The following is a 144179-nucleotide window of genomic DNA, read 5'->3' on the forward strand; positions in this document are numbered from 1 at the left end:
AATAACTCTTTCAGACAAGAGTGAGCCTTTGAAAAACTTTGACTTCTTCTAGGAGGGGTCTAAGGAAATCAACCACTTAGAGAACATCCTGCAGGTGGTGAAGGGAAGGGAAGTGACCCTGGGAAAAAAAATCCTACTGACTAGTGCCCTTGGGACATACTGTCTTTGGGATTGCTCTAATATCAGGATGTATGTGGTCAGAGCAGCCCAGGTCAAAAGCAGAGATGCATTTAGGATCATTTAAGACCAATATTAGCCTTAATGCTCTTTGAAAGAGGCATAATTACGAATGTAAAAGTCAGGTTACCTCTGATTAGTGAGAAACAGAGTGAAGGGTGAATCCATTAGGAGCTACTTGTAAGACATTCACACTTTAAGAACATTGCTTTGATGATTTTGAAGGCACTGCAGTGGAGGAGAAAGGCAGCTGAACCAGTTCCTACTTCAAAGACCTATTACAGTGTTTATCTTTTTAGGGCAATACCCTTAATTGTTTTGAGTGGCACTAAAAGGCTCTTTTAATTTGAATATGAATGACATGGCCATTTGCAGGTAAATTTTGGCTGACCATAAGTTTAACTCAATACTAAGATTCAACTACGATTTTTTAGATTGTTAGCATTTGCCTGGACGTATTTTCATGTGCACAATTCCATATGCTTGTATACACTTTCCAATTATATTACAGATGCTGGTCCTTACCACGGTGAACTATTTGGGAGAGAGATCTTTATCACTTATTCGGAAATGAGACAAAGGACAAAGGTTATGTGTTTTCCTTCATTCAGTACTGGAAACCAGGTTTTCCAAATTCTCATCAGGAGTCTTTAAACACCTTGAAGACGATTAAAATATGACGGCAATGCACTGTGATGGATAAGGAAGTCGTTCACTGTCCCCTGCAGATATAAACACCCCGGAGAAATACAACAGTCTGAGACATGGGAAGAGAGCCACACACAAAGGATTTTGAGAATCTTAACTGTGAGGAGGTAGTTATAGTTCAACAGAAAGAAACAAATTCCTCGACAACTGGAAGATTCTTTCTGCAGATAGATATTTGAGTTGGATCTTTGGCTGCTACAGTAAAACCCCGAAGCAGAAGACGCTCTTCCAAAATCCTCTTCCATAGGGATATCATCTCATGAAGGGAAGGACTGCATAAAATGGGCTTGGGGTTTTTGACTGCACCACGTCCAAGTTGTAATAAAAGGAATTAGGAAACTTAACAACATGCATGTGTACCTACCACCTTCAGGCTCTATGCTATTTATACACTCGGGAATTAGAAAGACAGATAGGATCTAATAGATGTAAACTTTCAGAAGTTACCAAAACTTATGAAGTTTTCTCATTGCTGGTGCTGCCAGAGTTTCCATTAGCACACAGTACAACGGCTTTCTAAAATAAGAAAGAGATACGGGGTATAAGAACCATGGCGACAGTCACTAGAAATGGTATATGTAGCCAGAGCAATCTATAAGAAACATGCTATGTTGTTTTCAGCACTCCAACCCTAAAACCTTAGTATTTTCCGTTATTGCCTTCAGCACCTTGAAACTTAAAAAATATTCTTGGGTCTTCCTTTGAAGCCTTCTCTCAGTATTCATGTAGACATCTCTTTGGGCTGTATGCTTATAAATGAAATAGGAACATTGCCTTGATGAAACTGCATGGGAGACATCCAAGAAATATCTGCAATAGGAAATAATTTGATGATTCAACATGTTGGCACTCTTTCTTCTGAACCAGGACTGGGCTGGCTTTAGTGTCAGGGGCCACTGTTGGAAGGTTTGGCTTTCAACTGAGCTGTAACATGGAGTCTTAATCTGTCCTGGTCAGTAAAAAGTCCAGCAACTTTTTCTATCCACTTAGAGATCTTCAATCACTTGGCCAAAATCCAATTTGGGTAACCTACAAACCCAGAATTCCCTAGTAATTTCACTTGGATGACACATTACATTTTCTGTTCTCTTTGCCTCCCCCCCCCCAAATTTGCATCACATTACATGCTATTAAACATGTTCTACTACCAAGTTGGCTGAGGCAGTAGGTAGCACGATAACTGTGCTTTGTATTCACTGGCTCCCTTCGGAAGCCAAGTTTATAAACCACTTGTTTATTTGACAAGAATGCAAAAGGAGTCTTTCATTTCTTCCTTCCCCATTTTCTACCTTTGAGTAGCATTTGTCTGAAAGAATTCCACAGGTAATAAATGGATTTGTGTGAAAGGTTGTTCATAACAACAACTTGATGTTTTCAGTTCAAAAATATTTTTGTTAGTCTTGGGGTGCCTGGGTGGCCCAACTCTTGATTTGGGCTCAGGTATCATCTCAGGGTCCTGAGATTGAGTTGAAGGTTAGGTTCCATGCTGAGCTGGGAGTCTGCTTCTCTTCACCTCCCTCTGCCTCTCTCCCTACTTGCACATGCATGTGTGCTTTCTCTCTCTTTCTCAAATAAGTAAATAAATCTTAATTTTTTTTTATTCCTCTCTATGTTGCTGTAACAGAGAACTTAAAACTGGAGCATATGATTGTATAGGTCAGCTCTAGTTTGCCTTGTAGATATCTATGTCTAGAAAAAGCCTTGAAAATCAATAATATTAATCTCTTAAGTACTCCCCCTGAAGATTTCAGTGCATATGTAAACATATTGGACTTGTTTGCTTTCCTTATGGCCAGCATCCTTAATCCACAGCACCATCTTGAATTTTGATGAAGATAGGTATAGAAGTTTAAGGAAGGTCCCTAAAGCAACTCTAAAGCAAATGTGCTGTCACCGAGGAGACTTCAAAACACATAAAATGGTGCTAAAACAGATAGAACATGCCAAAATGTGGTGGAGAAAAATAGTACAGAAGTCACAGTAACTGGATTTGAATTCTCATTCTACCGCTTATTAGTTGTGTGATTCTGGGCAAGTCATTTAACTGCTTTCTGCCTCATCATTCTCAGCTATAAAATGAGAATAATAACAGTTAACACATCTAAGGGTCTTAGGACAGGGTATCAATACTGGGGATATTTATAAGATATTAAATAAAAAGATGCATGTAAACAAAGTTTGAATTTTTGAAGAGAGAGATTTCTTTGAGTCAGAATACTTAAGGGAGTTTCCATGGAAGGCTTAATGGATCAGGTTGAATTTGAGCTCTGAATTTCAAAATTAGAAATATTTCTTTTCTGTCCTTAATGACTCCCTTCTGAAGCCAAGTTCATATCTTACTGACCCATCAGACAAAACTGTATCAATAGTGCATCTATTATTCCAAAATCAGAATTTTTTAAAATTATGAAATAATATCTTTTTATAAAACATATAGAACATGCACAGGTATGGAGAAGAAAATATAGTGCTCCAGTATGCTCTGTTGATATTTTCTTGCATTTCCTTCCTGTCTTTTTTTCTAAGTATGTATTTTAATCAAAATGTGGTCATAGTACATATGTAGTTTTGTGTCCTACTTTTTCATTAAGTCCATTGGATAGCATTTTCCCTTGTTGTCACTTACTTTTAAAAACTTTTTTTTTATTATGCTATGTTAGTCACCATACAGTATGTCATTAGTTTTTTTTTTTTTTTTTTAAGATTTTATTTATTTATTTGACAGACAGAGATCACGACTAGGCGTAGACGTAGGCAGAGAGAGGGGGGAAGCAGGCTCCCTGCTGAGCGGTGAGCCTGATGTGGGGCTTGATCCCAGAACCCTGAGATCATGACCTGAGCCGAAGACAGAGGCTTTAACCTGCTGAGCCACCCAGGCTCTCCCATCATTAGTTTTTGGTGTAATGTTCCTAGATTCATTGTTTATGTGTAACACCCAGTGCTCCATGCAATACGTGCCCTCCTTAATACCCAATACCAGTGACATCATATACCATCATGAGAAATCTATTTATTGCTATAATTTGGATTATTTAAAATTTGCCACTAGTATATAAAAACTGCAAGCATTTTTTTTTACATAAGTTTTTGTGAGGTTCTTTGACTTTTTTTTTTTTTTTTTAAAGACTAGAACCCTAGAAATGAATATATTAGGTTAAAGGCTGGGTTTTTAAACCTCTTAATGTTTAAAGTCAAAATTATTTCAGAAAACTTTAACTAATTTACTGTCTCCCTGGCAATGCTGAAGAGTTTATATCTCACTGAAAATTCACTATAATTATCACTTTAAAATATTCATCAGCTTAATAGATAAAGCATAGCATTTCCCCTTAAATTTGTAATTATTTGCTTACTAGCATGGTTGACCTTTCTTCATACGTTTCTCTGCTTTGGATTTCTCCATCTGTGATAGTCTGTACCCCTTGTTCAGTTTCGAGGGGATGTTTTTGATGTTCCTATCTACATGTATGAGCTCTTTGTACAGTAGAAAAAGTAACTTTTGGTCATATTTGGCCAACATATTTCTATTTGTTTTTGACATAGGGAAGTTTTACATTCTTACAAAGTCAGTTTAAGAATTTTTCATTGGTTCATGATTTTGTTCATGTTTTTAAATTTAGAAAGTTTGAAATTTTGTCTTAATAAAATCTGTATAAGAAATTAAATTTCTACTAAGGAGAGGTAGAAGAGATGTTTCTTTCTCATTCTGATTTCTTTTGTCCTCCTCTCCCTCCTTCTCCTTTTCCAAAATAATCTGTTAATCAAAGACAATTTGTGGTTAATTTTGGAAAAATACATTTTTGTGAACTTTAAGGCTTCTACTCTTGGTTCACACCAGTATCTTGGAGAGTCTGTGGTAGTCAAATAGTTAAGGAGAAAATATTTTCCCATGAGCTGTAAATAAATTGTGGGGCATTGCTTGACAAAGATTCAAACTTTGGAATAGCAATTTTTAAAAAATCACATTTTGCTCTTGACTCTGTTTGCTCATGACTTAGTAGAATCCAGTTCTCTTTGTTGAATTTGCTGTTGTTGGTTAGACCCTGCTAAGGAGATAAATCTAAAATGCACATTGTGTCATCATTTGTTTTCCTGGGAGAGACTGATTTCTATCTACCCTCTACACTGCTTTTCAGCAGGTCTGCCATAAGTGGGGAAGTATTGGGGGAAGTTTACACAATCATATCTCATAGGAGGTTTAATGTAAATGAGATTAAACCTTAACATTGTTTCCCAATTATTTTAAATGTCACTGTAACAGGTTTTTAAGGTTTTGGTGTTTCTTGCTTTTTGTTTTTTCGTTTTTTGTTTTGTTTTGTTTTGTTTTTTGAACGGAAGTATTAACTAGGACTGGCAGGGGCAGTTAGTTTGAGAAAAGCAATACCGTGCATCTTAAATTGGGTAGAAATTTTTATGACAAATTCTTCATTTATTATACCCAGATGGTGGGAATAGGCTGCTGTCTCTAATGCCCTGGTGGAAATAAACCATGAAGGGATCCTTTTCTAAGATGGGAGCCTCGCTAAGAAGTTTGAACATGGTACCAACATTGCCTTTTCTTTAACATTGTGACTGGTGGTTCACATTGCAGCATCTTTAACTTAACTTTAACTTTAACTTAAATATGATTTAAGCAGCATCTTTAACTTAAATATGATTCATTGATTTCTTTGAGATTTAAAGCTCTTCCTGAAAATTGCAGTTGCCTATATGTACATTGGCTAAGAAATTAACTGAAGGTGTTGCTTTACCAAGTAACTACCTGCCTGAAACCTGAAAAGATGAAGCAATCTTTTTGTTCACTCAACACATTACTTGTTTGTTACCCATAAAGTACATGATACCCTAATGTAGTCAGGAAAAGAAGTTGTTGGAAAAAAGCTCAGTATGAAAGTTGAACAAACTATAAGTACTATTTATAAATCATATCTTACTGGGAAATTCTTTTATTTTAAGAAGACCTTTATTTAAAAATTAAGTATACTGGCAAACCATAAAGGACTTGATGATAGAGAACAAACTGAGGGCTGCTGGAGAGGAGGTGGGGGGGATAGGCTAAATGGGTGATGGGTATTAAGGAGAACATTTGTGATAAGCACTGGGCATTGTATGTAGGCGATGAATCACTAAATTCTACTCCTGAAGCCCGTACTACATTATCTGTTAACTAACTTGAATTTAAAACTTGGAAAAAAAAATACTGGTATAATGTGGCATTGTTATTAGCTTAACATACATAGCATCTCATAATTATAAAGTATGTTTACATATGATATCTCATTTAATTTATACAACTTTGTTTGTGGTAGGTAGGGAAGAAGAAAGGATCATCTTATTTTTACCCATCAATGAGTTGATAGCTAAATCTACCTGCTAATAAGAGAGTGAATCAAGAATCAGAAGGAATTCTGAGTCTTAGGCTGACTCATTTCTTCTCTATTATAATGCTGAAGGAGAAAATAATGAGTGGCTACATTTGCATGTATGACACCTTAAAATTTAGGCCAGCATTTTCTTGGTAATTGCTGTCATAGTTTTTTCCTTTTAAAAATGAGTGTAAACTAGGGTATTGCTAGGATTCTTATCTCTCACTATAGATGGACAAGTAGCTATGGTTTAACTATAGTAAGACTGTGGGGGAAAAAAATCATAATCTTTCAAGTTTAAATATGGAACATTTATTTTGTGATTACTTTAGGAAGGAAAATCCCAGGTTTTGTTTTATCTAAACATGGTGTCAGGATTTCCTTTGTTGTTTTTTTCTATCTCATTTGATAATAAGTTTATCAGGAGATGCAACATTGAACTGGCAAATAAGTGTAGCCAGAGTCACCTAATCTGCCTGCTCCTTAGGTGGAGGGATTTCCTCTCTGAGGGTAGTGTGGGTAGACGAAGACAGGCTGGGTTGTATGCTGCTGAAACCACTATTTTATGTTGGAAGAATGAACCACAGAGAGATAATTTTGATTGTTTGACTTACTGTGGATTTCTGCTAAACCCAAAGCTTAGTGTGGATTTCTCCCAAACCCACATTCTAGTCATGGTGCCCTTTCTCAGCAGAAAGCAGATGGGAAGAGGACCGCCATCATTTATACTTGGGATATAGTGCAACATGGATGCAGACCTAGAAGATAATTGCTTAAAGGTCAGAAAACCGAGGAACTAGACCATAATCAGTTCAATTCAACAAATGTTTATCAGGTGTCTCTTCTGGGTCAGGCATAGTTCTGCGACCTAGGGCTATGGCAGAAAGAAAGTGGTATAGTCAGTGCACTCATGGAACCAGAGGTGAGGGGAATTACTCATATTAAACATGTGGTGAATTACAAAGATAAGGAATGTTATGGATAAAATGGATAGGGGACTAGAGGAATGAAGAATAAGGGGATTGAATCTAGTCTAGGGATTGAGGGAAGACTTTAATTTTTTAAACTTTAAAAAATTCTTAGAAAAAAAAAAAAAGGCAGAAGAATTTAGAAAACCCAAAGTATGGTGGTTAATTTTATGTTCAACCTGACGGGATGGTGAGATGCCCACATAGTTGGTCAACATGGCCTGGGTGTGTTTGTGAGGATGTTTCTAGGTAGGATTAACACAAGACTGAGTAAAAGAGATTGCCTTCCCTAAGGTAGGTGGCCTTCATCCAACCAGTTGCAATTGGGCCTTACCTTAGAATTAATATGATTCATCAAAGGCATGAAGTTACTTAACATTAACAAAAACTTAAAACAATTACTGAATTTTAACAACAATGATTTCATGTTGCCACTCAACTGATAGAGAAAATCTAACAATGATACATATTATTCATACGTAACTATACAACTGTATATATATATGAATATCAACTATATATTACCATGGCTAGGGAAAGAACTGGATATTGTAGAAAGGATGAATCCTGAAGATAAATACAGTTGTCCAAGAAGAGTATGAGTTATCAGCCAGAGAGTATTTATAATATTGTATGATTTAGTATTTACAGTGATTTATAATATTAGGAACGGCAAATTTGTGATGAAAACACAATAGAAAATGTGGTGCTTTTCCACAGAAAGCTTATGAGGTAATTCTGAACCAGATCAAGTACCTTAATTACACCACTAAAGGACTTTGAGTCTAGCAGAAATTTTGTCTGTGCAAACAGAAACTCACATGGGAAGTGACATGGGGCAGGAGTGCACAGAGGTGGGAGCAGTTAATCCCTTGAAGACATTTTTATTAAGAGCAAACCAGACTGAGGCATTCCTGTTAGCAATGAGGAGTCAGCAGTGAGCAAGAGACACAGACCCTGTTAGAGTATAGGCTTATGACACAACTAGGAGCTAGTGAACAAATAGTCTTCCCCAAATTATTCAGTGATGCTTGTGCTAAGTGTCACAAAGAATTTTGGGTGCTATGAGGGCATAGGAGGAAGGTTAGGAAAGGTTTTTCAGAAGAAGTGTTGTTTTAGCTTTGACAAGAAGAAAGAACAAGAATCAATCCAATTGAGGGAGAAGGGGAGAGCCTTGTTATCAACAGATGGAAGACCCGCATTGGAAAGGAGAACAACAGCTCTGAACAATTGAAAGGTGGGTATGTGTGGTGCATGATGAGCTAGAGAGAGTGTAACAGGATATGCTAGATTATCTGGGCCTTCAGGACCTTAACAACATGAGAAAACCGTGACAAGTCTTCAGGCAAAAAAGTGACATGATCAGATGTTCATTTTTTTTTTTTCTTAAAGATTTTATTTATTAGTCAGAGCGAGAGAGAGGGAAAGAGAGAACACAAGCAGGGGGAGCAGCAGGTAGAGGGAGAAGAAATCTCCCCACTGAGCAGGAAGCCTGATGTGGGACTCGATCCCAGTGGGATCATGACCTGAGCTGATGGCAAACACTTACCAGACTGAGCCACCCAGGTATTTCCAGATGTTCATTTTAAGAAGATAGTTCCATCCCCTGGCGAACAGACTGTAGGAGACGAAGAGTAGGAAGATGAAAAGTGTTACAGTCGGTGCAGGCCTCAGGGAACAGTGGATTAACCCAGAGTGTTAGTGATGCACACAGAGAGAAGAGGATGGATAAATACATTTGTTGTGGAGGTAGAATGAACAGAGTTATTAAATGCAAGGGACTATGGTAAGGAAGAAACCAGAGTTTGGGCACGAGTGTCTGGGAAGGTGATAGAGTCATATTATTAATCTGTGGAGGAAGATAGAGGGATTAGTTTTGAGGACAGCTTACAGGTTAAACCACAGATATGTCTTGCAGGAGATCAGAAATGAGAAAGTACCCCACAAATACCAGAAGGAAATAATATAGAAGGGCATGAAGGCAGAAAGAAGGCCCTCAATGAATGTGTCTGCTTATAGAAGAGTGAATAGAAGGGAGGAATCTGTTGTAGTGAAGAAAAGGGGAAGACAGCCTCAAAGGAAAGACAAATATATTTGGATTCAGCCTGTTGAGACTACAAAGATGGTACAGAAGTCCAGTGCTTAGAAGTTAGGTTAAAGATGATCTAAATACTGGAGGTACCTGGATGGGTCAGTTGGTGGAGCAGGTGACTATTTATTTATTTATTTAAAGATTTTATTTATTTGACAGACAGAGAGAGAGGACAAGTAGGCAGACCAGCAGGCAGAGGGAGAGGGAAAAGCAGACTCTTTGCTGAGCAGGGAGCCAGATGCGGGGCTTGATCCCCAGACCTCTGGAATCATGACCTGAGCTAAAGGCAGTCGCTTAAACAACTGAGCCACCCAGGTGCCCCAGCACGTGACTCTTGATCTTAGGGTTGTGGGTTCGAACCCCGGGTTGAGTGTAGAGATTACCTTTAAAAAATCTTGAAAACTGGGATGCCTGGGTGGCTCAGTTGGTTAAGCAGCTGCCTTCGGCTCAGGTCATGATCCCAGCGTCCTGGGATCGAGTCCCACATCAGGCTCCTTGCTCAGCAGGGAGCCTGCTTCTCCCTCTGCCTCTGCCTGCCATTCTGTCTGCCTGGGCTCGCTCCCTCTCCCTCTCTTTCTCTGACAAATAAATATCTTTAAAAAAAAAAAAACTTGAAAACAAACAAACAAAACCCCGATTATCCCAATGTCTTTCCTCAAGATGGATCATGTAAGCAAAGAGGAAGGAGGCACCCTTATTGACACCCTGAAAAGATCCAGTAGTGACCAAAAAGTAAATAGAACCAATCCTTTTCCTGGATATTCAGTCCTATGCAAATATTAGTATGGTGAAAGGGGTTGTAAATAGTGGAAAGAGGGACTGTAGATTTTAGAAATCCTATAGGAGCTGCTTTGAAAATAAGGACAAAAGCAATGGTAATAGCAACAAATACTACTGCTATTCATGGTGCTTCCAACATGGGCTCACTAAGCACTTACCTATTGTCCTCGACCCGCAAGGACGACAAGAGGCCTGTTATGGTGTTAATGCTTCATTCCCGTTTATTTTGTCAACTTCCTTAGCTTATATACAGCAGGGTGACCAATAAGGGGCCAAGCAATGGGGAGAGCCAATGAGAGTCTTGTTACTATGCTGATTAAATTTGAAACAGCCAATGACTATGTCCTCCTTTAGGCGGGCTTCACCAGAAAGTTTGTTGTTTACTTGCAGCATATTTTGCTGGCTGTGAGCCAAGCGCCATCTTGTAATGGCGGGGATTTTCCCGGCCGGAGGCGGTCCCCGACACTTACCATATTTGATCCCATTTCATTTGTCCATCCACTTTGTAAGTATATCTTTAAGTCTCCATTTGAAGTTAGAAAACAGAGCTCAGAGATATAGTTAACTTGCCAAGCATTAAGCAACTAAGAAGGAGCAGAGGCAAGATACAGGTCTAAATTTGATTAACTCTCAAGTCCTTGTGTTTTACCACTAATCTCTCCACATCATTTCTGTCTTCAAGAAACATCAGGAGACCCACAGTTGATATTTTCTCTAGGAGGAATCTGAATCTAGAAGGAATGGCTCTGAATTCTCTATTTATACCAAGCTTCTAGACCCATCTAGGTCCCACTGCTGTGGAAGCAGCTGCTTAGGATTGAAGAGTTTCCAAAAGGGCCAAACATAAGAATAGGGAAGGAACTGAAGTCTCTCCATTTCCTCACTTGCAGTAATGCCAACTATCTAGACTTAAACTCTATGCATTGATTGCTATTCTAGTTTCATTTTCTGAATCTCTAGGGTAAGAAAGGGTCTTTGTCCAGACAACGCTTGCCCACCACCTCACATGCCTTTCAAGAAGTGATTGTACTGGGATTTGAACTCAAGTCTGGTAGCATTCCAGTGTGCATGGGCTTCCTCATGCATCACACAGGCCCTTTGTGAGACTGGGGGAGGTCGAAGAGGACAAACACAAGGACTGTGGAGGAGCCTTTTAGTTTGAACAGTTGGGAGACAAGAGCTTCCATGGAGGGTTGTGACTAGGATCTAGAAAGTCTAGAATTTAAACTGTACTCCACTGGCCACAGATAATAAATGGCCTCAGCTCCTTCCTCCTTTATGGAAATCCAGCTTATGGTATATATCATAGGCATGTCAAGAATGAGTTTTGTGGCCTCAGAAATTTCATTGTTAAAAGTCATGCACCAAAGTATAGGATAATAATTATAGGAGAGAAAACGGATTTTTACCAAGTTTAACTCAATTTAGCATGGTGTCTTAACAAATCTTGAGTTCCAAACGAATTCCACTCATTGGGGATTCAAGTTCACATGTCTTTGCAACACACAGTTTCCTGCTGCTATGAAAAAAGGGCTTTAGAAGACTTACAAGGCTTCATAGACGTCAAATAAGTCTTATGAAACATGTTCACGTGTTAAGTGTAAATGAGTCAGAAACATAAGGATTAAATTTCTCTTAAAATACACAGAGGTTTGAAAATGAAGGGAAAAATGCTGAGGGCAAAACGTGTTTTGGATTTTGGCAAACCCAAAACATTTGAAAAAAAAAAAAAACGGTTTGATGTTTGATGAACCCTAAATACAGCAGAGTTTGCTCATCTCTCATTATGATGAAGACCAATAAACCATTTTTGTGTGAAAACAGAATCCCACTGGAACCGCCTGTGGACCCCTCACTACTGTAGAATTTGACTGATTTTTTATTTCATTGATTTGCAAACTTCCTAACTCACACAGTGGTTGGTGGTCTCCCCCGCATGAGTTCTCAGCAAAGCCATAATAAGAGAATACTGGAGAAGATGTCTGGGATTACTAAGACTTCATTTGTCTTATAAAATGTACTTTGGGGCATAACCACTGTACAATAAAACATTAACATAAATCATTAAAATGGAACCATGCCTTGTCGAGATAAATAAGAGGAGTATGTTTCATGTGGTACTGTCCTTATTTCTTTAAACTGATTTGTTCACTTGCTAATTTGCAAACCTCAACAATCAGACATTCTGTGGTTTAAACTATGGCAGTGAGACTTCTCCATTCATAGATTTCCCATGACTACCTCTGATTTTTCATTGGAGTTTCTAAAGTAGTCGTAAAGATGGGAACAGTGTCTGGTGGGGGCTTTTGGAGCCATGGCAGTAGTAGGAGGTGAAAACAGAGATAATACTTTTTCTTCCTGCAGTACTTTATGAGGCCCTATGTGAGATCAGAATTAGAAATATCATTTTTGTTCCTTCAGTCTTAGATCTCTTAAGCAAACAGTGACTCCCCCGTTAAAACTATTCTTTCTGAATATGGGTTGGCCTTTAAGTTGAGCTAAGACTACTTTATCCTTGTGAGGCTCTGGTAGTTGGATTTATGTGACAAGCCACTCACTTTATTAAAATATTTTCATAATGTGTATCAAGAAAAGCCTCAGAAACAGATAGAAAAATAACAACAAGAGGTACCAAGGATTGAGTGAGTGCTATGTGCCAGTCCTTATGCTAAGCTCATTGCATATGTCACATTGTTCAAAGTTCTCTTGAGTGAAACATAATTATCTCCATTCTGCAGATGAGGAAACAGAGGTTCACTGAACTACAACACATTGGTAGAGCTGGTATTTCAGCCATTCATTTATTTGAATGGCTATTAAACAATTGATTTGTGTCAGGCATTATTCCAGGTTTTGGGGATGTAATTATGAATTAGATATATCTCCTGCCCTCACAGACTTTACATTCTAGATGGAAGAAGACCTTTCTGGTTTCAGAATCTCATTTCTTTTCTTCTTCTTCTTCTTTTTTTTTTTTTTTGTTAGGATTTTATTTATTTATCTGACAGACGGAGATCACAAGTAGGCAGAGAGGCAGGCAGAGAGAGCAGAAAGGAAGCAGACTCCCTGCTGAGCAGACTCCCTGCCCTATGTGAGGCTCCATCCCAGGACTCTGGGATCATGACCTGAGCTGAAGGCAGAGGCTTTAACCCACTGAGCCACTCAGGCACCCCTGAGAATCTCATTCTTGACCACTATATACATTCTTCATGGATTTTAAGATTTTTAAGTATAATAATAAAGACATCATTTGATTTATCTTGGATTTATTTTGGATTTATCTTGGATTACATGAAAGTATTGCAGGAAAAAGGCTGTTGGTGGGGTATCAACCCCTTTTCTGCCAAAGCAGAAAAGAAAACCCCTGATGTGAGAAGTTACTCTTCTCTATTTTGCAAATTAGATTACTCTAAGTTTAAAATCATATCTAAATATACAATATGGACTTGGACCTTGAATAGGTCTGGAGGATGTTCTCTCTGTCTTTACATGTTCCGCTGAAAAAGAGTTTTGCTTGATATCTCTGTTGACAAGTACTTGCCTGCATCTTTGTGATTTTCCTGAATGACTTATTTGAGGTTTTATTGATTTGAGGGTCAATCATCAGTGAAAAATTTTTTTTTAACCTGGAAAGCTTTGGATTGAAAACTTGAGCTGCTTATTTTTAATTTTCCAGGGTATAAGAATTTTGGCATGGAAAAGGATCTACACCAAATTTCTGATTGTATAGAAACCGAGAAACTAAGGCTAGAGATTTAAAATACACACAGTCCTCACGAGGGCAGGCCGGGTCTAAAACTCCTATAAAAGAAGCAATACTGATCTTCCTTAAACTGAGTTTTACTGATTACTCCTATGTCCTTTGGAGTCATTCTTGCCCTTAAGATTTACATAGTATTATTTAGAAATTCCATTCCATGTTTGTAGGAAGTCAAGTATGTTCCCCAAGTTTTCTACAAATTTCTAAGGGCTGACTGTCCCATGCCTACCTCCACGCCACATTCCAGAGGCTCCCGTGTTAGCTTGGTTTATAGAGGGATCATCTGTCATATTATATTCCCCTTCCATGATGTGTTGACCTACACATGGAACTCAAAGCTTTTACTTGATTTCATATTCTCTTTCACACAGGGAAAGAGCCAAGCAAACAAACAAATAAACATTTATATGAAGTCTTTATGTATTTATCAGACATTGCTGAGGTTGTGGTAACACAGAAAGGATTTAATGTTGCAACATCTAAACACTGAAAACTAGGTATCCTTTATTTTAAAATTATGCTTGTCCCTATCAGCAAGTAAGCCTCAGTCTCTAGCCATGTTGCCCTAGGGGCTATTTCTTTCTCTTCCTGCTGCTGCTTCCTTTTCTTTCCCCTTCTCCAGAACAAAAGCCAAGTTCTTGTATGTTCTATGTTATTTTAAAATTGAGATATAATTCACATTGAGATATAATTCCATACCATCAAGTACATCAAGTATTTTAAAGTGAAAAATTTCATGTTTTTTTAGTATATTCACAAAGTCATGCAATAATCATCATTGCTTAGTTTTAAAAGATTTTCATAGCCCCAGATGAACACCTATATTCATTAAGCAATTCTCATTCCTCTGCCCCTAGCCTCCAGGCCCTTATGGATTATTATTAATCTATTATTTTGTCCTTATGGATTACCTATTCTGGGCATTTCATATAAATGGAATCATACAACATATAGTCTTATAGTCTGGCTTCTTTCATGTAGCACAATGTTTTCATTCCATGCTGTAGTATTCATCTGTAGGTCTTTCCTTTTTATGATTGGATAATATTCTGTTGTATGGCTAGGCCTATTGGTTTGCCCATTCACCGGCTGATGAATATTAGGTTTGTTTTCAATGTTTGACTGTTGTGAATTATGCTGCTATGAGCATATGTGCAAAAGTTTTTGTATGAACATATATTTTTAATTCTCGGGTATATCCCTAGAAGTGGAATTTCTGGGTTAAAGGGCAAGTCTATGTTTAACTTTTTTTTAAAGACTTTATTTTTTTTTTTTTCAATGTTTACTGAGAAGGAAAGGGACAAAATTGCCCCCAGTTGAGAACCACTGTTATATAGTGAAATAATGTAGTACACACTCTCCTGTTTTGTTTTAATTCAAGATTGTTTTGCCTATTGTAAGTATTTTTGCTTTTCCATACACATAAACCTTCCCAGTTTTTTTTTTTTAATATTTTTTTTTATTTATTTATTTGAGAGACAGTGAGAGAGAGCATGAGAGGCGAGAAGGTCAGAGGGAGAAGCAGACTCCGCATGGAGCTGGGAGCCTGATGCGGGACTCGATCCCGGGACCCCGGGACCGTGACCTGAGCCAAAGGCGGTTGCTTAACCAACTGAGCCACCCAGGTGCCCCTAAAGACTTTATTTATTTATTTATCTATTTATTTATTTATTATTTGACAGACAGAGATCACAAGTAGGCGGGGGTTGGGTGGAAGCAGGCTCCCCGCTGAACAGAGAGTCCGACTTGGGCTCGATCCCAGGCTCGATCTCAGGATTCCAAGATAATGACCCGAGCTGAAGGCGGAGGCTCAACTCACTGAGCCACTCAGGCATCCTATGGTTAACGTTTTGAGAAAGTGCTAAACTGTTTTCCAAAGTGGTCATACCATTTTACATTCCCACTGGCAAGGTATGACAGTTTCAACCTTTCCACATTATTAACACACATTTTGTTTTGACATGTTACTTTTACTATTACAGTCATCCTAGTACATGTGAAGTGATACCCTATTAAGGTTTTGATTTCCATTTGCCTAATGACTAGTAATGTAGAGTATATTTTCAGGTGCTTATTGGAATTTGTATGTCCTCTTTGCAAAATATCTATTTAAATCTTTCACCCATTTAAAAAATCGTACTTTTTACTGTCAAGTTGTAATAGTACTACTTATATTAGATCTTTATCAGAAATATGATTTACAAATTTTTTTTCTGTTTTATGTGTTCTCATTTCCCCTCCTTGATAGTGTCCTTTGAAGCCCCAAAGTGTTTTTTTTGAAGCCCCAAAGTTTTTAATTTTCTTAAGGCCCAATTTATTTTGTTTTTCTTTGTTTGCTTTGATTTTAGTGTCATTCCTAATAAACCATTGCTGAATCCAAGCTTATGAAGACTTATACCTATGTTTTCTTCTAAGAATTTTATAGTTTTAGCTCTTTTATTTAAGTCCTTGATCATTTTGAGTTAACTTTTGTATATAGCGTGAGATAAGGGTCTACCTATTCTTTTGCATGTAGATATTCAGTCATCCAGCACCATTTGTTGGGTAAACGATGATTTCCCTATTGAATTGTCTTGGCATGTCTGTCAGAAAACTTCCTGACTGTTAAATGTATGGGTGTACCTCTATGTTCTTGAGCAGAATAATTTAGTCTCCAACCCTCACCTCTAAATTTAGCTCTGGATGTTCCTTTGCACATTAAAGGAGCTAACTGAAGTGTGAATATACTGCCTTCAAATATGTCTCTGAGTAAGGTCTTAGACAAGAATTAATCTCTTACATTGTGGGAATGGAGACTGAAGAGGAAGGAGGGCTTGTCCTTCTGGTCGCACAAGAATCAACAATATTGTATTGTAGCCAAGAGTGTGATCAGACAGTTATACTGATTTGGGGCAATAACTTAACTGCTTCAAGCCTCAGTTTTACTTTCTATAGTGTATATCTTATAGTAGTATCTCTATGTGGGAATTCCTTCCCAGAATTTCCCAGGGAATATATGTTTTCTTGAATCTTACAACCCAAGAAAAATCAGTTGAGAAATTGGGAAATAATACAAACTATTTTAATTCTTTTATGAAAATTAGGCTTAATAATAAAAAACATAGAAATGCTATAGGCTTTAAAATAGTCAGTGATATCACATTGAGAACAAGAGCAGGAACTTCTATCACAGTGAAAGTCAAGTTAGACATTTCCAGAACGGGGCCAGAACCATGTAGAAGAAAATCAACCATAATTGAATTCTGCTCAGTCCAGTACAGCATGTATGGCTTTTGAGTACTTGAACTGAGATTAGTCTGCAGTGAGATATGCTGTAAGTATAAAATACAAATCAGATTTTAAAAAGACTTAATATGGAAAAAAGAATGTGAAATATCTCACTTATTCTTATTTAGATTACATACTGAAATGATAATATTTTGAATATATTGGGTTAAACATATTACTAACATTAATTTGGCCTGGTCTCATTTCCATTTTTAATGTGGCTACTAGAAAATTCAATCACATAGGTGGTCAGCATAGAGATCCTGTGGCTATGGTCAGATGTGGTGGGCAAAATTCTTATATAGCTCCCAAGTTTCCAGGTCTCTGGTATATATACACCTTCTCCCAGTGATTCAGACACTAATCTAAGTGCTATTGTGAGAGGATTTTAGAGATGTAAGTAAGGCCTTAAATGTGTTGACTTTAGATAGGGAGATTATCCACTTGGATCACCTAATCACGTGAATGCTTTAAAAGCAGAGCGTTTTCTCTGGCTGGTCACAGAAGAAGAAAGCAGAGATAGCACTCCAGCTGGACTGGGAGAAAGAAAAACATCCGGGTTTCAAATTGCCCCTGGGGCCACAGGCAAGGAATGGTAGGTGGTCTCTAGTAGCTGAGAGTGGTCTCTAGCTGACAGCCAGCACGAAAATGGGGACATCAGTCCTAAAACCACAAGGAAATAAATTCTTTCAACAACCAGTGAACTTCGAGAGGACATTGAGTCCCCTGATGAGAACTGTGTCTTTCGATTTGAGCCTCAGGGACCTAACCTACAGATACTATGAGATAAATAGAAATTTGTGTTGTTTTAAACTGTTAAATTTGTGGTGATTTGTTACACAGGAATAGAAATCTAATGAAGCATGTTATAAGAGCTTGTTTGTGGCCTTCTTTGTGACTAACAGTCATTCTTGTGAATAAAATAATTATCAACAAATTTGTATACTTCATACAAATCCCAAGTATTTTAGGAAAGAATACATTTGGAAGCAAAATAAGTTCTTAAATCAGCTTTTTTCACATACGTTTCTGTGTAGTGCTATTAATTTTGCTAGAAGATCACCCAGTAATTTTTGCTGGCATTTTCTGGTTTCTGAATATTCACTATAGGGTACATAGTTCTTTATAAGTTTGTCAAAACTACTAAGACAAAGAAAAATAAAACAGAAACCACTACTAAAAACTTTTTCTTGGTAAATACCATTAAAATATAGAATAATTAACGACATCAGGAATTCACAAAAATTTCTGGGAATTCTGATTTCTTGTTTCCTAAAGATTAATATCTATTGGGAATTTGGAAAGACTGTTTAGTGTTGCTATAAAGGATTAAATGAATTAACGAATGTAAGGTGCTTAGGCCAGGGCCCGGAGAGTGTAAAGTGCTCAATACATGGTATTCATTATTAATCTGTAGTCTTGGAGTGGCTCAGTGGGTTGAAGCCTCTGCCTTCGGCTTGGGTCATGATCACAGGGTCCTGGGATCGAGCCCCACATCGGGCTCTCTGCTCGGCGGGGAGTCTGCTTTCTCCTCTCTCTCTGCCTGCTTGTGATCTGTCAAATAAAATAATTTAAAAAATTAAAAAAAAAAGATTTTAAAGGAACATCAAATTGAATATGAGCATTTATGGAAGTAACTGATTGAATTTTAAGCAATTGGTTAAGAAGAAAGCCAGAGGGATTAGTCTTGATTGAAGGTGGATCAGCAATCTGAAGATTTTTTGACTTGTGGGGTGTTTTGATGTATAAAGAGTTTAATTGAAAAAATCATCATGATGAGTATTTAAAGCACTTTCTAGAGATCAAAGAAAGATGAGATAATAAAAAAGAGAATGATTACCTCCCCACCACTCCGAAACCCATGTCTATCTTCTTACCATTATAAAAGAGTGTGAATTGAGTTTGGAGAGTTTGACCTGATTTGATTTGCTTGTTGCTAGCAACAACAACAAAAATGCTTTGCAGTATCTAACAAACAACATGGTCTTTATTTTTTATTATTATTTTTAAAATTTGAGTATGGTTGACACACAATATTACATTAGTTTCAAGTGTAAATCTTAAGAGGTTTGGTGTTTATACATCGTGTTATGTTCACCACAAGTATAGCTATCATCTGTCCCATTATATCGTATTACAATATAATTGACTATATCCATTATACTCTCCTTTTTATTTCCATGATTTACTCATTCCATAACTGGAGGTCTCTATCTCCCTCTCTCATTCACCCATTTGGCCCAACCCCACTGCCTCCCCTCTGGTAACCATTAGTTTTCTGTATTTTTGGTTCTGATTCTGCTTTTTGTTTATTTTTAAAGTCCATTTATGAGTAGAATCTTATGGTATTTGTCTTTCTCAGTCTGACTTATTTCACTTAGTATAACACCCTCTAGGTCCATCTATGTTGTCCCAAAGGGAACAGTCTATTCCTTTTTTTTTTGACTGTGTAATATTCCATTGTGTTTCTATAGCACAGTGTCCTTATCCATTTATCTATTGATGGATACTTATGTTGCTTCCATGTCTTTGTTATTGTAAATGATGTTGCACTAAACATAGGGGTGCATATATCTTCTCCAGTTGGTGTTTTTGTTTTCCCTGGGTAAATATCTAATGGTAGAATTATTGGATCATATGACATTTCTACTTTTAATTTTTCCAGGAACCTCCATATTGTTTTCCACAGGGCTGTACCAATTTACATTCCCACTAATTGTGCATAAGGGTTCCTTTTGCTAACTCTTATTGTTTCTCCTTGATTTTAGCCATTCTAACAGGCATCTCATTGTGGTTTTGATTTGCATTTCCCTGATGATTAGTGATGTTGAGTATCTCTTCATGTTTCTGTTGGCTAACTGTATGTCTTCTTTGGAAAAATATCTATTCAGGTCCTCTGCCCATTTCTTAATCAGATTGTTTTTTTTGGTATTGAGGTGTATAAGTTCTTTAAATATTTTGATACTTACCCTTTATTGGGTATTCATTTGCAAATATCTTCTAATCAGTAGGTTGTCTTTTTCTTTTGTTGTTAATTTCCTTATTATGCAAAAGCTCTGTGTGTGTGTGTGTGAGCTCTATGCCCAATGTGGGGCTTGAACTCATGACCCCAAGATCAAGAATCATATGCTCTATCAAGTGAGCAAACCAGGCATCCCTGTTCAAAAGCTTTTTATTTTGATGTAGTCAATGCCAATAGTTTATTTTTGCTTTTGTTTCCTTGCTTTAGAAGACATATCTTGATAAATGTTGCTATGACTGCTGTCTGAGAAATTACTGCCTATGTATTCTTCTAGGATTTTTATGGTTTTGGGTCTCACATTTAGGTCTGTAATCTATTTTGATTTATTTCTGTGTATGGTGTTAGAAAGCAGTCCAGATTCATTCTTTTATAGGTAGCTGTCCAGTTTTCCCAGCACCATTTATTGAAAATATTATCTTTTCCCCATTGTGTATTCTTGTCTCCTTTGTCATAGATTAGCTGACCATGTACATATGGGTTTACTTCTGAGGTCTCTATCCTGTTCTCTTAATCTATGGGTCTATTTTGATTTTTACAGCTTTGTAGTATACCTTGAAATCTGGAATTCTGAGACCTCCAGCTTCATTCTTCTTTCTTAGGACGCCTTTGCTATTCAGGATCTTCTGTGGGTTCCATACAAGTTTTAGGATTGTTTATTCTGGTTTTGTGAAAAATGTTGGTATTTTGATAGAAATTGCATTGAATATGTAGATTGATTTGGATAATATGGATATTTTGACAGTATTAATCCTTCCAATTCATGAACATGGAAAATCTTCCCATTTGTATCATCTTCAATTTCATTCATCAGTGTGTTATGGTTTTCAGAGTACAGGTCTTTTGCTTCTTGGTTATTCCCAGGTATTTTATTCTTTTTGGTGCAATTATAAAGTGTTGTTTTTTTAATTTCTTTTTCTGCAACTTACTATTAGTGCACTGTTAGTGCATAGAAAAGCTCTTGATTTAATTTTGTATCCTGCCATTTTACTGAATTCATTTATTACTTCTAGGAGGTTTTTTTGTGGAATCTTTACAATTTTCTATGTGTGGTACCATGTTATCTACAAATATTGACAGTTTAACTTCTTTTTTCCCAATATGGATGCCTCTTATTTCTTTTTGTTGTTTGATTGCTGTGGACTTCTAGTAATATGTTGAATAAAAGTGGCAAGGATAGACATCCTTGTCTTGTTCTTGATCTTAGAGAAAATTCTCAGTTTTTCACCATTTGAGGATAATGTTAGCTCTGAGGTTTTTTTTTTTTTTTTTTTAAATATGTGGGGTTTATTGTGTTATGTTCCTTCTAACCCCACTTTGTTGAGAATTTTTGTCATGAAGGGATGTTGAATCTTGTCAATTCTTTTTCTGTATCTGTTGAGATGATCATATGATTTTTATCCTTTGTTTTGTTGATGTGCTGTACAATGTTGATTGATTTGCAAATATTGAACTACACTTGCATCCTAGAAGTGAATCCCACATGATCATGGTAAATGGTCTTTTTAATGTATTGTTGTATGTAGTTTGTTAATATTTCATTGAGGATTTTGCAAGGATATTGACCTATAGTTTTCTTTTTCTGTGGTGTCTTTGTGTGGTTTTGGTATTAGGGTAATGCTAACCTTGTAGAATGTATTTGGAAGTTTTTCTTCTTCTTTTTCTTCCATTTTTTAGAATATTTTGAGAAGCATAGATATTAACTCTTTGTTAAATGTCTAGTAGAATTTACTTGTGAATCCATCTAGTCCTGGACTTTTACTTCTTGGTAGTTTTTGATTACTGAGTTCAGTTTCATTACTTGCAATCAGCCAATTCAGATTTTCCATTTCTTTCTGGTTCAGTTTTGGAATACTGTATGTTTTTAGGAACTTATCCATTTCTTCTAGGTTGTTCAGTTTGTTGCCATATAATTTTTCATGATATTCTCTTGTGTCTTTTGCATTTCTGTAGTGTCAATTTTTACTTCTTCTCTCTCATTTCTGATTTTATTTATTTGGATCCTTTCTCATTTTTTCTGGATGAGTCTGGCTAGGGGTTTGTCAATTTTGTTTATCTTTTAAAAGAACCAACTCTTGGTTTCATTGATTTTTTTTTTTCCTTTCCTTTCCTTCCTTCCTTCCTTCCTCTATCTCTCCCTCCCCCCTAATACCTCCCTCTCTTTCTCTCTTTCTTTCTTGTCATTTATTTCTGCTCCAAACTTTATTATTTCCTTTCTTCTTTTCATCTTAGGTTTTGTTTGTTCTCCTTTTTATAGTTCCTTTAAGTATATGGTTAAGTTGTTAGAGTTTTTTCTTGTTTCTTGAGGTAGGCCTGTATTGCTATAAACTTCCCTCTTAGAACTGCTTTCACTGTGTTCCAGAGATTTTGGACAATTGTGCTTTCATTTTCATTTGTCTCCATGTATTTTTTTATTTCTTCTTTGATTGCTTCATTGACCCTTTGGTTTTTTAGTATCATGTTGTTTAGTCTCCAGATGTTTGTGGGTTTTCTAGATTTTTTTCTTGTGATCCATTTCTAGTTTCATACTATTGTGGTCAGAAAAGATGCATGATTTGATTTCAATCTTCCTAAATTTAATGAGGCTTGTTTTATGGTCTAATATGTGATATATTCTGGAGAATGTTCCATGTGCACTTGAAAAGAATGTGTATTATGTTGTTTTTGGATGGAATGTTTTGTATATCTGTTATGTCCATCAGGTCCAATGTGCTATTCAAAGCCACTGTTTGACTATTGTTTTTCTATCCAGATGATCTATCAGTTGATGTAAGTGGAGTGTGCCCTCCTATTATTGCATTACCATCAGTTTCTCTCTTTATATAAGATGATCAGCTGGTTTTTCAGCAGAAAATTTGCAGTCCAGAAGTGGCATGATATATTCAAAATGCTGAAAGGAAAAAAATCTACAACCAAGAACACTAACTGGTAAGTTAATATCTGCTTTGTATATTTTGGTGCTCCAGTGTTGGTTGTGTTGGTACATAGATATTTATTATTGTTCTGGCCTCTTGTTGTATTGATTCCTTTATCATTATGCAATGCTCTTTTTTGTCTCTTTTACAGTTTTTGTTTTGAGGTCTATTTTGTCTGATATAAATATTTCTACCCTGACTTTTTTCCCCACTCCCAGTTGTACCATTTGTATAGTGAATATTTTTCCATTATTTCACTTGCATTTCATATGATCTTTAGGTCTGAAGTTAGTCTCTTATAGGGAGCATATAGATGGGTCTTGTTTTTTGTTTTTTGTTTGTTTAATCTATTCCACCATTCTATGTCTTCTGATTGAAGCATTTAGGCCATTTTCACATAAAATAATTATTGATAAGTACACACTTATTGCCATTAAAAAAATGCCTTCTGGCCTTTTTTGTCATTTTTTTGTTCCTTTCTTCTTCTCTTGCTCTCTTTCTTTGTAATTAATGAGTGTATATAGTGTTTTGTTTGGCTTTCTTTCTCTATTTTTTGTGTATCTATCTCAGTTTTGGGTTTGTGGTTACCATGAGATTCATATACAACATCTCAAGTAGATAGCAATCTGTTTTAATTTGTTGGTCATTTAGTTTCAAATACATTCTTTAAAAAAAAGAAAAAGATAAATTGGGGCACCTGGGTGGCTCAGTGGGTTAAAATCTCTGCCTTTGGCTCAGGTCATGATCTCAAGGTCCTGGGATTGAGCCCTGCATTGGGCTCTCTGCTCAGTGGGGAGCCAGCTTCCCCCTCTCTATCTGCCTGCCTCTCTGCCTACTTGTGATCTCTGTCAAATAAATAAATAAAATCTTAAAAAAAAAAAAAACCTTTCTAAAAAAAGGAAAAAGAAAAATCTTTTTTTTCTTTTTCTTTTTCTTTTTCTCTTCTTTTTTTACTCTTTCTCCACATTTTATGTATATGTTGTCATATTTTACATCTTTTTATTAATATTTTTCCTATGTCTAATTATTATTAATTTCCATTTCTTTTCTACTTGAAGAGGTCTCTTTAACATTATTCTTAAGGCTGGTTTAGTGGTGATAAATTCCTTTCTTTTCTGTTTTGGAAGCTCTTTATCTCTCTTTCAAATCTGAATGAAAATCTTACCAGTTAGTGTTCTTGGTTGTAGATTTTTTTCCTTTCAGCATTTTGAATATATCATGCCACTTCTGGACTGCAAATTTTCTGCTGAAAAACCAGCTGATCATCTTACATATTTTTCCCTTATAGATAACTTTTTGTTTCTTGCTGTTTTTAGGAGTCTCTCTTTATCTTTACTCTTTGACATTTTAATTATTACATGTTGTGGTATGGAACTCCTTGGGTTCATTTTGTTTGGAACTTTGTGCTTCTTGGACATGGCTGTCTATTTCCTTAGGTTAGGGAAGTTTTTAGTTATTATTTCTTCAAATAAGTTTTCTACACTTTTTTCTTTCTCTTCTTTTGGGATCCCCTTTAATGTGTCTTTGTTTGTTTGATGTTGTCCAAAAGATCTTTTAATTTGCCCTAATTTTTAAAAATTCTTTCTCTTTTTGGTGTTCAGCTGTTTCCTTTCCATTACCCTGTTTTCCAGGTCACTGATATGTTCTTCTGCATCCTCTAATCTACTGTTGATTTCCTCTAGTGGGTTTTTTATTTCAGTTTTGTATTCCTCAACTCTGATTGGTTCTTTTTAATGTTTTCTATCTTGTTATTGAAGGTATCACTGAGTTCTTCCATTCTTTTCTCTAGTCCAGATTATCTTTACAATCATTACTTTAAATTCTTTGTCAGGCACATTGCTTATCTCTGTTTCATTTACTTCTTTTAGTGAGGTCTTGTCTTGTTCTTCCTTTTGGAACATATTCCTCTATCTTAATATTTTGCTTGACTTTCTGTGTTTGTTTCTATGGATCAGAAGAAACTAGTACTTCTAAAGTTGAAGGAGTGGACTTGCGTATAGTGGCCTCTATGTAGACTGTGTGGTTGGTGACTTTTGTAGCTGGCTGGGTGGACAGTGACAGTGTATGCTAGTTACTCTTTTGGGAACTGTGGCTTTTTACAGACAGAATAAAGAAAAAAAAGATAGTAAAATAAAAAAGAAAAACAATATAAAAGAAGAAAAGAGAGAAGAGAAAAAAGAATTTTAAAAAAGAAGGAAAGAACAGAACAAAAAATTTTAAAAAAGGCAAGTTCTAAAAAGCTTTTTAAAAAGTAAAATAAAACAGTACCAATTAAAGAATATAAAAGGCGAAAAAAACCTCACAATTGTTTTCTGTTCCTCAGCACCACGGGGTGGCTGGTGTGGGCTTGTGGACTTTGCACTTGCTGAGGTCCCAAGCTCACCATGAACTCTGTCCTGCTTGGGACCCTTGAAGTGGAGGGAGTGAGAGCATTCCCACAGTTCCTCAGCCCCTCTAAACCACAGCTTTTCTCTGTGTCCCACTGTATCTAGGGCTGGTGTGGACCTGTGGACTCTGGGCTTGCTAAAGTTACAAGCCCACCCAGAAAACGGGACTGACCTGCACTCCTGTTCAGGCTTCCAAGGGTGGGTGGGAATATTAACCTTGTTGTTCTCCAGTCCCTCTGACCTGGAGAACTTTCCTACAGCTCCTCTGCTACTTAGCAGTGTTTTAGGGTTGTCTCTTTTATATGCTAGTTGCTCTTTTAAATTATAAGGTTTTCTGTTTGTTTGTTTGTTTGTTTTTGTTTTTCTGTGCACAAGGACAGAGGGATCTGTTCCTGGCCCCTCAGTACTATCCCTCCTTACTTCTTTCCAGGGTGTGTGTGTGAGGGGAGGCACTGTCTTTGTTACTATGTCTCCATCTCTCTTACTGTTCTCTTGCCATTCTCTCTGTCTTTGGTTGTTCAGTAGTTTTTGAATCAGCCCTTAATTAACTTAACCATAGAAGTGATATCTACTTTTCTTTTATGTTAGGGAGGAGAAGATTGGGCTGCATAAGTTTGAAGAAAAAGAACAATAAAATGGATTGTGCTTCAAGGTATTCATTTTTGCTGAAATATCTTTCCTTCTCCTATCCATCCAGCCATGTTATCCTCTCAAATTTGGTTATCCAAACCTCAAATTTCCTTTGAAAAGTTATCCCTGACTGACCTTAGTTGTTCTTATTGATTTTCACTTGCCTTCAGGGACTTTGTCCCTCTGTTGTGTGATTTTATTCAGAATGGTCATCTCTGAGAGCTTGCGTGTTCTTAGATCTGTGTGAGCTATTTCCCTCCACTAGATTATGAGGCCCTGTGACAGAATAAGAAGTCAAGTTTTTTGTTTCTTTGTCTTTAATGCCTAGTATCATTTCATCAAACAGTATCTAGTAACTATAAGTTATCTCAAATAAGAGTTAATGATACATGGTGAGATATTAGTTTAACAAGGAGAGAACTGTCTTTTTCTGTTAGGTACCAATTTTTACGATATGAAGATCCCACTTTTTGTGTAATTTTGAGTAAGATGTTTTTCCTCTGCAGTCATTAAATCTTTGCTGTTCTCAGACTCTCAAGCTCTCCCATCACCCATTTTATTTCTACTACAAATGAGAGCTGGAGGAGCACATAAATTAATAGATTGGAGATATTCCAACATTATTTCAACCCTTGTTTTTAGAAATAACATAGTTGTCATATTTCATTGAACAAGTGATGGTATTAGAATCCCCAAAGATTTCTTTTATAACTAAGTCTATCTTTGGAATTTGGAGTTTTCTAGCTCCTGCTGAAACTGAATGAATTTGGTGGCATTTCACCACTTTAGGAGTTTTGGGTTCCAGAGTTCATTATTCCATCTCTGTCACTTGTATGTCCTCAACATGGGATACACAGTGTACATATTAGCAGGTGTCAGCAAATCCAACACATAAAGTTTCTTCCCTCTACCCTTAACCCAGGCAAAAAGTATTTCCATTCATTTTAATTTAGCCTTAAACTTATTTTAGAAGCAACTGGAAAAAGCCTCATTTATCTTTGTCATTGTGCAACTGGCTAAGAATTAAGGAAATCATGTGGTTAGATAATTGTTGAAAAGACCCAGCTTGTTAAAGATGGGCAAACTTTGGAAGGGTTGACTAAGTTCTGAGAGGACCCCTGAAGTGTGGCTACTTTTCTGAAAAGCAATCAAATTAATAACCTGGGCATAGTAATACTAAGGAGTTCTCAGAAAGTTACTGCCTCATGAGGTTATCATCCTTTGGCATGCAATTGTCTTTCCCAGTGAAGGCTCTGTCATGGGAGAACTCAGGCTAATAGCATTATGCTGTGACTTCAGGGAGTCTCCTTCCCCACACCCATCGCGCCTTTACTTTCTCAGAAATGGTGGACCCTTTGTCTGAACGATAGCAGGAAATTCAGAATAAGAAAAATCCCACAGGACCATATTTTTACTGCTATATTATAGGGATGGTCCTATGCTGAACTGGTATAAATAAAATATGCTGTTGCTCTTGAGAATATCTCTGAAGAAAACCATCCGGGTGCCTTTTAGAACAAAGAATTAGACATGGTCTCCAGCGAGTGGATTTTCTAGGCCTATGGCTGTAGTAACTTCAAAGCGAGGTCTGTGCACAGAGGGAGGCACTGAGAATATTGGAGACCAAAGTGTTATATGACCTCAGATGTTTTGCTTGCTTGCTTGCTTTCTCTTTTGAGTCTAACGAATAGTTTCTGGAGGGCCAGTTCTGTTAATGAAGTTCAAGAACCAATGAGCTTTCTTTTTACTAAAACACTATCTTTCAATGTTATTTACAGCCTTTTGTTTCACAGTAAAAGGGTGGGAAGAGGACAGGATGGGAGATAGGACACCAAATAAGCCTGCTGGGTTTGTCCGTCCTTGTCCAGATCTCACTGTGCTATCATCATGTAGAACTATAGATATTTCCATACTCTCATAAATGTCAGTGCTAGAAATCAAGGGACTTTCTTTTAGATGTAATTGTCTTCTAGTTTCCTGGTAAGTTTTATTTAAAATTTATTTGTTTGGGTCTTCAAATGTGTCACCATTTGGGGCTATGAAATTTCATATCTAATTATTTTGAAATTTTGTACCCTTTTATACAAAAGAAATTAAAATGAAAACATTGTCCAATTCTATGCACAATAAAAATATCTTTCAGTAATTTGATTTGCAGGAAATGAAAAGTATTATCAACAGAATATGCTTTTCAAAAATTTATAATCCTTTAAACAGGCAAATCCTTTCTCCGGGATTAGTAGCATGGTTTGTGTCCTAGGAGCCAAATCCTATTCTCTGATTCAATCCTCAAATCCTTTCTAACAGTGCCTATATTGATTTCAGACCCAGTTTTGCTTAAGAATCTGAGGACAGAATTTGGTGGTCTGTTTAGAGGTCCTTAAATAAGATTTTTTTTCTTTTTAAAAAAATTTTATTTTATTTTATTTTATTTTATTTCTTTTCAGTGTTCCAGAATTCATTGTTCATGCACCATACCCAGTGCTCCATGCAATATGTGCCCTCCTTAATACCCACCACCAGGCTCACCCAACCTCCCACACCCGCCTCTAAAACCCTCAGTTTGTTTCTCAGAGTCCACAGTCTCTCATGGTTTGTCTCCCCCTCCAATTTTCCCCAACTCACTTCTCTCCATCTCCCAATGTCCTCCATGTTACTCCTTATGCTCCACAAGTAAGTGAAACCATATGATAATTGACTCTCTCTGCTTGACTTATTTTACTCAGCATAATCTCCTCCAGTACCATCCACATTGATACAAAAGTTGGGTATTCATCCTTTCTGATGGAGGCATAATACTCCATTGTATATATGGACCATATCTTCTTTTATCCATTTGTCCTTTGAAGGGCATCTCAGCTCTTTCCACAGTTTGGCAACTATGGCCATTGCTGCTATGAACATCGGGGTACCGATGGCCCTTCTTCTCACTACATCTGTATCTTTGGAGTAAATACCCAGGAGCACAATTGCAGGGTCATAGAGAAGCTCTATTTTTAATTTCTTAAGGAATCTCCACACTGTTTTCCAATGGAGTTTATCTAAAACAGCCTCTAGTTCTCAAAGTGAAATTCTGATATATCAATGAGCATAACAGATGTGCTTAATTTTTAGGCTGTCCTTTGTTTTCATCATGCCTAGCTGAATTCATACTTCTCTGATCTGGAGGAACAACCTAGAAGGTTGATGCTGAACTCCAAAAGTTTTTGGTGACTCTGGGTGTTTCCTTAATCCCAAATACTGATCCTGAATGTGCATTAGTTGACCTCCCTGTCATAATTTTGGTGTTCTTGGAACTTGGTCTTTTTAAATACAATGTACATTAAGTGTTGATTATACATATTTATATTCATAGAGGTCAAATGCTCTGTTACAAGGAGGGTAACAGGTATTCTGCTTATCTATACGAAGATGAAAATAAGTGCTGATAATGATGGTGTGTAGATAATGAAGACCATAAAAATCCCACGTTGACTTTTTTAATCACTAAAGAGTGTTTACATTATGAGGAGGGCAGTTTTAGGTAATGTGTTATATTATTTTATATTATTATGTGCCAATTATACAAATGATTGTCCACATATGGTACATATAATAGCGCACTAAAAAGCCAACTATTTGGTTTTTCAGGACACATTATTCCCTACCTAGAGTGGATAACAGACTTTGTTGTACAGTCTCACAAATTCTTGTCTGAGAAAAAGAACTGGAATATACAAATGTGTTCTGAAATAGATGACATTAATTCAAGAAACCAGAGAGCAGAGTGGTAGTAAGAGGATCCCCCAAATACGACTGCATCATGAATGCCTATGTAGAAGACAAGTTTACAAAGAAACTTGGCAGATTACAGTACAATCAACCATGCAATTTGAGCAATAAAAACATTTTTGAATGAGTACTATGAGCCAAGACCTGAACAAAACTCTTTATAGAGATTGTGTTTGATTCTCAGAACAACCCTGTAAGGTAGGTACTATTATCCTTTTCCATTTAAGGAAAATAAAGCTTAGTTAATATGGAATAACTTGTCCAATATCACACAATGAAGTGACTCAGCCTGGATTTGAACCCATTTATGCCAAACTCCAATCCCCAAGACCCTGACCCTGCCTTTTGTGTTTCCTTGTTTTCTTCCCAGTCCTTTCTCCTAGGAGTGTGCTCTGCACATTGTACCTATCTGCTCTGCCATCTCCTAATGCACAAATCCAATGATAACTTCTTGGTCTCAGTCCTTCTTGAATTCTATGTTAATTGCCTGAAATGTACTAGAGATCAACCATGTGCATGATAGTATATTTGCATAGTGATTATAATAATATAGAAACTGCTTCTGACATAATGTTTGGTTATTAAAGTAGAAAGCTGGTCAGGGTCAGAGTTAGGAGCTCATGTAGTATGACCTTGGATAAGTGGTTTTGCACAGCTATGTCTCATTTTCCTCAGCTGTAAAGTGTCCATGATAATAATACTTGCCTCTTTAGGTTGCTGAGAAAATTTAGTAGGACAATGTCTATAAAACTGTTAGCACTGTGCTTAGCTCATAACTAGCATTTAATAATCATTATTATCTGGCATTACATATTCATTAGAGTTATTATGTATAAGTATATGTTATAAATCTTCTTTCTATTTGAAATTTTCTTCCTTTTTGATTTCCATAACATGGTTATGTTCTGTTTTTCTGTCTCTCTCTGGCTATTCTCTCTTCTTTACTAGCTTCCCTTCTTCCGGTCCCTTTGCACATTTTTCAAGGCTTGATTCTTGGCCCTCTTCTCTCTGCCACCTCTAGGATCTTATACTCCTTGAATGCCTTTCTGATAATCTACCTCATGCGCATGAAGCCGCTCCTTGTCCTCAGTAGACCCTCCAGTTCCAAAACCTGTACTTCTTACCCATTTCTATCTTTACTTCACAAGTCTATCATCTCCACATGCCCTTTCACCATTCTGGAAAATGGGTTATTATTGGAGGCAGTGCTTGGCTTCCCCACAGATCCCTATTATGGCATCTCAGTTGGGTGTTCAGGGTTAACTGGATAACATTGTATTCATGTCCAGTTGATGGCATATCATATTCTTCATAGTAGCAGTTCTAAACTTTCCAATTTTCCTTAAGTCCCCAGAGAGACTGCTATACTCTCACTATTTCTTTACCAGGAAAATCAAGGACATCTGACTTGAGCTTCCTCACATTTATTTTCCACCTAACAATTGTCTGTCAGTGTTCTTAGCCTCATCCCCTTTCAGCATCTTCTGGAATCTTTTTCATCAGTTATACTTTACTTTCTATACATCTTCAAGACTCCTTCTCTGGTGACTTTTTTCTAATCATGTGGGTTTCCCATATATTAAGGATTTTTTTTTTTTAAACCCTGCTAGTATCTCCAGGTGCCATACTCCATATTTTCTTACTTTTGCCTTTAGTGTTCCCCAGAGAAGACTCTCCTTAACTTCTGGTAATCTGGATTACCCAAAACTTCTGCTGAAACTGAAGGGCACCTGGGTCTCCCAATCCATTAAGTTATTGTCCCTTTCTTAGCTTGTATCCTTAACTTTGCTGAAACGCATGATATAATCATATGCTTTTCTTCTAGACTTTTTCTTCCACTAGCATCCATGGTACCACATGGTTCCATCTTCCAAACTGGTTCCTCTTCTGTTCAATCTAATTTAATTCAATCTGCATGTATTCATCTTTCACTTATTTCAGCTGAGGTTGATGAAGAAGCAAGATACTTTTGGATAATCTGGCTCATAGCAATGTTACTGCCAAATAATTAAGCATTCTTTTCTCTAAAACTAATTAACAGGTATAACAAATTATGTCTTCTTCAACTCCTGGACCTGAAAGTTTGGTTGATGGTAATCATGTAATTTATTTGAGATAATCTTGAAAAGGTGTCTTATTTACTAGCCATGGTTATGCCTGGTACATCTCATTTTAACTCAACAAGTACTACATCATGTTTGTTATCTGCCAGGTACTATTCCCAGTGCTTTATAAATATTAACTCACTGAATATTCAAGACAAGTGGGTTATGCTGTCCTACAGACAATGAGTGGAGTTTGCCCTTTGAAATAAAACCCAAATTGTTCATTGATTTCCTGATCGAATCTGTTTTCAGTTGGATAGTCTTTACTACATTGTATTTTATTTCTCTTCTACTTAATGGTGGATATTCTTTCTTTCTCTGTTTTTTTTTTAATGTTCTTTAAATAAAATTCAAAAAGCCAAAAAAAAAAAAAAGAATGGGTATTATGATTAATCCCATTAGATAGTTGAGGAAACTGAGAGACATTTAAATAACTAACTCAAGGTCAGACAGCCAACAAGTGAGCCAGCTGGGATTTGAACCCATGTAGTATGGTTCCAGATTTGGTGCTGCAGAGGTACTCAATAAATAATTATTGAATGAAAAAAATACTTGAAGAGCTAAATTCCTGACCATTTTGAAAGCTAATTTAAGATTTTTCACATACATTTAAATGGTTTATTTCCAGAATTTTGCATGTTCTTACTGCTTTCTCTCATCATTTGAAAAAAAAAAAAAATGTCTTTAAAATTTGGATATAGAGGGGCACCTGGGTGGCTCAGTGGGTTAAAGCCTCTGCCTTCAGTTCAGGTCATGATCCCGGGGTCCTGGGATCGAGCCCCGCATTGGGCTCTCTGCTCAGCAGGGAGCCTGCTTCCTCCTCTCTCTCTCTGCCTGCCTCTCTGCCTACTTGTAATCTCTGTCTGTCAAACAAATAAAATCTTTAAAAAAAAAAATTTGGATATAGAAATGTGTCAGTGGGACAAGGTAATTTGATCTCCAGATAACAAGACCTTTTCAGAATCTCCTTCTGGATTTCTGTTCTCACTTTCAGTACACCCTGGTGTGAAATGATGGGGAATTTTTGAAAAATGCACTGAAGAGTTATTACCTTCTCCAGGTTCCTCCATATCTGCTACCTCTTCAGCAGGCTTCCTCACACAAACTCCTTCCCTGCAGTTGACCCCGGTGGCCATAAATTGGCACTGATATCTGTAAAGGGTTAAGACTTTTTCAAAAGGCTTTTTTAAAAAAATGCATTAGCTGCTGTTCCATCTTGTTTGTATACCTTGCATAAGTACCATGTTGTTTTCAAATCTCTTTTGAGTCAAGGGGTTTGTCTGTGGCCACAGAGGATTGATCACCGTGGCTCACCATCTTTCTGCTGGTCATTGGCTATTGTGTTCTATTATTCTGAGCTAGAATTACTTTCTGAGCATGCATATGAATAGTGTAAATCATCCATGGCCTCTTTCTATTTTTTCCCTTGAAAATGATCATTACATGATAACTTTCTTTCCTGATTTTTCCCTTCTATAAATATTTCTTCAGTTAAGTTCACTTGATCACTGTTTAAGATTCAGAGATCCTTCAGAGATCCTAGGTAAAGCAGAAACCTAGTTGAATTTATCATTCATCCTAAATGCTGTCAAATTAAAAAATAAGATTTCTGTTAGTTTCTGCTCATCTAAATATCTGCTGTATGAGATACAAATTCAGCATATTTAATAGCATTATTAACTTTTTGTGAAGAGCAGAATATAATTTAAGAAAAAAAATTTCAGTAGGACTGTAAACAACTACATAAGAGATAGGATTATAATAAATCTAATCACCATTATTTTGTCTTGTATTATCATTTAAATTTTTATAAATGTGTGCATTTAAAAAAGATAGCATTCTTCCTAGTTTATCTAGCTAATGTATTTTCTCTTAACATTTGTGTTAGCTGTGAAACTGTTATTTTATAGGCACCTATTAGAAAGTTATTAATTTTTAAAATAAATTAGTAGCTGTTATAATTATGATTATTCAGTAAAGCATTTTACTTTTACAACACCACCTATATTTCTTGTATTTCAGCTGACTGGTACTATATTAGCACATAAAGCAAATAAGGTAATTTGTTTACTTTAATAATAATTTAGAATATAGACCCATAATTGAAAGTTATTATTGAGATATTAAGTTTGTCTGATTGTATCTTATTTACTTTTTTGGTGTCACAATATCCTTTTATGAAATGATAGTGTGTTCTTCCTAATGTACTTAGCAAAATAAGAAGTTGGCAACTCGATCAAAAAAATTAAACCAAAATGTCATTTTTCAGTTATTCCTAGTGTTGTTATGCTCATGAGATATAATTTGTAATCACAGGATCACTGATCATTTACAAGTTCTGGAATATTAAAAAATGATATTGAAGTAGACATTCAGCTAGTTGGCCTTCTAGAAGTCAAGGCTGAAACTGATGCCAAATATTAATCTGATTCTGAAATTCAGTGCATATCTAACATTTCTATTTTTCTTCCCAATCCATTACTTATATCTTATTCTAGGCTTAATTCTCTTGGTGTCTTCATTTCTAGGTTATCTATATCTTTTCAGAACTCTTCGATCTTATGAGGTCCTCCTCATTTGACCTTTAATTGTTATATTTCTTTGTAGCCTTTCTGGGTCCAGAGTTTGCATGTCCATTTAGTTTTTGTGTGCATCCTTCTATTATCCCCAGCTCAATAAAAAACTACTTAAAGTTAGGCATAGACATTATTTTCTTTAGATCCCCTACAGCTCTTAGTTCTGTGTGCCTGAGAGTTCGAACATGAGAACATGAGCTTTGTGAATGAATAAATGACATAATTTAACCTTTATGGGGCATTTAGAAAAGAAGGGTTGGTGGGTTTATCTTGTAGAGGGGAAGTTCTAGTGCTGGAGAGATTTGGCCAAGCTTACTGTCCCACGAACTAGAGTCATATGAGCAGGCTGGCCTAGAGTTGATTCATCCGTGACTTATCCATGTTTTTAGATCCTGTGACACAGGAAGTCAACAAACACTGGATCACAAATACAACTTAGTGAGTGCTGGGTCTGTGCATGTGTCAATACTCTGTTTCAGAACTCTCTTGATAAAGAAACTCTTTATGGGTTTATCTGCCTCAATTAAGTGGAATAAAGAAAAGTGACGTAGCCAGGACTTGAATTTAAGCAGTTCAGCTCCAAAGTTCAGTTTTTAATTGCTCCACTACACTGCGGCTTCATGACACAACGCTACATAGAATCAGAGCGATGAACATCTAACCCTCATGGACCCTCATGGTAAAAGATCAGCCGAAGGTCCCAGGTAGTGCTACAACCCCCCTGCGAGGAGCCAGATGCTCATTTTCTAGACCACAAAAACTAGTCCCAGAGGGAGGACAATGTGTAGCAAGTTAAGGTGCCCTCAGGGGTTCAGAGTCAGTCTGAAAGGATAGTAGGAAGTCAGCCTGCCCTATTAGTAGGGCGATCATATAATTTACTATCCAAACCAAAATACTTTTGAGAGCAAAAGGAAACACTGTAATAATTATGTGGAAACTACAAATGTAAACTGACTATGTCAGGCCATCTTCCCTGGCTGAGTCTGTCAAAACTTCCCAGGAAAGGGAGAGAAAAATGTAAGTAAACTTGGTAAATGTGGGAAGCCAATTATCTGAAAGAGGATAAAGTTGGGATGAGGGCCCTAAACCTAGGGGCAGAAGTCAGGTGCAGTTAAGGATGTTTAAAAAAGAATTGGGTGGGGTGCCTGGGTGGCTCAATTGTTTAAGTGTCTGCCTTCAGCTCAGGTCATGATCCCAGGGTCCTGGGATTGAGCTCCGTGTTGGGCTCCCTGCTCCGTGGCGAGTCTGCTTCTCCCTCTGATCCTGTCCTCACTTGTGCTTTCTCTCTCACTCACTCAAATAATTGAATAAATCTTAAAAATAATAAAAAAAAATAGGGCACATATTTATAACAAAAAGAAGGAAAAAATATATCTAGACATGCAGAACAATATAGTGGTTTGTGTATGTGTGAAAATAAGTCAGAGGAATAAGAGAAGCTGAGAATGGATTCCAACAACTTATTGGGAGTTGAAGACCAGACTGATACTAATATGGGGTGAGTACATCATGGCAGGGACAGTGAAATAAATCCTGGTCATCAAAGGCTCACTGTGAACTAAAGAGGGAGTCCAGGCTTGTCACATCAGTATCTTCTTGGAACCAGGATATTTTTGTCAGGTGTTGTATAGCCCTCTCTTCTCAGCTGGCTGATTTTTCTGAGAATTCCAGTGACAGAATTATAAAAGTAAATAAACTTAGGAAATTTGGGAGGCCAACAGAAAGATGATAAGTTTGGGACCTCAACGTGCACCTAGGAACAACAACAAAAAGACACGGGCAATGCTGTTAAGGAAAGGACTGGGTGAATATAGGTGACAAAAAGAAACCTGAGCTCCAGATGCAAGCTGAATATGATTCAGTAGTATCTTTCCAGATCAAAAATGACAGAAATTCGACATCACAAGTTGGAAAGAAATCTTTCCTTGCTCCAAAATTTGCCAAGGACCTCATGAGATCAGTATGTGCAATTCTGACTTCTGCATTTTTAAAAATGATGCAAAGAATTAAGTCTAGAAAAGAATTACCAGGCATATTATTGTGGTAGGAACATGGCCTTTCATGAAATTTAGTAGAAAGAGAGAAAGCTAAGGGTTGATTTCACTGTTTTCAAAAATCATGAAGAATATGGATACTCATTATTTTGCTTCTCCACAGTAGGTTTGAAACAAAGAAATGAGCTGACACTGCAGCAAGAGATATGTTAGTAATTTCTAAGGAAGAACTTCTTGACGAAATGCTGGGGCAAGGAAGAGCTGAGATGTCTGACCCTGTAATCTTTTTATGATAGGATAGAAAATCACTAGTCCTGAGTTGTCATTACACATGGTATTTGAGGTAGGAGGTCCCAAGGTGTGAGTGGAGGAAGCCAAGTGCAAGGCTGTCTCCTGACAGACCTGGAAGTTCAGAAACTTGTCGGTGAGAAGAAGGAGATGTCAAAGGCAATCAACCATAAAAACGATCATGTGGACTCTACCCCTGGGTCATGGGTGTGTTGAGATGATTCTTCACACACAGGGCCCAGCCCCTACTTCTGAAATCCAGGTAGCAACACTGCCATTGCCCTGTGACTTCACTGGTGTTAGTCCTCTTCATTCTACTTTAGCACAGGTGATTCATCTGGGTGGGGACCCTGCCTCCAGCTGTGAGTGGAGCATCACTTCTCCCTTTTGAGTGGGAAGGAGCAGCTTCTCCAGCTGTCCCTCCCAGAAACTCCATGGCTTCCTTAAACCTCAGAGGATTTTCTCTGTCTGGTCAGAGATCCAAGATAGATTACTCACTATGTCTGGCTTGGTACCTGGTTCTTCTATTAGGAGAGAAAACATACCCTTGCATAGGGCAGCAGCTAGCATCGAATTGGCTTCAGTTGAGAACTTTCTTGCCACTGCAGAGTGGCACTTAGGGCTCAGCATCCAGGTTGTCTGAGTCTCACTGGCCACTAGTCTTGGCCTCTCTCCCTCAGATCCCAAAGCCCCCCATCTGCAGAACCAGAGAGGCTCAGATGTCCTCAGGTGGATATGCTATTTACTGCTTGTGAGGCGGATATTATAACTGCACAGGATGTCCTTGAAGACTCATGCTTGTCTCTGAGAGGTAGAAGGCTGGTAGGAGAAAAAGGATGTGGGTCTGTGCATGGTCACCCAGACCTTTGCTCTGAAATCACTGAACTGGGTAAAAAAGGGGAAGTAAGTGTAGCACTAAAGGATCCATCTGCTCCTAGATGTGAACTCTCAGGAATCCTATGGCTCTAGGTCTTAGGCTCCATTTTTGCCTCTATTGCAAACCTTAGACTTGCTGAGTATGTGGCTACTGTGCTTTCATGCAGGCAATGGAGATACAATGACAAGTAAGACAGATAATATCTCACACAAGGTTTTATTCCTAGTGAGAGGAGAAAGACTATAAACAAAGAAGCAAATAAATAAACAAAATATCAGATGGTGACAGGTGATAATAAAACAGAGTGATTGATGGGAAGTTAGTGTTGGTTTTGGGAACAGTTTAGGCTGAAATGCTGGGGACAGGTTCGCTGAAGAGTTTAATCAGTAACTTGCATGACAAAAAAGAGTCAACGGACAATGCAGGGAAAGAGCTTCCAGGGATAGAACTACTCATGGCAAGGCTCTAAGCTGGGAAGGAGCTCAGTGTTTTGGAAACAAAAAAGGGAGGCCCATGGACCTGGAGCTGAGTGAGGCTAGGATACGAGATGGGAAAGTTTGGAAAGTTTGTCAGACATCAGATCATGAGGAGCCATGGAAGTCAGGAGGGGGCCAGGAGGAGAGTGTATTAAAAATGGTTAGACACTGGAGGTCAGCTAGCTTGTGCTTCTTCCTTCAAAATGAGGAAGCAGAGCCTAGGGAGGTGTGATTTTATCACTGCATCTCTTCCAGCCAAACTTGGTCATGCTATGATGTGGAAGCAAGATCTTCTGTTCCATGATCCTTGCCACCTTACACCAATTTCTTCCTGAATTCTCAAGTGGGATTCCTGAATGTCTCCCTTGATTTTTTTTTTAATTTTTATTTTTCAAAAAAGTTTTTATTTATTTATTTATTTATCTATTTATTCATTTGAGAGAGAGAAAGAGGAGGAGGAGGAGAGAGAAAGAGCCTGAGCAGAGGGAAAGGTATAGGGAGAGAAAAAAACAGACTCCTTGCCAAGCAGGCAGACCAACACTGGGCTCTGTCCCAGGACCCCAGGATCATGACCTGAGCCAAAGGCAGATGCTTGAGTCACCCAGGTGCCCTCTGAATGTCCCATTCTAATAGGGAATTAACTAAACTAGGAGCTGTAAAAACATTTAGAGTAATATTCATTACTTTTTGCTTGTTACATAATAAACACTATATAAATGTTTCAAAGATTTAAAAAGTCATAAAAATGTGGAATTATTCCTCATTCACCTTGTAAAAAATGGGGCTTATAAACATCTGTGTAGCCTAGTTATGCATTTTCTCAATAGCAAGTACTTAGTTTGACTATTTAATGCCATAAACCAAATGCAACCCATTTATTCTGAGATTGGGACACATTCCCACTATAGGGACATATGGCACAGTGTCTATATCCAAGGAGAGTTAGCATTCCACTGTACACACAAACATTCAGAATCAGAAAATTATAAGTTATGTGCACACAGGACACATGTGTGTATATACATCTTGGTTTTTCAAATAGCAATGACATTGCCTAAGGGAGCAATAGCTTTCACATCCTCCTCTGTGTTGAAAAGAAGGCTTTACTGAAGAGGACATATGGATGAAAATTCATTTTGGAATAGTCAAGATCTTCAATTCTAAAAGGATTTGAGGCTGGCTTGATTAAGCATAAACCCACAGTGAGAGATGTGGTGGTAGAATAGAAGCTTGTTGTCACTACTCTGGCCCTCATTCAGGATTTATAGCCCAAATATCTGCAACCAGCTAGCTGTAATGGCAAAGTACACTCTCATTCTCTGGCTTTAGTCTCCATCATCCTACTGCCTTCTAGACTTCCTCCTGAATCTCTCCCTCTAACTAACTGGTGGACTCTGACAGAACTTCTATTTTCTCTCTCTTTATTCCTCCTTTATCTCTATACTTGATGGAGAATATAACAGAGAGAAGTCTCACTCTTTCCTCCAGATCTTGAAGAGACAGAAAGAGTGTTCTCCCTGACTTTGTCTAGGGCAGATGAAAGTATACATGAGGTGATGGCTTTGAATCAAAGATGGTAGGGCAGGAAGAAACTTCAGAGTCCATGGGAATCTCTTTACTGTTCAGTTTTATGGCACATGTAGAAGCAGGTAATGTTTGTACTGGGCACTAAGGTAAATGGAGGAGCTTACTTAAGAGCTGAGGTGTCCAGTCTGGACACTCCAGATACTCTAGACTCTCCAGCTACCCTGAGGGTGGAAGGGAGTCCAAACTTGACAGAGGCTTTGTAAACTTCCAGATCAACCCTAGGTATCAGTATCCAGCTGAACACAAGGGAAAAGAAAGCATGGAGGATCATCTACAAGGATTATGATCCAGGTCTAATTGCAAACCGTGGTGGACATACCATTGGCCGGAGCCTGTCATGGGGGGCACATCTGGTGATGAGGAAGGCTAGAACCTGGGTTTAGCTGTGTGTCCAAGAGGAAAAAAAAACAGGTTTGGTGACCAGGTAGTGAGTCTCTGCCATAGGAAGGATATGACCAGTGGTATTCCAGAGACAGTGGCAGAGTTGAAACGAAGACACACATTAACTTAACAATAGCACAGAGACCATAGCATAGGTCTCTCCTCATCAAACCACACAGTGACATATCTTTCATATGTCTCCTATCTTAAAAAAAGAAAAAGAAAAAAAAGCTTCCCATAAAAGATAGCAAAAGCAAACCAAGAAGAAAGTGGTTGGTCCCTCTCCTGAGGAAGATCGGTAGGATGGAAAAGCACCAGTTGTGTTTGATATAGCAGACACGGAAAAATGCTAGTCTCAAGGCCTCAAGAAACCAAATTTCATCTGACTGCCTCAAGGATCAAAAAGTGAGGTCTGTTGCTCTGCAGAATGATGAAACTAACCACAGAGGGCATTCAAGTGAAAACTGCCTGCCCAACTTTTATGACATGGATCTTACCCATGAAAAATGTGCTCCGTGGTTAAAAAAAAAAAAAAAAAAAGAAAGAAAGAAAGGAAGGAAAAAGAAAAAAAAAAGGCAGATCATGACTGAAGCTCATGTTGATATCAAGACTACTGGGAGTTATATGCTTCATTCTGTGTTGGTTTTACTGGAAAAAAACAAAAAACAAAAACAAAAAAAAACTGTTAAGATTTGGAAGGCCTCTCACACCCGGCATCTACAGGTCCACCAAATCCAGAAGATGATGGAAATCATTACCCAACACATACAGACAAATGACTTTAAAGATGTTTTCCATAAACTGATTCCAGTCAGCACTGGGAAAGACAGAAAAAAGATTGAGTTCATGATGGGTTCATTAGAAAAGTAAAAAATGCTGAAGAAGCCCAAGTTTGAAATGGGAAAACTCATGTTGCTTCATGGTGAAGGCAATAGGTCTGGAAAAACTTCTGGGATGAGACAGGGGTACAGTTAAAAGAGCTGGTGGATATGAGACAACTAGTCCAAGAATCCGCTTAAAATTTAGACTTTTAATGGTGACAAATATAAAGTCTTATTTGTGGAGAAAAAAAAAAAAGACACATACAGCCTGGTAAATGCAATTCTGGCATACTTTAAGTCAAAATCTACTCACAGGAAAGGCCCTGGTGAAACCTGTGGGAATCTCACAAAGAAGGGTCACACTTGCCTCCTTAGAAGAGAGAGAATTCCCACCGCTACCATGAACTCTTTGTAAGGAAACCAGCCTTCAAATCCTAAGCCTTGCTTTTTTTTACTTCTTTCGGTCCTTCCCCACTTGGTTGCTTCCTGAGGACCTGGGGAGGGAGGCAAGATGAGGGTTATTGCGCGGTTCACTGCAAACACCTGTCTCTTGGTTTTTACCTCAACCTTTGATTCAGATGTTTTCACTTCCTCCCCTTTTTACACTTGGCCCTTTGGTCTCTGTCCCCTGAGCTGACTTTCATCATCCAATTAGAAATAACACCCTCTCCTCGCTACCAGCTTTTCTGGGAACCATAGGGAGTAAACCCCAAGCCTCCCTCACAGCCCGTGGGGCCAGCCGTGCTTCAAAGGAGCGTGGTGGCGACACCAGCTCGCGGCTGGGCTTCTTTTCTGTTTGAACAGCTTCTATTGCTCACTGCTGATCAGTAACTCAATGATTCATTAAACACACAAACAATGAGTGAATCTGTTCCATTAGCAAGGCCACCTGTTGATCTCAGACATCCTCAGCTGAACTCTGCGAACGTGAACAACAGAATGCCTGCATCAGTGGAGGGCCCCATCTGCATTTGATGGCATGTTACAGCAGGAAAAGCAGAGTTCCAGCCTTGCTGGTGCTTTTATGCTTTTCCTTTCATCTGGTGGCAGGGCTGCAAGAATATACCGGGGAATACAATGCCCTTCTCTATAATCAACTGGAAAACTCCAAGAGCTTGGTCATTATTGCTTCCTTAGGCTGGTGGAATTAGACAAAGGGGAGAATGGGAATATCCTGTACCCTTTCGCCTGCAGGTGCCATGGCAAAAGAATTAGCAGAGTGCTAAATAAAAACAAAGAAGAAAATGAAAAAAAAAAAAAAAAAAGCAAACGCCATGTAAAAGACATCTTATTTATCGCGATGATCCCTTCTCTCCCCTGGAAATAATATGGTCTCTTTGCTACTTAGCTCCTAGTCCCCAGAGCTCCTCTAGGCTTTTAGATACTGGTCTGCTAGTGTTCATCCACTTATTATAAATCAAGACTACCAAAAATCCTATAAAGCTGACTGTGTGAAGCTTTTGATGCAGGTATCACAGTCCGCAAAGTTGATATTTTGTTATTTAAAAAAGTAGTACTCTCTCTTATGTTTAACCCCTCTAATCGTTGTAATAAAGAGAAGAGCTTTCACAAGGTCAGCAATGTTTGTTTAGAGCCTGAAAACTGTATCATTTCAAGAATGAATTGCCTCTTGGGGGGAACTGAATATGAAATTTTTCAGTTGGATATGAAATTGCTTCTTTAGGGAGAATTTCACTTTTGAGGGCCACACTCATTAGGATTTGTACTTCATGCTTCCGAATGGTTAGGTTTAAATTTCTTTTTAGTGACATTTTGATTAAAATCTTTGATTACATCGTCCAGTTTTTATGTTTTTGATGAATGTATTCTAGACTATCATGAAACACTTTATTGTTCGTTGGTTCTCGTAAGAACACAGATGAAGTAGAGGGAAACAACTCTTCAGCGAAAATTCCAGTTCCTATTAGTTTATCAGGTAAAATTTAAAAAAAAAATTAATCTATTTAAAATCCCATGACAGATTTCAGAGATTACTGGGGCTAGTGGCTGTCTTACTTTCATTTCTGTGGCCCTGGAAATGGTAGAATGCCAGGTGAGGAATTCAGGTTAAACTTCTTTCCCGAATATTGTTTTTTTGTCTTTTAGACGATGGGCTTTGAGCTATGGGCATTCAGAATGAACACGGGGAACAGCTGGAGGCCGGCAGACTCCACGGCTTGGGTTCTTCAGGCAGGTGTGAGCATATCTCCCTCATCCAGCACATAAAAGGACCACGTGCATTTTCAAAGGGATTTCTGCAATCCTAGTCTTTTGACAACCACGACTATGATTTGATTGCCAAATGCAGGTGGTTCTGCAGAGGCCCGGTTGTGCAATCAAAAGAATCCTCAGTCTTCTGTATAAAATGCAAAAGCACAGGAGAGGCTTTAAAAAAAAAAAAAAAAAGACTTAATAGGAGATAGCCACATACGAATCAAAAATTAGGCAGAAGACTCATAGCTATTCTCTCATGTGGTTAGACTAGCACCATCCAACAGAACTTTCTGCAGTGGTCCAGTAGAACCTTCTGCAATGTTCTGCACCTGAGCCATCTAATAGGCTAGCCACATGCGGCTACTGAGCTCTTGAAATGTGGCTAATGTGACTGGGAAGCTAAATTTCAATTCATTGAAATTTAAATAGGCACATGTATTTAGCGGTTGCTGTGTTGGGCAGAAAAGGATTATTCTATAACTCCATGAGGGACACGGATGAAGTTGGTCTTCATTGTGCTATTCCCAGTACCAAGGTGGGTTTTCTACGTTCATTCTGAGTCCTCAGTAAGTATTCGTTGTGTGAAAATATAAATCTGATCAGGGTCCATCCTTTCTTAGCAGTCTTAAGTGCTTCTCCTGGTCCAAGAGCTCCAACGCCTGGCAGGCCCACCCTCTGCTCCAGCATGTCCAAGTTTGAAATCTCTCCTCTGACTTGCCCTCATCTTCCTGTCTCTGTGGTTTTGTCTGTGCTAGTTTTCTCTGCCTGGAATTCTCTTCTTCCCACTGGCCACCTTGGCAGGCCTCTGCTTATCTGTCATAACCGGAAAGTCTTACCCACTGGCCCAAACCGAGTTCATCGCCCCCTTCCCTTGGTTCTCATGGTGGCATGGGGGAAATGTCAGAGCATGGATGTCTCAGGGCAGACTCTCAGATCTGTGTGTCAATGTTTGTAAGGAAATTCCCAAGGGAAACCAGGCAAGGCATGGGTGGGGAGAAGAGGCAGGGAGCCAGGAAGTGTGACATCATGGAGTCCCACCAAGGGTCGAATTTGCTCAGGAACTCTATAAAGCAAGCCTCAGAGTTTTCCTGACCAAGGCTAAGGAACTAGTGTTTTCACGTTCTCACTTCCATCCTTTACTGGTCAAGGACCACCCAAGGAACGTGAACATGTGATCCCAGATGCTCTCCCCATTTGAGGTGGGCACAGGAGACTCCAAGGATAGTTCCCCAAGAAAGAAGGCAGGTTCTGACTGTGGGAAGCAAAGCCCATGAGAGTGACGGGCGATTGGGGCAAACAGCACAAAAGTGATGGAAAGGGATCCTGAGGGATCTGGGCAGAACACAAACATTAGACCTTCAACATTATCCTCTCAGAGAGGTATTAGAAAAGTGTCCATGTGGGTTGCAAACCCAGATCCATCTTATTCTAGAAAAATAAGTTGTTTTTAGTCTCCTCTGTAAAATTCAGGTGCATTTCCCGTGCTTCCTCCCCTCCCTGCCCTCTGAACCCCAACCCATACTTTGCTTCCTTTCAGTCGGGGTTAGGGACTACTAAGAATTCACAAATTGCAGGTATTATTAAAATACAGCAGTTTATTGTGATCTCTGACAATAAATGTGCTGTCTGGCAATAATACTGCATACCCGACTCTTCCACTGGCTTTGAGATTCTCTAGGGCATTAATATGCCTCATTGGCCTTTAAGTCACTGGCACTTAGGCCAATGCCTGATCCCGAGTAGATGTCAGATCAATATTTCTTGAGTAAATGAGTGATACTCAACTTTGAACCTAATCTCTCTTATCATCTCTGATGACATGTTACATTGGAAGTCTCTATTCATGTGTCTATTTTGTCTAATAGACCATAAGGGTAGGGTTTCTTACTCTATTTTTATTCCCTCAAATGTAGCATGCCCCAGAAAATGGAAGATGTTAGATACTTGTTTGTTGAACTGATATTTGTTGGGCAAGAGTCCTGAAGGTTCCACGGGTCAGAATATTATAATCTGAAGTGTTGTTTTCTTCATTTCTGAGTTCATTTACAAACTGTGATCTCAGATCCCTCACGGTTCAGCACAGTAAAACAAAAACCCCTCTAGGTTTTTCAGGAAGAATGTGATTTAATAGAGGGAATTGGTGCTAGAGTAGGCAGAATTTCTAAAATGCTCTCCCCAATGATGTTCCACCCTAATCCTGGGAGCTATGAATATGCTGATGATCCCTCCTGTGATTTTGTTATGTTATATGGCAATATTCCCAGTACCAAGGTAGATTTTTCTACCTTGTAGAAAAGTTGTAAGTTGTTAATAAATATTGGTTGTGTGAAATATAAATCTGACCGTGTTCCATCCTTCCTTAGCACTCTTTGGGTGCTTCTTCTGGCCCACAAAGAGGGATTAGGGGGCGCACCTGATTGAATCACTCAAGCCCTCAAAACCAGGGAGCTTTCTCTGGCCAGGAAGAGAAAAGAGAGTCAGAGTCCAAGTGTGAGGGGATTGGGTGTGATGGGTCCTGCTCTGGTTGCCATGATGAGAGAAGGACTCAAGTCACCATTGCTGGTTTGAAGATGGAGGAGGCTACATGGCGAGAGAGGCAGGTGGCTTTAAGCAGCTGAGAGACGCTTCTGACAGCCAAAAAGGAATTGGGAACCTAAGTCCTAAAACTACAAGGAGATGAATTCTGCCAACATCTTGAATGAACCTACAAGTAGATTCTTCCCAGAGCTTCCAAATAAGATCCCTGTCAGCAGCTGACACCTTATTTTTAGGCCCAAGGATTCAAGCACAAAAGCAATGTGGACTTCTCTCCTCTCTTGCTAACATTTTTAAACCTGTTTTCTTTAAAAACCCAACTCTGGGAAGAAATTTCAGCATCCAAGTTTGAGAGAGGTGGGATGAAATTCTTTGTCCACAACATGGTGAGACGCCGACCTAGAACCCCATTTAGCCCACCTGACCTCTGACGTATAGAGTTGTGAAGTAATAAATAGGTGTTATTTCAAGCTGCTAAGTTTGTAGTAATTTGTCACATGGCAGTAGAAAACCAATACAAGTTCTTATTAGACTGTGGAAAAGCCTGGAGTCAAGAAAGTAAGGTGATCTACTCCTAAATTTCAGGTTGTGCTACCATAGGCTACCAGGGAGCTGTGGGAAATTACAACTGGCCCATAACCCTGAAACTGGGGCCTAGCAGTGAGAAAGACCAGCCAGCTGCTGCACTGGTCACATCTGCTGAAGCTCACTCTTACCCCACCAGAGTTGAGGCAAGGAGGGGGCCTCTTCCTCTCTTCTGCCTTACAGGTACCGCAAGAATGAATTTTAGTATTAAACATGTAATATCCAGAATACTGGTAGAGAAGAAGTTCTGGGACATGTGGATCCCAGCATCTAGCACCTGAGAGAAAGGGGAACCTATATAAGCGGTGAGGAGAATGTCGATCAACAATGAATAGTATCCAGTATGGCTCTTCAAATGTTCAAGATCCCTTTTTTAAAAAAGATTTTATTTATTTATTTATTTATTTATTTATTTATTTATTTATAGAGATCATGAGCAGGGCCTAAGTGTAGAGGGAGAAGTAGACTCCGCACTGAGCAGGGAGCCCTATCCTGGACTCAGTTCCAGGACCCTGGGATCAATGACCTGAGCGGAAGGCAGATGCTTAATAGACTGAGCCACCCAGGCGCCCCTCTTCAAGCTCCCTTTAAGTCAGCCTTCTGGTAGGAGTTATTTTCATTTTACAGGTCAGAAAACTGAGGTTCCGTTGTGTTAAATATCTTGCCTAAAATCCGATAAATAGGAAGTAGCAAAATCAAGTTTGGAACCCAGATCTATTTCTCCCCAAGTCCACCTTTTTCTGTCTCTGTCATTCATGTGGGGCGTGAGGTAGAACTCCTAGGACTGGCTGACGGTTGGACTGTGGAGGCTCAGCTAAGGAAGCAATGGAAGTGGTAGCAACTTCATTTTATTTGGGGAAAAAAAATTTTTTTTTTCCTTAGGTTTCTGGCAAGGGCTGCTGTTAGTCTCTGGTTGGAGCCCTCTCTAGGTCTGTCTCCTCCTCCCCTTGTCTCATCCAAGCTTCCTCCTTGGCCCACAGTCCCTGACTTTGGACACAGACCCTGCAATGTGTGCTCTACTTTCTGGGTTTATTTTGGTGAAGGGTCCAACTTCCTTCCATGAGGCAGTCTCCTTTCTGTGGGTGTACACAATCGGCCCTTCTCTTCTGTGGGCAGGATCTCTCTGCCTCTCCCCCACTGGGGGCTGGCACCGGTCTGAAGAGCAGCATCAGGAGAAATATCCCCTCCGAAGGGGAGGAGGTGGTGTGGAGCATTTCCCCCAGACAGCTCTATCTTTGCTACATACCAATCCAATTACAAACAAATTGGCCCAGGGGTTCAAGCATGAGAGCGATTTGGCCTTCTCTCCTCTCTTACTGACAGTTTTAAACCTGTTTTCTTTAAAAACTCAACTCTGGGAAGAATTTAGCACCCAAGCTCGAGAGAGGTAGTATGTAATGATCCCAGATATCAGGGTGTAATGAGGCTCCGAGAAGGAACTCTGAATTCTATTTTTCGGGGAAAAAAATGTAAGAAAATGTAAGGTTTTCTGGGATTTCCCAGTGACTGCAGGTTGGGGGCTGGGAGGCTGGTCTTTTCTAGGTCTGACTTGACCCAATCTCTGGTTCCCTTCTCTTCCCTGGGTGGCTCTCTTTTCTGGACTTTTCCTCAACAGTGAGGAATTCATTCCTAGGTTTCTGGAGGGAGGGAATGAATGTTTCAATTGTCTTTACTATGCCTTAAAAGACATGATTTTTTTTTTTTAAACATGTTCATACTTTGATACAGCTGAATGCAAATAAAAGCAGGGCATCTGTGTCAAAGAGAAGTGGACAGCCCACCTATTTAGAAAGCCAGGCTTTTTTTACTCAAGGTTCCCATGGGAACACTGTCAGGAGGGAGACATGTGAAAGAATGTTCTCCTTCTGTCTTTTTAAAGGTCTGTTTAAGCACACTTTATACTGAAAACCCAACTTAACTAGAAAGAAAGACAGATATAAAGTGAGTTTGTAAATGGCATTGGGTTTTGTTTTGTTTTGTTTTTTGAACCCAAATTCCTCAGTCCAGGTTTTCCTGAAGTGCAAAATTGTCCCAGGCTGCATATTGACATCAGTCAAATAAAGGATGGTCCTTCTTTCTGCTCCCTTGTCTTTTTGAGAAAGATCACCTGTCATTTCCTATCAGCACACCAGGGACACTTCTCCTATGAGGATCTGTGTGGAGTTTCTGGGGGAAACCGAGTTCACTTGCTCTGACCCTCTCAGCTGGTAGGGAAGCAGATACCATCAGAAAGCCTCTTCAGCCACCACTCTTCTTTTCAGAAAGATGTCTCAGAGGATTTCCAAGGTGAAATCCTACTTCAGAACATCCTACTGAGGCGTTTAGAGACCCGAGTCAGAAGATGCTATTAAGACATGGACATGTACTCTGCCGGGCAGGGGGGCATACACTGGAGACTTGGGTAGGTACATGCTCTGTTCCCATGGCATCCAGAGACCGGTGGGTGGAACCAGCAAGTACAGCATGATTAGAAGTGAGAGAAGTGCTGTGATGGTGAGAAGGAGGTCACAAGGACACAAAGAAGGGGTATGTAACCTGGACCTGGCAGGAAGATCTTCCAGAAGGAATGGCAATGGTGTATAAGACTGTTAATGACATTGCCACAGTCTCTGTGATGAAATCTCAGCAACTGACCTGAACAGAGAATGGAGGTGTATGTCACTGAGGGGAAACATGTTGGGGTAGTACTTCCAGTGGATCCACTTGGAAGGGCTGCAGCAGGACTGTGGCCATGCCGATGGATTCTGCAGCTGCACTTTGATGGCCTTCGACTTTCCATCACTAAGTCAGTCGAGGAGCCAGAGCTCCTCCTGCTTTATTTCCTGCCTTTCTTAAACAACAGCTGTGTAATTCAGTGCTTCTTAAAGGGGGAAATGCTGAAGAGTAGATAGGAATTCCAGGAGGGATGTGTGGTGAAGTGATGGGAGGCAGAGTGGACTCTTCCCTCAGCTTCGTTATGGCACCTGCCTCGCTTCATCTGCACGTCCAGCCCTCGGGTCATAATGAAAAAGAAGACGCAGGGATCATCCTGTCAAACTGTCAAATTTGGGGGTGAATGAAATATCCACAAGGGATCTCCGAGAAGCCAGAAAACTCATATTTTCTTTCGACCAGGGAGAATTTGAACCTATGTCTCCAGATTTAAAAGTCTAGGATATTAATTCATTGTGACATCTGGTCCTTCCCTTTGATATTTTAAAAATAGGCTGGAACCAGAATTGTGAATCCATACTCCAAAGTGCTACTCTCAGATTCTGGGAAAGAATGCAACTCTGAGTTTATCTTGTTTATTCAACTAGTCTCTGGTCATTTGTGTAACACGATATTTCTTCCATTGGATGCTATAAGCCAATTTCTAGCACAAGGTTTCCATTTTGTTTTAATCATCCATGAAAGAAAAGAATGTGGGACTGTCTGTTTTGCCATTTTCAAGGACTGTGGTGGCACCAGTAGCTGGCTCCTGACTTCTGGTCTCTGCTGCAGCCATTTGAGGATGAATCCTATGAATCCTAGAATTTTGAAACTAGGAAGAAAATTTAGCAATATGTAACAAGAACCATAAGGATTCTCCTACCCTTTCTTCTAGGCAATCCACTCTAATGAATTTCAAGGAAATGTCACTGACCAGACCACCAATATACAGTCTCAAATATGTACATTCTAATTTTTTTTTTTAAGTAAGAAAAAAATGAGATACCACAAAGATACTCAACATTATGGATCTTGTTTTGAAAGTTGGGATACATTAACTTGAAGTAATATTAATGCAGTCCTAAAATAATTATGAAAGCTGCATACATTCAAATATTTCTATCGAAAGCCTACCATGTACCAGTGCTCTGATATAATAAGGAGATAAGCAGATTTCCAATATATGTTCCCTATGACCTTAGCTACTTGAAGGACACATACCTACCATAGCTACAGAAGAAAATTTGCAGAAAGGTTATTAGTTGGCAAGGTAATAGATACTTTATAAGAGCTTTTATAGAAAGAAAATTTGTTACATTGGAGAAAAACTTGTTACATTGTCTTATGTTAATTAATATATGTAAAATTTATCATAGGAGTACATAGGGTACTGCTAGCTTTGGAGAAAATTTCCGAGAGTGTAAGAGTGAACATTTATTCATTCTTGGTTCATTTATTTATTGAGCAACTAATATATGCTAAAAATACAGCAGTGGTTAAGAAAGAGACATAATCCTCACAATTGTTAATCAGGTCTGTGTTTTACTTTAATATATATTTAATGAATATTTGGATCCAAAATTTATCTTAGAATAATATATGCTAATATCCATCTTTCCCATCTTCTTTCTCCAAAAACACTTGTTGCAGAGGGAAAATTTAAGTTTCAGAGACAGTCATTTGCCTGAGGTCTCACAGCTTATTTGTTACAAATGTGATACTAGAATCTGATTCTTGGTTTACCTGCCACCACACCCCCACATTTCTCTTATAATTCTCACATCCCTCTTAAAAATGAGTTGTTGGAACAACAGCAGGAAATCAGCATAAGTCTTTAGAACCATGATTAATGATATTGGGCAGAAAGTGAGAATGGTCAAGATCTGTGTTTCTCAAGCTTCCTTGTATAAAAGAATTACCTGAGAGTCTTGTCCAAATGCATATTTTGGTTCTGTAGTCTGGGGTGGGACTTGAGATTCTGCATTTATCATAAGCTTCCTGGTGATGGTAATAGTGCCTGTTCTTGAGTAGCAAGAACCTGAGGGAAGTATGGGAGAAATTCAGGTTTAATCCACTGCCAGTGTTCTTTATAGTTTCATCACCAGGGAAGTATAGATGCCAACTTTTTGCCGCCTAAGTTTGTTGCCACTAACTGCTGACAAGGTTTCCCTTTCCCTCTCAGCACTTGCTCTACATCTCAATCTCTTTCATACAATATGTCTGTGAAAGGTAGGAAGAATATTCTAGAACCATACCACTATGAGATAATGGAATAGAAATTTGTACCTGGGTCATTTGACTCCCAAGCTCTTTCTCTTAACTGCAATAATGTGTAGCCACTACACTGTGTCCCCCTCACCAAGTGGTCATGGCCCAGGTCTCCAGAGTCAAGACCAAACCTGGGTCTAAAGCCTAAGTAAGCACTTAGTCCTAAGATCCAGTTATCTTGTATTGGTGTTTATATTTCTTTGTGTATAAATATAGATAATAGCACCAATCTCATTAGATGCTTACATAGATTAAATGTGATAATGTACACAAATCACTGACCTCAGTGTCTGGCATGGAATAAGTGCTCTATAAAAGTAGCTGTTATTATGGCTAGCTGAGTCTGAATCTCATTCTGAATTCTTCTAGAAGAGCTTATGCAAACCTAGTGCTTGAGGCAGACAGGATATCTAAGAATTATATTTATTTAAAATTTAATATTTTAATTAAGTATACTCTGAATATAAATAATATAATATATGAATCAAATGCTAAGTAAATAGTGAAAAATAGAAGTAAAGCATGAATAAATACTTATGCAAATATACAGATATAGTTAAATAACATCTAATGTTTTTAATTATTTACACAAAATAATATAAATATGTGGACAAGCTATAAAGTACAGAAATAATATATAATTATAAAAAGTTTAAACAAAATGAAGATATAATAAAACTGTAATTTAAATAATTTAAATTTAAGTAATAGAGTAAAATAGTTTAAGTATATCATATATTATTTAATATATTCCATATATATTCAGATATATATGAATGCAACGGTTGCACAAATGCACATGAATACTATGAGAACACAGAAGATGGTCACTAGCTTTCTGTGATGATGGGAGAGATAACTTCTGAGTTCAATTCAAAAGAAATAGTTTGAGGTTGGGAAAAAGCACATTGGGCTGAGGGTTTGGAGTAAAGAGGGCAGTAGGCAATAAGGCTGTAATAAAGATTGGTGATAGTTTGTAAAGAGCCCCTAAATCACAGCCTTTATCTGCGGACTGTGGGGGGCCATGGGGAAGGTGGTTTTGAGCAGGCCAGGCATGTGATTAGACATGTCTTTAAGTCTGTGGGGTAGACAACTTGGTTAGAAATCCTTTGGCCTGCTCTCTGCTTTCTTCAGGAGTCTAGACTGCTTCCCAAGTGTCATCAAATAGTGCAATAGTCTTTCAAAATTGTCCTAGCCATTGTAAAGGTAAGGGGGAAGCAGTCACTGTGGAACAGGGTGTTTCCTCATCCCTGTGCCTCTGGGTACTAAAATTTCACATTGAATGGTTAGATTTGAGGCTTTTTTTTTTTTTTTTTTTTTCTGAAGGGAAAGAAGTACTGATGCAAAAGATTTTACTAAAGGGAAGGAAATTAGATGGGGGGGAAAAAAAAGAAGAGGTGACTACAAACCAATACTTAACTACTGTTCCTATTGTTAACTTCTAATTTCTTATTCTCAGAGATACATCTCCTTAACTTGACCTTAAAAAGAATGAACTCTGAATGTCATAGGAGCCCTTGTGATTGAGTGCCCAGTAAAGTCAAAGTGTAGAATGCCGTGACGGGGGAGGGATATTTTAGTTCTCTTCATTACTAGCTAACGTATGTGGTTGGAGAAGGAAAGGAAACGCTTCCTTAGAAAGGAAACATGCTAAAATTAGAATCTGATGCAACCTTTCATATCATTCCCAAAGAGAATCACTTTCTAGACTATTTGTTGGCAATCAAATGCATAGATCTGCATATCTTTATTGGCCTTTGCCACAGGAATAGCATCTCAAAGTCTTGTCCCATAACACATCATGTGAAAACAAATGATAATTCTATTGGACAGATCCTTTCATCTCAGGATCTTAATCTCCTGAACATTCTTTAATAAAGACCCACAACACCCTGTGAGGTAGGTAAATGTTAGTGTGCTATTTTTATGAGTGTGGAAGATGATTGATAAGGAGATTAAGCAATTTGCCTGTAACAAAGTAAGTTTGTAGATATGGGAGTCACATTTCCACCCTCTGAGAGGAACACAATAATCGCTAAACCAAGATAAAAGCCTTTACTCATCCTTTTTAAATGATTGAACAAAATGGAATCATGACTTTTTCATTCCCAAGTTACTAGAGGTTATTCAAAATAAAAAAATATCATAATACATTTTTCAAAAAGAGGCTCATATTTACATGTACAAATTCATTTCTTCATTGGCTTACAGAACCTCATGATGACTATAGTGTTCTGTTCCTTAAACAATTGTAACTAAATCCCAGTCTTTTCAAAGAAGGTATGGAGTTTGTTATTATGTAGAATAATCTTTGTCTTCCAAATCTATCCTGCATTTAGGTCTATGTCTTCTGGTAGGATGTTCCTAATTAGTACTTTGCTGCCTTACATGAGATAATTTCATGCCCTTAATTAGGATGTAGAGTTCTAATGTATTTTCTCTACTGATACCGGATGCACTTAATTGAGCACTTATTATGTGATATACTCTTTGCTAAAGCTCAACATACTTCACATTTACTCCTTAAACAATGTGAAGGAGGTACCATCTTATTTGACATGTGAGAAATCTCAAGCGTCAGGGAAACTTGCTCGGTCAGGATAACACAGCCAGGAAGTGGTAAAGTGTGGAATCTCCCAAGATTGACCTTGGTCCCAACTCTTCTGAATATTGGATCATAAGCAATACCACCAGCTCACTAGAATTCTTTTGTAAGGAAAAATAGAAGTTTAAGGTATGTCTTTTTTTATGTTTTAGCTTCCAATAAAATGAGTTTAAACATTTGACATACTTTGTTTACCCACAGTAGAAATTTTTTAAATGGTTCTTGCTATAAGCCCAGATACAGAATTTGTAGGAGAGCCAAAAATGACTACAGCAAAACATTAATCTTTATATTGTTTCCCTGGTCCCCAGAGTTCTCATTTTTTTTTTTCACAGAACGGGTTAAGTATTCTACTGTTTATGGGTACCTTCTGTCTTCTCAACCATACCCTGCATCTCCTCCACGATGTATATTTGGGGGTGGTTGTCAAAATTCATTTTGTTGTTTCAAAGCCTTTTTCCATCTGATAGTCAATTTTAGTTCCCTTTCCTCTTTTGTCTTCTCTACAAAAAGTTGGTGATATCCTGGGTGGCTCAGTTGGTTAAGCAGCTGCCTTCAGCTCAGGTCATGATCCCAGCGTCCTGGGATCGAGTCCCATATTGGGCTCCTTGCTCAGCGGAGAGTCTGCTTCTCCCTCTGCCTCTGCCTGCCATTCTGTCTGCCTGTGCTCGCTCTCTCTCCCTCTCTCTCTCTGATAAATAAATAAAATCTTTAAAAAAAAATAAAAAAAAAAAAGTTGGTGATATCTGAAGCTCTGTTCGCTCCTGACTGTAATGACATCCAAATCTATTACTCTATACCTCTTTGGTTCAGTGGGGGACTTTTCTAAAGGTTGTTTGTTTTGCTGAGGGACTGGTAAATGATGTATTTCAGAAGTGACATTTTGATTTGCAGGGGCCAGACAATCTGAACATGGACAGACTTTCTATAAATCCCACATGTTTTTCTGTATTTCAATGCTGTCTTCTTAAATGCAGCATCTGTAGCATAAAACTGCCAAAGAGGGGGGTCATATTTTTGTTTTTTACCAATAATTCTCGGTGACCTGCTTTTACCCGGATCCAACAACTTGAATTATTTACTCACTCTTCTATTAAATCGAGCTTTTTTTTCTAAACACTAAAGATTTGACATAGTATAAAATATCTCTTTGGCACTGCCTCTTAAAAATGTATACACATGTTAATTCCAGAAAATAGTCTTCTTGAAGAACAAGATGAAAATTTAATGACAGCTTTAATTTTAACTTAAGACACTTAGAATATTACACTAGCAAAGAAGAATTCGCCAACAGCTGCGTGTCTGAGAGACCAAGGGACTGATTAAATCTGTCACATGGACAACATCTAACTCTGAGTGGTAGGTGTGCTCTACAACTTGCAGTAAGTCTGTTACCAGATGAGCCAACTTCAAAGATAGTGGTGGGCTGTGCAGAGGATAGTAGGAGGTGGGGAAGTGCCAAAGCTTCAAAGAAAGTTGAGGGTGTTTTATGTTTTTTTAAATCATTTAAATTCATTGACTACAAAAATATTCTGAGGTATGTTGATAATGAGCTAACATTTATTTTCAGTTCAGGACATTAGTATACAAAGACAGATTAAATAAGTAATGCAAATTAATTGCATTTATATTTTAAACAGAAGAGTACTTCAAATGCAAATAGGAGACATCCTGTCTACAAGGATATTTAGCCAATTGCTTGATGCATGTGGTTACAAAGAGGATTGAGTATTGTCCAAGAGGCACAGATGGGATGATTTAGGCACAAACAACTTTTATTTTGTTACTTCTGTGCAAACTTTTGAACATACCTGCCTTTATAAAAATTATATTCTTGGTGTACATATGAAAAACCTTAAATGTATATCAAGAAATTATATAACAAGCAGTTTCTTGGCTAATAACTGGGGTTATTAAACTTTAATACATTACAGATCCATATTCTTTATAGATTTGTTATAATTTAGGAGTTAAATGTTGACAGTTCCTAGTTACAGAACTTTTATTTAAGATTTCGATTAGAATAACATTTCCCACCTGATTTGAAGCAGCAATTTCTAGGATTGTTTCTTTTTTTTTAATGTATATGTATGGTAAATTCACTAGAGGATATAGTCAGCTAAAAGTTTTTTTGATACTAGAAAACTCTTACACTTGGGATGTTTTTAAAACATTTTCCTGAGCTCAACAAGTGCCCTATTGAAGTATTTGTTTTCCTCTTCTGGTTGGATACTAGGAAGACCATAGCCATGTTTGTCCAGTTCTAGTAATGGATACAATTTCAGAACGTATAAGTTTGTATACTAGTCTCTGGCTGGTTTGAATTTATTTTCCTACTCTTGTTTTCTTTTTAAGTGTTTTTAAAAAAATCATTAATATTAAAATTGTAATCATATTATTTTAAATCTTACATAATCTTATCACAATATGTAAGGACAATTCTCAAACTGTAACAACAGATGAAACGAAGATACTGATGTTTCAACACCCGTAGCTCACTCATGATAAAATGCTGAGGAAACTTCAACTCTGCCTTTTTGCATGGATAACACAGGGCTGCCTAGATTTCCAAGGGTAAAGTAGAATGAGAAATAATATTACTATTAATGATTAACTCATCTAGGTCATAATGAGGATAATTATTTTTGTGTATCTTTATCCCTCTGGGATATGAAATAATTGTTTCAGTGCTCTGCCAAGTACATTTAAATATTGTTATTGGTTGAAACAAAATGCAAATCTTGTGGGCCTCATCCAATGTGTGTCCAAATGCAAAGAAAGATACAGAGAAGGTAACACCCAGATTCCCATTTACTAAGGGATTCCAAATAATGCCCTAAATGACTGTTTTGGAGCTCAGTTACATGCAGGTGCTAGAAGGATTTATGCTGTGAATGCCTGAAATACTTTCTCCACGGAGGGGAGATTATTAAGTACTAGTGAGCCTGAGTGTTTGGTGCCAATACTAACCATTAACTTTTGGCTCCAAGCCATGACTGTCTACTCGGCAGTGGATTCTGCCACCAAGGGGAAGGTCATTAAAGGCTGTTCTTTATTCTCGTTAGTATGTTCCAACATAATTAACAGAAGTTGTTCACCAGATGGTTTCCTTCCTGTCAGCAAGTACCTCCAACTTAATGGGCTATGCAGGATTCTTTACTTTAAGTGGGTGAGGCGGGAAGCAAATTTAAAATATATCATCTTTGATCCTCCCACTTCTAATTAGTTCTAAAGGTTTTAGATAATAATGTAAAGGGGGCAGGGAAATGAAATCATTCTAAAAATCAAAGAATCACAGATGGCCAATGAGAGTTTTAGACATACCATGGGCTGTTTCTTCCTCCACTCCAGGTCTCTGCCCAGCACCAGAAAAAGCACAGAAACTATTTCAGCCTACCTCTGAAACATGTTCACAGAGCCTTAGAGCTGAAATGGATTTGAAATCTGATAGGAAGATTCAATAAATGCGTATTTAGTTCTTATTGGGTCTCAGAAATTGTAAGGGATGGTGGGGATGGACAGCGAGACTTTGTCCCTCTTGACCCAGAAGGCTAGAGAGTCATGGGTTCGGACCTGTAAACCAGAGATTTATAATGGAGTTTGGTAAGGACTATAGCAAATGCTGTTGGATTCCAACCTCAGTGCCACAGTCCCCTCTTGTAAAATAAACATCTTGATCTTGTTTATGTATGCCCTCTCTTGCCCAAGGTACTGAATGCAAAGTTGGTCTGCTCTAAACCAATCTTAGTTGTTCTATTCCCCTTGCCAGTGTTTGGTTTGGTTTATAAATCTGTAGACATATGAGCCACCTCTGGTCAATGCATCACAAAGGGAGGCTTGATTGGGAGCTTCTGGGAAAGGCTTTCTTGCTTCTAAGAATGCACGAGAAAATCTGGCCCCCTTCACTTCCATTGTTGATATCGTCATAGGAATCGTCTAGCTACAAGGCATAAGGCATTATGAACTACCTTCCAGTAGCTCAAACTAAGAGGTTCCTCTCTAAACTAGTTACATTTAGGAACTGATTTTATTATGAGGAGTATAATAAAAATACACCATTCTTACTCATTATTTCAAATGATTATTATAACAATCTTGTAAATCACATGAGACAGAAACTGCTCCTTTTATAACAGATGGAGAAACTGAATCTCAGAGAGACTGTTGTGATGAGCCTGGACAAAGCTGTTGGCTTCGAAAACTGAGGATCCTTCTTACCACACTATGTTGTTTCTACCTTAAATAGAGTAAAATACTCTGTTTCACTGGCCAGGGATACGATATAATTATAAAACATTTCTCTCTCTTTTTATTTTTTTGTCTGAAAAATACTAACTCTGTCTTCTTTTGAGTTTTTATCCTAGCATTTAAAATTCAGTTTAAATCCATATTTTTACATGAAGAGGTTTTTTTGTTTTTGAGAGAGAGAGAAAGAGAGAGAGGTGGGGGGAGGGGCAGAGAGGATCTTTAGCAGGCTCCACACCCCACAAGGAGCCCAAGTGGGGCTTGATCCCACCACCCTGAGTTCATGACCTGAGCTGAAATCAAGAGTCAGTTACTTAACTGAGCCACCAAGGTGACCTACATGAAGAAATATTTGTTTTTTTATTGTTGGGGATTTTTTTAGACTTATTTAGTATTTTAGAGAGAGTGTATATGTGTGTGTGTGTGTGTGTGTGTGTGTGTGTGTGTAGGAACAGAGGGAAAGAGAGAGACTCCTAAGCAGACTCCCAGCTCAGCACAGAGCCCAACACAGGGCTTGATCCCACAACCCCGAGATCATGACCTGAGCCAAAATCAAGAGTTGAGTGCTCAAAATGTCTGAGCCACACAGGTGCTCCCAGATGATGAAATATTTTAAGTGAAGTGAGGTAAGAAGGGATTTCTAATAGGGTAAAATATCATTAAAAATCAGTTTAATGTACTAAGGACCAGAAAGGTTTCAAAAGACTTTGAAGGGAGCAAGAAGAAATGGCCTCCAGTTTCATGCATCGCATACCATCACTTCACCTAGGCAATGTGGCAGCAGTGATGAATATGCTGGAAGGCTGAGTCATAACAATCCGGGCTAGCTTAGTAGTTACAGGCTTAATAATCAGGTGCTAGAGCGCACTTGTGAGGACAATTTTACTCATTCACTATAGTTGTTAGGTCTCTTTTATTTGTGAGTGACAGAAAGCCCAACTCAACTGGTTGAAACAAAACAAGTAATATATTGGCTCACGTAACTAAAGAATGTTCAACAGGTGGCTCTGACTTCGGGTGCAGCGTGATCGAGGGCTCAACTCCTGTCAAGAGGCTCCACCTATGGGTTCTCCTTTCTCTAGGTGACTCAATTCTGGCTCTGAGCTGTGGTCCCAGACTTAAGGCTCATTTCACCATAGCAACCAATTCACTGGAAATATGGTTTGCCTCTGGAAGCACTCAAATGGAAGTCTAGGAATTGAGGTTCACAGGGCTTGACTGTATTGTTGCAGTCCATTGAGCTATTTCTTGGTCACAAATCTTCACTGTCTCATTTCTATATTATACCTGCACCTTTTTGCCAAGACTTCAAAACAGGCAAAGTATACTCCTCCATTTTTCCCTTGGCCATGGCCTTGGCATTTGTTCGGTGAATCTGACACTAACAAATAGGCAGAAGAGGCTTGGGTGTCCTCACACAGCTGGGCTCTTGCAGTTCTGTCTTTTGCCATGAGAAGAACATGCCTTTTATGTAAAATTTGTTGCAAGGAAGATGAAAAATAGATGAAGAAACCTGGACTAGAGGACTATACCTGTTTGCTATTGCTCTAATAAAACCATGTAACAAATTATTCAGAAACTCAGCAGTTTATACATTTGTTTCTTGTTTACATATTTCTGCAGGTGGCTGAGATTTGGCTGATAAAGACTAGGCTTGGATGATGTTGTCTCCAAGTGAGTGATTCTGTCCAGGGTTTTTCCATATGACTTCTGCCTTCTTGGTACAAACAAACCTTACATTCAAGGCATGGCAGAAGGGAGATGAGCAGCAAGGGAGCAAGGCCAACTGTGTAAGTATGCCCAAGCTTCCTTTTGTATCATAGGACCACCCATTTGGAGGTTGGTTCTAAACCTTTGGAGGATGGTGTTGACCATCCAAGTCTAGTCTTCATTAGCCAAATCTCAGCCACCTGCAGAAATATGAGCAAGAAACACAATTGCCTGTGTTTATAAGCTATCAAGTCTTGGCATAATTTGTTACATGACATTACCAGAGCAGTAGCTAACTGATAAAGCTTACTATGCCCATCACTATGCCATTCACTAAGGCAGGGGGTTGAAAAGTAATTAGAAAAGTCTAGACTGTGAGTTCGCTGCTAAAACCCCAGTGATAGAGTCTTACTCACCTTTAGCATAAAGGCTGAATGGGCAAAGAAATCTGGACATTGTTAGTAGCAAGAACAAGACTACTGCCCCCATCATCAGCAAAACTGGCATTTAGATTTAGCAATGGGTTATATCAAGCTGCCACACTCTGCATGCAGAGCCATTGTAAATACCTGACAACCATTGTAAATACCTGACAACCTGGGGCGCCTGGGGGGCTCAGTTGGTTGGGTGGCTGACTTCAGCTCAAGTCATGATCCCAGGACTGTGGGATCGAGCTCCACATTGTGCTCCCTGCTCAGTGGGGAGCCTAATTTTCCCTCTCACCAACCCCCTCATGCTCTCTCTCTCTTAAATAAAAAAAATAAAATCTTTAAAAAAAATAAGCACCTGACATCTTAACAAGCATATGATGCTCTACTGGTCACTGAAGGGCAGATGGTGATGGACAGAAAGAATGACCTTCAGAAGCTGCACCTTGTACTCAAGCCTTGTTCCCAGAACAAAACAAGCAGGAGGCTTGGTGTTGTCTGTGCTAGTTGGGACACACCTAAAATGTTGGGTTTGATCCTGGCTATCACATTTTTAGAGGCACATTACTAAATTGAAATTTGCTGGGAGTGAGGGATCCAGAAATTTTTAAATGAAAAAACTGGACTCTCTTGGCATAGCAGATGGGGGGAGGATGGAATATGAATCAAGGTCACCAGGAGAAGAAAACATTATTTTCAAATATCACAAGAGATGGTGTATGGAAGAGAGATTGTACTTAGTCTACAGTGTGCAGATATGTGTAATTGTGGAAAGAATATGGGCTTTGGGGTCAGGGAGATGGAACTCTACCACTTACTAGCTGTGGGTCTTTGACAGATAACATTCTCAGTGTCTCTTGTCTCATCAGTGAAATGAGGATGCTTCCTTGCACCTAGAAGTTCTGGAGAGCTTGGAAAGTGATACATGTGAGGCTGGCCCTTGTAGGTGCTCAGTAAATGCTAACTATTGTAATACTGGTGATGCCATTATTAGAACTGTATTAGAACCAACATACAGAATTTGTAGGCAAGTACCTTTCAGCTAAGATAATAAAGAAGAACACTTAGCACTGTCCAAAACCAGAGTGGGCTTCTGAATGTCATAGTGTATCCTCGGTGTCTGGGAACTGTTTCCACAGAGGCTGGACTTGAGGAATGAAGTGTAGAGGACTTGCTGGGAGTGTTGGCAGGCCACATTATATGGATTTCTAGGTTATCCCCTAATTCCTAGGTCCTAAGTTCAATGAACTGTGAGCCAGCTTCATTAACACTTGTCCCCAACTGGGCGAGCATTGAAAGGTATTATAAATTGGGAATCCAAACATCTGGATGTACTTGGAACAATCTTGGTTTAGACCTGTTGTCCTGGTACAATTATGAAAGAATCCCCTTTCTCTCTCAACAGTGTCCCAGTTTAGATGGTAAAATTATATAGTCGCCTTAATTATAACTATTCAGTGAATAGAAGCCAAGCATATTCTTGTTATTTTCAAAATAAGTTACCCCCCTTAGCGCCTGAATTACCACCCGTCCTGGGTTTCCCTTCCTGGTGTAATGGTATTATCATCCTCCTATTAACTTAGCCTCACACCTTTGGAAGCCGCTTCAGCATTTCTGCCTCCCTCTCCCTGCACCTTCAATCAGTTGCCAAACCCTTTTGATCCTATCTCCAAAACACCGCCAGTATCTGCTCCTCCTTTTAAGTCTCAGTGCTTTAATTCAGGTCTTGTTACCTCTTGCCTGGAGCATTGTAAAATCCTCCTAACAGCCTGACCCATTCTATCATCCATAAACCTCACTGCCACTGGAGTGTGCCTTTTAGAGCATGCCACCAATCTCACTGGTGCTTCTGATTCCCCTAGATAGGTAAAATTAACTTTCTCTTGTCTGGGTCTTATTGCATCATGTAAAAACAGATGGGAAGGTTTTCATCAGGTATGGAGGACACATTGGGGATGGCATGATTTAAGATGTAGAGGTATGTGGCCAGCACAGACCCCCCCTGGAGGTACTCAGGAGGGCATCTCAATGATACAGGTCGTTAACCTTCAGAGCAACTGGAATCTGCTGCTGGAACCAGCCCAAGCGACTCCTGCTTGGAAGAGACAAGGCTAACATAATCAGTCAGGGACAAAGAAAACAAACAAAATGGCTCCCAATCTGAGCCTAAATGGAATGTCTTAAGAGCAGGTTCTCTGAATTGCAGATGCTGGTATGCAGTAGATTTTCCAGGGAGTTGCTTCTCTCATGGGAAATTTGATAAATAACCTTCTGAGGTTATTTACACAATGTTGGTGAGTGATTCCTTTGAGCAATCCCAGAGCACCCAGCTAAAATGGAAACCACTGCCAGCCTCTCAGATAGGCATTCACATTCAGCGGGCCTCTCTGTTTCCACTGAAGCTGTGTCCCATGGACCCTGTGCAGACCATGTTCTGTCTCTCACCTGTGTCTACTATGTTCCTCTTCTTCCTGAATGAGGGCTCAGGTGTTCTCTTCAGGCGAAACACTCTCCCATCACCTCTAATTGTGGCAATGCTTCCCATCTGTCAGGGTTCAGCTCCAACACTACTCCCTCCATAAGATTTGGTAAGATTCTCCTGGGGTCTCTAATTTCCTCCTTGACCACTTTTCTGTGCACATTACCTATCTATCTATATATCTTTATCTTTATCTATATCTTTTTGCCTATACATATGTCTTTGAGCTGTAAGCCCCAGAGAAGATACATAATGTCTATTCATCTTAGTGTCATCTTTAGTGCCTTACATATACAGATTTTGAAGAAGTATTTATTGAACTAAATGATATTTTAAAAAGTATCACAACCATGTGAATTTGAAGTATCTCCTAGAAAGGGGACCATAAAGGCAACATTACACCTTTATTTGACTAGGACAGGAGAACACCCCTCCTAGTGGAGAAATCTCTTTGCTTTGCAGTTAACAAAATGATAAAAAAGACTACAACCAACTTTTAAAAATGATGATTCAGAAATTTTTGAAAAGCTGTGGAATACCAGAAAATACTGAGTATAAAACTAATCCAAATACTTTATTCTTGGTTATCCTAATACTTAAATTCCTTAGTTATCTTAATACTTAAATTCTTAAATTTGGCCTATAATGTGTGGAACTGGTGGAGCAACTTGTTAGTCTACTCACCTATTTTGGGCAATAATCCCTAGAGAGTATCAAATCTTCAGCAAATTGTTGGCCTCCATCTAAGCAATTTTGGATTACCTTATGGGTTCCAGTCAGTGGGATATCAGATTGCTTCCTGTGTAGTATGCAGGTTTAAACCAACAACCACAAAGGCCTATCTTTGAAGCATAAAACACTTGGACATTAAAACTTCTTTCAGGCACCATGCCTGAGGTCAGAAATCTGCATTTTCAGCACACATCACCTGGGATTTCTCAGCACGCATGGCCTGAGTTCCACATTCTCACTCAACTTCCAAGCATGCAGTTCTCTTGGAAAGAGAGAGCCCGGTTTTGGAGTCTGTTACAAAAGCAAAACGTAGGACTCAGACAACCAGTGAGAAAGATACCCTCTTGAAAAGAGAGATTATGGAGACCATGACAAGGTTATCAAGAAACAATTTGAACTGCTTAAAGTGAAGCTGAGAAAGACATCTGCATTTTGGTGAGCCCAAACAGAAAAGCAGTTTCCATGAAGACAGGGAAGATCAGACTTTGGGAGAATGTCACCAGGAGTGAGTTGAAAGGGCTGTCACTAGATTGAATTCTGGAAGAGAATCCTGCAGCAAAAAATCCTAAAGCAATATGTGATTCCTAACTTGAAACCGATAGACTGAAAGAGAAGGTATCATTAAGAAACACCCCTGAAAGAATTGTAAAACATGTGATCAAACATGATGCTTGGTTAATTTAAAAGGGGTAGTCAAGGCACTACCATTTGTCTCCTGGAAGGAGTGTGGGATAGAAGGGTAGGAGATGGTGCACAGTACTCTGTGGCTGGAGGCAGAGGACTGAGAACCTGCAAGGAGTATGCACAGGGACCAGCAGAAGAACTGTGGGAGGATAGCTGCATATCCTCTTAAGGGCCTTGCCTGCCATGCCCATAGTGGCCAATTCCTCCTCCCCAAACCCCAAGACCCAGAAGGGACCTCAGAGCTTACTTAGTCCAACACTGTTGTGTAGCAAGAAGGAGAGTAATCATAGAAATGATGAATGGGGTGCTCACTCACGCAGTGATAGAGTTGGGTCTTGAACTGAATTGTTAGATTCCTCACCTACGCTTTTTGCCTTGGGGCAAGTGCTTCTAAATCAGATAACATCCTGGCGCCAAGCCCCAACTTCCTCCCCTGTGCAGAGCACTCTCCTGCTTTCAGATTTCACACAAAGGGAAAAAGAGTGTTAAGAATCCTGAAAGAAGGTATGCACTAGGTACTTTGTCTCTGTTATCTTCAAAACAACCCCAAGTGGCAGCAATCATTGGCCCCATCCTACAGGAAGCTCAGAGAAGTTAAGGATCTTGTCAAAGGCCACAAAGCTAGTAAAGTTGGGAGACAAGTGAATTCAGTCATTATGACTCCATATCAGTGCTCCTCCACCCCCATGGTGAAGCTATCGGGGATTCTACCCCGTAGCTAGTCCCTGAATGGGTTTCTTGAAATTATCAAGAGTCTGCTCTTCCCTGGCCTTCTGCTCTGACACCCACCTTCCCAGTTTTCAGACCCTGACCTGTGGGGCTCAGTATAGCACAAACAACCCCTGCTCAGCAAGCAGTTTTAGTTACACTGGATCCTTTTTTGTAGGGTCAGAAGTCTTCTTTTAGGAGCTCAGCTTTTTTAACTTGGCCCTGAAGACCATCAAGTGAGAGAAACCCGTACACAGGGGAGCTTAGGGAGTAGTTCTGTGCACACTGAAGACTGGGAAGATCAAGGGGAGTGAGAATCACTATGTGGGGCAGGAAAGTGATGACAGAGAACACAATGCCTTCTTCCTCTTTTCCCTTAAGGAAAAAATACCAGGAAGACGTCTGGAAATGCAATAAGAGATATATAGCTGGGGCTAAACCATCCCATCCCATGACCCTGACGCTGGACATGCCCAGGTCAACCTAATAGAGGAGTTTATAAATAAAGATGGATCCCTTCATAAACCTGAATATTTAGTGGCTTGCACAACAACTATTGAAATTTGCGAGGAGAAGTTGGCTGAGTAGAAGGTGGGCTTAGAAATGAAGTTGTGTCCTGGGTTGTTGGGCCTGTGAACACCAGGTTCTGGATGGGTAGAATGAACACTGGAAAGGAGGCTCTGGAACTGGAGAAGGTTCTTTTTGCATGTGAGCATAGGTCTTTCTGAGTCCTTTTGTATTTGAATGCAAAGGCTATAGACAATAGGCAGTGCAAAGTCTATAGGCAATTAGAAGGCTATAGGCAATAGGAAAGCCAACTCAAACTAGCTTATACAATAAGGTTATTCTTCAGCTTACATATGTGAGGAAAATCAGAAGTAGGGGTGGGCTTCAGCTTTAGTAGATCCAGAAGTTCAATGATATCATCAAGGACTTAGCGTCTTTTCATCTTCCATATTGCTGTCTACAGTGTCAGTTTAATCCTAAAGCAGTTTCTCTTGGGGCTGTGGGATGGCTGCCAGTAGCAATCAGCAGGGGAGTGTCTGCTTTCCTGTTGCTCTTTCTTAAGAGTGAGAAAGCACTTACTCACTCAGAAGCCTCCAGAAAATCTCTCTGGTCACATGCTTACTTCTAAACCAGTCACTGTCATGAGGGATAGGATATCCCTCAGACCTATCTGATCTACCCTTCAAGCTAAACTACCAACAATTCCACAAACTGCTTTGATACCATTCATCAGGGAAGGATGGAATGGACGTTGCCTATCAAGACAACATCTACCATACCCTCCTGACACTTAGATGCATAGCAAATGTCAACAATTTTTGTTGACTGAAGGGAAGTATAGGTTCTAAGGGGAACTTCTTATAGGTAGAACTGGGTACAGAAAGTCACAAAAGACAGGCTAAGTCTAAGACAAGCCATTGGGTTGAAAGCTAGAAGCACTGCATCCTATTTTTGACCATTTTTGACATTCAATTTTTGTGCAAGTTTTGGGTATTCTGTAGGCAAAATATATTTAAGCACCTCCTTCCCATAAATCCAAGGAGCTGTTTAAGATTAAATAAGATATATGTCAAAGTCCTTTAGCTTCTTAGGAAGAAAAAAAATGTGTTATCTATTGTTATTTCATAATGTTTTGTAACAAGGTGGGGATCTTCCAAGTACATGAAAATCATCTCGTGTTAAGATAAGAATCTCCTGCTTATGTGCTTATGACAGGTGACCAGAAGTGTTGTGGTTTTTTTGTTTTTTGTTTTTTTTTTTTTTTGGTACTGAGCCAAAAAAATAATGGAACTCTCAGCAGCATGAGGAGAACCGCCCACATCTCTTGAGTCGATAATTGGCCCATCGTTCTTGGGCTTGGACTTCCTTCTTGATTTAGTGAGGGCTCGATTAGAACCTCATTCTTTAGCTCCTCTGTTTGCTCTTGGGGGATTTGAGCTTGTTGGAGCAGCAGTATCAGAAAACACAACCTTTTATTAAGTTCATCGAATGGCTGACTCTCTGTCCTGGGGGCCAGAATGTGCTGGTCTGTTATCATGACTCTGTTCCAATACTTCTCATAGCAGCTGTTTTCAAACACATTCTTGGGCTCATACTTAACGTATGATGTTAATCCATTTGTTCATTCAACTATCTGTTGATGTGTAATGTTGATCACTATCAGACCTCAACATATTTAGTAGGCCTAGATCCAGGAATAGCACTGAGCTATGCTTTGTTCAGAAGGAATTACTCAGACGCATTGCCTCTGGGTGTGATCCTCAGTGACCCAAGAGAGCTCACTCTGTGCTTCATTCTTTTGTTACTGCATATACCACCTGCAACTTTTTTTTCAAACGTCCTTCATTATACTGATGATGATCATGTTAGCACAAGTCATCACACTGGACTTCTTCCACCTCCCAGGGCTTCATGACCTTTGGGAGAGGGCAATTCATAAGCATGATGGGTATTTCACAGGATTGGGAAAATCTAAATCTAACAGTAAGAAAGCCAGTGTTTGGACCACTGTCTGCTTTCTATCCACCTATCCTTCACCATGGTTCCTTAGCTACTGTGTTCAGCAACCAGTCTAACATTTCTGGACCATGTCCTTGCTCCTGTTTTATTATGATCCTGCATATATATCCCATAACCTATAAATGACCAGGTAAACTACCATCAATATACTCTGTATAAACTAACTGGGGTAAGAGAAGAGAAAATTATTTTTAAAAATATGAATATGAATATAAATAGAACAAGGAAAAGTATGAGTAGGTGTTAAAATCCACATGTCTGCAGCTGGTTAAAGAGCTATAGACCGTGTTTATAATTTCCTTATTCTACTACTCATTCCGTGTCTGTGCTTTTAGGCACTCTTTTAGGTTAAATCATACCTTCATACCTGAAAGTTCAGAGGCTGGGATGGTATTGCTTATCGTGAATTGCAATTCTCCATTAAGTTTTCTAATCTTTGGGGACTGATGCTATTTCTTCCCTAAATGTTAGAAGAATTCACTAGGGATGACATCTGGATCTGGAGTTTTCCTTCTGAAAAGTTTTAAATTACAGATTCAATTTCTTGGATACATGTAGAACTATTCGGATTTTTTTTTTTTAACTCTTCTTGAGTTTATTTTAGTAACTTTTTCTCCCTAGCAAATTGTGCGTTTATTCAGAATTTTCTAATTGACTACCATGCAGTTGTTTATAATAGCATTGCTTTATCTTTTTAATGTTTATAGGATCTATGAGATGAGCCCATGCAAAGATCACAAGGAACACAATTTGTGGTTCTGATACCACAAGTTTTGGTGTGCAGTACTTCCGTAACCATTTATCTCACAATTATTTTCTAATTTCTATGAAGAAGTCTTTCATTCACAGATTATTTGTAAGTGTATTGTTTAATTTCCAAACGTTTGGGTATTTCTAATTCTCCTGTTATTACTGATTTCTAACTTAATTCTAGGATAGAGAATATGTTCCATTGATTTCAATTTTCAAAATAGGTGGAGATTTGTTTTATGGTCCAGAATGGCCACCATAGGTAAATAGCCCATATGTGCTTGAAAAGAATGTGTATCCTGCATCTGTTTAGTGTCCTCTACGTGTCAGGTCAAACTTGTTCAGATTTTCATATCTTCACTAATTTGATTCTCAATTCTCTCGGTTGTTAGGAGAGATAACTGAAGTAGCCCAATCTGATTGTGGATGTGTCTACTTCTCCATTTAATCTTAGGAAGTTTGGCTTTATGTATTTTGAAGCTATGATTTTAGGTAAAAATTTAGAATTGTTATATCTTCCTTGTAGACTGACCCTTTTCTATAAATGAGTCATGCTTCTTGGCCAAGTCGACTTTGTATTGCTATAGCAGCTTTCTTTTGGTTAATATTCATAATGTATCTGTATTTTCTTCATTCCTTTCCTTCCAATTTTTGTCTCTCCTTATACTTAAGGTATGTCTTTAAGTAGTCTGTTCTTGGGTTCTATTGTTTTCTTTCAGTCTTAAAATCTTTATGTTTTACTTGGATTATTGAGTTATTTACATTTAATTACTCATATATTTGACTTTAGAGCTACCATATTACTATTTATTTTCTATTTGTCTTATTTAGTTTATAATCTTTTTTCCTTGCAGTTTAGGGTTAAAGAAGCAGTTTTAAATTATTTTATTTTCTCTCTGATAGCTGGTCATGATTTGCAAGAGTAAATATTCAATTAGATCTACCAACATAATTACTCTGTTCCTTGATCTTTATTTTTTCCTCCATTTCCATGCTTTTTTCCTGATATTAAATTTTTTTGCTCAAAAAAATCATTTAATTATTTCTTAGAGTTCAAGTTGGCTGGTGATGAATTCTCATAGGTTTTGTTTCTGAAACTACCTTTATTTCACCTTTAATTTTTTTTTTAATTTTTTATTTTTGATAAACATATATTTTTATCCCCAGGGGTACAGGTCTGTGAATCACCAGGTTTACACACTTCACAGCACTCACCAAATCACATACCCTCCCCAATGTCACCTTTAATTTTTTAAATTTAAATTTCACTTAAATAATTTTATTTTTTTAGACATTATAATTTTAAAGTAGCTTTAGAAGGAAAGGTTCAGAGATTTCCCATATACCCCCTGCCCTTACACATAGATAGTTTCCCTCATTATCAATGAACCAGAGCAGTACATTTGTTATAATTGATGAACCTACACTGGTACATTATAATCATCCCAAATCCATAGTTTACAATGTGGTTCCCCCTTGGTATACATTCTATGGATTTGAACAAATGTATAATGACATGTATCCATCATTATGCTCTCTTACAGACTATTTACTACCCTAAAAATATTACATTCTCCATTTATTCATTCCTTCCCCACCCCCTAATCCCCTAGCAACCACTAAGTCTTTTTAGTGTCTTCATAGTTTTGCTTTTCCCAGAATGTTCTATAGTTGGAATTATAATGTTAATATAGACTTTTCAGATTGGCTTCTTTCCATTAGTAATATGAATTTAAGGTTCTTCCTTACAGCTTCATGGCTTGTAGCTCATTTCTTTTTGGTGTTGTATTATCCATTATCTGGATGTACCACAAATAATCTGTCCATTCACCTACTGAAGGACATCTTGGTTGCTTTCTTTTTTTGGCAATTACGAATGAAGTTTCTATAAACATCAGTGTGCAGGTTTTGTGTGAACATATGTTTTCTGCTTCTTTGGGTAAATATAAGGAGTGTGATTGCTGAATTGTATGGTAAGGGTATGTTTGATACTGTAAGAAGCAGCCAAATTCTCCTTAAGTGTCTGTACCATTTTACATTCCTACCAGCCATGAATGAGAGTCTCTGTTGTTCCACATCTTCACCAGCATTTGGTGTTGTCAATGTTCTGAATTTGTCAGTCTAATTGGTGTGTGGTAGTATCTCGTTTTAATTTGCCTTTCCCTGATAACATATGATGCAGAGCACATTTTCATATGCTTATTTGCCATACATACATCTGCGTTAGTGAAGTGTCTGTTAGACTTTGCCCATTCACCTTCAATTCTGAAGGACATTTTCATTATATTTAGAGTTCTAGGATGGTGGCTATTACTTCAACTTTTTAAAAGATGTCATCTCTTTGTCTTCTGGTCTCTAACCTTTTTATTATTTTTGGTCTACAGTACCCCCTCCCCCTTTGGCTGCTTTGAAGATTTTCTAGTCTTCAAATAAGACATTCTTTGTTATGTTTTTAGCAGTTTTACTATAATTTACCTAGGTGTGATTTCCTTTGTGTTTGTCATACTTGTGTCCTTAAGCATTCTTGAATCTCTGGCTAATGTCCATTTTGGAAAATTCTTGTTTAAACCCTTGTTTAATTCAATATTTCTTCTGCCATACTTTCTCTTTCTTTTTCCATGACTCCAGTTTCACAAAGTTAGGTCTTTTTGCCATGTCCCATATTTTCCATTCTTTTTTCTACCCTAACTGAATAATTTTTAATAATCTAGTCAAAGATCAGTACTTCTCTTTTTTTTCTGTATTTAACATGCTTTTGTACCCTTCTATTATATTTTTAATTTCACTTGTATTTTATTTGATTTTTCTTTAGATATAATTCGCTGGCCAGAGTTTGTATTTTGCCTTTTATCTTCTATATATATTAATTGCAGTTCCTTTAACATCTATATATCATCACTTTACTATCTAGATCCCCTGTGGATTGATTTCTCATTTTTTCCTTCTTGATTCTGCTTTTTGATAATTTTTTATTGAATGTCGGATATTGTATAGAATATGCTACATAAGATCTATGTGATTTTATTTTTCTCCAAAGGTTTTCTTGAGCTTTCTGCAAGTAGCTACAATAGAAGTAAATCACTTAATCCAATCAAGAACTGATCTGATTTAAGGCTAAATTTCAGTTATTATAAGGTTTGATGTATTCTAGTATAGCTTTATCACTAGGGTGCAGTTTTGGGGGGACAGCCCAAAGCTTTTGATGTTTATCAGAGAGCTCTACCTCAGTGGGCCCTGACCTCCAATTTCAAACTCCTCAGAATTGTGAAACTACTGAGAGTTCTGCTTAATGTCTGGGACTCTTAGCTTCCACTTCCTGCTCATAATCTCCAGCTCTAGGCGTGTGCAACTTATAACGCAGTAGAAGGCCTGACTCATTTTAATGTGTTTTCCTTCCCTCTAGGATTTCCAGCCTCACAGTCTGGTTGCCATAGTAACCTTGATCTCCAGTATTTGACTCTCCATCTCTATGAGACAGCTAAAGATATACTCCATTTCCATGACTCTTGATAGCTACTTTTCATTCAGTTTCTCAACCTTTCCAGTTCATTGCTTAGACTTTAGCAAATGCATTGGAAAAAAATGGCACAAAATTTCTTGGCTCACTTCAATGGGTTTTCTTCTTCTCAAGTCCTGGATGACTTAGTAGCTCTCTGATACCTTAAAACCACTTTTAAAGTATTCGAGATTTTTTAATTGCCCAACAGTGGGGGAGGGATGATTAATTTTGTACAAGATAGACTTCATAACCAGATATGGAATTCTCCCATTAACTTTCCTGGGCATGGCAATGTTAAAAGATAACCCAGATGATTTTGTTCTACACCCCCTTGCCACTGTTTTATGGCAAGAATCCTCCATGAGCAGGTTCAGTTTGAATCAGATAAGATTCAGAACTCCACCTTTTCAGAATGTTTTCCCCCTTAGCAAAAGAGCACGGTATGATGATCTCAGTTTTCAATCCTTTGAGGTGATTATTGTGTATCCTTGTGGAATAATTCCTTTGGTACCAAGGTCTCTAACATAAAAGAGTCACTGTTGTGGGGATGGTAGAGCAAAAATTTTTAAGTGAATCATCCAATATAATAATGAGAGATGAGAGCCATCTTTCGTACTTTGGTTCCCAGACCAATGTATTCTGGCTGTGGGAGAATCACCGTTTTTATAGGGTACTGATTCAGAGTATAAACCACATCTTAAAAAATACCATTCCAGCCTACCAAGGTTGTATTATTGTCTCCAAGATGATGCTGTAACTGACTCTAAAATAGGCCACCGAACTGTTCTATAAAGCCAGCTCTTCTTTGTCTGAGGTTTACAATACACTGCCATAAATCATTGGTTCTCAAGCGGGGGTGGTTTAGCAATGTCTGGAGACATTTTAGATGGTCATGACTTATGTGGGGGCAGTACTAGTGGTATCTAGTGGGTGAGGAGCAAGGATGATGCTAAACATCTTACAGTGCCAAGGACAACCTTCTGAAACAAAGAATTATCTTGTCTAAAATGTCAATAATGCTGCTATTAAGATATTCTGCCTTAAAATTTTCACTGTAAAATGAGTTCCTTGGTCAGAAGTAGTGTTATGTAGGTTAAAGTCACTGAGGATAGAGCATTCAGTGAATCCTGGAATGGTGGTCCTTTAAGACAGTGACCAGAGAAAGCAAATAAAAACTCAGTGTATTCAAGTGAGGGCAAATTGTTATCTATCCCAAAAGGAAAAGTCAGATGTAATTAACTTGCCCCAGTGAAGCAACCAAACCTAATGCTACATCGATTGGGTCCTAGATCTAGCAAGTTATCCCTAAATACCTTGGCCTGATTCACTGATGATTTGGTTAAATTGAAACTTGATTGCGTTCACTGGATTGCAGTAGCTATTCCAACTCTGTTCCAACTTTATAGAACTAAAAATAGATGTGGTCACTTTGCTCAATGGGGAAATCTCAAAGGCCATTTTCATAACTATGCCCAATATTCTCTTTGATGAAGCTTGTTATATTTTTATTGACTCTTGAATTGCTGCCAGTGACCTAGCTATTTGGTCTGCTGTTTGGAAAACAACATACTGGCGTATCAGAGACTCCTTTCTTTGGGATTACAGATGGTGGGGGGAAAAAAATCACAACTGCTCATCAAACCATCTGTATCACTTATATAGATGCCCATTATTGGGGCCTGTTCTCTGAAGAGATTGCTGATGGAAACGGTACTGTCCAAGTGCGGCCTTGGCAATCCATCATTATACTGATATAACAACTCATCTATCATTCTAGAAAGGGAAAAACTAAGGGATTCTAGATTGCTGGAATTATGTCCCTTGCCACAGGTTTATGCAGTTGTCCTCTGCCTATTCCTGGGAGACTGACCACACTGGACTTTTGACCTACTCTTGGAACTACTGGTGGTGCCTTATCCCTATTGAAAAGTTTCCAGGGTATAGTATTGCTGTCCAGCTGATTAGCCAATTTCCAGCACACCATTGTGACTCAAAACTAATGAGTGTCACATTTTCAGATTTCTAGACTGCATCCTGACAACAACAGTATACTTTTTATAAAAGAAATCACTTATCAATGCGCTTGTGGTCAAGGTATATGATGGGTCTTCCCATGCTTTCTACTATCTACATGCACCTATAAAAACTCTATTTAAAAAACATTTCTTTTTCTGTCTTCCTCACTTTTTCCCTGGATACATACCTTAGTAAGACAATTTCAGCACTGAATGCCACCTTCCCCAGAAAGGGATCATCTTCTCTCAGCCTCTTTCTAGGTAATGACTGGAACAAAGGGAGTGGTAGGCTATATCAACCTCTTAGGAAAATTGGGTATTTTGCACTAACCTTTGCTGGGTCATGATGACTCAGTGATGACTCCAAACCAAGCTAGCTGGTATACCCTGTAGGTGGCAGCCCAGTTAAAAGATGGCCTGGTGGGTTTAAGTTTCAATTTTTCTTTTTTAAATAAAGATTTATCTATTGATTGGGGGCAGGGGCAGAGGGAGAAGGAGAGAGAGACTTTCAAGCAGACTCCCTGTTGAAAGCGGAGTGTGATGTGGGGCTTGATCGCAGGACCCTGACATCATGATCTGAGCTGAAATCAAGAGTTGGACACTTAACTGAGCCACCCAGATGCCCCAGATTTAAGCTTGTTTCTGAGTCAACCACCTGGGTTTCCTTATTGGACTAACTCGATCCTATTGCATAACACTTGGTTGAGTATTCTGCTTGCTGAATGCCCCTAGGTTCGTCTCTGTAAGTTCTATAAAAATGTTCTTATCCATTTTGAATCTGAGCTTTCTAGTTAGAAAGCCTGGGTACAAGGAGGTGATGACTGGAAAAACACTGCAATTGTGGCTACTTTTGAAAAGAGAATAACTTTGTGGCAGTAGAGGGAGAGCAATGATCCTGGCACTTGGAAAAGACACACTTTCAACCTAGTTATTTATAGGAGAGGTCTGGACATTAATGAAGTCTGTCTTTCAGAATCACCCCAAGAGCCTTCATCATAAAGAAGTCAGCTTATATCTAAATTTGATGTAGGTCCCATTTGCGAGGGCCCCCACATCATTCACAATACTTTCTGAGAGCAGATTATATGTCTTTGGGAATAACTTCTCATGAAGTTAGGCATTGCTTTGCTTCTTGCTCCAAAACAAAATGACTGGTAACTTTCTTAGGAAAGAAGATCTTAAAAGATCTTCAAGCATTTAAGGAAACACCATTGGTGGATCATATAGTCCTTAGGTAGCCATAAATATCTCCCCCCAATGAGGCTACCCTTGGTTAATCAAGGGGAGCTTCCCAGAGGATCACCAACCCATTATTTATGTACATGTTGTGGGGGCAGGTATCTATATAACGGGAGTTACCCAATTAGAAAAGGTGATAAAAATTTGTCCTTGACTTTAGCTGAAGTGATTAATGACACCACTTTGACTGTAGAAAATATTCTGGGAAGTTTCAACATAATGGCCTAGGCTATTGTAGATGATAGAATTGTCCTGATTCCTATATATGGGCCAAGGCAAAGTGTGTGATTGCTGAAGATCCTGCTGTACCTGGATCAATTCTTCAAGCCTAGTGGGAAGATAAATACAGAAACTTGTGAAGAAAACTGCCTGGATCTCTAAGGCAGACTCTGATGGTTGATGGGATTCATTCAGCTAGTAGATCCAGAATTCTTGATGTCAATATTGTACATTGGCCCTTTCCTACTGCTTTGGAGTCCTACTATCAATGAAATGCTGTATGGGAGAAACTGAACAGATTTGATCTGAGCATCTGTCATTCAGATTAATCAGAGGGGCCAAAAGAGTGACATATTAATGGGAAATTTTACCAGAAGTTAAGACATGGAGGAAAATACAGATAGATATTAAGTGATAATTCTCCATGCCTCTCTTGCATTTCTGCATGGCCTTAGAAGATGGAAATAGTGTCTCTGTTGGAGCAAAGGACATATTTGTTTACATCTTTGGAAGATAGAAGTAGCATCTCCATTCCATCAAAGGGCAGGCAGGTTTACTGCTCATTATTTAAATTCAGGTTCCTTCATCCCAGCATTCCTCTCTTGTAATACAAGCCATTTCATGTTCACATATCCATTAGGACCCATCTGAAACACCCCTGAGGAACTTGGGGGCAGGGAGAACTGCTAAACATATGCTCCTGCTGCCTGCTATACCATTGATTAAAAAGTCTTGTCTTTAATTCAGGAGTCTCATGTCTTCTACCATCATCTATGAAACTAGAAAGCTAATTGGTGAGCAGGGTAAAATTCCAGGCCACCTATGAAGTCAAGAACCCATTTTTACTGCAGTATCTCCCACCAGCCTTTCAGCCTATAGAGAATAGCTACACTAACACTTTCCAAAGAGGCTGGCACTTCTGTCACCTATGTATTTCTCGATGTCTAGGTGAAAGAATAATCTCCTATGCCTTCTGGGAGGATGTATTAAAGGGAAGGTAAGTAAGTAGTCCACAGCCAGTACCCTCCCTGCATCTTTGGTTTCCATTTTCTGCATTATTCTGAGGAACCTATGGTATTCTAGCCTCTTAAGTTAAGGGCCATAGCAGCATCTGGGTTTCAGTCCTGTAACCATGCAAACAATTAGCACCAAACCAAGTTGCTCTAACTAGCATATTGCTTCTCTGGCCAGAATTTTCACATCTATAAATTTGGCCTATTTGAAAACCGTGTTCTATCCAACTTGTTCCAACACCTCAAAAGCCATTCCCTCACACATTTCTACATTTTTGCTCATGTCAATTAATAGCATCTTTCAAGTCTCTGTGGATTTGAGTTGTAATTGACCTTCTGACTCCAGACTCAGAACTTTCCAGGTCCCATAGGAACAGCAGCTTCTTTGGGTTTTCTGTGCATGTTCTGGTTTTTAGCTTACGAGGTTCTGCTTTGTCACAAAGTAAAAATCCTGTTCACTTTTTGCTTTCCAGAGATTTGTCAAAATTTTTGGTACACTGATGACCCCTTTTTTTACTCTGTACTGTTATTGGGGTTAGACTTCTTTGTAATTCTTCTAGTCCTCTCAGTTGAGTGGCAAGGGAGATAGATGTGTGTGCTCAGTCTGCCATTTTGAGCTGGAAGTCCCTGATTCAGTTTCCAACCCAATACTCCACTAAAACAATTCTAGTGAATGTCACCTATGACCCACAGATTGCCAAATCTAACGGACCCATTCTTGGATTATTTTACTTGATCTTTCTGGAATTTGACACTGTTGATTAGTTCCTTCTTTAAAAGTTCTCAACCTTTTTCTTTGAATACTTGACACTTTCCTGGTTCTTCAAGTTCTTTTCCTAGATTGTTTTATCAGATTATGTAACTTCTTCTTAACTCCTAAAATGCTGATATTACTAAGTTTTAATCCTTGTTCTTTCTTTTCCACTGCTAGTACTCTCCCAGAGATGAGAGAGAAATAAAAGGAAATAAGATTAAAATAGAAATCAGACACTTCATCAAAAAGCCTATATACTAGAACATCAATCAATACTTCAAACCCATAAAAGAAAATAATTTCCATTTAGAATTCTATGTCCAATAAAATTATTAGTGTAAAATAAATGCATACTTTCAAGTATGCAAAGTTTAACACTGTTATTATGTAATCTGTATGCTGATAACTTCTAAATCTATACAGTTAGCACAGACTTTGACACTTAGTTCCTGACTTTTTTTTTAATTACCAATTAAATATCTCCATCTAGATATCTCAAAAGCTCCCTAAACTGGGGCCGCCTGGGTGGCTGCACTTGGCTCAGTTCATGATCCCAGGATCCTGGGATCAAGACCCATATCAGGCTCCCAGCTCTGAAGGGCACCTGTTTTCCCTCTCCTTCTGCTGTTCCCTCTGCTTGTGCTCTCTCTCTCTCTCTCTCTCTCAGTCAAATAAGTAGATAAAAAATTCTTTAAAAAAGACAAAGCTCCCTAAATGTAGTATGCTAAAAAACTGAATTAAACAACTTACTTGATAAAGTCTATTCCCTCTCTTATATTTTTTATCTTTTCAAATTCTACCATTATCCCCCCAGCAAACTTCCAATCATTGCCAAATTCTTTCTCTCTATCAGTAAGTAATCAAGTCTTTTCAGTTCTAACTACTAATATTTCTCATTACCATTCTCTACTTTTTTCCTCACTATTGCTCCCTTAATTCATATTCTCATCTTTTCCTGTCTGGCCTCCCTAACTTCTATCTTGACATACTCAAGTCCACCTTCTACACTATGGCAAGAATAATATTTACAAGGTAAGAATTCATATCTCTCCTTTTATTCAAAGATTCAATGGTTTTTCCTGTTCTGGCGATAAAACCCCAAAACTCCTTAATTTCCTGATTTCTTTTCTGACTTTTCCCCCCCTTTACCATCTTTGCTCCAGCTATAACAAATTATACCATATTATAATTTAATTATAAATAAATTATATATTATATTATATATTATAATATATAATATTATAATAATATAATTATAATTTCTAATGCTGTTTCATGCCCCATATTTTTATTCCTATTGTTTCCACTGCCAAAAATCTCCATTCCCCTATTGATTATAGCCCAATCATCCTTCAAGACTTAAGGGAAGCATTAGTTTTTCTAAGAAAACTTTTTTGAAGTCATATACAGCCCTGCCATTCTGTACAGATAGATGTTTACATTTGTATGTCTCCAGTATGCCCTGAAAATACCTGCTAACATGCCTGCTCCCAGCTAGACTAGGAATTCCTTAAAAGCATGGACCATGTCTTGGTTACACTTACATAATCCGTGCAGTGTTTAGCGCAGTCAAAATTTATAAATGAACAGACAAAAAAGTAAGTGAATGAATAAAACCTTCATTATCCTTTGTTCTGGATAATCCTCCTCCAAACTATTATCCTTTATTTAAAGTATGGCTAATTCTCTCCTTCCTTTTATAAATCGACAACCTGGGATAGTAGCAGGAAGATAATTCCCAGATAGGTTTGAAAGAAATCTGAAAGTAAGTATTAGGAAATATGCTTGATTTTCTTTGTAAGCCTACAAGTCATTCAGAGAAATCCAGCCCATCGGACTAAAACAATAAAATGGAAAGTTCTCAGGGAGGTGCTCTGGAGGTAGGTCTGGGTAGTCTCCAGAACCCCATCCATACACTATATAGCAGTACCCAGAAAGTAACTGAGAATTCTCAGGAGAAAGGCAGGATCCAGAAGGACAAACAAATACTGAATCAGAGAGGGCTTGCTTCAGGATAGGAGGCAAGAGCTCTACAACAACGCAGAAGGAATGGAGAAGTCTGTGGATTCCAGCTGACACTCTCAGGTAAAAGTCACACCACAGCAGGCATGGCAAGGAGAGAGTTGATACTCAAAGACCAAGTGAGATGAGAAACCCAAACCAGGGACCCCTCAGGACTAGATGGGCCCTCTCAATGCCAGGACAATGTAAAACTCAGCCGGAATATTAGATTAACTCCAAGGAGAAAGACAGGAGAAAGGGAAGGGGGTATAGAAGCCCTGGATGGCTGATATATAAACCAGATGGGACAAGTCAATAGTAGCTGAGATAGTAATGCTCAGGTCTGGCTGCAGAGCATTAGATCAGACTGTATAAACTTGAAAGGAATAGGGTAAGTCGTCTGTCCTAGGAAGACAGAGGAGATCAAGAGAAGAGTTGTCAGTTAGAGAAAATTTAAAAAGTTCTCTTTCTCCACATGGGAGTCCTAGTGTGTATATTTGGGTCTCCCTGCTTCGACCCTCAGTTATCCATGGAAACCACATATCCCAAAAACTCCAGGAGAGTTCTAACCAAATATTCTTGTCTTTCTGATTTTATCAACTGTTCAAAGCCCACAGGCTCCAGGCTCTGGTTTAGAAAATACTGTACAGTTACATTATTGACCTGCCCCTTCCCCGACCCACACACAAGGAAAAAGAATAGATGCTAAGTTACAAGTTGCTTTCCAGTCTCTTTAGTTGTGATCCTGGCATTGTCAGGAATGTTGTATGGCACATACTGAACAGATTTACACGCACAATGTTGGAGAACTGAGACACAGTTAAATTTACACATTGGCCCTTTGGGAGTGACAGTCTGCACTGTTTCTCCATTTGTTTCATCATTTCATTAGTAATTATGCATAACAAATGTGACCCTCCAGTTAGAAATAATGATAGTGATAGACAAACATTATTAACCCTTGAAGGAAAGCTTTTAGGAAAGTCAAGATTAGTTAAGGTCTTTAGTCAAATTAGCCTCAGGAAGCTTAGTGGAAATAAAAACAATCAGAAGCTCAAGGACCTCTTGGGTGGTTGGAAGTAGGAGGAGAAGAAAGTTGTAATTAAGTTTCCTTTGTCATCAACCACTTCTCAGATAAATGATCGTAAATTACTGGAATGTGTCTTAACTCTTGGCTCTGGAAAGCCATTAAAAAGTTCAATCTTCTGAATTGCTTTAGAAATTTGGTGTAAGTAATTGCAAAAGTAGGAGATTCTTAGGTTCAAACCTCTGGCTCTCTTTAACTTCTTAATAAAGCTTCTAAATAAACTACAATGAAGACGCTTAAACTAAACCACATTCTGGCCTGTCTACTGGGTCGTTTTTGCCGGAAGAAGCAGATAGATTTTCCATCATACTCAATTTCATTAGCTACTGTTGCTTTTTGGGAACCTACTCATAACACATGCAGATAAACATTCCCTTGTGATAAGGCTGTGTTTATAAACTGGGTTTAGGATGAAAGAAAACCCTAAACTGATGTGTTTTCACTGTGGGGTTAATGGTGCTTTACTAATCCCCTTTCTGTGGGCCAGCAAGGCACAGGCATTTGAGCATTTTGGGTGACTCTCACATGTTTGCCCTCTTAAGCATTGTAATGGGAGGAAACCCCTTCCCCTGCTCAGGAATGCAAAGAAATGATGCCCCTCCTCCTGGAATGGAACTCCGGTCCAGTAAAAATAAAAATGTATGGACTTTTAAAAGTTTACTAGTAAGGGTTGAATGAAAGGTATTTGTCCTTTTAATAACTCAAGGCTTCATGCCAACGTCTCCTCTCTCTGTTTTTGTCTCCTTGCTGTGGAAGTGGGTCTCTCCTGCACTAAGGAGGGAAAACAATGAGGGAGGCTTCTAGGTGGTGGAAAGCTCCAGCTTGGAAACCTGTTGCAGCTTTACCCTGGGCTTCCACCCTTCTTCCCAGGAAAGAACTGAAGGCTTAAAGAAAATACATTGTTAAATATTTCAAAGTACAGAAAGGCAAAAGGAATGATGTAATGAATACCCATGTACCAACCCAGCTCAAGAAATGAATCATTCTAGTATAGCTGAAGCCCCTGTGTACACCCCATTCTGTTTTCCCATACCCCATCTTTCTCCCCCGCTTCCTGATACAAGCTTTTCAATTTTCTTATGCATTAATGGGTCCCTAACCAAAAAAAAAAAAAAAAAAAAAGAGAGAGAGAGAGAGAGAGAGAAGTGTTCCAAGATTTTTTTGACTATGTAATAGAATTTTGACATATATATCCTTTTGTAACCTGTCTGTTTTGTTTTTGAGCTTTGTCCATGTGGATCAAGGGGTTTTTTTAAACTTATTTTTACTTAGATATAATTTGCATATAACATTATTTAAGTTTAAGGTGTTTAATGTGTTGGTTGTTTTGATATATTTATATACTGCAATATATAATTGTCACCATAACATAAGTTAACAGCTTTGTCATATTATACAATTAACATTTCTTTTTTGAAGCAGATGACATTTTATCATGAGTTTTATCATGCACATCATTCCATGGCATCATTTCCGCTGAATGCTGCATGGCTATACCACTATCTTTTCACGGAAGTCATTCTTTCCTCTTGAAAAGATAAAGGCATGCTGGGAGCATTAATGAGACCCTCCGATGGCAGAATCTACAGCAAATGCAGTATCTCCACCTAACAGAGATTCTCACAAACAGAAAATGTCAAAGAAAATGCATAATGGATGAGGTTTTTGTAGTTCACTTTCTGCTTTAATTTAATTCTACTGTGCTTTCGTTTGTAGGTATGCTGAAATGGATTTCTACAACTCAGTGAGTTCATGCTTTCTACACTTCACACTTAGTGTGTGCTGAAATAAGAACTGAGAGCTGTTGTCACCTGCTCCTATTGTTCAGGGACCCAAATATTCCAGCAGGTAAAGGCATTCTTGGGTGCTTGTCTCAGGGTTTTCTTGGCCTCAGAGGAAAGATGACAAGGTGAGGAGAGTTTGGCAAGTTCAGGAGAATTCTGCCTTGAGAGATTGGCAGCTTCCAGAAAGTTCCTGAAAGGCTGCTACTGACAAGGTTTTCTTTTCTCTTTGCATCTTAGACCTTATACAACAGCAGAAGGCAAGAAGGCAAGAGGATAGCAAGTTGGAATGGTTAGGCTACCTTCTGATTTTAAGGAATGAATTAACAAGTGCACTGGGCAAGGTCATGGGTTGCTGACCCCCAGGCCTGGCTTCCATTCCCTAAGCCTTCTATCTTTTGCTTCTTCTACAAGTGTTAGTCATTTTCTTATCTCTTCTGTTGCAGACGTGGTAAGCCCAGAGATTCTGATCTACTGAAAAGTGTTTATTAAATCCTGCTGAGTCTTGCTCTGAAATGCCTCTTATCCACACCCCTTCCTTTCCAACACCTCCCCCCAACCCCTGCCAGTCCCAGCCATCACTTCACACCTGGATGGCCCTCACGGGTTCACAGCTAGACTCAGAGAGGCCCCCTCTTCTTCACTAACTTGTCTTCTGGCCACGGCTGTTCATCTTCCTCAGACACTCTTGTTCCACAGTTCAGTGGTCCCCAAACCTTCAAAGACTCCCTGTTTTCTAGGACATCAAACCCAAGCTTCTCTCCTGAGTTTCCCAGACCCATAATTTGTCCATCCTAGTGAACCTTACTTCCTGTTGTTTCATGTGATCCAACTTTAGCTCTAGTTTGGCTAATCTCTCTCAGATTCATCAATGCCATTCTCATGTCTCTCTGCTGATGTTATTTTCTCCCTGGGAATATTTTATTTATCTCTTCAATCCTTTCATTCAACCACAGCATACATATTGCAAGCCTCCTGTGTGCCAAATCCTAGTTTCAAGATTAAGATTTTTAAATTGAATTTTGTGACTACTTCATCTCTATTAATCTCTTTTTCTTATTACTCTTAACCACTTAAAATATATAATAATAAGTAGAATATTATATATATCAGGCTCAGGGCATAATGGTAAAGGCAAGTGAGAGACATGGACCCCTGTCCTCAAGTAGCCTTCACATAAGCAGTAAGAGGAATGAAGAGAATTTCTGTCTCTTTATGCATTTATGTGAGGCAAGGTGTGAAAATTAAATGAAATGGAATGTGATTAATGGAGTGATGATTTAGCAATATATTATGTATAACTTTATTTTTTTCACTCTTGTTTCAAATGGGTTTTCCTTATCTTCTTGTCGGAAGATAAGGTATTTGGGCACAGAAGCTAAGCCTTCTTTGAATTGTCCCAGTTCTTAAACAGAGCTCAACGCACACTTTGCCAACTCTATATTGCTTCTGACTTCCACAAAATGAAGTGCTTTACCTGTATTCCCAGGAACATTACTGATAGAAGGAGGTCCAGGGTGTAGACACATTCCCAGCTATATTCTCCATTTATTTCCTAGAGCAATAGAAGCCCTTGGATGAGAGCAAGGCAGCAATGTAGTGAAAGTGGGTGAAGTCTAGGCACCCACCTGCCTTCCCAGTGGTTCCACTCTTCTGGATCTGTGAAAGGTATTATTGTATATCCCCCAGAAATGTCTGTCCATATGTTCACATCTTTGGATCCACTCCTTTCCAAGATGTGCTTCCTTTGTTGGAGTCCTTGCTCCTGACATAGTGTGACATGTTTACCATTCTCTTAAGTCCAGATCCTAGCAAGACTGTATGATTTTTAAGTCAGGGAATGGAGGATTCCTTCCTCCACCCACTGTAGAGGAATCTATAGTGGTTTTGATTGGGTTTTAGATTGGTTGGAGCTGAATTTTAGTCCAAATCACCCTGCTACCAGTTCAAAGCATTGCAGATGGCCGAGGCATGCAGCCTGTATTTCTGCCTGCTCAGTGACTTCATTCTCTGTGGTAGAGGTTCACTTTGAATAAGGTCATAATTTGGACCAGTTTTAGGACTTAATCAGAGTGGTGCTCTATGATGAGTCAGCACTTTAGTGTACCCTGTCTCCCTCCTACAGAACTGTATGCTATGGTTTTTAAATTTAGAATATTGGGTTTGAACAATGAACCATGACTTTTCAGAAAAGATGGTGAAATTATTTTTTACTTGGAGGAAAGCAAGCTATCAATGCTTAAGAAGCTGGTGATCTATGATACAATTTTTAAATTGAGAACCAATAATAAATAGGGCATTCAGGGATGTGGCAAGAGCATGGCCACAAGCAACCCAAGTCATTCTATTACAATGTAATGTAACAGTTAACTTAATGATACTAACAAATTACTTGGAGGGTGGGGAGAAAAGGAAAAGACTCCTCATGGATGTTTCTAATAATAGACTTTTTTAATTTTGGAAAAAATTGAGATCTCAATATCTGTTTAAAAATTGGAATGTGGTGGGGAAGGGGAGGCCACACTAACTGACGAGCACATACAGATTTCCTATAAAATATCTCGACTTAAAAAAAAAAAGATAAAGATTATATCTTTCTTTTCCCTCCACATACGCATTCCCTGCCCTCAGTATGTTATTTCAATTTATAGTTGGCCTAGGAGGCCATATTATTTTAATTTCCATTTTATGAATAAGGAAATTGGGACATAGTGCTACAAGAAGAATTCAAATTCAGAACATCAGCTGAGAAACCAGAAGTTGCAATTGTTCCAATACCAGACCTGTGCTCACTTTAGAAAACAAGGATATTTTTAAGAAATGGGAAGATGACATCATTAGGAAGTTGCTATGGTCTGAATGTTTGTGTCCCTTCTAAAATTCATATGTGAAATCTACCCCAAATGTGGTGGTATTAGGAGATGGGGAGTTTGGGAGGTCATAAGGACATGAAGTAGAGCTCTTATGAACAGGATTAGTGCTCTTAGGAGAGAAATTCCACAGAACCCCCAAGTCCCTTTTTGAAAGTGGAAATACCATAAGAAGTCTGCAGTCGAAAAGAGGGTCTTCGTTCAACCATGCTGGCACCCTGATCTTTCCAGCTTCTAGAACTATAAACAATAAGTTCCTGCTATTTATAAACCACCCAGTCTGTGATATTTTGTTATAGCAGCCCAAACAGACTAAGACAGATGCATTTCTATGATGATTTATACAACACTCCTCCCAACAACATCATATATAATTTTATCAAGTATATGTGGGACAGTAACAAAAACAGACAGTATTCTGTGTCATAAAATAAATTTCAAAAATTTTAAGAGGTTTTAAGTATCTTAAGTATTTCAGAGTACTTTTTCCTGATGACAGTGACATTAAACTAGAAATCAATTATGGAAAATATTTCTGGAAAGTCAATAAATAGAAATTAAATAGCACTTATCTAAACTGAAAATTCATGGCTCAAGGAATACATCATAAGAGAAATTTTAAAAACTGTAGAAGAGTTTTATATAAGTGAAAAAGAAAACACAACAACTTATGCATTGTGTATTAAATTATGAGATTGATTTAAAATAGTACACTTAAAAGAAAAATGTATAGCATTTAAAAACTATATTATTACAGAGAAAAGTTGTAAATTCAATGATCAAATCTTCCATCTGGGGAAACTAGAAACAGGAGAACATCAGTAATTAAGTGGAAAGAAGTAGAAATTAAGTACAGAAACTAATAACGTTTAAGAAAAATGAAACTACCCAAGCAATAGAGAAAACCAATATATCTAAGAGCTTATTTGAGAAGATCCATATATTGGTTAAAAACCAGAAAGATTTATTGCGGGGAAAAAGAAACACAAATTATCACTATCTTTGACTGACTTACTTCACTAAACATAATATATTCTACCTCTATCCATGTTGTTGCAAAAGGCAATTCTTGTTGATGGCTGAGTAATATTCCATTGTGTATATATGCCAGACCTATCTATTCATTATTCAATGGACACTTGGACTCTTTCCATAATTTGGCTTTTGTAGATAATGCTGCTACAAACATTGGGGAACATGAATCCCTTTGAGTATTTTTTTATTCCTTAGATAAATACCTAGTTGTACAGTTGCTGGATCATAGGGCTCTACTTTCAACTTTTTGAGGAAACTTCATACTGTTTTCCAGAATGGCTACAACAGTTTGTGTTCCCACCAACAGTCCAAGAGGGTTTCCCTTTCTCCACATCCTTGACAACACCTATTGTTTCTTGTGTTGATGATTTTTGCTATTCTGACAGTTGTGAGGTGATATCTTGCTGTAGTTTTGATTTGTATTTCCCTAATGATCAGTGATGTCGAGCATCTTTTCATGCGTCTGTTCCCTACCTGTACGGCTTCTTTGGAAAAATGTCTATTCATGCCTTCTGACCATTTTTTAATTGGATTATTCATTTTTTGGGTGTTGAGTTTTTTAAGTTACTTATAGATTTTAGATACTAACCTTTTATAAGATGTGTAATTTGCATATATCTTCTCCATTCCATAGGTTGCCTTTTAGTTTTGTTAATTGTTTTCTTCACTGTGCAGAAGGTTTTTATTTTGATGAAGTCCCCATAGTTCATTTTTGCCTTTGTTTCCATTGCCTCTGCAGATGTATTTAGAAAAATGTTGTGATGGCTGATGTAAAAGAAATTATTTCAGGTCACATATTTAGGTCTTAACCCATTTTAGATTTATTTTTGTGTGTGGTATAGGAGAGTGGTCCAGTTTCATTCTTTTGCATGTTACTGTCCAGATTTTCCAACACGATTTGTTGAACAGAATGTCTTTTTCTCATTAGATATTGTTTTCTGCTTTGTTGAAGATTAATTGACCATATTATTGTGGGTTCATTACTGGGTTTTCTGTTCTGTTGCATTGATCTAAATGGCTATTTTTGCACCAGTACCATAATGTTTTGATCATTATAACTTTGTAATATAACTTTTTTTTAAAAGATTTTATTTATTTATTTGACACAGAGAGAGAGATCACAAGTAGGCAGAGAGGCAGGCAGAGAGAGAGGGAGAAGCAGGCTCCCCGCTAAGCAGAGAGCCCTATGTGGGGCTCGATCCCAGGACCCTGAGATCATGACCTGAGCCGAAGGCAGAGGCTTAACCCACTGAGCCAGGCGCCCCACTTTATAATATATCTTCAAGTCTGGAACTCTGATGCCTCCCGCTTTGTTTTTCTTTTTCAAATTTACTTTGGCTATTTGGGGTCTTCTGTGCTTCCATACAAATTTTATGATTGTTCTAGCTCTCTGAAAAATGCTGTTGGTACTTGGTGGGGATTGAATTAAATGTGTAGACTGCTTTGAGTAGTACAGACATTTTAACAATATTCATTCTTCCAGTCTATGAGCATGGAATACTTTTCCATTTCTTTGTGTCATCTTCAATTTCTTTCATTAGTGTTTTATAGTTTTCAGAAGGTGGGTCTCTCATCTCTTTGGTTAGGTTTATTCATAGGTATCTTATTCTGGTGCTATTGTATATGGGATTGACTTTAATTTCTCTTTCTGCTACTTCATTATTGGTGTATAGAAATGCAAGAGATTTCTGTATGTTGATTTTGTATACTGAAACTTTACTGAATTCATTTATCAGTTCTAGCAGTTTTTATGGTGGAGTCTTTTGCTTTTTCTATATAGAGTACAATGTCATCTTCAGAAATTGGAAGTTTTACTTCTTCCTTGATGATTTGGATGGCTTTTATTTCTTTTTGTTGTCTGATTGCTGTGGCTAGGGCTTCCAGTATTATGTTAAATAACAGTGGTGAGACTGGACAGCCTTGTCTTGTTCTTGACAGGAGAAGCTGATTCTAAAATTTGTATGAAAATTCAAAGGACATAAAGCAATCTATACACTCTTGAAAGGGTAGGAAAAAAGTTGAAGTATTTATACTGTCTGATTTCAAGTCTTAATGTGATGCTACAGAGATTAAGACAGTGTGATATAGACATGTAAATCAATGTAATAGAATAGGGAGCTCAGAAGTAGACTGACACATGTATGGTCAATTGACGTTCAATAAAAGTGCTAAGATAATTCAATGGAGATAGTCTTTTCAACAAATGGTGCTGAAACAACCAGATATCTATGTGGAAAATATCAACTTAGAAACTTTACCTCACACTATATGTATATCACAGACCTAAACCTAAGTGCTGAAACCATAAATCTTCCAGGAGATGACATAGGAGGAAATCTTTGTAACATCGAGTTCGTCAAAGACTATATATAGGACAAAAAAAGCATGAACTATGAAAAAAAACTTCATAAGCTGGACACTAGAATGAATCATTTTGCTCTTCAAAGGACACTGTTAAGGAAATAAAAAGAGGAGCCACACAGTGGAAAACAATATTTGCAGAATATATACCTGATAAAGGATTTGTACTCAAAATAAATAAGGAACACTTACAGCTCAATAGGCAAAAGCATAAACAACCCAATGAAAAACTGAGCAAAAGATTTTAAGACACTTCACAATGATAACATATGAATGTAAATAAGTACATATTCAAAATGAGTAGTAATCAAGAGATTCTACTACATACCTAACTGAATGGCTAGAATTAAAAGACTGATAATACCAAGGGCTGACAAGTATGCTGAGCAACTGGAATTTTCATACATTGTAGTGAGAATGCAAAATGTTGCAACCACTATGCAAAACAGTTAACTTTATAAAGTTAAAGCTAAATATAGACTAACCATATGGCTCAGGAATTATAAGCATTTACCCAAGAAAAATGAAAATATAGGTTCCCTACATAGGCTTTTATGTAAATGTTTGTAGCAACTTTTTTCATTAATGCCCCAAACAGAACACTACTCAATATCTACTAATAGGTGAATAAATACACTGTGGTATGCCCACGCAATACAAAACCATTTCACAGCAAAAAGGAATGAACTACTGATATATCCAACAGCATGTATGAATTTCAAAAGTGTTACGCTGTATGAAAGAGGCCTTACACAAAATAGCATATACTATATGAATTCACTCATATGAAATGATACAGAAGGAAAAACTATAGGCATTAAAAGCTCAGTGGTTGCCTGGGGCCAAAGGTAAAGAGAGAGGCCTAATGCACAGATGCAGAAATAGGGGGGACTTTTGGCCTGATGGAAATATTCTTTATCTTGAGTGCAATAGTGAGTACATGACTGATTACATTCAGCAAAATTCTGAACTGTTAAGTTAAAATCAGTGAATTTTATTGAAATTAAACCTCGAAAAGCTGATTTTTCAAAGAGCCATTATTTAAAAATTCAAATTCTGAAAATTGCAATGTAAAATTTTTTTAAGATTTTACCGATTGATTTATTGATTGATTGCATTGGAGTTGGGGAGAAGCGGGCGGTGGAATAGAGGAAGAGAGAATCTCAAGTAGTCTCCCAGCCAAGCACAGAGCCTGATGTGGGGTTTGATCTCACAACTCTGAGACCATAACCTGAACCAAAATCAAGAGTCAGATGTTTAATTAACTGAGCCATCCAGGCACCCCTAAAATTGTGTTTTACGTTAAATATGTGTGACATTGTTTTGTCAGCTCTGTTGGTCAGTATACCTTGTGGTAGAACTTGATGTCCATCTTAATGCAGTACTTTGTTTTTTATCGCAATCTTGTCTTAGCTTTTTTTTTTTTTCAATTAAAAATCTTTACCAAAAGTCAGATTTCCATAAAAATTGGAAGCCAGCTTACTGCTATTTTGCTCAATTTAGAATAACCAGTTTTGCTCTAAGAAATAGAATTGTGAAGCCCACAAACTTCCCCCACTTTTTCCCTTGAGGGTTCAAAAACCCTGTGCTAGAGGATAGGTCAGGAATGTAGCAGTGATCACTTCAGGGAGAGAGCAGAAGCTGGCCCCTCGCTTGGTTGACTCCCACACCTGGGATACTGGAGTGTGATTGCCCAACAAGAAATAGTCAGGACGGTGCATACTAGTGAAAACTCAATCATTTGTTTTAATTAACATATAATGTATTATTTGTTTTAGGGGTACAGGTCTGTGAAATCATCAGGTTTACACATTTCACAGCACTCACCATAACACATACTCTCCCCAATGTCCATAATCCAGCCACCCTATCCCTCCCCCACCTACCCCCAGCAACCCTCAGTTTGTTTCCTGAGATTAAGAGTCTCTTATGGTTTGTCTCCCTCCCGATCCCATCTTGTTTCATTTTGAAAACTCCATCATTAAAGGCAGGATTAACACTGGGGAATCACTGATGCATGGCATTTAGGTTACCATTCATAGCATAAAGCAGTGATTTGTAATAGAGTTTGAAAGAGGCCATCATGGACTTGATTCTTGATTTTGACAGTTCTTACCTGTGCACTGTTAGGTTCAATGTGCACATCTCCAAAATGCAGAGATATATACCTATCTTTGGCATTGATAGGAAGATTAAATGAAATAATATATGTAGAATGCTTAGTCTGGTGCTGGACACATAGTAAGTATTAAATAAATAGGAGCTATTTCTTGGCTTTTCTCACTAGGATTGCTCTGTCCTAGGACCACAGGGAACCCTGAAAAAAAAAAAAAAGGTGTTTGAGTTCTCAGAAGAATAAGGCAGAAGCCCAGGGAGAGAAGCCAGGTAGGAAACTATGGAGTAGGATGACTTGAAATTGTCTGCCAGGAGATGGGACTCAGCAGTATGGGAAAATGCGAAATAGGTATGGCTGGGCTACTCTAGTAGTGTCCCTAACTCCCAATAGCCATTTTTAAGTTTTTCTTTGGCTCATTTCTTCTATTTGCTTGTCCATTTTCAACTTATTTTCTTACATTTAAAATATATTATTCTAGTAAAAGATATATTCTAGTAAGACTATTTAAAAAAAGGTACAGGAGAACCTTAAAGGCAGATGTGTCTAACCAACCTAATTGGTTGACTTTATGTTAATCAAAAGGGAGATCATCTTGGGTGGGTTTGACGTATCAGTTGGAAGGCCCTTAAAAGAGGGTTCAAGATATCACTAAATGAAGGAAGCCAATTTGAAAAAGTTACCTACTACCTTATGTAGAGAGACCAGTGGTTGCCAGGGGCCTGGGAGAAAGGAAAAATGAATAGGTAGAGCACAGGGAATTTTTAAGGCAGTGAAACTACTTTGTAGGATACTGCAAGGGTGAATATATGTCATTATACATTTGTCAAAACCTACAGAATGTACGACACCACTGGTGAACCCTAATGTAAACTAGGGACTTTGATTGATAATGATCTGTCATTGTTGGTTCATTGATTGTAACAAATGTACCATCCTGGTGTAGAATGTTAATGGCAAGAGAGGCTGTATGTGTGTGGGGAAATGGGGTGAGTGGGAACTCTATACCTTTTGCTTAGTTTTTCTGTGAACCTAAAACTGCTCTGAAAAATAAAGCCCATGAAATTTAAAAAAAAATGAACCAAACCACCCATGATGCCACCACTTTTAGAAATATTCTTACTTTGGGGGCACCCACTTGCTCAGTGGGTTAAAGCCTCTGCCTTCAGTTCAGGTCATGATCCCAGGGTCCTGAGATCAAGCCCCACATCGGGCCCTCTGCTCAGCAGGGAGCCTGCTTCCTGCTTACCCCTCTCTCTCTGCCGGCCTCTCTGCCTACTTGTGATCTCTGTCTGTCAAGTAAATAAATAAAATCTTTTAAAAAAAGAAAAAGAAATATTCTTACTTTTGCAGAGTGATCCTTGTGCACATAATCCATATAGTTGTGAGTATTGAGGAACAATCACTTGAACTTCTGTACCTGAAATATTTAATTCACTTGCAAGATATACTAGATACCAGAACTTAGTGGATAAGCAGAAGGTAGGAAGCTAACATTTATGGAGTATTTACTGGTACCAGGCCTTGTGCCAGGTGCTTTACACATTTCATTTTATTTAATCCTCTTAACAACCTTATGAGATAACTGTTATTATCCCCACTTTATAGGGAAGCCAACTATAATTTTAAGGTAACTCAATTGCCAGATTAACCAAAGATCATCCTTGGATAAGTTTAAATGTTATATACCCAACCCAGATATTCTTATGATAGGAAGAATAGGTCAGAATAATATTTAGCAAAATGGGTTTTATTAAACCCCAATTTCTTTTTTTTTAAATTGTTTTATTTTTTATAAACATATTTTAATCCCCAGGGGTACAGGTCTGTGAATCACCAGGTTTACACACTTCACAGCACTCACCAAAGCACATACCCTCCCCAATGTCCATAACCCCACCCCCTTCTCCCAAACCCCCTCCCCCCAGCAACCCTCAGTTTGTTTTGTGAGATTAAGAGTCACTTATGGTTTGTCTCCCTCCCAATCCCATCTTGTTTCATTGATTCTTCTCCTACCCACTGAAGCCCCCATGTTGCATCACCACTTCCTCATATCAGGGAGATCATATGATAGTTGTCTTTCTCTGCTTGACTTATTTCGCTAAGCATGATACGCTCTAGTTCCATCCATGTTTCAAATGAAATTAAAAACTAGATAAATGACAGATAGATATTGATAGCCATATAGAGATATAGATATATACCTCTCTCTTTTTTCTTCTTCTAAAAGTTTGGAGTCACTCTAGGTGAAAATCAGAAAAGCTTCTTTCCTATATAGAACATCTCAGTGCTTTGATAAGCTAATATATACTGTGAATTTCCATCGTTTCCCATTTTTGAAGCAGAAGTATTGCAACACTAGTTCCATCAAACACACATTGGGAAATCCCAACCAATGACATTATTCATAATTTATTTAGTGAACTCACTAGTTAATTTTAAGAATTTCCAGAATATATTCTATGGCAGTGTCCACAAAAAAAATTCCAAGTTTTATCTTACTATTTATTTTATCAAATGAATAATATACTTTGGGGTTAAGCCATAAAATGATGTAGAAGCATAGAATTGTAGGCCTGGAAGAGATCACAAGAACTCAATAGGTCACCTCCCAGGCTTCAGAGAGGACCACACCTAAGCCATCATAGACAGATGGGTATCTAGTTTGTTGTAAAAGACCTCCAGGGAAGAAAATTCCATAACCTCCCTGTAACTTATTCCAGATGCCCAAGCTCTTCTGAGAAAACGATGAGCTCCTTGAAGCTCATCTAGTGTATTGTGTGAGTACTGTGTGCTTTGTCATCATGATAGCGTATTATATGCAGGTGTTCAGATTTTTAGAAAGGGTGCTGGTGAAAGTAAGCTGAAGATCTCTGTATCTATATAGATATAGACATATAAATATAGAAGATATACATAGATATATTCCTCTACCAGTCTACTTCTACCTATCTACTTTTATCTATCATCTATCTATGATTTATCAGAAGAGAGCATAGGAATTAAAAATGTCATCTCAGAATTATCTTTGGCTTCTATATATTTTCAATCTCAATTAGTCTTCTCATCCTCTTTCTCCTTTGAAGTATCTCTTGAGTCAACTGCCTCCTCTTTTCCCCTTGCACCCAAAGTTCAAGCTCTTTCTTACTAACCTGCAATTTTCAAATAATTTCTCCATCTCTAGACTCCCTTCTTTCTCACTGGCCCCCACAGTGCTAAAACATTCATCTTTAGAGTGAAGCTCTCTCATGTCACTGCCATGTCTAACATTTCTGGTGACTTCCTATGTCAACAGCGCGAGTATGAGCTGCATAGGCTGGCCTATGTGGTTTGGCCCCAACTTCCCTTTCCCGTCTCATCTCTGGTTATACTTTACCACAGTTCTACACATTGCTCACAGTGAACATGCTTTCCTGACCTTATGGATTTTCATGATTTTGTGCCTTTGATTTTTTCATTCCTTCTGCCTGAAATTATATTCCTTCTCCTCTTTGTGGCGTTCTTATTCACCTATCAAATCTTAGCTCCTTTGTGAAAGCTGCTTCATTCTCTCTAGGCCAAATTAATTATTTTCTCACGCTTGCTTTTTAAAACTTTTGCACGTATCCCACTCACATCCTTTAGAAAACTGTCATAAAATGTGGCAGCTCATCGACCAATGGGTAACAAGACGATGTGTGCTAGAGAGAGGGGCCATGGGCGACTTCTAAAGGAGTGAGCACAAAGGAAACCAGGTCTGACTGTCTGACCAGGAAAGGAAAATGGTGATTGTGACTATAATGGTAAACACAAGGGAGAAAACCACATAAAGACCCTGCCCTGGGGAATGGGAGGGCTGTGTGTCACCCAGGAAAGAGAGGCAGGCACAGGGTTGAGGATGGGCAGCAGCTGCCCAGCTTCGCCTGGAACCAAGGAGGCAGGACACTGGGCAGCCAACAGCCACAGAAACAAGAAACCTCTGGGAGAAGAACTTCCAACTTTGCTACCATCCTCAGGATTAGAGATGAGTGTGCCAAGGCCAGGAACTTCGGAGGAAGGGAAAGGGCCATGGTCAACATCACATCACAAGGGCAGATCTAATGTTGTTTTATGCTACAGTGATTTGTATCTTACTATGGTCAGAGCACCTGACCAGCATTTCAGTTGTTCTCAGGAGTTCTGGCTGGGTGAAGAGGGAGTATGCCAACTTGACAACACTGAGTGAGGCTCATTACCTGAGGACAATCCAAATAAATTGCAGTGATGAGTATATTTAATAGTGCTGTTGGATCATTGAATGAATGCATGAACCAGAAATGGAAGGCTCTCTTAGGAAATAACCATCTAAGAAAGTCTCAACAGTTTGTAGTTGATTTTTCTGTACGGAAATAAAACAGATGTCCTAAAGCACATACTGTAACATACACATCTAAACAATTTTTTTTTTCTGCAAAGTGGTTACTTTAAGTGACTGCACTCCTACAATAATAATGTTGCCATTTCTGTTTTGTTATAATTTTTTGAATGTCTACCATGTGCTAGACTCTTCTATCAGGCTTTATAACCTCTAATCTAACAGCTTTTGTTGGAGGTAAGCATTGTTATCTTCATTTTAAAGATTAGAAAACTAAATAACTTGTGCAGCAAGGGCAACAGATAGGTGAGCTGGTGGCAGAGCCAGTGGTTACTCAAACTCCAGTCTGAGATCCAAGTTGATATTGTTCTTATTACATAGACTTAGGACATATAGACATATTCTATATAAACACATATACATAGACATATAGACTTAAGACATTTTGGAAGGAAATGCTTTTAGAACTTAAGGTGCAATAATCTAATATACTAAATACCAACAAATCTTTTTACTTCTAAGATGTTTTAAATATGTTTAAATATGTTTTAAAGACCGTCAAAAGACTTTTGGAATCAGCTGTAGTGAAAATGGTGGGATATTGGATGTCCATTAATATAATCTGGAGCCAAAAAGGAGGTGTGACTCTGGAGAACATACGTTGAACACTTGGTATAATTTTCCTAAATGAAGTAAAAGATTTAAATGTAAAATATCAGTAGCTGTGGAGTTTCTAAACCACCCCAGACCCTGAAAGACTGGGATTTGGTATAGAGAGTGTGAACATTTTGATTTTATTTCAAATCTATAACCTCACCATTGATAAATCTTGGGTTTAGGAAGGCTGTTCTAGGGCACTGCCCTTTTTTTTCCCCCCTCAAATTCTGTATCAGCAAGTGAGAGAGCCAATCTTTGAACCCTAGACTGCCAGGCTCCAGCTTCTATCCACTGTATCTTCTGGCCCTTGAACACATTGGGATGTGCATTTAGAGCCCAAGTCTCTGGCTAGTGAGCCTTCATCCTGGGCTTAAGACCTCCAAGAGTGATGGCCAAAGACCTCATCTCTGACCTTTGAGCAGATCGTAAACATCACGACATCCTCTCTGTTATACTGAGCAGAAATTCATCTCCACATTGTGGGTATTTCAGGATTTTCAGAAATGGCTACAATTTCATGAGCCAGAAGGAAGAAGTTAATTTAGATATATTCTAAAAAGATGTGTCTCAAACAAAATTAAAGTTCCAAAGCAGATAAACCTGATCGCCCCTTGCCAGGCTGGTGTTTTTATTTTTTTAGCATCACCCAACCCAACTTTCAGAGTAGACTCAAAGGAAAAGCACCGAAATACTTTTCTGACTTTTCCATATTTAGCACAACACCACACAAAATTGCTAAATACCATATAACCACACTTACCATCCTGGGGCCTATAAATTCAGAATTCAGACACTTGATTACAAACCACAGACTGACTCTGTTTAAGAAATAGTATGTGGTATTGCAAGGGAACTGCCCCTATTTAGATGTTCTTCTGGTTATTAACTTAGTACCATGGGCTTTTTTCCTCTCTTTTCTTTCTCAATCCTTCTACATGGCTGTCATCTTCAATTTCTGGTACAATCGTATGTGTATTGGGGAGGGTGTATGCCTGCAAAAGCTGGGGGAGCATTTTCTGTCATAATTATAGTCCAAAAGGAAAATAAGCACATACGTTTTTGGTTTTGCAGTAAAATTCCATAGCAAACCGGGAGTCAATCACTAATTTTCAGGAGGCTAAAGGTATGATGGAAAATTCACTCTTCCCATCTCTGGGTAGCCCAGGTACCTCTCTGGTGTTATTCCCCTCCCCACCAAATTCAACTGTGAAGAGCCCTCTCTCTCAGTATTAAAATGCTATGCTCTTCTATTCCCTACCTTTACACCAACCTCTGATCAGACCTAATAGGTCCAGTAAAGTGTAAGTGATGGGAATCACAACTTAGGTTTTATATTTTTATAGAGATTGAAACTGTAAGTTAACCCAGTGGAGGGCACTCCCTACCCCCTCCTCCAAGAGCAATATCTCAGAAACACCTGTAAGTCACTTCCCCACCAAGCAGAGCTTTCCTCCACCCTTTATAGATGCCACTATTGCTGATAAACTTATTTAAAGAGGTTAGAAAATTATAAAATTTAAAAATCCTTAAATGTTCTTTATGACAGAATTTCAGTTGTTAAATATAAATCCCTCATTTTATGTCTCTAAGAGTTACTTTGCAGCCGTCTTAGAAAGCAGCTATCATTCCCTTCGTTTCACAGTTAGGAAGTCTACAATTTTAGTATATATGCTGCCAAAGCGAGTACAGTGAAGAAGACTACAAATGAAATTAGTTATGTATCTCACACACAGTCTTGGAGTTACAAGATTCCCCTATGCTATACACATGCAACAACCACTATATTAGAAAATCTAGACTGCATGAGATGAACACTTTTATATCAGCATGAGCTTTTGGAGGCAAGCAACAGATACTGATTCTGCCTTATGTAAACACACACACACACACACACACACACACACACACACACAACATTGGGGATCCATAGAAACTGTGGGAGTGCTGAAAATCCAAGTTCAGAGGTGCTGCCCTTGGGAGTAATACCGAAGTCCCACCACAGAGTAGGTCCAGGGAGGATAGTCCTGGAACCCCTGCCGCTGAGCCCTAGATACACACTTGAGCTATGAATGCAGATAAATGACCCCAGGCACTGAGCACAGCTGCGGACGCTGCTGTTTCCTTGCTCTGAGAACTTGATCTCATAGCAATGGCTTCCACTGCCAAAAAAGATCCATCTTTCAATTAACCTTGCTTCCTTGAATCTTTCCCCCTCTGGAGTCAGTGCATTTGACTGGTGGAGCTTACGTGACATGCCCACATGTGAGCTGCAAAGGGGACTGGGTGGGAAAGTGAGTTTGGGGCATTTTTAGCTTCCATGAGGACAGAAGTGTGTCCCTCCCACCAAACCCATAAGGTAGAAAATTGCCCATTGGGATGAGGTGTAGATCTTGGCAGCTGGAAGGGATAAAAGATGTCCACTGAGTACTCTACTGAATAGAGTAGCACGCTTCTCCAGCATCACAGTCACTCCTTCCTCCACGTGAGTGTAAAATGCTCCTTCTCTCCCACCCTGTGATTCTAAGGTCATCCATATGTATAGCAGGGCTTTGTGGTTCACCAGAGCCTTCTGTGGACAATGAATGGTGTCAGCAGAGATCTTGAATCATGCATGGCTACTATTTAAAAAGAAGACAGAAGAAAATTTTAAGTACTTTTGAAAGATTGGTGCTGGTGAATCAATGCCCTGTGGATTGAGGCTAAAGAACATTGTGTGCAGAGAAGCTGCATTTTGGATGAAAAATAAAAGAAGAGCTTCTGTAAACTTGTAATTACCCTTCTGGTGTGCTCATGGTAAATGCCAACAGTACGGATGTCAGCTTCCAGCTTGGGCCAATTTGTTGACCGGATCCATTTTATTTTCACCAGAAAACATTTCCCAGAGGTCCTCCACTCCAAAAAGGAAGGAAGAGAAATATCTCTATTAAGGGAAGAATAATAAATCTCGCCTGTCATGGACATCTGTTGTGTTTCTCTGCCTCACATTCATTCTTTCTTCTTTCCTTACCAGCATTACAGTATTCCTTTGAGAGTGACCCTACCCTCTGGTTCTAGGGGTGTTCATGTGACCCATGAACACCTGTATATAGTGATTGATTTAGGGGAGAGTATGTGATACAGAACATCCCAGTCAGAACATTCCAGGTCTTTGATGGAATTACTGGGAATGAAATTCTCTCTACTGGAATTCTGGAGCTGGTAGGTTGCATATGAACCTTCTGACAGACATCTTGCCACAGCAGGGAGAGAGCCTCTCTAAGAACACAGACCGTCAAGCAGATATTTAAAAGAAGACTGAATACTTAGAGCATTATTTTAATACCTAGATTGACCCAAACTTAGAACCAGTAACCTTGGGCTTTTCAGTTACCTGAACTTGTAAGTTTCCCCTTTTCCTTAACTGAATGTAAGTTGAGTCTCCCGTCACATGGAACAAAAAAAATCCTAACTGATTCATTGACTTTATTTATTAATTTACAGAGTCCTGGGTTGCCTTGCTTCAAGAAGCAACCTGATAACTTCTTGTTCAGAATGCTGTTAACGAGCCTCGTGGTTTGTGTAGAGAACTGGTCTAAATGTTTTCTTCCAACATTGAGAGTCTAGGATTGTAAGAATAAAGACAAATGAGAAGCATTTGTTAAAATACATTAGATGGTATCTCAGAAAAAGATAATGATGGGATTGCCCATTTAGCACAATAAAAAACATTACCCAAATTGGGTTAGTAACTATTTTAAGTTCCATTTAACTTCTCGTGGTAATGCTTTTCATAAGTACTTTGTAATTTCTAAGTTTGTGAGGCTTAAATAATTATGTAATTACTTTGCAACGACCACAGAACTCCACTTGAATTTGGTAGCTACTTTAAACTATGTTAAGTTTTTCATTATAAATTACATTATGTTTAGTACATAATTTATAGTTTGGATGAAAAGACGAATCATATCATGCAACTATTCTGTAATAGCATAGCAATTACTTCCATACTGTGGTAACTTCCAGTGGAATGGATATTTCTTTTGTAATTAAAGAAAAGATAACATCAACTCCAACAATTTCCTGGTGATAACATTTATAACTATAAATTCAACTGTAATTCAGTTGCTTCTTCATGGATGCTCTTAGCTGAGCAAGAAAACAAGTAGAGCAAACTGTTTTCCTACCACTTTAATATTACAAGTACACAGCACAGGAACTGAAGCTTGGAAATAGATCATGTGTAATGAGATCAAAGTGTATTATTTGCCACCATTTATACTCTGGCAACAAATAGGCCTTGATCAGTTACAACAGTTCAAGATCAAGGAATCATGCGGGAAAGTTATATTTTATTGTAACATAAACCCAGTTGACAAACTACCCTGAAAGATGTGGTGTGAAAGACAGGCTTCCGTATGTCCTGGAAGGAAAGTGAAAGCACAGGATGTGGGATTAGAAACCTGAGTGGAAGTCCAACTTTCCTACTTCCTAGCTAGGTGATTTTACCAATGGCACAATCTCTGAGTCTGTTTCTTTTTCTACAGATCTGGCGGACCCCATACTTAATCTCATAAGGTTTGTTGCAAAACCGAATGATATAATGCAGCTGGAAGGCTTGTGTCAATAATAAATGTGAAGTACTCTTAAAGAAGAAAGCCCTTTGTTCTCATTCCACTTATTGGGTTTGAAAAAAAAAATCCCTTCAAATAAAGTTTATAATGAAAGATTAAAAAAATTAGTGCCTACGATGCAGTACTATGCTATTGTAAAAATTTAAACTGGCTTCTCTTTCCTTTTTTTTTTTTTTTTTTTTAGTATAATCTGGACTTTTCCCAAAAACTTCTTTATATTCATTCTCTCTCTTAATAGTTGCAATGTTTGAGGGCCTTTGAATGTTTACTTTATTAGTGAGAAGCAGAAATTTTCTTAGACAACCAGTAGATATAGATAAAGATATAGATATAGATATAGATGGGGCATATATATATGGCATCCAACTCCCCAGTCAGTTTCTAGAAAATAAATATCTGAGTCTTACTGGGGTGATATTAGTGCAATTTTAAAATTTTTAATTAGTATAATTTTGAAAATATTAAGTTATTTTTTAAATGTAACCCTCTATTAAATCTTAGGTAATTTCGTTTACTTGATAGTCTTCAAATCACTAGATGGTAAGTTCACAACTTGTTAAGTTTATGTGCTTTAATATAAAGTGTAATGTGCACATACTTTTGCCTTGTCTTTAAAAAAGATCCACTTCATTACTCTAAACTCGAAAGGGGAATTTTAAAGGGTATAAAAGACTTCTATAGAACTTTGAACTTTTCTTTTTTTTTTTCTTTTATTTTTTAAGATTTTATTTATTTATTTGGCAGACAGAGATCACAAATAGACAGAGAGGCAAGTGTAAATGTCTGTACTGATACTGTGAGTATATTATTTTAGCAGCAGTTTTATGGGTTCTTTAGAGATCAACAGGAATAGAGAATCAAACCATTTTCCCTTAAGGATTAAATAAAAGAGCAACGTCTTTCCAAATTGAACTCTTTCCCTCCACCTTGAGTATTGAAGGTGTTCTTAATTCCTAAGAGGCCAGAGGTTCTAGTAACTTTGGATATGGCTGGACCAGTAATATCTTTTTACTTGCACAAAGTGTTAAGAAAGTATATACTGTTGCACTGAGGAGTTTATATGCTTATATTCCTGGCTTCCTGACAATTGAGTCAAATGTTTTGTTAAGTTTTCTCCTTAAGTATATTTCTGTATTCTTTTTCTGAGGTTGTTGTAACAATGTGCCACAAATTGGCCAGCTTAAACATCAGAAATGTATTGTCTTAGAATTCTGGAGGCTAAAAGCCTAAAATCAAGTGAGGGCAGAGTATACCTCTCATCTTATAATACCCCCTTGTCATTCACAAATTGCTCAGTTCTGAGGAAGTTATTTAGTGCTGTAGTCAGAGTATCCAGGACTAAAAACAGAAACAGCATCTTGTTTGAGCTCATATGGAGGTTTCCCAACTATTTTTAGCTCCTACAGATGTAAGTGTTATTATTTAATGGTCAATGTCACTATTAGTATATAATAGATCTCTGATTATTCTATGTATATATGACAGAGACTTATAGGTATATTTTCCTTTCATCAAAATGATAGAAGCATACAAATGGAAGAATAAAACCATACTATATCCCAAAGCTAGTTGCCATCTCTTAGAAATTGGAATTATTGCTACATTATTGGGTACAAATATCATTTCACATTTCAAGTATGCAGAAAATAAAATTTTTTTATTTTTTTATTCTTTTTAAAGATTTTATTTTTTTGTCAGAGAGAGAAATGAGCAAAAGGAGGGACAGAAGCATACTTCCCAATGAGCAGGGAGCCTGATGCAGGACTTGATCCCAGGGGTCCAGGATCATGACCTGAGCCAAAGGCGGATGCTTAACCTACTGAGTCAATTAAAATTTTTTATATTGTTTTTTATATTGAATCTAAATTCTGTCAGGGTGACAGAGATCCAGTTTCAACTAGTACAGGGTTTTACCTGATTATCTCCAAGGTACAGCCAGTTGAAGATGTTTAAGTGTTAGAGAGGGTCCACTCAATCCTCAGTCATCTGTCCATGCAGTTAGCCATCTAGTCATTTGGGTTTTGATGAAGATGCCAAGAAAAGTCAGTGAAAATGTGATGAAATTTTCCACTAATGGTGCTGAAGTCAATATTCTATAAAACAAAACAAAATATGGTGCCAAGATGGATTAAAGACTTATAAAAACCCAATTATGGACATTGGGGAAGGTATGTGTTATGTGGTGAGTGCTGTAAAATGTGTAGATCTGATAATTCACAGACCTGTACCCCTGGGGCAAATAATACATTATATGTTTAGAAAAAGAAGAAGAAGAAGAAGAAGACTTAGAGGAGCCCAAAAGAAAAGGACCTACTCCATTTCTCTGATTCTCCAAGTCACTTTTCCTTAACCTTCAATATGACTCAAACACAAAATAGGCCATTTTCCTACGAGAGTTCAGGCGTTCAGAGTTTTGTCTACATTCACATAACATACTTTTTGTGTCTACTGGAATCTGAAAATTCTCTTCATTTCCTCAGTTTTTCTTTGGAAGTATTCTCTTTCTCCAACTGATTTCTAAGAGCCCTTTAAATCTGTAGAGTATTATACTTGAGTTTGACACATAACATTCAAATAATTTTTTCCAAACATCCAAATATAGTTTCTTATTTGCTGTTTAATTTGGCTCACATATTGTTTGACATATAACAGTTTTCATTTCTATCAGACAAGTATATAAATCTTTTCATTTTTGGCTACATTCTTATTCTGAATTCTTTTGAAGAGCTTCAACATATCCATGAACGCTTCAGAAATGTATCTTAAAAATCAATATACATATAAGTATATCAGATGTACATACAAAGTTCAATTTTCCTTTTATACATTCTTACAAACTTTTATATATAGTTTTTTTTTCCTGGTGCAACATAGGTTGACTAGTAAGAGAATCTCTACATAAACATTCCTAAACTCTTTGAAAGAGCATTGGCAATTACAAAGACATTATAGACATGAGTTGCAGAATTCTATGCTAAGCAATTAATTAATGAAAAGGATTTAGAAGTTATGACTTGCTTATCTATCTCTAACCCCTTCTTCCAAGTATTTCAAAGCAATTGATAAGCACCATGATAGTTTACTATAGTCCTCATCAAGTGGTAGTTTTAGGGTATTCCTGTGATGAAGCATGCATGGTTAATCATTTAGAAGTCTAGAGCTCAAAATGATGATCAGCTCAATCTACACATATGCACATAAGGCAAGATGGACATTTCTGAGTTAATTGAACAGCAAGATGCTGAAACTCAGTTTCCATGGTAAATTTGTTCCAGAATTTTTTTAAGAACCCTGTTGCATGATACCTTCCCTAGAACTGGTTGATGAACAGAAATGAATGAGGAGTTACTGATGTTGAAAAAGATAAGAAGATTTAACTGTAGTTGCACATTACACAGATGGGTAATTTGCATGTTGAGCCATTGAATCTTGAATTGGCTCAGACATGCTACAACAAATTTTCTAGAAATCTAGTGTTTCAGTTATTGGATAGAACCCAAAAATTTAATCCCAACACAGTGTCATGTTTCATTGCTGAATAAGTCAATGCATAACATAAAATTAAGAGGTTCATTATTTTTATGATCATAAATTTTAGAAAGAAAAAAAGGCAAATTAGGTATCTTGAAGTAATTAATAGCTTTGGGGATGAGCAGCCAACTTAAAGTGATTAACTAAATGTAAAGAAAAGCTCACCTAGAATCCTTGGCAAAAAAAAATCAAATCAAATCAAAAATCAAAAATCATAGAGCCAGTGATGGTACTTATGTTTGCCATTCTTCATCCTTACTTTTGGCTAGGACTTTTTTTTTTTTTTAAGTCTTATTAAAAACAAAAAAGGAATAATTACAATTCTAAACTTATATCAACACATATGAGGAAAACACCTGATATTTGCCAAGAACTACTCTAAGCTTACCAAGATTTGCTTTGAGATATCTTTCTACTCTCTACTCATTATGTCCCCTCATTCTGAGAGATAATGCTATTTTACGATAGTACACACAGAGAAGGAAAAAGCCAAAGGGAAAATTATTTTCTGATTGTAGAGAATGATTCTTTAAGTTTAAAGATCATGAATAATTTTATAATAGCCCAAGATGTCATAGCTCTGGAGATATCTATACACTTAATTGAATGTAGGTAAGTGTGATGTTTATTCCTTTAGACAGTTTGTAGATAGTAATTGATATCAAAGCTCAAGGACAATGTTCTGTAAAGCAATGTTCTGTAAAGTCAGCACCTGGATAACAAACTGTAGTAAGTCAAATGATCTCCACAGCAATAACTCTAAAGTTAAAAGATCGCAGTCCTGAATAATTGTCCACAAATTAGAAATTATTTTTAGTTTCAGATCACAGGAAAAATACAAACATCAAGACAGAAGTGATATAATAGCAGGTTAGCAGGTTGCCATGCACTATTTTTAAAGGGACTATGATTAAAGACAAATCCTAAAAAATATCTTTGTATAGACTCTAAAAACAAACCAATTCATGCCTATTCTGAGAAAGCTTCTCAAAAACATGGCTCTGCACTGCAGAGCACTAGCTATTTCTTATGCTACAAACAGCACGTCTTCATCTGAAGCAAATGTTTTCTTTTTATTTTTTCAGAGGAATGACATTATGCTCAAAATCAATGATCTCAAGTCAAATATCTGCTTTCCAAGATCATTACATAATCAGTTATGCCTTGTTTTTTTTCTACAACCAAGGTCCCTGCCACCTGGCATTGAAATGAACAGTTTCGGCCATTTTTCTGATATGCAGGTGTGCTGCAGCTCACAGTGCCCTGTCTTCGGATTCCAGCTCAACATTTAAACTAAGAGAAAAATTAGCTGGCCCTTTGCCCTCCTGAGAGGAAAGTGTGTGTCAGAAAATTTCAATCACACTTCCAAGCTAACACTGACTAAACCTAAAGGTGGCTTTTTATATTCTGGAATGCCTGTGACTTAGGGGTCTCACCACCGATGGAGCTTCACGGGGGATATGGGAAGCCAAGCATGTCTAAGAGGCCTGTCCATAGGGATCCATTACTAGAAGTACCAGAAAGACCTCGTTCAAACACGAGTCACCTGAAACACAATCTATATATTTGTGGTCCCCTGAAGATTATGTTATAGAAACATTCTGGTGAATCTCAAAAGTTAGAGAAAACAGTGCAGTGACTTATTCTAACTGGATATATTTCCACATTCACACAGGAAAAATTGGATTAAATGACCATTGTGGAAGTTAGAAATATTCAGTGTAAAAAGATATTTTGAATACAAAATTAGAGAAATAAGTGTGTATTCTATGCTGTATCAATGATCTTTTTTGGACATGACACCATTTGGGTTAAACTCAAAGTAGGGTGTGAAGTCTGGGAATTTAATTTAGAATTGAAGCATGTTAGAGATTTAGAAACCCTCTGGGCTATTCATTCCAAGTCAAAAGTGAGTCAAAAGTGGCCAAGTGCTTAAGAATTATTCAGGAAATTTGGTGACAATGCAGACTCCCAGGCCCCATCCCAGAGATGCGAACTTTGGGAATCTGCTTTGTTTCTGAAGTGGGTGTTAGGTACAGTATAACTGGGGAGATGCTACTTAGTTCAGCTTCTGTGGCATACCGTCAAAGAAGCTAAGAACCAAAGAGAATAAGCACCATGATCAAGACACAGAGAAAAATATTAAAATATTATCAGACACACTCTTCTCATCTGGGACAGATGCAGATGGGAGGAAACCAGCCCTTCACCACTGCCCCTGACTGAATAGCCTGCTTGTTACCAAGATGGTTAATGGTTTAGTTAGGAGCAATGTGAATTAGCCTCTACCCCTAGTTATATGGGAAAACAATGTGTGGGTAGCTTTTAAGTGTGCTTTCTCTCACAGGAATATATATATATATATGTATGACATTCTCCAGGAATCAAGAGAGCTGGATTCTAGTCCTCTCTTTGCAATAAGAGTCTCTTCAGCAAGTCACTCCTTTGACTTTTACTTGAGGTGTTATTAATGATAGAGCTGGACTAGGAGATACCTACCATTTCTCCCAGACCTCAAATTATGATTTGTCCCATAGGTAGAAATATACAGCTTCCTTCTTCCATTTTAGCCACACAATTATTTTGTGAATGATAATAATTATACCAATAGTTAAAAATACAAGGTGCCAAATAATATCCTAAGCGTTTTATATAATTTTTTGCATTTATTTCCTATAATAACTCATGATTACTATATCCATTTTTAGATGTGGAAACTCAGGTAAGGAGAAATTAGTAACTTTCCTAAGATCGTATGACTAGTGAGTTGTAGAACTGGCAAGAAATCAGATAAGGTGGGAGGGGGGAGGGGGGACAAAATATTATGGTGACGATGTATTTTAAATATTAACCTTTGCCTTCCTCCCATATAAAGCATTTAGACTCTTCTGTGATTATTGCCTCAGAGACTGGATATAAAAGACAAAGTAGTCTTTTTCTGGCTTTTATCTTTCAATTGCTTAGGCTTTTAGAAAAAACTGAAATGAGTCATGACATAGATGATTTGGGAGAAAAGATAAAGAGTGAGGTTTACGCAAACATACACACACATACAGACACACCTGCACACCTACACAGGGGAATGTGCTTGCTAAGGAGAAGAACAATAGAAAGAAAGCTATGAAAGTGTTGATACTGTAGTGTAGAGCATGTATCTTGTTATCAAGCCCTGAGGAAGCAGTAAAAGTCCACAAAGCGGACTTTTAAATGCATTATGCTCAATGAATGGGGTCAGACGCAGAGGCTATAGGCTATAAAGCTCTTCTCCTTTTGGATTTCATGAACCGCTTTTCATGAAATCCAAAAGGAGAAGAGCTTGAATCTCATTTCCTGGAGGAAGCCAGAGATGGACATTTAGAATGCAGAGAAGAAGTGGTCAGTCCCCAATGCATAGGTAGAGTTTTCAGTGTGACCCAGAAGCATCAGAATGTTGACCATTTGCCTAAGAGCAGCACTAAATATTCAGAGAGAACTGCTGGACCCAGAGGGGCATAAGCTGGGTGGACAAAGGGCAAAAGGCCAGATGGGATAAAGGATACCTTGGTAACCATCTGCATGGACAGATGACTAGGGATTGTATGGACTCTCTGTGACACTTATACATCTTGACTTGTACACAATCTATAGAATCTTTATTTGTGTGCCCCAAACTGTAAACAACCAAACATCTTTCACACAAGTAATAGATAAACATCCTGTGGTACCTCTATACAACAGATCATTACTTTGTAACAAAAGTAGACAAACTACTGACCCATGTGACCACATTGGTGAATCTTAAATGCATTATGCTCAATGAATGGGGTCAGACGCAGAGGCTATACATTCTGTAATTCCACTTATATAGCATTTTATAAGGTAAGGAAAGAGGCAGCACGAGCGAAAATAAACAAGGACTACATCAAACTAAAAAGCTTCCACACAGCAGGGGAAATCATCAAGATGAAAAGACAACCAATGGACTTATAGAAAATATTTGCAAAGCACATATTTGATAAGAAGTCAAAATCCAAAATTATATTTTTATAACTCAATGGCAAAGATATAAAAAATAAAAACAAATAGTCCAATTAAAAAATGGACAAAGGACCTGAATAGCTATTTTTCCAAAGATGATATACTGATGGCCAAGCACATGGAAAGGTGGTCAGCATCACTAATAACCAAGGAAATGCAAATCAAAACTCCAATAAGGTATTGCTTTTCACCAGCTAGGATACCTATTATCAAGAAGACAAGAGATTAACAAATATTGGTGAGGATGCAGAGAAAGGAAACAGCCATACACCGTTGGTGGAATGTAAACTAGCACAGCTCTCGCCACGGAGAGTGGTATGGAGATTCTTCAAGAAATTAAAAATAGAACTAGCCATATGGTCCAGCAATCCTGCATCTGGGTATATATTCTAAGGAAATGAAATCATATGTCAAAGAGGTATCTGCACTCCCATGTTCATTACAGCATATTTCACAATATCCAAGGTATGAAAATAGCCTAAGTGTCCATGACAGATGAATGGAAAAAGAAGATGTGGTATATACATAAAAAAGCAGAAAATCCTGCCATTACAACAGCATGGATGAACTTGGAGGTAACATTGTGCTAAGTGAAGTAAGCCAGAGAAAGACAAATACAGCATGGTATCACTTATATAGAGAACCTTAAAAAAAAGAAGTTGATTTCATAGAAACAGAGCAGAATGGTGGTTGCTGGGGACTAGGAAGTGAGAGACATAGAGAGAGGGCAGTTAAAGGCTACAATCTTTCAGTTATAAGATAAATAATATTAGAGGATCCAGTGTATACCAGTGTAGTTCTAGTCCATTATACTATATCGTACAATTGAAATTTGCTAAGAGAGAAGAACTTTAAGTATTCTCACCAAAAGGAAAAAAGAAAAGGACATGCATTAATTAACTTAGTGTTGGTAATCTTTTCCAATGTATGTGTATATCATTGTGTTGTATACTTTATATTAGAATTTTATATGTCAATTATACCTCAATAAAGCTAAAAAAATTAAAACTGAAGTTGTAAAAATAAATAAAATTTTATGGTGTATTTTAAATCTCACGTGCTATGTAGCTAGTATTTTGACTTTATTTCATTTTCCTCATAGTTGGGCATTGGCTGTTCAGTAAGAAATCCCAACTATCCTCCTTCCTCAGAATGAGTTATCTCGAACTACTTTAAACTTCTCATCAAGGAAAATTTGTACTAGAGAATTCCTACACCATACATAAAATTATAAATAGAAGGTATAAAGTCAACGAATCATATTAAACACTATGAGATATACTGCACAAATTGCATTTCATAGAACATTAGGCTCCTGAGACGTAAATCCAGCCCAAATAGAATTGTTTTCTTTGAATAAGGGAACCCTTTTCAACTGAGATTTCTGTAGTCAGTTTGCAGCATAATTTATCATGAATTTTATTAACTACAAAAATAATAAATCAAAATGATACCATAAGAGACACTTAATAATAGGGAACAAACTGAGGGGTGATGAAGGGATGTGGGTGGGGGATGGGCTAGATGAGTGATGGATATGAGGAGTGCTAATTATGATAAGCACTGGGTGTTGTATGTAAGTGATGAATCACTGAATTCTGCTCCTGAAACCAATATTTCACTGTATATTAGCTGGCTAAAATTTAAAAACAAACAAACAAACAAAACAAAACAAAAGTAATAACAGACTTGTCCAATGTTGGCATCTGTAGGGCATTTGTAATGTGGGAACGATGTTAAGGGTATGTCTTTTGGGATATCTCTTTTTACTCTTCACTCAGCTCATCTGTGATGGGCTTAGGTGAGATGCAAATTTGATGAGTAGTGAGGGCTGAGGACTTGCCCACACTAACCCAGTCAATTCAATGCCTGGGAGTATTGCTGAGGGACTCTAATCAACTCTCCTCATGGAATTCTGGGAAATCCTAAAACCCAGATCTGTCACTTGGGCTCTCCATTGCCCTTAGACAAAGTTCAAAGTCTTTAACATGATGCCCAAGGCTCTTCTAACATTACTGTCCCTCTCTTACTCTAGTCACTCTAGGGTTATTATTTTTTTCCAGTTTTCCAAGTTCAACACCCCCAGAGCCAAACCTGCACACGTAGATAGTAAACCATCCTTGTAAATTAGCATCGCCAATAAATAAAATCTCAAATACTCTACTGCATCAGATTTAAGTCTCATTTTTAAGAATCAGTATATAGTACCATATGCATGCTGGTGTTTACAAATCCCTCAGCGGCAGTTTGGAAATATTGGAACCACAGCTGCCACTTCCTTCCCATGTGTAGAATGGCGTGCCTGTTGGGACAGCTGCTACTCTAAGATAAACATAGAAGAGGGGGCTTTGGCAATGAGCTAGTGAGCTTTGCCTCCTTGAGAGCTTCAGTAATGGCTTTGCCCTAAGCAATTTTCCAATGGATTAGCAGGGTTTGAAATCTGTTGATGTTTTCTGAGGACACAGTGGAGTAAAAACACACAAAAATATGATTCTTGGGGATAAATTCATTGAGAGTTTGGCATCTGCCCCATAACACTAGAAAGTATATCTGAAATCTGAAACTATATTGTGCTAATAGAGACATATTGAACACATTTGTGTATTTCTTTAAAAGGAGGATAATGACACTGTTTATTATTCTTTGTCTGAATCACATTTTAAGGTGACTTTTCATTTGCTCTCTATTTTTCTTTATTTGAGTCAGTAATTGGACACAGTAATTCTTCTGTAGCTAAGGCTTTCTCTATCAATAGGCAACTGTATTTGAATGTCATTCACTTTCAAACCAAAACAGTGCATCACACACTTTGACCAGTTCTGAGAACAAAGCTCGTTAAGAAGCTGGTACGTCACTACTATCAAACACACTCCCTATATGAACCATAGGGGAGGAAAGCCAAGGAAATAGCAGAGTGCATATAGTCATGAAGAGAATATCTTGTTGAGCTGGGATTACAGTTGTCATTGTATATTTTGTTATTTCTTGATGAACTGGGCATTAAAATTTTAAAATTGCTATAAGCCATCTAATCCATTAGCTAGATCCTAAAATAATTTTAGGAAGGAGAAACCACTATTAAAAGATAAAATATGTCTTAATAAGCCTTTCATAGCTGTTTAAATGGCTGTGTTCCATACTGATTTTGAATATCTGAGCTATGGTATATAATCAAGGCAATAAAAAGTGACATTTGAAACACTGTTCTTTGTCTTGTTCATCATGCCGATTCAGAGAATTGACGGAAAATCATGTGGCCATATTATCTGACTGGTTTTTTTAAAAAAGATTTTATTTATTTATTTGAGAGAGTGTGAGCAAGAGAGTGTACTCTTAAGTGGGGAAGAGCGGTAGGGAGGGAGGGAAAAGCAGACTCCGCACCGAGCAGGGAGCTCAACAGGGACAGGGGCTCTTAACCAACAGAGCCACCTGGGCACCCCATCTGACTGTTTTTATTATTATGATGGTAAGGGCATTTTATGGTCTGGTTTAACTCTTCCTAGGGCCCAATCAGGGTATTTGCATATGTTATGATTAATGATTGATCTACAATTGCCACAGATTAATCTGTAATTGTCACATATTTTATATACCATGTGGTCAAATACAAGGTGAGTTTCTCCCCCAAATTATCACTCCAAAAGGAGGAAATTGTATTATGTTCAAATCTCTTAAAAACCTCTTTGTATGACGATTATATTATTTTATTTTAAATAAAAGAGTACTGTTTAAGAAAGATACATTAGCTTAAAATGATCTCAGTCAAATCTAGCATTCAATGCATATATGGATCATCTGATGAAATTCCCTAAAAGACAAGACAAATTTGGCGTAAGTTCACAGTGCTTACATATATGTATAAAAAAAATTATTTTTTAACAGGAAAGAATCACATGGTACAATATTCAAACTACTCAAAAGAGTATAAAATTGAAAAAAAATAAAAAATATATTTTTTAAAAGTGCTTTTGGTCCTCTGAGCCACCTTCAACTTTTTCTTCAAGCTGTCCTCCAAACACCCAGTTCCCTTCCCTGGAGACAGTTAATATCACCATAATCATACCATTTCAAGAGATCTCTTTAAAAAACAGTATTGTGCAGGGCATGTCATAATCACAGCACTAATGGAAACATCAGATGTTTTAAGGTCCTGAAAATGGGTTGTTTGGGGCTTAGAACTGAATTTCTGGGGTATCCTACCAAGACTCCAAAAGTGCTGCATCACAAATATCTCAGATGGAAGGGAGGAATGTGTGCGAGGGACAGCTGTACAGGAGGACGTGACCTTCCACTAATGCTGCACAGTAAGGGAGCCCCATCTTTTAAAAGCTATAAATTGTGCACACTGAAGTCATTCATTCATTTCTTTATTAATATGCACTGAAAACCTCCCTCTGTGTCAGGTACAGCAATATGCATGGGAGATGAAAGTTTGAACAAAAAGAATGCCTGCCCTCGTGAAGCTAACTTCTTCTTCTTCTTTTTTTTTTTAATATTGTAAAACCTACCTTTTTTTTTTTTTAATTTATTTGGCAGACAGAGATCACAAGTAGGCAGAGAGGCAGGCAGAGAGAGAAGGGGGAGGAAGCAGGCTCCCTGCTGAGCAGAGAGCCCGATGTGGAGCTCAATCCCGGGACCCTGGGATCATGACCTGAGCCAAAGGCAGAGGCTTTAACCCACTGAGCCACCCAGGCACCCCATGAAGCTAACTTCTTAGGGGAATCAACTAAGATTATGAAATTCAGAAGGTATACTAAAAATCCCTGAAAATGGACAAAAATCCTAAAAATTCATAAAGGATTGCAAAATTAATCAATAGAACAACACTGTCACTATTTTTTAACTAATAAATATTTTTACTAAGTTGTCACTTTTTTAAAGATTTTATTGATTTAAAAGAGAGAACAAGCACACACACCCTCCTACGCAGAGGGGGAGGGCTAGGGAGAGGGAAAGAGAATCTTGAGGAGACAACCTACTAAGAGTCTAAAACAAGAGTGACTTGACTGACTGAGCCACCCAAGTGCCCCTAAGTTGTCATTTTGATTAAATGGATGGACCAAATAACGTGATCTCAATGAAGCTGCTTTCTGTCCAAATCATTAAGAGCTATTAGAATGTTAGGCATTATTATTATCCCAGTTTATATTCTCTCTCCATAGTCATCTACAAATTTTCCATCATGGCTTTTATGACATTGTGCTATAATTTAGGGTCACTTATCTTTCTTTCCCTACATGATGGGCTATTTGAGTACAAGCGATGTTTTGTTTCTTTTAGTATTTCCAGTTTTTATTGCATAAACATACCTGTCATAAAATAGACTGAATGAGTGAATGAATAATGATCCTAAAGCTTGCAATATGGGTTTTGTGATCTCACCTATTCGCAAAGCATGTCTGCTCGCTATTCAATCAAATTGCTTCTGGCCTCATCCTTCTTGGAAAAGGAGATCCAAAGGGGATAACTCTTTATCTCACAACTAATGAGCCATCCAGTCTCCGTTCACTGCTATGACTTTTTAAGTATACATTTGCGGGGGTTTCCAAAACCATTTGGAAATGTAATTATCATGTTTTCCACCTACATAAATACATAAGGGATGAATTTATTTATATGCTTAGGTGTATAATACATGTCCTTTTCTTTTTCCCCTAGAATTTCCCCTTTTTCTGCAGACATTTCTGGGGCAAAGAAGGTTATGCTATATTTTCAGTCACCGTCCATCAAAGGGAACCCGGAGAAAATGTGCATATACCCAAGAGCACCTTTCTCACAGGCCTTAGGTAATGACTCACTGTTGTTTACAAGAGGATTTTGCCTCATGTGAAACAGGTGTTGAAACATTTGGACAGCTCTGTAAAAATTTTAGTGAAATGCGGTGAGCGTTAATCATCAGCCTGCATATTTTTTAAAAGTGCTTTTGGTCCTCCGAGCCACCTTCAACTTGCAGAGCAATCTTTTCTCATGGTTCCTTTGACCTATTATCCCCTCCCGTCTTGTAGCCTTCACTCATACCTCACATACTATTGCACCCACCCATGCCTCTCACCACCACCCCTGCCCCTGATTTCACCAGCATCCCTTCTTTTTATTATTCATCCAGCTTCTAAAATTTCCCAACAAATTCCACCACTGAGTGAAAGTGAAGTGGCAATTTCTCTTGGCCCCTGTGTTTGTTGGAACATGCTGCCCCAGGTGCTTTTCCCTCTACTGTACCACACAGCTTCATGGGTTGCAGCTGAGGGTAAGCAAGCAGGGAACAAGTAAACCCTCAACAAGATGAAAGTTGATTACTGCGGAATCCCTCTGGGCCCACCCCAGCTTAAATCACTGCAGTATGTAACTATAGGAATCTGTTACAAGAACACAAATACCGGTATTGTTTCAGTGTTGCCTGGAAGCATAAAATTTTTCCCACTTCCCACCTCAATTATCTCACCCTTATTTCACATTTATAGTACACCACCCAAGCTCATCAAAAGTCCTTTTTTTTCTTGGTTAAAAGGCAATATTGAGAAGGGAGGTGGGAAAAGTACCAAATTATTGTACTTCAGAAGGTGACCAAAAAAATCAATAAATCCTTTATTTGTGCTCTGCAAGTCTTCCGAAAGCAGTTGAAAAAATCTGCAACTGATGGCCCTCTGGGAGATATTTTTAGCAATTCTGATGCTATTAAATCACTTGGGGAGAGGAAACACAATGGTCCATCTGGCCCATCTGCACTCTAGACCTAGCATGATGTTTTAAATACCATGACCTCAACAACTATTAGAAGCTTATCCTAATCTAGCTCTATCTTCCCCTATAAAGACTAAATTTTTATAGTAAATAAGAGTAAAGAAAAGAATCAAAGAATGCACCAACTAGAATTTAATGCTTTTGTGATTATCTAACTTAACTATAAATACACTGATAAAATACATAATACATAAAATACATCATAAAATGTAACTTCAGACCACAGTACCCCCATAGATCTTGTTTCATATTAATGAGTTAGAAAGTTTCATAGATCATTCTTCTCCCCAAATCTAGGTTTTGTTTCGGTGCTGGAGGTTGATGTGGTTCATTTGAGAGATCTTCCTCCTCCTCCCCTAAAGTATAACTATTGGAGTCCTCTAAGAATCCTTTCTGTCTAAGTAATCTCACCCAGTCTAGTGGATTTAAATATCCTCTATAGACTGACAACTCCCAAATTTATACTTCTAGTCTTGCCCTCTCCCCTGTGCTCCAGACTCATAGAACCAACTGTCCACTCAACAGCTCTACTTGCGTGTCTAACAGACATTCCAAATTTATCATATCCAAAATCACATTCTTGGTTTCCCCTCTAAAATCTGCTCCTTCCTCAGTGTTTCCTCATCTCTGTTATCAGCATTTCTGTTTCTACTTGCTCAAGTCACAAACCTTGCCATCCTCCTTGACTTCTCTCATTCTATCACATAGTTTCTACACCAACCATCAGCAAGTCCTGTTGGCTCAATCTTCACTGTATCTCCAGACCAGACTCCCTGATCTGCTCTTGATATTAGACATGAGTCATTCAGAAGATCGCTGAGAAAAGGACGTTATCTTGGGTCTATTTTCCCAGGAGCACACACTGAGATGAAGTTTTGTGTCCAAAAGAATGTGCATGGCTCCAAAGGGAACACAGCAGTATCAGTGATGCCTTAGGATTGTGTCCCAAAAGACAAAAGATCTGGGCTTTCATACTCTGGCATCCCCGGTCACTAGTTAGGGGCTACCCTGGGGACATGTGGATTCCTAGGCACTTCCAAGGCTCTCAAAGTATAGGCAGAATACTCTCCAGTAGTCCAAGGACAGTATTCTATGGAAGAGCTACAGGTATTACCAGTTGGAAACAAAAGCCTACCTGTTCCAAAATTTTAAAGATTATGTAAGGTGATATGGATGGAGTAGTATCATTGTTTAATGCAGAGAGACTTCAATAATCCATGCCAAGATCATTGGATATCAATAATAAAAGATTGAAATGAGACTTACAAAACATAAAAATGAGCTGAAATAGGATAAGACCAATTAAAAAGTCAAACCATTAAGCTATTATAGTATACTATAGTATAGTATAGGAGAATATCTTTTCTTTTGAAGTGTTGAGGAAGGATTTCTTAAATAGTATATTAAGAATATTGATAACAAAGGAAATATTAGTAAATTTGATTACATTAAATCAAGAAGTTTCTGTCCACCAAAAGGTGTCATTAAACGAGTAAAAAATGAGTGATCAGTGCACGAAGCTACATGCATCACATATGCCTGCCAAAGGATTAGTGTCCAGAATATGTAAAGAACTGCTACAGACTGATTCAAGAAAGAGAAATGAGCTAATAAAATGTAGAAAAGAGTTGAATAGGCACATTACAAAGGAAAAAAAAGTTCAAATGGCAGATAAACATGTGAAAAGGTGCTCAACTTCATTGCTTATCAGGAAAAGGCATGTTAACATCCTAATGGAATATCACCACACAGCCATCAGATTTGCAGCAATGTAAAAGTCTGAGAATACCAAGTGAGGATATGGAGGAAATAAAATTCTTTTCTTTTTTTTTTTAATATTGTATTTATTTGAGAGAGAGAAAGTGTAAGGGGAGTGGGGCAGAAAGAGAAGCAGACTCCCCGTTGAGCAGGGAGCCCAACAGGAGGCTCTCCCAAGACCTGGAGATCATGACCTGAGCTGAAGGTAGACGCTTAACAGACAGCTACCCAGGTGTCCCTGGAACAAATAAAATTCTTATTCACTGCCCATAGGAGAGCCTGTTGGTATAATCAATTTGAAATATAACTTGGCATTATCTAATAGAGTTGAATATATTGTATGTACTCTGTGCCTCAGCAGTTCCATACATAGGTATATCCTCCAGAGAAATGTAAGCACAGGCCAGAATCTCCAGACAAGAATCTTCACAACAGCATTTGCTGGTAATAGCCCCAAACTGGAAACAATCTCATGTCCAATTCTAATAGGATAGATCATTTATTTTGATATGTGAACACAGTGGAAATTGAATGAATCACATCTGCTTATAACAAAATACAAGCATCCAGAAACATGGGAAGACTTGAAGTGGGATACCATTTCCATAATGTTCAAATCATTCTAGCAATCTTGTTTAGAGATGCATATGTAAATGGTCAAACTATAAAGAAAAGGGAGGAAATACCCTCACAGAAGATAAATGGCTAGCTGAAGTGTGAAGGACAGCTTCGTGAGGAGGAAGAAGCATAAGAAGAGCTTGTATAGTCTACATTCTTCCTGGTGTATGGTACAGTTTACACTTAGAAAGTTAAAAAGAAATATATATGCAAGACTGTGCTGGTATAAGCACAGTGAGGTGGGAGGAGGTGGAGAACATACTGAAGCATAATACATTTCAGTGCAGAGTGCTAAATTTGACTGTTTTAACTAATAAACTTCAGCTAATGAGCCCCCAGAGGCACCTTGATTGAAAAGGACTTCCTTGTGACTCAAAACATATTAACCTAAGCTCTACTCAGTTTTGGGAGTAACAGTCAAATCCCTGTTTTCTAGTTTGTTTATCATCGTCATCATCATCACCATCATCATCACCATCTCTCATCAGGAAAGAGTCTCTGGCGGATAGCAGTAATTACAGATTAGGGGTAAACCTGACTGTCACAATACACCTCTGGGCTAACCCTTCCCTGTGGCAAAAAACTACAGAGACTTTGTAGGGAAACTTCATTAGTAAAAATTTATCCACATGTTCTTTCTCAATCTTAGGTCATCACTTGCACCTTTTGAGTAGGTTGATAAATGCATGAATATTAATATTACATACTTTGTATTTCTAAACTCCTAAGAGTGGGGAAAATTTGGTCAGTTTCTTTCTGCACTACTTAGCAGAGTATAGCTGGGTATATTAAAAAAAAAAATCCCCGAGTCTAAATTAATTTATACTCCCAGATAATGTATTTGCTCAGAGGTCAAACAATAAAATTTACAGTAGGGGATATCTAGTGCTCATTAGCAATAGCTGACTTGACTGCTTGGTGTGTGGGTTTGCAGAAGGAAGGCCCTAATATCTTCAGTCTATCAACCATGTGCTGGGGCACTGGGTGGCTCAGTTAGTTAAGCATCTGCCTTCAGCTCAGGTCATGATCCTAGGGTCCTGGGATTGAGTATGGCATTGGGCTCTTTGCTCAATAGTCTGCTTCTCCCTCTACCTCTGCCCTTCCCCTTAGTTATGTACACTCTCTTGTTCCCAAATAAATAAATAAAATCTTTAAAAATAAATAAATAAGCCATTTGCTGACATCAAGTAGTCAAGAATGGCCAGCGCCAAACAATGGAATCTGTTTACATTTGTGCAGTTGCAAGTGGCCATTCACTAACGAATAATTGGATGTTTAATTTTATAGTTATTTATAAGAAGAGCACACACACATTCATACCCACCACTGTTGAACAATTCAGGGAACTGTCTCTTATTTCCTCCCTTTGGGAATTATGTAAAACTCATGGGAGGCTCTGAATTTTGGAAACAAATTCTTGCTCTTTTTGTTCCCTTGACATACTGGCCCAAAATTTCTCACACATTTGAAACACTGGTCAGTAGTCTACCTGTCATCCTGGCACTTGCCTGAGGATTTCTTCTTGCTTTTTCTCCCAGTTTCTCACTCTTTCCTGATGGTTCCAAATCCCACTAATCTTTCAATGCTCAAGTCAAACGTCTTTAATCCACAAAGACTTCCTCTTGTCCTATCAGTTGGAAATAACTGTCCTCTTCCTCATTTCCATACATTTGGTCTAACTCTCCTATAACACCCATCCCTTTCACTTACATCTGTCTTACTAGATGGGAAAGTCCCTGAAAGGCAATGACTAGGTCTTTTTCAGTCTGATCCTCCAAGTACATCATACACAGTAAATGCTAAACAGCATTTGTTGAGTGAATGACTAAACCACAGCTAGTGGAAATTTTATGTCTTACAATAGAAATGCTTGAAAAGAAAATCTAGTATATCAGAAATATAACCCTTAGAGTTCTATCTTTACCTTTTTAAAAAAGATGATTTTTGTAGGCAGTTTCAGGTTCATAGCAAAATGGAGAGGAAGGTACAGAGATTCCCCAGCTCCCACAGCCTCCCCTATTACCACATCTCTCACCTAGGCTCCTTTGTTACAATTGATGAACCTACATAGACACATCATTATTGCCCAAAGTGCATAGTTTGTATGTTGATTTACTCTTGGTGTTGTATATTCAGTGGGTTTGGACAAATATATAGTGATATATTTGTCCACTTTGGAATCATACAGAGTCCTTTCATTGCCCTAAAAATTCTGCTTGCTTCAGTTATTCATCCCTTCCCTACTCCCAACTCCCAGCAGCCACTGATTTTTTTCTGTCTCCATAGTTTTGCCTTTTTCAGAATGTGATATAACTGGAACCATACAGTATGTAGCTTTTCAGATGGGCTTCTTTCATTTAGTAATACATTTAAGGTTTCTCTTCACCTTTTCCTAGCTTGATAACTCAGTTCTTTTTTAAAAATTAACATATAATATATTATTAGCCCCAGGGGTACAGGTCTGTGAATCATCAGGCTTACACACTCCACAGCACTCACCCTTTCACATACCCTCCCCAGTGTCCATCACCCAGCCACCCTCTCTCTATCCCCCTCCCCCCAGCAACCCTCAGTCTGATTTGTGAGATTAAGAGTCTATTATGGTTTGTCTCCCTCCCAATCCCGTCTTGTTCCATTTTTTCCTTCCCTACTCCTTCACGATGCCCCGCCCTGCCTCAAATTCCTTACATCAGAGAGATCATATGATAATTGTCTTTCTCTGATTGACTTATTTCACTCAGCATAATACCCTCTAGTTCTATCCACGTTGTCACAAATGGCAAGATTTCATTTCTTTTGATGGCTGCATAGTATTCCATTGTGTGTGTGTGTGTGTGTGTGTGTGTGTATTTCTTCTTTATCCATTCATCTGTTGATGGACATATCTAGGTTCTTTCCATAGTTTGGCTATTGTGGACATTGGATAGCTCAGTTCTCTTTAACAGCAGCTAATATTCCACTACTTGAATGTACCACAATTTATTTGTCCATTCATTTGCTGAAGGACATCTTGGTTGCTTAGAAGTTTTGGCAGTTATGAATAAAGCTCCTATAAACATCTGTGAGCAGGTTTCTGAGTAAATACAAGTTTTTGCTTCCTTCTGGCAAACACCAAGAAGTATGAGTGCTGGGTGATATGGTAAGAGTATATCTATTTTGTAAGAAGCTGCCAAACTGTCTTCCAAACTGACTGTACCATTTTGCATTCCCACCGGCAGTGAATGAGAGTTACTCTTGCTTCTCATCTTGGTCAGCATGGGGTATTGTCAGGCCTCTAGATTTTGGTCGTTTTAAAAGTTCTGTAGTGCTATCTCATTGCTGTTTTAATTTGCATTTCCTAGTTGACATCTGATGTGGACCTTGTCCTTACCTTTTTCTCTTCTCACTTAGAAAAGAGATAGAGGAAGAAGCTAATATCCATTGAGGATCTGGCTTATATTAGCAAAAGCTAATATCCACTGAGGATCTGGCTGTGATAAGGGCTTTACATATATTACATCAATAATTCTCAAAAATAACAATCCTTTACAGGAGATAAAATCAAGGCTCAAAGAGATGACTTTATTTGCCCAGACTCACAAGCAAATAAGTAGGAAATAAATACTAAATTCTGTTTTCTTGAATTCCAAATGCTGATAGCCATTTTCAGTCAAGTACATTTGATTACTGTTAACAGAGAACACTCTTATTTACAGAAGTAAGAAAAGTTTATTATAAAGATGAATTGGAAATGGTTAGAAGGATAACCTCTACAGAAGTCTAAAACGTGAGGTGTGTCAGAGCTGGGCATTGTCACTGAAACTGGACTAGTGTTCTGGAGCCAAAGTGACTCATGGAAACTGTGTTGTTGGGTTCATCATTTTCATGCTGTCATGCCTCTGTTGACACAGGTCAGCCACACTTGATGAAGTCCCTTGTTTCTGTCCTGCATCCACTGGCTTTCTCTACTCAATCAGTTTCTTCCCCTATGACTTCAGCTCACATATTGCTTTGGCTTACCACACATGTGAGCCTTGCCAGTCCGTCATGACCTCTTCTCTTAAACTTTCACTTCCAGTGGGCAAATGCATTTTGGAATTTGATAAAAATAGTTATTTTTAAATGAGGCTGTGAAAATTAGGTAAGAGGTGTGTTTATAGATTTGTCGCCTTGGGGCATGACAGAGCAGTGGGAGGTATTGGTGTAGGTGTGAACAGGCTGTACATAATAATCATCTCCAGCCCAATCCTTAAATAAAGATATCCAGTCCAGACTTGTTTCTGAGCTCCAGATCTTATTCTCAATGGCTTATTAGACATTTTCTCTTTGTGTTACAGAACTATTTCAGTAGAATTCAATTTATAAGACTGAATTCATTATGGTATCAGCAAAAAAATCCCACTCTATCCTATGTTCTCTAGTTTGGCTCCAGAACAGCCTCAGACTTTGTAACAAGCGGTCCTTTTTCAGAAGGAGAATGCCATTGTCATTGCCAGTGTTCATAAGGTTCCAGCCCAAATACTCAATGAGAAATTGTTATTAGATATTTTAAAATTAGATAATATATTCAGATGAAATGAAATGTAGAATACTTTTAAAACCATGTGTTTTTGAATAAGTAGAAATACAAAGTATATGGCTTATGTAACCATAATTGGAAAAGTATTTTAAAACAGTCTTAGAGAGAAGGAGTTTGGGGTAAATTGGAAGGGGAGGTGAATCATGAGAGACTATGGAAAAACAATCTGAGGGGTTTGAAGTGGCAGGGGGGTGGGAGGTTGGGGTACCAGGTGGTGGGTATTATAGAGGGCATGGATTGCATGGAGCATTGGGTGTGGTGAAAAAATAATGATATTGTTATGCTGAAAATAAATAAATGAAAAAAAAAGTCTTAAAACAAATTCTATTCAAGAAACGGGTGTTGTTGTTGTTTTTTTCAGTTGGATGTTTCATATCAGCTCATTAGCTCTCTTGAAAATTAAATTTAAATGAAGACATAATGCTAATGAAAGGGATTAATGCTCTACACCATTTAAAATTTTGCATAAAATTAGAGCTGTGAAAACTACTTATATCAAGAATGAGTTACTGACACGTCCAGGAGTTTCAGCTAAAGGCAACCTTGAAGATTTGCAAATTAGCTTATATAAGCAAGAACTGCAAACAAACTATAAATATCTTACCTTTGAAAATAACTATCCAGCAACCGAGGATAGAAAATGTGTCTGTGTCCATCTTAGAGATAGGGGTTTCTTATTTTTATCCAGTACACTCTGGAACAGATGTGTACCTTGAATTGTGCCCACTACATTCAATGAGAAAAATCCAGCATGATTATCCAACATCAATATTTGCTGTGTAGAGTTAAATTTTTCATCACTGTTTTTTGAAGTTTTTGAAAGCAATGTGGTTTACATGGGATTTCAGGAAAGTTGAAAATGTAAGAGATTTGTTTTAGAATTAATTTTTATTGACCTAAGTCAAAGAAAATCACAGTCTAAAAATGTTGAAATAGAAATAAAGCTACCACAAAGAATTGAGGTTGATTTTGAAACCAGACAAAATGGCAGCATCATTCAGAAGGAGCATTCAGAAGAGACAGTATGAAGGTAGGCATGAAATCTTGCTGTATTTATCATTGAAAAACAGGCATATGATTTTGATGGCCATTGATTCTCCATAGACAAGAGTTTGGGACTACAGAGCTCAAGGCAAAGATGTACACAAAGGATGCCAGTGTTTCTTAAAAGCGTGGTTCATTGGCCACCAGCAGAAGAATAGCAGGCAAAGGTGCTAGCTAAAAGGGGGGGAAAAATCCACCCAAATTCTATCCTAGGAATTTACATTTTAAATAATCTCCCCAAGTGAATACCAAACAGATGCTAGGTTAGGTGAACATTTGGAGAAGGTCTTGCTGAGCTCTCCTGATTGTTGTGGCTCTGGGATGACAGGAGAAGGCAGGTAAGCAAATATGGAACCTGGGCAGTAGAAGGGAAGGGAATGGTGGGACTCCATATGAATTAGAGAGGCAGTTCCCCTTTAAATACATTCATATATAAGTTAAAACCCTGTTAGTAAACAGAAACTGCTACAAAAACTTCAGTGCCCACAACTATACCTTAAAAGAATCTTGAGTTCCTCCATGAGGGGTGTTGAACTTGGGACTTGATTAGCCATTTAGTTTTTCTTTTAATCTGCTTAATTTTTGTCCCATGGTCTTCTACTCTAGTTAGCTCCTGTTTTTATATGTTTTGATGCTTTAGGCTTGCTTATTATTCTTTGTAATCTTTCAGTATATTTGTTTTAAGTGATTTACTGTATCTTCATTTTTCTTAGTTTGCTTTATCTGCAGCGCAGATAAAGTACTTAGTGATGCCCTCAGCTGACAGACACTAAGCAAAGCCTGGTCTCACAAATGTCATAACACAATAATGCCCATTACCCAAATTACAAAATTTCAGTGTCTGCCCTTAACTTATAGCATGTGATACCTGGAATGCCATACGCTCCCCAGAAACCACTGATGATCGGCTCTTATCCAAAGCCTGAAGGAGAATAGTGGTATTTTTGGAGGATAATTTAGTAGCTCTATTTTTGAAACACTATTCTGACTGTCCTAAATCTTCTAAGACACATGAGGCAGATTATTTCCTTACTTCACAAAGCCATCTCCAGAGAGTGCATGCCTTTGTCAAGAGTCGCCAGAAGGAACAATACTAGGGACTCTAAGGTATTCTAAAATTTTGTCCCAAGTCAATGGGAAACTCAGTGATCTAGAGTTTAAGCACTGGTTTTCAAGGTATGGTCTGGGTCCCCAGTACCCTTTCAGGATTACACAAGGTCATCTATTTTCCTAAAATCATTAAGATGTTATTTGCTTTTTATTTTTTATTTTTTTTTTGGTTTTCATTCTCTCATGAGTGCACAGCAGTTTTTCAGAGGCTACATGGCACAATGATGGCATCACTCTAACAGCAATGGAATATATGCTTTTATATTCTTTTGTTTTCTAGAATTTTCTAAAGTAGTAGTTTCATGTATAATATGTGCATTTTCAGAGATTAGCTCAGTTTTTTTCCTCAGTGTTTCTACCACGTTTTTATGATGCTTCTTTGATTTTGCCTGCTATAATCTCTGTAACCTCATTATCATCCAATAAATCACTCAAGTTTTTCATTGTTTCATGTGGAAACACATGAAAAATAAATAAACTTTGTTGTTTTGGTTAGTAATACTTTGGAATTGTCTGTGAAATTTTTCTCAATTTAGAAATCTTCTATAAAACTTATTTTACAATTGTATTTTATTTTTAAATGGAATACATTATATTGCAAATAAATTTATATTTAGTGATAGACTGTTGAATTAAGTAAGGAAAACTAGAAGACTTGCCTTCTCAACCCATGCTTGTTTCATCTATGTCTCAAAGATGTTGAAAAGATGAAAAAAGATGATATATTGCAAAGTTCCCCTTGACTCATGTAAGGGACACATCTACTCTAAGTACAAGAGGATACAATAAATAAAAATATAATAAAAGCTGTCCTTCCTGTTTTTATATACATTAATCATTTACTTCATTTGCAACTTTTCTAACCAAAAATGAAAAAGCCACTGCGGCATTTCAAAAGCTACATTACCACGTGGCATTGGCTGCAAAAGGAAAGGCACACGATAGCTGAGGCACTAGTGAAACTCTGAAGAGTTGATCTTGATGAGTGGCTGCTACATGAAGAGTCAGTGAAAAGAAGCACTGCACGGCCAATTTTCCAACAATACAGAAACATAGGAAATGGAAGAATTAGTTGCAAACATGAAGACTAGGTTAATATGTCACCGGCACAATTATACCTTGCCTTACCATTGGGTGAACGTACTGATGGGATTCAACCTGTGGTTTTGCTTATATTCAGCTGATGTCAGCGTCAGCTCATTGTTGAGCTCTTTTACGGGAATAATTGGTAACAAACACAAATGGTGGTGAAATGGTCAGTGTCGAATTAGTGTTTTGACTCTCAGGATTTATCCTGAAACAACATAAGAGTGTCCTTGATGGAGCTGTGAAATTAGCATTAATTATCATTTGATTATTAATAATAGAGCTATTCATTGTATTCATCTTGACCTTGAATGCACATATTCTTTTTTTTTTTAAAGATTTTATTTATTTATTTGACAGAGAGAAATCACAAGTAGATGGAGAGGCAGGCAGAGAGAGAGAGAGGGAAGCAGGCTCCCTGCCGAGCAGAGAGCCCGATGCGGGACCTGATCCCAGGACCCTGAGATCATGACCTGAGCCGAAGGCAGTGGCTTAAACCACTGAGCCACCCAGGCGCCCCAAATGCACATATTCTTGTTGTTCTAAGATCATCTTTCGTGCTGTCCTTCCATCTGCTTCTCAGAAACTCTACCCCTGACAAACTCTGTTGTCAATGGTTACTTACTTCATCTCCCTGATTTGAAATTTCCTTTCTTTTAAAATGGGAAAGCTGATTCCTATCTCACAGAATTATAGTGGGGTTAAAATAGAAGAATTATATATTATATGTATACATGTTATGTATTATAAAAATTTTTTTATGAGGCCTAAACCTTATATTATTAAACTTGTTCTTTTAAAATGAACTAATCAACCAGGTGACGGGTATTAAGGAGGGAGCATGATGTAGTGAGAACTGAGTGTTACACGCAACTAATGAATTACTGAACTCTACATCAAAAACTAACGATGTACTCTATGTTGGCTAACTGAACATAATAAAAAACAAAAAAACAAAAAAACCTAGTAACTAGACAAACAAAAAAATCAATCAATCAATATAAAATAAAATAAAATGCACTATTCATAAGATCCCATCAAGCGGTCAAATCAGACCATTTAAGTACTCTTTCCTTTCAACTGGATTCACTTATAGTGCTTTACTCAAAAATTCTGACTGCAGTCAGAAATTGGATAATAATTCCACTTATTCTATGCTCTATCTTCTAAACATGAAATCATTTGCAAAATGGACCAAGAATGTATTTGTTATACCTGTCTCTAAACAGGGAGAACAGGTGTATGGCCTGCTGAAATCTTCATCCCATTTTATTCGAACTCATTGATAGCTTTGAGATTAGTAAAAACACAATCAATACTATCTATCTGCCTAGGTAGTTTTGGAGTACTTTCACAATAATATCACTTGTGTCATTTTTTTCTTTTTATTTAAATCCAAATAAATACTCATCACAGAGATTCTATCACCAAGACTGTGAATTCTGTGCAGGCCTGCACTTTATCTCCATGTACCACTCCTACAAATTCACTGACCCTTTTACAAGTTACCCCTTGGTTACTCTTTTTTTTTTTTTTTGCACTATTACCTACACCATGCTTCTTAATGCATTCTCTTCCAAGGCTCCCATCATACATTTTTCTTCTTTGTCTTATCACTCCTTTGTTAATCCTTTGTTCTTCAAGGCTCATGTGCTTCTCTGTTTGCTTTTCAATATGTCGTTAATACTCTCAGACCTTGCAAAGTATCTGTGATGATGTAGTCATTACCTCTATTTGTGAGAATAAACAGAGATTTTTCCTTTGTTCTTGTTCCTTTGTTCATTCAATCAGTAAATATTTACTGAGTGTCTACTATGTACCCAGACAGTATGCTAACTGCTGAAGATATGATGATGAGTAACAACAAACAGGGTCTGTGCTCTCTAATAAATTTAAAATCTCTTATAGAAAATAATCACACACACACACACAAACCCACTTAGGGTTTAACTGCATCCAGAAATAAATGCTGTGAAAGCAAGGCACTTGGTTCAATGAGAATATACCACCAAGGAAACTGACTTAGGCATGGGGAGGAGAGCAGGGAATGAAGAAAGACTTTGCTGAGCATGCCAATATTTGAAAGAAGAGTGAAATTTACCAGGTTATAGGTGAGGATCCGGGGCAGTTGGAGGGAGTGGCATTTGTAAAGGACAATTGACTAGCGCCAAAAGACTAAAGAGGGAAGTGGCACGAATTAAGGAGGCAAATACAGGCAGAGGCTAGGCCATGCAAGGCTTCATAGGGCTATTCTAATTGAAGACTATCTATGCTGGCATTTCAGGTCAGAGGTCCTGCCTGAGGTGAGCCACGCCCAGTGGATTAACATGGTCATTTTTATTTTATTTTATATTATTTTATTTTATTTTATTGTTTATTAACATGTAATGTATTACTTGTTTTAAAAGAACACTTGCAATTATTTTGGTGCATAAGCTTTCTTCTCCTGGGTTTATCTGTCATCTGACTCTAGATGTAGGTTTAATATCAGTGAAAGAAAGAAGTGACCATGAGAAACACTGGCCTACCACCGCTTGCAAAGTCACTACCCTAGATGAGCTTGTAATGGTTTTCAAGCAAATCAGTCTCATTAGACACAATGTTTGGAGTGCCTCTGCTGGCAAGACAGGCTCTGCGTGATTTAGGTGTTTAGGGGTTGGCTACTTCATTAAATCATTTAAATCCTCTCAAACATCCCAATTCCAACTCTCAGGGCCCACATCTTTCCCAGACATTCATAGCTTTTTCCAGTTATGAATTCACAAATTCATGTGCGTCCTTTGAATTCAATCTGCAGTATAATTCATTGGTCTATAGAATCAGATGCTTAGATCTTTTGGCTAGGACAGTCCTGTGAACACAAGGTAAAAGAGAGCAGTATAGAATGCTTCTGACTTTTGGATAGGATCTTAGCCAAAGTTTTAAAATCTTGAGTTTATTTCTTTTTGAAAGCCCTCTGACATGGTTGCAAATGGCCATTTCACCCTTACAGCCCTTGCATTCTTCATGACCTTCAGAATTTTCAATGTCAGCAGCTACCCAGTTTGTCCAGGCTTTGAACTTCTTTCTGTGTGGTCACTGCTAACACATAAAGAGCCATTCCACCTCTGCTTGTCATGGACTGCCAGTGCCCCACCTTGTCCTAGCAACCTGATCCTTACTTTCTTCAAACCCAACTGCAAATCAGATTACATTATAATTAAGAAACTCTGCTCATCAAAAAACACCACTTCGGAGTGAAAAGGCAAGAATGGGAGAAGAAATTGGCACCACATTGTATCTTACTCATTAGTAAGAAAAGACAACTAGAATGACTAAAATTTTAAAGACTGTCAAGTTTAAAAGTCTTATGCTTGGTAACTGTCAGAAAAAATGTAGAATAATAAGAACTTTAATACATTTCTGGTAAAAGTCTAAATTGTACACTTTGGAAAACTCTTTGGTATTATTTCCTAATGCTGAAAATAAGCATACTCTATGCATTAGCAACTGCTTCCATACATACACATATCCAAAAGAAAGGAGTGTAAATGTGCACCAAAGACATAAAAATGCTCATAGTGGCACTTTTCATAACAGCCAAATACTGAAACCCACCCAAATGTCCATCAACAGTATAATGGACAGAAAAATATTGTGATATATAGATACAAAAGGATGCCAGGCAGTGTTGACAATGACTGTGGCCCATATACAACATGGATGAATTTCACTAACATAATGTTGAGGAAAAGAAGCTAGTAAAACTGGAATGCACACTGTGTGAGTTCATTTATTTAAAGTTGAAAAAGGCAAACTTACCTTTGTTATTAGAGGTCAGAAGAGGGATTCTTTGGAAAAGAGATAAGAGGAGAGAGACAGGTGTCTCTCTAGGTACTGGCAAAATTCTGTTCCTTGGCCTGGGTGATGGTTACATGGGAATTTGGGCACTTCCGTATGTGTGTGTGTGTGTTACATAAATATCATACTTATTTAGTTTAGTTAACCAATCTCAGATCCTCATTTCCTTGAGGGTATTTTACACAATCATTTCCCCTAACACTCATTGATTCATTCAGAATGAAGTCCACTCTGAATAATTTAAGTAAAGAAAGATTTGTAGAAACCATCAGGCAACTCACAGAAACTCCAGGAGGGCCAGAGAACCAGGTGGATTGTTACACAGATAGGAAAAGTGTAGCCAGGGCACTCCGGTCAGAACCTCTGCTGCTACCTACAGCTCACCACAGTCTCCAGCAAAAATTCCAGGTGCTTCTGTCAACAAACTTGCCTGGCCTTCAAACTCTTGGTCATGGGGCTTCTGCCTCATGTGACTCACTTTTGCCTCCAACACTTGTGTTGCTTTGGATTGAGGAAATCTAGATTCGATGTCCGCTTCCCATCTGAAAGGGAGTCTGGGAAATACAAGAGCTCTGTATTGGGCATGTAGGACTCACATTGTGGAAAACAGAAAACTGTCAAAATGTTGTTCGAAACGTACCAGGCACTAAAAATAACAGACTCCCACTACAGTTATCACAGTAATTACAGTAGTTCACGCATAGGCTGTGGGACCACCTCAGCTTAACAGTAAACAATGACAGGTGATTCCAACAGTAGTGCCTTTAGAGAAATATATATCACGTATTGAATGGTGAAAATACTCTTTCATATTATCATGGAAAATTGATTATTTAATAAACATACCATTTTGAAATATTAAGTGTGGACTACCACTTTACTCCTCACTCCCAAAGAGGCTTGTATTGTTTTGTAATAGCAGAAATACTGGGAAGAGCTTAATCTCTATCGATAAGGCACTAATTAAAAGAAGACATATTTGGGAAGATGTCCAAGACAAATTGATATGTGAAAAAAGCTAATGACAGTACCACATGAAGAGTAAATATGAAGAGTAAATGATTCCATTAGTATAAAATCTATCATTTACCTAATCTATCCAGCTACTCTGTATATGATCATATGCTCATATGTGCAAAACATTTTCAGAAAGGGTCTTCAATGTACAGCATGATTCAAAACTGGGTGACATTAGGGTGTAGTTGGGAAGATCTTACTTTTATTCCCAAGTTCTTTTCTAATGAACATATGTAAGTTTGATGTTTGAAAAAAAATAGAAATTAATACAGTTGAAAAAATAAAAGAAAACATTTAGAAGCTAGAAGTTAGATATCAACTGAATTCAAGCCAAGTGTACAGATAGGAGTGTCTGAAATGGCTTTCCCCTTTCTGATGATGATATATTTGGAAAGGTCTGCTAGGGTGTTTCTAAGGAAACTTAGCAGCGAAGTCCAAACCGTCATCTCCATCAAAAAAAGGGAGTTGGTCTGTGCGTTATGGGAAGATAAAAAGGGGAAGTGAACTGAATATTATACTAATAACAAAAGTAAACATCTTTGTTTAAAACAACAACAATCCCGCAGCAATTGAATCTCAGCAGACAGAACCAGACGAGAACAGCACTAACTGCCCAGATAAGACCTTGCCAAGAGTGAAAGTATCAGCAAAAGGAAATGTATGCTAGTCTAAAACTCAATTAATTTCATCAAGGGTATCACTGAAAACAAATTATCATGTTTGATAACATAAAACCTTAGCAAGCCAAAGGACAAAGATAACGTTCAAGTTCAAAGACTTGCAGTTTACTTTGTTTTCAGTAAGCTACGTTTTGTCTAAACCCACGAGGAATAATTAAAGGATGTTTCCTGTGCTGTTTCTGGTATTAATTAGAGCCGTCCAGTGGTACCGATATGAGAACAATAGTGACAGAGCCAGCCAGTTTCATGTGCACTGCTTACTGCAGATCAACGGAGGAATTTGCTTTTCGGTGGTACCTGAATCTCACTTCTTCATATCTGGAATGAAAGTGAGGCAAAGTGTATCCTTTTTCTCAATAATTGCCCTTCGTTTTTCTTTGGTAAAATTAAGAAATGAGGCAAGTGGAAGCATGACGTTTGTCTGAGCACAGAAGGACACTGCTCTGCGGGCGGTCGAAGTCTCCACAGTGGCCATTGGCTCATGCACATCCGATCTCCATTGTTCGGTCACTTAAATGGAGCTGTTTTTGCTTTTGCTGTTTGATGTGTTAAAGCAAAATGTAGAGTTGAGGAAACAGCTCAGGAATGAGGCTGTGGCTCTGTGTTCTCACTCCCAACTGTGACTCATATCTCTAATGAGGCTTGTGGCAGGCCACTTAACTCCTATGTCTCAGTGTCTCCATCCATAAAATGGAAACGGCAGCACCACACACTGTGCAAAGGGTTTTTGAAATTAGCTAATCAGTGTGAAGAAATCTGTGAAAAAAAAAAATCTATCTATCTCCCTCCTGGCAATTAGGGTTGCTAAATGATAAATTGTTGTCAAGGATGAAAGCTTTAAAAATAATGTAAGTTTTCATTTCACTGGGGGTGGTCCTAGAGGATCTGAAGGCAAATATTGGTACTAGATAACCCCTTTGGGTCTTTTCCCCTTCTATGACTTCATAGCGCCAAATCCTGAAAGATGGTCTGAGTTATAACTACAAAAATGGACATATTGTTCTAGTCATTAAAAGACAATAATATACCATAGTTCTTGGGTGTTTTACAAGTTGGGCAACACTGCTGAACCAGGAAAAATAGTTTTGAAGCTCAACTAGTGTATTTCTTACACACTTCGGGAGATGTTCTAAAATCATGACTTATGGGGCACCAGGGTGGCTCAGTGGGTTAAAGACTCTGCCTTCGGCTCAGGTCATGGGTCTCAGCGTCCTGGGATCAAGCCTTGCATCAGGCTCTCTGCTCAGCGGGGAACCTGCTTCCTCCTCTCTCTCTGCCTGCCTCTCTGCCTACTTGTGATCTCTGTCTGTCAAATAAATAAATAAAAATAAAATCTTTTTAAAAGTTTTTTTAAAAATAAGATCATGACTTATACACATGAATTTTAGTAAAGACATTTGATTATCTCTTTTCAATTAAAATTCTAACGGAGCCCAGAGGTCTGGAAAAGAGAAGGTACAGAAACTGCTTTCAAATACAGATAAACACTCCCCCCACCACACACACACAAATAAAATAATTTAATGAACATATGGATTTTTGCAAATGCTTCAGCTTGCTGCCAATTTTACAGTTAATATTTCTGGAAGTCAGCATATGCTGATCACCATGTGTTTATAAAATAGTCTCAATAGTGAGGACAAAAGACTGTGCTTTGGCACGTTTACTAACCACATGGGCAATTATATCAGACTCTTACTTCACCCCCCAACCAGGAGAGTCAAGTAAGGAAGCCTCTTTTTCAGCTTTATGTGATCTGTGTTAATACCTTAGGACTCCTGACGTAATTGCTTTCTGTGTGAACGGCTCACCAACATAAAAACAAATGAAAATAGTCCTTTAAGTATTTAGTAATTGTAAAAATATTTGGGAAGATAAAAACGTGGGATTTTGTGTGATATTTTCCAATGACAGCTGGAAATATGATTTTTCTTTACTTCAGGAAACTAAAACCTCTGGGATTTTTCAAATGTTTATTTTGGACAAAGACTATGAAAACATTCAGTATTTACCCTGGTGCCATTTGAAGCTCATGTTTTGTACGTTTGGGTCGTTTGGGCCTGAGATGTGCGCAAGCAAATTTTTATTTGAGTAGATGTAGCTTGGACATGGAACAAAACACTATCTGTCACAGACTTGCCGCTGTGCAGAAAAACTCAAACCATGAATTAGTATCTTTAAAAATGTCTTCTTTCAAGCTTGCGATCCTTTAGGGAGGTCTGAAAGTCCAGGAATTTAAGGCTTTCCCCAAGAAAGGGGTTCTGGTACATCTGGAAGATGCATTTTTTTTTCTTTTCCTTACATAGGCACCGGGGTTCAAGCTGACTTACCATGGAGATAGCAGGAGAGCCCTCCGGTTCTCAATCTCTGTCTTCTCTAACCCAAATTCATATTAGAAGAGAAACAGTGCCTGATGATATATGGAATAAGACAACTTTTATGTAACACACTCTCTCTCAGTTCCTTTCTCAAGAGCTACACCTGTGCCTTCTCTTTATTGGAGTGGGCGAATGCCTTTTTCATTGACTAGATCAGCAAGTCTTCCAGAAGCTTCTTGTGTCAGTGTTCTCCTACTTCACCCCATGTTTCTTCACCTGGTGAGGGTTACAGGTTCACAAGCACTTCGGCATCCTAAAATAATTTCCTACTCTTGATGCAGTTAGTGAAGAAGTGGTTTCGAGAGAGAAAAGGATTTAGGCAAGGAATCCAGATAATGTAGGCAAAGCCAAACAAGGTTGGGGAGTAGTCTAGGAATATTTATGTGGGAGCAGATAGTTCTTGAGGCTGAGGAGTGAGAACTTTCAATGGAGATGAGATTTTGTCTTTTCAGAAGAGGGTCTCATCTACCCGGGTCTGCCCAGAAGTCTCATAGTAGAGGTCAGAAAAAACAGAAACAAAACAAAACAAAAACTTACTTTATTCTTTGTTCCCATTGTGGTTCCCTTGGCAGGGGGACCTAATCAGCAGACTAGCTAGTAAAGCACTGAGCTCTCTGTCCCTAGAAGTATACAAGCAACAGCCAGATACTTATATGCTCAGAATGACAGAGATGGACATTGTGATTTTTACTGTAATTTTAACCTAAATCTTAATCTTTTCTTGCATCAATGTCAAAACCTAGAAATATAACATGACTTTTTTAGCCAAAGAGCCATGGTTTCAAAAGACAATTTGTGTGAAAACCAGGTGTACAAAACAGTTAAAAGTAGAGTTGTTCTTGTCCAGGATGGGATGGGAGTTTGGGACCCAGCTCACTCAACTTAACCCCAATCTGTGAGAACCTATCCTCAGACCACCATATAAAAATCATTGCTATAACCAAACACCTGTGCCTCTGCATCCATGCACACCTAGCACAACATGTACTTACAAATGGATTCTCTTTTTTCCCACTATGAATAATATATGACCAGGCTTCAGTGTTCCTGTGGCCTGTACATGCAGCAGTCCATGGATTGTATCCACTGGTTCATCAGTGTTTACTAAGAGTCCATGGTGTGCCAGACACTGTCCTGGTAGCAGGGATACAGGGATGAACCACACGAGTCCCTGCCCGAAGAGAAATGTACCTACCACGTATGAGGCTTTAATGAAAGGATAAGATGGCTGCAAAAACATCAGCTTTCCATTCCTGTTCCCTTTTTCTTCTCCTGTAAGTCATACCTCTCCAACCTCTAACTCAGTAATCCAAAGTTCTGCAGTGTCTTCCTTTGCCTCACCTATCACCACTCCAGGTGAATTCTTGAACAATTGAGTTGGCGTTGGAGGGTGAGTTGGGTCATGGCACAGGTCATCTGGAGAAGCCTGAGAGTTTGAGTCCACTACAGGGGTGTGACATGTTCACAAAAAAATGTGGGCTGCATGAACAGAGATAAGGTTTTTGATGGAGTGAATTTCTAGTCCTGCTCTCTTGCCTCTGTTTAGACCATTTCCAGGGAACAGTTCTGGGAGCCATTTCAATAAGGACATTGACCAACTAGAGGTTGAGTAGGACTATGGGAGATCCAGAGGCCACTTACACAAGGAATATCTCAAGGAAGTAGAGACATTTAGCCTGAAGAAGACAGAGTTCCTTTACTCTGTGTGTGCAGAGGATTGGGAGGGAGGAGAAAGGCATATGAAAGTGATAGGCAACAGTTTGATAGAACGATTGTGTTAAAGAGGGAACTGTTTGATCTATGTTCTACAAGACAGAGCTAGGATCAATGAGTGGACTTCAAAGTGAAGAATATTTGCACTCAATATAAGGAAGACTTTACTAATTATTACAGTGTCCCACACACGGAATGGGCTGCTTAAAAAGGAGTGAGTGCCCTGTAACCAAAAACATTCAGGTCAGAACTAAATAACCATCAATTAGGATGATGTCATGAAGATTCCTGCAACTGTTTCAACAAGCATCCGTCGTGTACCAGTCATGTAGATGCTGGAAGACAGAGAGAGGAAGGAGTGTTTCCTCCCTCACTGAGCTCACTTTTAAGGAGACCAACATGTAAACAAACCAATAATGACAATTTAGTATAATCTGTGCAATTAAAAGAACATCCACCAAGTTTAACTAGTAGAGAGAAAAACTGATGCTGTGCTGGGAATAGGAGAAGACAGAATGGAACTAAAGAATATTTTAAGGAGAAGATGATGTTTGAGCCTATTTGAAGGGTAAGTAGGAGTATTGTGTGAATCCTGTTGTTCAGTAAGTCATGGACGCACGGGGGATTGGATATGCAAAAGGCATGGGGTTAGGAAGAGCATGGCTTATCAGGGAAGCAAATGGTTTGAAGTGTCTAGAGCTGAGGGGGTGGGAGAAGTGAGGAGATGGGGAGTGTCTGGAGACCAGAGGAGATGCAAGGTCAAGAAAGAGAATGGCCTTTGATCTTGAACAGAAGGGCTTCTCTCACAGAGATGAGAGGAAATGTATATGGATATGGAGAGGGTAAGGACTGGTCAGTGAGATAAATATGGTTGGTGACAACATATTTCCAGTGAAGAGATGAATGGCTCAGAGTAAGAGGAATGAAGTCTGTGTGTGGGGGTCTTGCGGAGACTGTCATAAAGGGTTAGCATAGCTTTAGGCAATGCCAAAGGAAGGCCAAATAATTGATAGACAGCACTGAGGACCCCAAATGAGAATGAAACCTATAGCATCTGTCCACATGGGCCTGTGATATTCTTCAGAGCACTCAGTGGTATTGGAGATCAGAATAGATGGCCTCTAAATTCTTTTCTGAATTTAAGATTCTCCGATTCCATGCACAGTCATTAATCCTTCTTGGGCATATGGGATATTTCCTTAAAAAAAAAAAACTTTAAAAAATAATTAATTGAATTTAAATAACTTTTTTGTATATATCATACAATTTACCAAGTGTAGTTATATAATTCAACAGTTTTTAGTATATTCACAGGGTTGTGTAACTATTACTATGGGAAATTTGGGAACACTTTCATTACCCAAAAAAGAAACCTGTACTCATTAACAGTCACTCCCCTTTCCCTTCCTTACCTTACTCTAGCTTCTGGCAATAACTAATCTATTTTATGTTTCTATAGTTGTTTCTATTCTAGATATTTTATATAAATGGAATTATATGGGGCCTTTTGTGACTGGCTTCTTTCACTTAGCATAACATTTTCAAGATTCATCCATGTTATAGCATGAACCAGTGGTTCATTCCTATTTTGAGCTGAATAATATGTCATTATAAGGACATACCATGTTTGTTTATCCGATCGTTAGTTTGTGGACATTAGGTTGTTTTAGGCTATTTCAAGTAAAGCTGCTATGAACATTCCTACACAAGCTTTTGTGAAGATGCCTGTTTTCATTTCTTTTGACATTCTGAATAATTTTGGACACCCACTGCCTGGGCTATTCTATGAGTTCACTGTGTTTCCAGGCTACCGTAACATTTCTAAGTAATGTTGTGGAATCTTCATCTCACCGATTCCCCAAAATCACAAAATAGCAGCACCTTTTGGGATCTACCTGTAGACCTTTATTTTCTTCCTGAGGAAGGCCTTCCTGTAGTTTCCAAGCCATGAGGCATATCTAAAGAAGTTGTTGTCCTTACACACACACACACACACACATGCGCATATGTGTGTGTGAAATTTTATAGTGTTTGTAAACAGATTTCATATATTATTATAGAATGTTATTACTTCTTCATCTAATTAATGGAAAATCATTTGCCCCCTAGTTGTGGGCTCATAGCCATTTCATCATCTTGAAATGATTCTCCTCTCTTGTCTGCTCTGCCTTATAAAGACACTTGAAAGGGAACAATTTAGGCACAGTTACAGTGCTGCACCAGATGCCTTTTTCATGCTAGAAGAGATACCTGGTCAAAACACTTCTAAGTAACCTTATGTAGGGGGAGGGAATATGGTTCACTCTTCACTTGCATGAGTCCCTACTCAGCAATCCTGAAAAGCAAAAAGGAAAAACAGGCCCTATTGCATGGTCCAAGTCTTCATAGTTTACCATAGGGCTGAATAAGGAGGATTTAATTAATAGGAAACTAGCTCAAAAAGCATTACTATTAGATCTTACATGTGGTGACTGATTTCTGTAGGCTTCTGTGTCTGGGAGAATCTTTCTCTAAGGCTACTCAAAATGTCACTAGGGAAGGGAAAAAAGCCCCTCTCTCTGTCCTTAGGCCTGCAAGATCTCTGGCATTGGCCTTGTAATGAAATTTTCCCTGAGATCTCTGCCTGGGGACCCCTTATAGCACTGTTCTCAAGAGTTGCTTCTGTGGCTTCTCTCAGAGAGGATTTTTCTTATTCACTTTACCTATATGAATCGCTGTATGATCTCTGTTTCCCTAGCTTCACCCCCATTTCCATACTCTCTGAAAACCAACACAGATCCAAGCATATAAGAAGGAGGAAAAGCCGAGATGAAGACCAATTCAGAAAGCACTGAACGATTTCTTCTCTGGCTCCCTGCCTTTTTGCCCCAAGTCCTTCCATACTCCCAGATTGTTCTTTCTTCCATATGTTTCCGATTTGGCCAGGAGCTTGCTCTCTATTCTCTTCAGTGAACCAGATGTTAGGACATTCAGCCTGCTCACATCGGGGGATGAGCTCTCTCACCACAGAGTGATTTATAATCTAGTTTAGAGATCTGTATTTTATAAGAAACCCCCCAACAGCCACCATGGAATGTTCTTACAAATTACAGGAAGATCCATGCTGACATTATCCATTTTAATAACTGTCTACCAACAGATATGGAGAGTTCACCAGCCTTGTAAAAGTGGACCAGTGAAGACAAAATTTAACTGAGTCAAAATGGAACTGGACAGGTGAGGTGATGTTCTTAATCAGAAGAAATCATTCAGAGTATCAAAAATTGTTCTTTGCTTGTCACCAAACCTAAATCTTGCAGCTAGTTCCTAAGGGCTTTAGCAACAAATGTTTTTAGCAGAAAATAATGCTATCATTATTTTAAAAAATATTTTAAAATGGGAGTTGAGGGCTTCTGTTTCTAAGTAAGATGTACTAAGAAGCAATAGAACCCCATTCTCTCTGTAACAACTAAAAGAGCAGATAATTTTTTTAAAAGTATACATGTATATAGATATATATAATATAAATATTTACATACTGAGAACTTAATATGTTTTAGAATATATATATAGCATGTATTTATATATACATAGAATTTAAAGTATATTCTATATTATATTTATGTAAGTCAACCCTCATTATTCACAAATTCTTTATTTGAGAATTCACTTATCCACAAAAATTTATTTGTAATGCTAAATCAAAGTTCACAATGCTTTTGTGGTCATTTGTGACATGCATATGTACAGAATGGCAAAAAATTTGAGTGGCCCCCCCACGCATATTCCCAGCTGAGATCAAAGAAGGCAACAACGTTCTGCTTCTGGTTTCAGCTCTCATCCTGTACATAAGTGTCCTTTTCATGGTCTATTTAGTGCCATGTTTTTTGTATTTTGGGGCTTTTGTTAGTGACTTTGCTTTATTAAAATGGCCTCCAATTGTGGACTTCAGTGCTAAGTTCACAAATGCTGTGATGCACCCAATAAAGAAAATAGATGTGTTAGATAACACATCTCGCCTTTGTTCAGGTATGAGTTATTGCACTGTTGGCTGTGAATTCAGTTACTGAAGTAACAGTATATATTAAATAATCTAATCCTGCCTTTCTCCTAGGGACAATGATTCAATCTTTGCTAATTCAGAGATTGTGGTGAGCTTATAGAACATAACTACCTCAAATAATGAGAACCAACTGTGTGTATATAATTTTTACACATATATTTTTATTTGTATGTATATTTATATAACTCGTACATATATGTATATATATATTTTTTAAGACATTGGAGTGATGTGATACAAGAAGAACTGCATGAGCTCAATCAGAGTAGCCAGCCCTTCCAAGGAAGCACGTTATTGCAGCTACTTAACTACCTGGGGGTGTTTGCAAATCGTTACTGAAAACTGAAGATTAAATTTGAGAGTAAAAGAGAAACCAACAAGGCTTTTGATGGTTGTGTAAGATAATTGTATCCAATTGGAAACTTCAGGAGCTCAAAAACCTGGTGGCCATTTTCCTCCAGCGTTCATTTGCTGAATCCACATCTGTGTGGGATGCTGGAGAGTACCAAAAAGGCAGATTATAATCCTTCTTCATCTACCAATATTTGGTAAAGTACTACATGAAGAAGAGGGACTTCATTAAAAACGGGGCTGATCTTCTCCTTGAGACATTTGAAATATTTGCCAGATCATGGACCAGAAGGCTAAAGAAAGCAGCTCAAAGCTACCACAGAGACATCAACTCACACAGCTTTTTGGGGTAGGGAGATGGTATGGAAACCTGCCAGGTTCTCAGTCACAACAAGGTTTCTTCCTTGAAACATTTGAGACCAAAGGTAGATTGAGTTTAATTGAAGCTGCAGTCCAGCTCTAGCCCTTGATTAGATCTAGAAAGGAAAGCCTCTTTCTGAGAAGAAAAGAATATAAACTTCAATCTCTACAACTCATTTCCATACAAAGCTGACATAAAATTTAAAAAAACAAAAAACAGAACATGTGAAGAAGCACAAGAATGGTACTCAAGAACAAAAATAATCAATAGGAACAGACTTACAGATGATTCAAATGTTGGAGTTAAGAGATAAGACCTGAAAGAATTATAAGAATTATGTTAAATAAAATAATAGAGAAATATGGACAGAAAGGTTGAAAAGAATGACTAATTTTAGCAGAGAATTAGAATCTGTAAAACCAGATAGACCTTCTATAACTGAAAATACAATATCTGAGATTAAAAACTTAGTGGATGAAGTTTAGAGCAGTCAAGACACAGCAGAAAAAGGTCAATAGCTATACATTCAAACTCAAGGTTAGAAAAAGGATAGAAAACTATGGAACAGAGTGAAAAAGACACGTGAGATACAATAAAACAATCTAGTGTACATGTAATTTGTACTTTTTAAGTGAGGAGGAAGAGAACAAAGCAGTAGCATTATTTGAAGAGATAATGGCCAATAATCTACCTGTAGAAATTCAAGAACTCAGAGAACCCCAAACAGGTAAATACAAAGAAAATCACAATTAGGCATATTATAGGCAAAGCTCTGAGAGTAATAAATAAAGAGAAAAGTCTTAAAAGTAGTTGGAGGAAAGAGACACCTTACCTTCAGAGGTACAAAAACAAAAATTGAAGATCACTTCTCAGCAAAAACCCTGGAGGCGAGACACATGTTTGAAGAGCTGAAGGAAAGAAAGCTGCCAACCTGCAATTGAGCACCCAGAGAAATTATTTTTCAAAAATGAAGGCAAATTAAAAGCAAAAACTGGACTTCATTTCCAATATATCTGCACTACAACAAATAAAGTTGTTAAGCTTTATATACAATTTTATCAAGCTGTCACTTGGGATTTATTAACCTTATTGTATTTAAAATTTTTTAAATATATAATAAAATTGACCCTCAAATATAGAAAATTCTTAGACTCTTCCCATTTCAGGACTTCAAACCATCCACTCTTGCTTATAAATGGTAAAGCAAGTGTCTTTAACAAATACCTCTAACAAGAACTCTGAACACCAATTAAATCAACAAAAGAATGAACATGGAATATGATGACAAATATATATAATGAACTCTGGCCTCAGTGATTTGCTGACTTTTAATCTCCCTTTGCTCAGAGTCCTGAACTTCATACACTTCTGATTAATTTCCAAAAAGTTACTTGCTGTCCTTTCCGCTTTTACAATCTGGAAAATTATCTGCCTTTTGGATCTTTATCATTTACTGTAAAATAATCTGCAATGGATTCTAAAACATGTTTTGGATAATATGTGATCCCATGTAATATAGTTATAAATTATAATCTATCTTGGTTGTTTCCTACATTTTTACTGTCTTGCTTTCTCAAGTTTCTTTTGGTAGCAGTTTAATAAAGACATTTTCTATCTGAAATCTTTTTCTGCCTTCTAAGTATATATTTATCCTGAGATATACTGTCCCCCGCCCAAGTTTTTTCCTGGATTTCTTTAAATTTCTATAAATGGTTCTGCCTTGCCCAGTTCTACATATTGGCACACAATCTATCCAACTAAGATCTTAAATGAAGATTTATAACTTCTCCACCTTCTATCTCATGGCTGTGTTACAGTTCTTTTCCCATTTATCATTACTTAACAAAAATGCCTCATGCACTAAATCTTTCTTAGCCCCAGTTCATTTTTTTAACTTTAGATATATATTGTTATGGACTCACTTGTTAAGTATTTAGTTATCACAAAGATAATCCCAAATAAAGTCTTTCTTAGTTTTTGTCAAGTCTACAAAAATTGCACTTTTAATCTTCTGAGCAAGATTACAGATTTCATAGATCCAAGTGTGAAAAGACAGAGGATTATGAAAAAATAAATTCTCTGGGAATTTACAGATACCACCTGCAGCTCAAGGCCATGGTGCTCTTGATTTTCATAGGCCTTGAAATTAGGGTCTTAATACAAGTGTACCAAAATCTCCAAGGAACATTAGGCTTCAGATGACATCTTAGTAACAGAAACAAATCTAATTAGCAGTGTGACATCTATTAGTAACCAGCAAATATGCATTAATAATGTGTAGTCAGATGGTATTTGGTAAACAATTAGTGATGTGTAGTAAAGTAATAATTTGTAGTAAAGACTTACTAGTGATGTGTAATGAGCCTGGATCATGGAATGCTGCTAGGTGGCTTGTCCTGCTTCTTTCCCAGGACTCCTGGGAATATCAGGAAATGGGACAAGCATCTTATCCATAAAGTCATAGTAAACTAACACAATTAATCCCATGTTACATTAAAAGAGGTAACTTTCCTGTATCCTCTAGCATTTAAACATGGTAGTTAAAAAAGAAAATTCCATGCTCTTGAAGAGAAATAACTTGATATGAACCAGCAGAAACATCTACCTATGTTATGCATATGGTTGCAGCCTCAGTTACTCTTTCTGTTCCTCTTCCCTTTAGCTACAGTCTCTACACCAGTCATAGTCTCACCTTTGATGCCTTGGGCTGCCATCTTTTCAAGCTCTGACTTTGGGGAAACTACAAGATCAAGAAGCAGTTACCCTTCTGGCATAGTCTCCTCCAACACACTCATGTTGCCAAGGGGAAAGGAATCCACTGTCACATTTTCTTTCTTAGACAGAGTCACTTTCCATAGTCACAGGGTCTTTTGAGGGAAGCCCTCAGACCTCTTGGGCCTACGTTATCTCTCTGCATTACAACCTTGCTAGAAAAAGAGGCACTCTTGAAGGTAGAATGGAATCTACATGAGACAATATGCTGTTTGTCTTTTAAATTGCAAATAACTATTTTAGGATCATATTGGCCTGGGTTCAAATTCTGACTCTATCACTTAATATTGGAGAGACTTGAAGGAAGCTTGACATGCCCTCTCTCAATTGATTTCTAAAAAGTGGAATAATAAAACCTACTTTGTAATACTGTTGTAAAGATCAGGGATAATTTATGTTAGATGCCGGAATGCTGCGTAGGCAAAATAGGTGCTCAGTTAATGGTAATTTGCTATTCTTAGAGTAGTTTCTCTACTATGAGGAAGAGGACACCCTCGTGTAAAACAAACATTATATTTGCTTCTGTGGAAGCAAGGGGGTCACTTAACCAAATGGGTCATCTAGCTTTGTACCGTAAGCATTCAATAAATTCTAGTGAGCTAGTGGTAACAGACTGTTTCCTGTTTATACCAGAAGAAGGCTGCCTTTCTTTTCCCTTAAAGAGTTCATGAACATCATTGTCTTCAAGTGTTCATTGTGCTCTAATACTCTCAGTTACTAAAATGTAGTGTCTAACAATAATATACTCTTAGGTGCACATTACTAGATCAAAAGCTAGTAACTAGAATGTCAAGGTTTTGATTATTCCATTATGAATTGTGTTCGTAATATGACCTTGGTTACTAAAAGATCTGAAAGTATCTTCTGAATCATCAAAGATTAAATTGATTCAATGTGATTTTTCCATTAAGCATATTGTGATATTCAAAACCTTTGAAATTGGAGGCCTAAGAAAGCTCCTTGAGGGAAGGCCAGAGTGTTCTGGACTATTGTCTAATTATCTATGTACACAATGCCTGGAGAAGTAGGCGTTCAATAAATATTTGTTGAACTTAAAAATAGGGTGTGGGGTGGGAGTTTGTAAGGTATGAGGCTTATATGGCAATTCAATCTTCTAACTAGGGATTTAATTAGTAACAACAACATATTGCTAAACCACAATAGAAAACAGAGGCATCATTAAAGGTTAGGTGCCTTAATATTAGTATTTAAATAAAAGAATTTCTTTATGAAATGGAATTTCTCTAGCTATGTGGCCGGGAGGGGGTCGGTCATCTTATTATTTTCTCATTTGTGTGAACAGTGATTTCTAAAGATAGATAAAAGTGCAAAAGATAGGTCTCCTAAACACACAGGCATTCCCCAAATTTGGCAATGTTACTTTCACAAAATCAGCAGTTTAAGGAATTATGTGCTGACTCTACAATTGATTTTTACACACCAGATTTAGACTTTAGAGTAGCAGCTAATGATCTAATATATCTCAAGCCATCAGCTGTATAGCTTCCTGCCAGAGAACAATTTAATGTTGGCTTCATTACTTCATTTGTCTCCAAAGCAGTTTGAATGATTCAAAAATATATATTTTATAATGTTTCCATTATAGTTTTATAAAGATGTTGCTATTAGAAATAAGAAGCATAGTTCTGATAAACTTCATAACACTGAAACAAAGAAAATAATTACTAGGTGTAATTATTGGGTAATCCAAACCAGAACACATTAACCTCCAATTAGAAGTTTATTTAACGTAAGACGTTCAAAGATCAGAGGTATGAAATGTTGCAAGTACATCAAGTACATCATCAAAGATTAGCACTGATTTTAAAGAAATGCTCAGGTTTAATTGTGAATTTGTGATATTTTATAGATTCTTTCATATTATGTATAAGTACGTATACATATGCAACTCTTCAGAAACATATTTTGTAAAACAGGATGGAATCACCTGTAATTCATCAGGGAAACTGCAGGTATAACAGAAAAAAGACAACTTTAGAAGCTTTTGGTTTTGTCCCTTTTTCTGTAAACCCTTTTTTTTTTTTTTTTTTTAAACACAGGCCGGCCTTAAAATTCTGGTATATTTGGTTTGTAGCATATCCATACTCTTTTTCTTCCACTCAGCTGGAGACAAAGTGAGGTCTCTTAAATCTCAGTGAGATGATGATGACTTTTGCAATGCAAAAGGGGCGGATCTACAGGACACAACCCCCCACGATCAACCTTGCTGAAGCTAACTTGAAGATAATTTAAGAGAAAACAGCAGAGTGACATATGTTGAGAAGAAATGAGTAGCCTTCATACACCATACATTACTTCACTCCTTATGTCGAAAGCCATGCTGACAGTCTCCCCTAGCAAGCCTTGTTTTTCCCCAACCCCCTGTTCGTGCTAGATCTGGCATCTCTGTTCCAGCCACGCAGAGCTGTGCCCGACCCTCTGCCACCTCCCACGTACCTCCCCCTGACCCATCGCCTGTTCCTGGGCTGCCCCAGAACACGCAGCCCAGGCCCCTTTTGTCTTTCTGGAACATCTGCTCACAAAGAAGAAGGGAGTTTTCCCCCAAATTGATGTTTTCTTTTCCCATTTCTCTTTTGGATCTCAATCTCTCCTGTGTGCTAACCCAAACTTACTGACATGCCTTATGTGAAATTTTGTTTTGAACCAGACCCATCAAATGGAACCCAGTGTTCTTGGGAAAATCATAAAATGACTGCTTGAGCTGATATTTTATTGAATTAGGACATATATTACAACATCTGTTTCATAGTTACTATAATAAATAATGTTTCACTTCTCAAGGCTTGAGTTATAAAAATAATTGATTTTGACATTAGCCCATCTATTTAAAATGGGCTATAAAGTGCTCA

This window comes from Mustela nigripes, chromosome 13 (genome assembly GCF_022355385.1).
Source record: "Mustela nigripes isolate SB6536 chromosome 13, MUSNIG.SB6536, whole genome shotgun sequence".
Taxonomy (NCBI): domain Eukaryota; kingdom Metazoa; phylum Chordata; class Mammalia; order Carnivora; family Mustelidae; genus Mustela; species Mustela nigripes.